The sequence below is a fragment of the Chenopodium album genome, chromosome 25, assembly GCF_948465745.1.
Source record: "Chenopodium album chromosome 25, dcCheAlbu1.1, whole genome shotgun sequence".
Lineage (NCBI taxonomy): Eukaryota > Viridiplantae > Streptophyta > Magnoliopsida > Caryophyllales > Amaranthaceae > Chenopodium > Chenopodium album.
Window position 1 is genome coordinate 11,034,264 of NC_137858.1, and position 138,165 is coordinate 11,172,428.

At 33.5% G+C, this 138,165-nt stretch overlaps 14 protein-coding genes and 4 pseudogenes across 16 annotated transcripts; 14 read left to right on the forward strand and 4 right to left on the reverse strand.

The window, feature by feature from the left end:
• The first annotated feature begins 2,933 nt into the window (after nt 1-2,933).
• LOC145614913 (CLP protease regulatory subunit CLPX3, mitochondrial-like) lies at nt 2,934-13,952 on the forward strand. 3 transcript variants are annotated; one of them, XM_081669988.1, is made up of 16 exons: nt 3,107-3,228; nt 3,540-3,870; nt 4,435-4,493; nt 4,675-4,766; nt 4,863-4,942; nt 7,036-7,086; nt 8,174-8,248; nt 8,334-8,411; nt 9,028-9,084; nt 10,819-10,889; nt 10,987-11,086; nt 11,259-11,363; nt 12,451-12,513; nt 12,741-12,863; nt 12,955-13,104; nt 13,361-13,952. In XM_081669988.1, exons 2-16 carry the CDS (start codon nt 3,565-3,567, stop codon nt 13,433-13,435), a joined length of 1,485 nt encoding a protein of 494 aa, XP_081526114.1. In that variant the 5' UTR covers nt 3,107-3,228; nt 3,540-3,564; the 3' UTR covers nt 13,436-13,952. The 3 variants fall into 3 exon arrangements, 2 of the variants coding, with proteins under 2 accessions (XP_081526113.1, XP_081526114.1); XM_081669987.1 differs by having other exon boundaries at nt 2,934-3,870; XR_014107184.1 differs by lacking the exon at nt 13,361-13,952 and having other exon boundaries at nt 2,934-3,870; nt 12,760-12,863; nt 12,955-13,088.
• Nucleotides 13,953-15,096: 1,144 nt separating this feature from the next.
• Nucleotides 15,097-18,487, forward strand: LOC145614916 (uncharacterized). The gene is made up of 3 exons (XM_081669990.1): nt 15,097-15,302; nt 16,091-16,262; nt 18,185-18,487. Exons 1-3 carry the CDS (start codon nt 15,110-15,112, stop codon nt 18,276-18,278), a joined length of 459 nt encoding a protein of 152 aa, XP_081526116.1. The 5' UTR covers nt 15,097-15,109; the 3' UTR covers nt 18,279-18,487.
• Nucleotides 18,408-20,933, reverse strand: LOC145614915 (putative beta-1,3-galactosyltransferase 8). The gene is made up of 8 exons (XM_081669989.1): nt 20,666-20,933; nt 20,527-20,591; nt 20,231-20,424; nt 19,901-20,158; nt 19,716-19,803; nt 19,445-19,570; nt 19,216-19,325; nt 18,408-19,069 (listed from the first exon to the last, which is right to left on the reverse strand). The coding sequence occupies exons 1-8, from the start codon at nt 20,912-20,914 to the stop codon at nt 18,921-18,923; spliced, it is 1,239 nt and encodes a 412-aa protein (XP_081526115.1). The 5' UTR covers nt 20,915-20,933; the 3' UTR covers nt 18,408-18,920.
• A 3,350-nt stretch (nt 20,934-24,283) lies between these two features.
• Nucleotides 24,284-25,447, reverse strand: LOC145613647 (F-box/kelch-repeat protein At3g23880-like). Its single transcript, XM_081668737.1, has one exon. It carries the CDS (start codon nt 25,445-25,447, stop codon nt 24,284-24,286), a length of 1,164 nt encoding a protein of 387 aa, XP_081524863.1.
• Nucleotides 25,448-29,180: 3,733 nt separating this feature from the next.
• On the forward strand, nt 29,181-30,822 carry LOC145613648 (GDSL esterase/lipase At1g71250-like). The gene is made up of 5 exons (XM_081668738.1): nt 29,181-29,439; nt 29,519-29,646; nt 29,785-30,024; nt 30,264-30,519; nt 30,614-30,822. Exons 1-5 carry the CDS (start codon nt 29,181-29,183, stop codon nt 30,820-30,822), a joined length of 1,092 nt encoding a protein of 363 aa, XP_081524864.1.
• A 9,287-nt stretch (nt 30,823-40,109) lies between these two features.
• Nucleotides 40,110-42,173, forward strand: LOC145613649 (putative transcription elongation factor SPT5 homolog 1). Its single transcript, XM_081668739.1, has 9 exons — nt 40,110-40,135; nt 40,409-40,748; nt 40,840-40,995; nt 41,100-41,189; nt 41,282-41,360; nt 41,480-41,647; nt 41,731-41,779; nt 41,877-41,989; nt 42,079-42,173. The coding sequence occupies exons 1-9, from the start codon at nt 40,110-40,112 to the stop codon at nt 42,171-42,173; spliced, it is 1,116 nt and encodes a 371-aa protein (XP_081524865.1).
• Nucleotides 42,174-42,367: 194 nt separating this feature from the next.
• Nucleotides 42,368-44,551, reverse strand: LOC145613300 (heat shock cognate 70 kDa protein-like). Its single transcript, XM_081668381.1, has 2 exons — nt 44,332-44,551; nt 42,368-44,099 (listed from the first exon to the last, which is right to left on the reverse strand). The coding sequence occupies exons 1-2, from the start codon at nt 44,549-44,551 to the stop codon at nt 42,448-42,450; spliced, it is 1,872 nt and encodes a 623-aa protein (XP_081524507.1). The 3' UTR covers nt 42,368-42,447.
• A 4,418-nt stretch (nt 44,552-48,969) lies between these two features.
• Nucleotides 48,970-52,287, forward strand: LOC145613650 (heat shock cognate 70 kDa protein pseudogene; annotated as a pseudogene).
• A 1,132-nt stretch (nt 52,288-53,419) lies between these two features.
• LOC145613652 (heat shock cognate 70 kDa protein-like) lies at nt 53,420-55,870 on the forward strand (annotated as a pseudogene).
• Nucleotides 55,871-55,966: 96 nt separating this feature from the next.
• LOC145613653 (heat shock cognate 70 kDa protein-like) lies at nt 55,967-60,704 on the forward strand. The gene is made up of 4 exons (XM_081668740.1): nt 55,967-56,035; nt 57,402-57,621; nt 58,870-60,534; nt 60,625-60,704. Exons 1-4 carry the CDS (start codon nt 55,967-55,969, stop codon nt 60,702-60,704), a joined length of 2,034 nt encoding a protein of 677 aa, XP_081524866.1.
• Nucleotides 60,705-61,487: 783 nt separating this feature from the next.
• On the forward strand, nt 61,488-67,597 carry LOC145613654 (heat shock cognate 70 kDa protein-like). Its single transcript, XM_081668741.1, has 4 exons — nt 61,488-61,713; nt 62,758-64,393; nt 65,880-65,909; nt 67,516-67,597. Exons 1-4 carry the CDS (start codon nt 61,488-61,490, stop codon nt 67,595-67,597), a joined length of 1,974 nt encoding a protein of 657 aa, XP_081524867.1.
• Nucleotides 67,598-73,126: 5,529 nt separating this feature from the next.
• LOC145613655 (heat shock 70 kDa protein 18-like) lies at nt 73,127-75,923 on the forward strand. Its single transcript, XM_081668743.1, has 2 exons — nt 73,127-73,337; nt 74,212-75,923. The coding sequence occupies exons 1-2, from the start codon at nt 73,127-73,129 to the stop codon at nt 75,921-75,923; spliced, it is 1,923 nt and encodes a 640-aa protein (XP_081524869.1).
• Nucleotides 75,924-77,775: 1,852 nt separating this feature from the next.
• On the reverse strand, nt 77,776-80,783 carry LOC145613656 (heat shock 70 kDa protein 1-like). Its single transcript, XM_081668744.1, has 2 exons — nt 80,561-80,783; nt 77,776-79,451 (listed from the first exon to the last, which is right to left on the reverse strand). Exons 1-2 carry the CDS (start codon nt 80,781-80,783, stop codon nt 77,776-77,778), a joined length of 1,899 nt encoding a protein of 632 aa, XP_081524870.1.
• Nucleotides 80,784-83,437: 2,654 nt separating this feature from the next.
• LOC145613657 (heat shock cognate 70 kDa protein-like) lies at nt 83,438-86,069 on the forward strand. The gene is made up of 2 exons (XM_081668746.1): nt 83,438-83,648; nt 84,430-86,069. Exon 2 carries the CDS (start codon nt 84,483-84,485, stop codon nt 86,067-86,069), a length of 1,587 nt encoding a protein of 528 aa, XP_081524872.1. The 5' UTR covers nt 83,438-83,648; nt 84,430-84,482.
• Nucleotides 86,070-93,608: 7,539 nt separating this feature from the next.
• Nucleotides 93,609-97,371, forward strand: LOC145615435 (heat shock cognate 70 kDa protein-like). The gene is made up of 2 exons (XM_081670507.1): nt 93,609-93,820; nt 96,400-97,371. Exons 1-2 carry the CDS (start codon nt 93,610-93,612, stop codon nt 97,317-97,319), a joined length of 1,131 nt encoding a protein of 376 aa, XP_081526633.1. The 5' UTR covers nt 93,609; the 3' UTR covers nt 97,320-97,371.
• Nucleotides 97,372-97,416: 45 nt separating this feature from the next.
• On the forward strand, nt 97,417-98,049 carry LOC145613658 (heat shock cognate 70 kDa protein pseudogene; annotated as a pseudogene).
• A 15,817-nt stretch (nt 98,050-113,866) lies between these two features.
• LOC145614122 (heat shock cognate 70 kDa protein-like) lies at nt 113,867-119,840 on the forward strand. The gene is made up of 2 exons (XM_081669123.1): nt 113,867-114,203; nt 117,820-119,840. Exons 1-2 carry the CDS (start codon nt 113,984-113,986, stop codon nt 119,478-119,480), a joined length of 1,881 nt encoding a protein of 626 aa, XP_081525249.1. The 5' UTR covers nt 113,867-113,983; the 3' UTR covers nt 119,481-119,840.
• Nucleotides 119,841-126,831: 6,991 nt separating this feature from the next.
• Nucleotides 126,832-132,977, forward strand: LOC145613659 (heat shock 70 kDa protein 18 pseudogene; annotated as a pseudogene).
• Nucleotides 132,978-138,165: the final 5,188 nt, after the last annotated feature.

Sequence of the window (138,165 nt, forward strand, 5' to 3'; positions counted from 1 at the left end):
GATTTACGAGTATTTAATCAAGCGCTTCTTGCTAAACAAATGTGGAGATTATATAGTAATCCCAATCCTCTACTCCACGCCATTTTGAAGGCTAGATACTTCAAGAATAAGTCTCTTTTGGAGGCTTATAGAGGGTATGATCCGAGCTACTCGTGGAGAAGTTTGTGGGGCTCAAAATCACTGCTGCTTGAGGGTCTACGATGGAGGACAGGTAATGGGGCTGATATCAAGGTTTGGTTGGATTCTTGGATTCCTGGAAATATAATTCCCGAGCATGATAACGCCTTTGATCCCGAGTTGCGCGTTTCTGAGCTTATTGACCTACAATGTGGCGAGTGGGATTCCAATATTTTGCACCAGTATTTCTCAGATGAGGTATGCTCACACATTCTCCAAATTCCCTTATCAAATAATTTACCCATGGATAGACTATATTGGTGGCCATCTGCTGATGGTAATTTTAGTGTTAAATCGGCTTATTGGTTGGGTAAATTAGGGGCTGCAAATGTGAATAATGATAATGATAATGAGGTTTGGAAAATTGTGTGGGGTTTAGGTGGACCACCAAAGCTAAGCCATTTTGTTTGGAATGCTTGTAAGGGGAGTATGGCGGTGAAGAAGGAGCTCCATAGGCGCCACATTGCACCTAATGATCTTTGTGGGGGGTGTGGGATTGAGGTAGAATCTATTGGCCATGCCTTGTTCGCTTGTAATGGTGTTCGACAGGTATGGGGTAGGCATGAATTGGATGTCTTAATTGTGGATTCTCCGTGCCATAACCCCTTCTCTGAGTGGCTGGTTTGGATGAGTAATAGGGTGGATCGAAATGTTCTCCGAAGAGTCTTGACAATTGCTTGGGCTGTTTGGTTTTGTCGTAATAAACGTGTATATGCTAATGAGCAGCTTGACTTATTTTATGTGGCTGAAGGCTTTCTTCGTATGGTCCATGAACATAGCGTGTATGCTGGGAAGGTGTTCCACCCCCCTCCGCGTGCTAGCACTCCTATTGTGTCGAGGTGGATGCGCCCACAAGCTGATGTTGTTAAAATAAATGTTGATGCACATGTTGGTGTAGGGTCTGCTGGTGGCTTAGGTGCTGTAGCTAGGGACATTAATGGGTCAATCTTGTGGGCTGCCACGAAAAGGGTTGCGGTGGGCTGCAATGTGGAGGCTGCAGAGGCAGCATCAGTGCGGTTTGGGTGCAGCGTTGCTAGGAGGATGGGCCATTTGAAGGTTTGGATTGAAGGCGATTCACAGGTTGTTACGAACAAAATTAGCAAAGGTGCTCTTGGTTTCTCCCCTCTATGGCTGATTTACGATGATATTAGAAGGCTAGCTAGTTCCTTTCATGTTTTTAATATTTCTCATGTTCGTAGAGCAGGTAATACGGTTGCTCACCTTGTTGCAAGGTGGGACACTCGTAGCTCTTCGGAGCTTATTTGTATTGACTCTATTCCACAAGGCACTTTAGCCTTGGCGGAACTTGATTTGGAATAATATATCCTGCTAACGTTTCCCCTCAAAAAAAAAAACTTATCAATTGGGGCTTGCTCTTAACTGAAATGAGAGGATTTGTAACCGAACTTAGGCCTTGTTTGGCAAGTGGCTGTTGGCGGTTGGCTGGTTCACTTGGCTTGTTTGACCAGCTGGTATGTTTGGCTGTTTATTATGGCTTTTGAAATTGGCTGTTTAAGTTGGCTGTTTATAAAAGTGTTTGGTAAATTAATTGTTGGTTGTTGGTTGTTTATTAGATAATTTGTGGGCCAACAAGCCAAAAGCCAACAAAAAAAGCTACTCAAAGTGACTTTTTCATTTTGGCTTAAAAGCCAGCTTTTCACTGGCTAAAAAACCAATTACCAAACACATTTTTTGGCTGTTTGACCACATAAAAAAGCCAAAAGCTAAAAGCTAACCAAAAAGCCATTTACCAAACATGGCCTTAGTCTTTGTTTGGTTCGTCTTAATAAGACTTTGTTAGTTAAATTATGGGGAAATACATATTGATGGAAAGTTCATTAATATATTGGTAATTACTATTTGGTTAACAATATGAGAAGTTGAAATTGATTGGGAATGAGGATTCCTACAATACATGGGAAATAATTTACCAACCCCTACATGGGCTATATTGGTAACTCAGACTTCCCGTATTTATATTGGTAAGAAATAAAATTACATTATTGCAATTTAAAATTGCTATATTACATTAATACACAAGAATTACATAATTTTATTACTAAACAAAATATAAGAAGTTAATTAGCGAGAAATAGAAATACAATTTTCTTTAGTGTCACCAAACATGATAATAGTATTTCATTAAGTTAAGTGCATTATTGACAAAAATCTCATATCATCACATGCAAGTATGCAACTACTTGTTCGAGAAAATCAAGAACTACTCGAGACTTGCAAAATACATAGGACATGCGGGTCTAACAATTGTCCGAGACCAAAAATTAGGTAGTCCATGTTATAAAATCCAAAGTGTATAGAGAAGTGTCAAAAAAAATAGAGGCACTTTGGGGTATGAAGTCGTGGGATCAAATCCAATTAAAAACACTTAGGGGTGGAGATTCCCTTACACTTCTCCTCTACTTTAAAAGTATTTAGTCCACTAACCCGGATTGAAAAGACAAGTGAGAAGTTCCAATCCAATGGGCCCTTATCCTTACTAATCTTAAAAAAAAAATGCATTAATTTTTACACAATCGACCTGATCTGATCAGGAAAAAATCCAATTCAAATTTTCGCATGGAAACAATAATTTTACATAAACTCAACTTTAAAATAAACCCAACTCAACCTAATAAACCCGACCTCAGTATCGAAACGGGTGTAACTCTTGCCGTGCAAGCGGTTACGTAGGAGAAATCAGACGTTCGAGAGAAACAAAAGGAAAATAAAAAGCGAGGGAAAAAAAAATGCTCAGCTCATCTCCTCTTTCTCTCTCCTACACTTTCGCTTCTTCTCCAATTCTTCTCCTCTTTCTATCTCCTCCATCACTTTAAATCCACCATTTTTGCAACCTTCAAAGCTCCAAAAATGTCTACTTTATTCCATTGGAGAAGGTTGTTGGGCCAATCTGCGTTGCGTCGAATCCTCTTTTCCGGAGATCGGTGGAGGAAGATGATTCAACCGCCGTTGCTCATCAATTTTCCGGCGAGAAATCAAGAGAGATGCAATTGGGGCGGAGATTTCCCTAATCGTCGGAGAATTATGGCGGAGGTGAATTGCCCTAGGTGTTCTAGGATTATAGATGTATTTTTATCTAAAAATCAAAATCAAAATCTAAGTCATGTTCATAATTCGTCAATTGAGGGTGATAATGTTGTAGAATTTGATTTTCAAACTGTTTGTCTTTGCCCTAATTGTAAATCTGAATTTTATTTTCGTCCCCATCAAATGGATCCTGTTCATGGTAGTTTTCTGGAGATTGGGAGCTCTAAGAATGGTAGTAATAATTCTAATAACAGTGTAATTAATAGCGATAATGGTAATGATAATGATGAGAAATTTAAGGATAATGATGATTTCAGGATTTCCTTGAAATATTGGGAGGCTATGAAGAATTCATATATTGGTGGGGGTGGTGGTGGGAGTGATGGCGAACCGCCTTTGAAGGTTGGAAATGAGATGATGATTCACAATCCACCAACTCCGCCCTATATACTAGGGGTTCATCATTCTAGGGGTCATGGTCATGGTCATGGTCGTCGTGGTGGGAAGGGGAAAGATCGGCGAAATGGGGGGAATGAGAATGATCAAACTGGTTGGGGAGGAGCAGATTTAGGGAAGAATTTGCCTACGCCGAAGGAAATTTGCAAGGGATTGGATAAGTTTGTCATTGGACAACACCATGCCAAAAAGGTTTGCTCTTATTGTGAGCTTATTGAATATTGATATAGTTTTTGAATTGCTGTTTTGTGATAATTGTTGTCTACTTGAGTTTATTTTATCTGGCTTTGTAGCTTAGAAAAACTTCTAACTTGTTTGTTGGAATTAGAACCTTGTTATCTTATTAATTCTCCGAATGTGTTATCTTGCATACTTACCTTTGACATAGAGATAAAGACTGTGTAAAACTATGGGGTTGAAGGAGGAAAAAGTAGCACGCCGTATGAAGTTTACTTTTAAAGGCACTTGTGCTATTAGTTTCTGACAACCAATGCAAGTGTGCAAGACTTGTATTGTCAATTTTGCACCATACTATCATTATATCACACCATTGACCTAGTACTTGAAACAAGGATCTCGCCTAGGGTGTAGCAGAATGGGCAACCATAGTAATTACAGAAACATTGTTGTTAAGACCCTTTCATCCTTGTAGACCTATGTACTAATGATAATCTCTTCTCGATTTCTTGAAGAAGTTTCTATGGTTTTATATAGTTGGAATGTTGGATACTTGCTTTAGTAGCTCTCATTTTGCAGGTCCTTTCTGTGGCTGTCCATAATCATTATAAAAGGATTCAACATGCTTCGATGAAAGGGTTTGTCTTGAGAACCATCTCCATTTTTTGTTGCTCCTTATCAAATTTTTGTTTCTTTTCAAGAGTGCAACAACACGTGCTCTGATCAGCAAATATTGATGTTATAACATTTCCATATTTCTTAAGCTATCTGTTGCTGGTTACTGTGTGCCGTTGTATGCTTATATGATTTTGATACTAGATCAGAAGCGCAGTTACATGCTATGGAGGCAGAGGATGATGATGTAGAGTTAGAGAAGAGCAATGTCATATTGATGGGCCCAACTGGTTCTGGTAATGATCTATTATTGCAAACAGTGTTTCTTCTTGGCAATATTAAGTAATATATATGTTTTAACCTAAATTTGTTGGTTGCCAAATACAAAACAGGAAAGACAATTCTTGCAAAGACACTTGCTCGTTTTGTAAATGTGCCATTTGTTGTTGCAGATGCAACAGCCTTGACACAGGCAAGATTTCTTTCCTTACTTCATTATAGGTGTTTAAGTTGACTATTTTACTAAAATTTGACATACTTTGGGTCCATAATAAATTATCATGTGCCTACTTTCATATCAGAGTGTTAAATGTCAACATTGGAACTTGAGGTAAAGATTATATTGAAAAAGGGTATGAATAACATAGGTAGAAGAAAAGGTAGAAGTCAACAACAACAACAACAACAAAAAAAAAAAACCTCACCGGTGCTTACACTTTTAGTACTCCTATTGGTTTCCTCCCAATTTATTACTCCCTCTGTCCTTATTATAGTGTCAGTTTCTCATTTTTCGTGAGGTATCAAGAAAAGAGGAGTATTAGAGTATATTATTGATAAATTAATCAATAAATTTATTTATTTAACTCTTTAATCTGTTTTCAAGGAAACTTATAACAGCACGCTGCACGCCTGCACAGTTAATCATGCTATCATGCATAAGTTTTGAAATATATACAGCATTTAAAAAGTTGTTTTCAATGGATAATTAATAAACTTAGGCACAAATTTTCAAAGTAAAATGAGGAAAAATTTGGGATAACGTTAGCATTGAGGGTAATTTGGTAAAAGAAGTATGATATAGAGTAAAGATTCCAAACAGGCTCAACATTTTGAGACATCCGAAAAGGAATACAAATGCTACATTATGAGATGGAGGGAGTACATCCATATCCTTACTATGTAATTAAAATTTGAACTGGGGAACTTAGTGCCGGGGGGGGGGGGGGGGGGGGGGGGCGGCGGGGATTATATAGTGTATAGAGTCTTGACTTCCAAATTAGCGTTAATGCGAATCCTACATATTTTATCCTCATGAGCGAATTGTGATGTAGGTTTTGGCTCAAGCCTCTTGGCAGCATTCTTATCCCAAGGCTTGGTACACTAGGGGTTTATAAGGAACATCATGCCCAAACTAGAACTACTTTGGTAAACAATCATAGTGTTCTTTTGAACCTGTTTTGGCTGATGCTTAACTACTTTTGTTGCTGGTGCATGAAGATCATATTGTGATTTTAAAAGCATCTTTTGCTCAAAAAATTAGAGGAATTAGCAAAATGTGAAAGAAATTAAAAGATATAACTGACCATAAGACTATGAGCTAAATACACATTAACCTCTGAGTTGATCTGTAATATATCACCTGATCACCCATCATCAAATAGCACAAATCTAGATTGCCAAATGCTTGTCAATTCACTCTTGGCCAGATCATTCAAATTCTACTCTATAGTTGCGAATCATCTCTATATGGATCATCCGTCAAATAGCAGTCTGGATTATTAGATGCCTGGAAGATAGGTCTTTCTTGACTAATTCATTTATATATTTTCTGTACTTATTAATGGTTCTGGTGGTAAGGGTGATGGATTGATCTGTTACATAAATAAACTCATTTCGGTTGAGTTAAACCTTAGGAATGAGGCGCTAGCCTCATACCTTAGTCCTCAAGCTAGGCTAGGTGCAACAGCCAACAAAGACAATAATCTGGATCCGAGGCATTTGATGTGCAACTGCAAGGGCCACAGGATGGGCGCCCCCACTTTATTCTTTTCTTTCACTACTCCCCCCTCCCCCTAACTAAAAAATAGAGCTTGATAAGAAGATTAATAGCTACCTCCGTTAGTTTTTCTATATTCTTTTAAGGGTGATTTGAATAAGTTGTTCCATTTTTCTTTTTGTTAAGTTATTCCTCCAAAAAAAGACCTGTATATCCGTAGCAATAATATAAAGTGGGTTACATGGGTTATGCTATCACATGGGTGTGTATGCAAAATGCTATCTGGGCACATAAAAAAAAATGAGGAGTAAAAGAAAATGAAAAACAGAAATTTTCTTGTTTTTGCAAAATATGTAGAACATATAATCTACAATGATTCTCATAAAAGTGTGCCCCACATGCTTGATGTGTGGCCTTCGTTTTGTAACTGGAATCACTTAGTTTTTTTTATGCCTCTAGCTCCTTGTGCTTTATAAAACTGAGTTTGTAATACCTTTTGTAATTTTTATTGTCTTGGATTCTCTAGCCTCTTTCAGGGTCCTATAAATGTGTGATTCCTTTCTTTGCAGGCTGGCTATGTTGGAGAAGATGTCGAGGCAATATTATACAAGTTGCTTATGGTATGGCTAGGTTGCCACAATATTGTAGTTCAAAGTGATCTTTTCATTTCTTGGCTTATTTTGTTTCACTTCAATTACTTGCAGAATTATGTGAATTGTTTTTAAACTTCTATTTTTTCTTTGGAAAAAAGGGGTGTTTATTTTTTTTGGGGTGGTGGCGATGGTGCATGAACTTAAAAGTACCCTAGACAGAGCTTAAGGACTCCCATTAGTTTGAGACAATGGGATCACTGTGCTTGTGCTTCTATGCTTTTATTCTTCAACTTCTTGAGTTGCTAATTCATGGTATTATGGGCTGGATAGAATCCAATTTATGGTATTATGAGTAAGGTCCGTTTCTGCCTGCAAAAGTGTTAAGAGTGCTCGATTTGATATTTATGAAATCTCATTTCTTAGTGCTTAGACTTTTTCAGTGTTTACTGGTTTTGCCTTCTTGGTGAAAGAATTTAAAGATGTCATTGTTTTTTTTTTTTTCTTTTTCTTTTCTTTTTTCCTTTTGTTTTGGAAGTGTTTAAAAATTGTTAATTTGAATAAGTGAGGTTGTGCTTGAGTAAAATAAAGGAATTTCTATTCTGTGAGGAGTGCTCATGGACTGGACATGCACAATGGAAGTATAAACACGAAATATTTGCAAGACTGACCATTAACTTATGAGTGTTTCTGTGTTAGGAGGTTTTTGGATTCCCATAATTTTTTTTTTGCCAGTCTAGAAAGGATTGAGGAGTAATTTTGTCATGGGCTCAAGTTTGAAAGCAAAAGCTAATTGTCAGTTGGTAGAGAAGCTATGATGTTATGGGAAAGTATCAATCTTATGTTCACATTAAAATGATTTCTTAATGCATATAAAATTATTCATGTTTTGCAGCTACATGCAGCTGTTCCATTGCAAATTAAGTTTCTTGTTTAATATATATTCATGTACTTGTAATGCTCAATCTTTGTGTTTCCGTCTTTTGTTCTATATATATCCTTCATTATCTGTTTGTAACTTTGTGCTGATTTATCAAATTTCTTCTGTCTTTTAACTATTGCCCTCCTTTACAAAGAACTCTTATATGATCTGTAAACGTAATTACTTAATGCTCAGGCTGCAGATTTCAATGTTCAAGCTGCTCAGCAAGGGATAGTCTACATCGATGAGATTGATAAGATAACTAAAAAGGTTCATTGATTTCGGTAAAGAAATGCTCTGATATGTCTATGGTTTCATACTCCAATTTTTTTATAAAACAGAATTGGATATACAGGCTGATAGCATGAATGATAGTAGAGATGTCTCTGGTGAAGGTGTTCAGCAAGCCTTGTTAAAAATCCTCGAAGGAACTGTAAGTGATTCGTTCCATGTTACATATATTATTTTGATTATTGTGCTATGACAGTTATAACTTCTATCTATTGTTTCTAACCCCGGTTCTATGATAATATTACACTTGGGTTTGGCACAATTACACACACTAGATGTTAAACGTTAACAAATCTTGGAAGTGAATTTATAGGGTAAAAGACGAGAAGTTGCAGAGATGGATTGAGTGAGGAACGAAAAAAAAAAAAAAACTCAATTATTGACTTTATCTTAATATTGAAGTGTGAAATAAATTTAAGGTTGATGGGATGGAGAAAGAAATGATTTGATGGGATGAAGAGACAAGAGGGGAAAGATAGCTATTTTATTGAAACGGAGAGGGACTTAATGATCTATTGAGCATTCGGAGTCTCGATATCATGATAAAAATATAATGTTGTTTGTAAGTTCAGGATTGATGTAATGTTCTTGCTATCTATACAGTGGTTAGTTGCTTCTATATCGTTCAAAAAGACACCATTGGGTTTGAGGTTGAAAAGGGAGGAAGAAAGCCTAACCTGTTTATCATAGACTGTGTGCACTTTTTCTATTCTTTGTGGCATTGCCTTTGATGTTTGTGGCTTTTAATTCTTTGTCAGGTTGTGACTGTTCCTGAAAAGGGAGGAAGAAAGCCTTCTCGTGGAGACCCTGTTCAGGTACTTACAATTAAATTATCTTCATTTAATGTTCACTTTTCACACAATTTCATTGATACTGTGGGTGGCAGAAGGCTTTGGGAGAGTGGTTGTATCACTTGTGTGTGAGAATAGTTTCCATAGCTTGTCATTGTAAGGGTACGAATGAAGGACCATCATAGTAGGAAAGAATCAGTCAAAACACCAAATGTGAATTAAAACTCTGTTAGGAGGGGGGGGGGGGGGGTGACCCGGTCGAGCCACCCTCAAAGTAAGATTTTTGGGACATGGAAAGTGAATAATATTGTCTTATCAAGGATCTTGGACCGACTTCCATTTATCTGCTGAAGATGCTGCTGTAGGCTCCTCAATAGCTGAGCCATAGGAGTACAATAGAAAAGGTAAAGAGCTGATGTAAGATCCAGGTAGTTAGGTAGAGAATTAGCAATTTGGGACCATAGCAAAGTTTCATATGTTCGAAGTATGGTACATTAATTTTCCTTTTACGAAATTAGTTTTGTATGCTTGAATTGATTAGTTAGCATATAAAACTTTCTCATCAACCTGTCAAATATCTTTTCCTTTTTCTGGTTTTATTTTTTTGGCGGGGGTATGGGCTCAGTTTTGCAAAATTTAATGTGATCCTAGTAGAGGAAAGACTGAATATTTGGCATTCAGTTATCACTGTTGCTGTATTTGAAAATAATTTACCTTTTACAAATCATGAAAACACGATTCTCTTAGCTTGAGAAGTTTCATGCTTGCTGGCTCTTCTAGTATTCAGTTTGCTACATTCACTTCGAGTCAGTGTTGTGGTTCAAGACAACTATACATGCCAGTGTGGTACAAGACACCTATACATGCCAGTGTGTGCATACACATCACATTGACTCAAATACTACGTATTTAGAAGATGGAGCCCTCTCGTGTCAACTATATAAAGCATAGATTTCCAAAGTTCTATTCATGTTCATGATTTTAGTAACTTCTTGGGGGCAAGTCTTGCCATATTATCACTGATTATGGCAAGAATGGAGGGTAGAGATAAGAAGTGAATATGATTTAAAAGATGGTGTAATTTACAGTCCGTTAGGTACTTTAATTTATATTGGAGTTCGTTTTGACCACACATGCATGTTTCATATACACTCAATTATGAGCATTGTTAAATTAATCAAAGATTTTGGTCATTAGCATTGCCATTGACTCATTTTATTCTTGACTATAACCCCTTAATTCTTTAGTTTAATGTTTACTTCGGATTGGGTGATCCTGGATTTCTGGTTGCAGATGTTTACTGCCATGCTCCTGATTTGTTTTGCGTGTCATGCTTTTTATTTTATTTTATTTGTTTAGTAAGACCTTGTTCACTTCATCTTATTTATGCTGAACTGAAATTATATTTACAACTGAAATTATTTTTACCGAACTTATATTATTTTTACTGAACTTAAATTAATTACACTAAACTGAAACTATTTTGCTGATTATCTATTATATTTCTTCTTTAAAATTAGTGAATTTTATTAATAGAAATAATTTTTACTGAAATGAAATTATTTTTGCTGAATATTCTATTTTAAGGTGAAGTGAACAGGGCCTAAATGATGAATGTCACTCTGTTTCCACTGACCAACCCCTTCCCTTGGGTCTCATAGTGATCTGGATTCAGGCTACTGCTAATTGCCCAACTTAAAATCACCTAGTTGTTTGAATGCCCTATTAAACTTCAGCATGCCCATTGGCTTTCTGCAGATTGACACTAGAGATATTCTTTTCATCTGCGGTGGTGCCTTTGCTGATCTGGAGAAAACAATTTCGGAGAGGTAATGCAATTGAAAAGGAAATAAATTTCCATAAGGAGATCATTTGATATTTTTTTCCTCATTATTTATATCTTTATTGAAACTTGATTACTGCCAGACGACAAGATTCTTCAATTGGTTTTGGTGCACCTGTCCGGGAAAACCTGAGAACTGCTGGAGTGGCTAGTGCTGTGGTGACTTCAGCTTTACTTAAGACTGTGAGAATCCACTACCTGTTACATTGCAAAGATTTAATTCATTTTTACTCTTACACAAATATGTGCTAACTTGTCTGCCTTAATCATTTTTTAGTTTCTTTTGGTTTGGACTTGCCTTTATTTAGAAGTAATGATAGTATACTAAGTTGTTAAATAATCTTCTTACTTTCAGGTAGAAAGTAGTGATCTTATTGCCTATGGTCTCATTCCGGAATTTATTGGCCGCTTCCCAATTTTGGTTAGTCTATCATCGTTGACCGAGGACCAACTAATGCAGGTAACGTTCCTTATGAGTTGTGATAACATATGATGATGTTGTTATGGTGAATAATTGGTTCTATATACAAAGATAAATCAACCCCTTGTGAATATAGGATCTTTCCTTGTATATGAGCTAAAAAGTTAACTGAAATAACGTTCAAAGTTTCACCTGATTCTTGTTTTCCCTCCTTTTCAAAGTTTTAGCATTTGGCCTTTTATTAATGTTGGCTAATGGCTAGGTAAGCTCAGTGCATTTGTATGTCTAGTTTGTGTATAGGCCTTTTTGATATACTGTCATATTGACGGGATGTTATCTATGGTGTTTTTATTTGTTCTACTTGTCTATTTATGCATAGAAGATTGGAAAGGCATATACTTTTCTTTTGAGAATATGTCTCAGTTTCTGTTTGATTGGGAGGAAGTGTTTACTTTTCACCTTGTGTGTAATCAGTCAATCTTGGCTTTGATTGGGAGGAAGTGTTTGCTTTTTACCTTGTGTGTAATCAGTCAATCTTGGCTTTTATTTATTTATTTTTTTTTTGAAACAATCTTGGCTTTAATTGGTAGAAAGTATTTTACTTCATCCGTATACTAAGGATAAGTAGCAGATATATTTCGAAAGACACAAAGGGTATGTCATCTATGTACTTAAGGGGGGTTAAGGAAAATCTTCATGTGCTCAAGCTAAAATGAAACTCAAAACTTAGATGCAGGGAGGCTATGCCCTCAAAATTCATTGGTTTTTTTGTTTCCAAGTTTATCACCAAATTGTCAGTAAAATCATCTTCCACATTTCATGAAGCCGACCGTTATTCACCTTCTCTTAGACTCTTATTTCTCTTTTTTCTATGATGTCAACTTCATGCAAGATTTGTCTTTAGATAGCTTATGTGGTTAATTTTACTTCCCCCCTCCCCACCTCCCAATCAGACGTGCCTTAGTTGTACGTGTCTCTATTGTTTCTATAGGTTGGATGATGATTCCTCATGTGTGATTGTGTAAAGGGTTCAGTTTTGCTGACTCATGTGTGCACTTTCCATCTTTGTCTATGAAAAAGCCAATTCAAGTAGCTGTTCATTAGCTGATCTAAATTGTCTCTGCAGGTCCTTACTGAACCAAGGAATGCTCTTGGGAAGCAGTATAAGAAATTGTTTATTATGAACAATGTAAGATTTTTGGCATTTATCTCTGTTACCATCCTCTCTCTCTTAAGCTTTTAAGCTACAAGAACTGCTTATCATGAATGATGCTATATCTTGCATATTATATCAATTTCTCTTATATTTTGCACATACTTGAAAGTATTTTATCTTGCTACACATGTAGCTATACGAAGTAATGACCTTATTCTTCCAGGCATTGATTTGTGCATATCTTTTATTTCAATACTTAGGTGAATCTTCACTTTACAGAAAGAGCTTTGAGATTAATTGCCAAGAAATCAATGGTCAAGAACACTGGTGCAAGGGGTTTAAGATCCCAACTGGAAAGTGTACTAACAGAGGCTATGTATGAGGTATGTGGTTCCTGTTAACATATGTGGCTATTGAAAACTGTAATAACCTGATATTTGTAATACTTATATGAAGGAGTGTGCTTATCTGCAGATCCCAGATATGAAGGTGGGAAATGATGAGGTAGTTGCTGTAGTGGTTGATGAAGAGTCTGTGGGCTCTGTTAATACTCCTGGATGTGGGGCCAAAATTTTTCGTGGAGATGGTGCATTGCAACACCATCTTGCTTATGTTGATGATGGAGTATGTTAATCTAGCTTTTGTAGCGTTGTTTGCTGAATTGAACTTGTTTGCTGAAGTTTGAATTTTTTGTTGAAAATTTATTCTTGCTGAAGTTTGATTGTTTTTACTAAAATAGAACAGAGCCTTAGTAGGTTTTTGTAGAATACAAATCATAGCAATGATTAAGGGTCCTATCATTTTGTTTCTGCTATTAGTGTGTCTGATGGACAGAATGTTTATCTGTCAACTGACTTATGCCCAATTGTATTTTCCGCAGGAAAGTGCTGAATCAGTGATCAAAGAGCTGCAAAGGGGTAAAAGAGGGATTATTCAGACAGGTATTAGCGTATGATATAGGATGGAGTTTGTAGAAGCAGCCAAATCTAGAATTTGTCATATTGTCGTATTCTTTTTCACAATTGTTAGCTTCCTCTTTACTGATCTTGCTTGTAGGGTTTTCAGTCTTTACCCTATATCTTGATCTTCCTAGATCGAGTAGATCTTGCCAATTAAGGATCACATGCTAGGATGTGGTCGTTGTAGTTATACTGTTACAGATATTATTCTTCCTCTCACTCTTATTCATTACCAAGGAATACAGTTAGGCAATGGAAGTTCATGTATACTGGTTACCTCACCATATGATATCGGCGATTGGGTTCAAATACAACAGTTGGAGCCCTATACACTCGACTGATTCATTGTCTAGCGGTGAAGTTTATATACAGGCAGTTATTTCTGTAGATTTTAGATCTCTTAGGATCAATTGTATCTTAAACCTTTTTGTAAGCATTTTTTTTTTTTTTTTTTTTTACAACCAATTGTAAGCATTACTGTTTATAATTTCATAATAATATCCAAATATTCCAGGTTTCTGCACTTTACACTGTACTGTACATTTATTTTTTTCATCGTCAATAAGAAACTTTATCTTTTTCGACAACTTCATGTTTTTAAATTCTTAAGTGGCAAATGGGACCCTAAATAAAAGGAAGTAATGAAGTACTGTCATTTGTTCTAAACTTTTAATGAAGTGCTTATTGAGTTCCAAGCAAAGATCTTACTCCTAGTTCTCATGTCAAGAAAAGCATAATTACAACTCAAGGTTACATTTAACATTTGTTGTATTTTATATTTTTGGCATATTATATTAGTATTTGACTTTAGTTAATAATACTTCATTAACTTTGGTACTAGTATGATTGAAAGTTGTCTTGTTGAAAAGTTGGCATAGTAGTTTTAAGTTGGGAAGGCATCAAGCATAATTTGGTTTAAAGGTGGGAGCTTGAGGTTATAGTTGGTGACCTTGAGGTCCTAAGTTTTCAGTTTCTACCTCCTAAGTTGAGCAAGTTTGGGTATATTTAGACGACTAAACTACAAGTGCATGTGCGAAGTTTATCACTGTTTACTCTCTTGACATGCATCAAATTCATAAATGGACTGACTTGAGATAGACGGGTCAGACTCAAAATTTATGTAATACGTAGTAATACACATTAATCCAACTCATTATTGAGTAAGAAAGTAGAGAAAAAGATGAATGAAATGAGGATAAAATCATATACTTAGTACTAGTAATTAGATGCTTGCAAATTTTAATTTTAAAATGAACTCACCTTTTTCTTTTTATACTAGTAGTATATATTTTGGGCTTTTGGCAAAAAAAAAAAAAAAAAATTAAAAAATAAATAAAAAAGAAAAAAAAAAAGAAAAAGTCATGCAAATCAATGTGGAGCCAAGGAAGTAATTTATCCTATGTATTTTTTTTAGTAATTTTTTTTTTTTTTTTGACAAAAATTAGTGAAATTGCTACATAAGAAATTTATAAAAAGCTTGTACATAGGTCACTTTCTACAATTCACTTCATTTATTTGTCATTTAATAATAACAATTGATAACTTAGATAACTTTCCTACATAATTTTCTTTTTCTTTTCCTTTTTTTTTTTAAAAAAAAAAAAAATTAGTGTCAAACAAACCCCCAAAGAAGAGCAGTATAAACATGAAAAAAACAGTCTCCAAATGAAATGAGAGGAAGAAGAAGAGGAGAGAGAAACAAGTTGAGTGATCAAACAATGAGTGGCGCAAATGACAGAGACGCTGACAAAGGATTACTCTGGAAACTTCCAGAAATTAAAACCAAAGAATTCGGCAAAATCGGTCCTGCTTTCAGCTTCGGAGCTGGCTGTGGTTTTGGCTTCGGTCTCGGAGTTATCGGCGGTAATCTCATTCATTCACTTTCCAATCAACAATGTTTTCTTTTAATACACTACTATGATTTCATTTAATTGTTAATTTTGTGAATTGAATTGTATAGAATTAAAATTTCAGCTCAAAAATTGAATTTTTTGGAGATATAAAATCGACTGGAGAGTTGAAGAGAGAATTATTTGAATTGTTGTTGAATTTAATGTTTGCAATTAGATTTATTGAGAATGTTATATTCAAAGGTGATTATTGTGTTTGATTAATGTTATGTTTCCTTAGATATTGTGTTAAATTTTTAGGTCCAAATTCTTGATGGTAATTAAAATTTTAGAACTTAGCATGTGAGATACTTGGTTGTGTACAGTCCTCGAATTTGTGTATTTGGGTTATATAGCTACAAGTTTTCGATATGAATTCGTATTTAGATTACGGGTTTGATCATTTTAATTTTAATGGTTACATGCCTTAAGTTGAAGTGACCTAGAGGCATAGTTGTTCACAATTTGTATAGTGCATAAGCAAGGCGCGTTTTTTTGTTCAATGGTTGTTCATACCCATGTTTATGTAATAGAATTCCGAAATGGGTTACTTGAGGTGAAATGAAGAGTCTACGTGACATTGGTTCATTAGAGGAAGACTATGCTTTGATGATATCATGATACTAGATTACTAGCATCTTTATGATACAAGTTGATGCTTTTTTGCTTGATGCTAGCCTTTAAAACTATTGGTAGTTAGGAGTTATTAGTCTGTTATATCTAAATTTTTTGTCCTTTCCTAATTTCTATTTGTTTTCTCAGGTTTTGGCATCGGCCCTGGGATTCCTGGACTGCAGCTAGGATTAGGCGTTGGTGCTGGATGTGGAGTTGGTTTAGGTTTTGGATATGGAGTTGGCAGAGGTGTTGCTTATGATGACAGCAAAAGATATTCTAATATTGGTAGACCTTTTAACGGTTCATATGTTCCATCTCAGTAAGTAAATCTTCTTTTCTTTGTCCTGAAATGTTTATCTGGCTCAATTATCTCAGTGTTTTCTTTGTACTGAAATGTTAAATTGGTTTCTTATTTTGCGTTCAATCTGTTTTACTCCCTCCAAACTCCAAATTGATTGAGGCCAAGTCAGGCTGTAGGACAAATATTGTTCAAATTTCTTTTCATTAGCAAAAATGCATTTGTTGAGTGTCATTTTTAGAAGCCTTTTCGGATGTACCATTTGAGGTTGATTTTGTTTGGTTGAGTATTGAGATAACATAACAAAGAAATTGAAAAATATTGTCCAGTGTAGTTGTCTATCTCTTTTTTTGCTATTGTGGTCACACGACTCGTGCCTTGGGAAAAGAGGGGTGTTTGCAATATGAAAGCTACCATGTCTAATATTGTGGATGTGGTAAAGACTAAAGAGTAAAGACTGAGCTTCCTGGCTGAATGGTTATCCAATATCAGCAACTTTTGAAACCCAATTTTATCTTGTGAGTGGTGACCAGATTGATGCAACTCTAGAAGATTAGCTGTTATTTTATCGGGATGGCTAGACAAAGACCACATCACATTTCCAACAGCTCACTATTTTTGAAAAGATCATCAATCCCAAATTGTCCTTAAATTATTAATCCATTCTCCTTCTCATGTTATGAAAGTAATAGGTCTCTTTAGGTGTCTAATGTGTTGATAATTGACATTATTTGGGATTCTTGTCAATTTAGCCAGTTAAGTGTTAAAATCTTTAACTGGCCTGCTAAAACATATAAAGGAGATGACTGTTGATGCACCTCAAAACTGCCATCTATGTACAAAGATTACGAGTCTATATATTTACCATCATTCCTTCTCTTTTAAGTATCCTGACTCCTTTTACCAGAAGCATAGATCATGTAGCACTCATCCTCTCCCTTTACTGAAAATAGCATCACCATCATTGTTGTTTCAGTTGCTACCTTTTTATTTCCTTAACTATATGCATATCACTCTTAGATATTTATCCTCCAAATTGAGAATAGTGCCATCATCAGTAGCCCAAGCTCCATAAATTGCAGTAGTTTGTCAGAATTAAAAGATCCAGATATCCCTTGAACATAATTTGTGACTAATTTGGTGAAGCACCTCTTCCGGTTAGCTTATTGATGCTTCAATGCTTTTCAAAGGCTATAACCTTCCTAGCATGAGTAGATTCTGCAACTTTTTTGAAAATATTAGGTATTTGTCTCCTTGAAAAATCTGATTAACAGCTCTAGCTATGTAGTCACTTACTGACTTATGTATTCCATTACAAATGAATCTATGTCCAGACTTAGCAAGTAGTAGTAACTATTAGTTAAAGATCTCAGCTTCTGAAAGATTTATTGTTGATAAACAGATCACTCATTACGTCTCATATTCTCTGGAGAGCTGAGCCATAACTTTTTAAATGGGTTCCAAAATATCGTCAGGATAAATTACTAAATAGTCTGGTCCTCAAATCTGATAACTGTATGTGTATTCATATCATGAACCACAGATCTTCACTCCCTAAAGCTACCATAGAAGAGAGTATATTAATTTGTCTTGGATAAATTGTATAGTACAACCATGTAAGGGTTCTCTAAAATTTCTGTAAATTCTATAAATGGGAGGGATTTGATCTGCTTTTTGGAAACACTTTGTAGGCTAATTGTTCTAACGTATGATGCATAATGTGCAGTTCTGCACATTGTGAAATTATGATAGTAGATTTTTATCCAGTTTTAATATTTTTGGAGTGAAAAAGTATTCTTCAGTATGTCAGGCTTGGGCTTAAATGTTCACTTGGTTAATGCTTTAAGAGATATAGCAATTCAAGTTAGCCTGATTTATGGCCTAAATTTTCATACCTCCCTTTGTCGCATCAGCCATTTGGTTAATTTTGGTGTGCTTTCCAGTAATGAGGTAGGTGCACTGGTGGATGAGCTTGTCATCAACACAAAGAAGCTGATGGTAGCAGCTTCAAAGGAAATGGACAAATGGAGACGTTAGACAGAAGCATCGCAGGTCTTAATATAGTTAAAACCTTCTCATGTCTTCTAAGTCATTGATTCTGAGGTGGAGCACATTTAAATCCTCCAACAAAAATAATTGTAGAGCCTTATACTTGTATATTGTTGAAATTATATTATGTTATTTTCTGCTAATCTTGGTTCAAATAATTTTATTCCAATGTATTGAATTCACGAATCTTTTCTTTATTTTGTTCTTTAATTTAAGATTATTTTTTCCGTGCTTATTTATAAATAGGTTACTGATGCAAATAACAGGAAGAAATGTAGCCGATATGGTATACCTCTTCACTTGTACCGCCCCGAATTGTGTCATGTTCTTTTTTGGCTGCTTAACTATTGGGTTAATGGGGTTATGCGAGAAAATGGACGCCTTTGTTCAGCTCAGATAACTAGTCTGCATATTTCAGGTCTTGAGACATTAATTTTCAGAGCAAATAATGAAGTACTCGGATTTATGTAAATGTTATTAACCCCCTCGCTCCCCTAAAAGTACTCCAAAACAGAGAAGGCTTTCATAATATAGATTAACAAAAAGGTACAGTAAATAAATTTTGAGCACCCACTTAAGTTTCTATTCTACCTTCCTGTATCCACACCTTGATAGACCAGGCTGGTAGTCTCAGAGTTCAACATTCCAAACTGCAGCATCTCCTTCTCCACAGGAATCATGTACGTCTTTCATCCTCTCGACTGATTTGCATATTCCACTGCAAGACCAGTCGAATGAAGCTACACATACGTTTCCTGCTTGTGATTTCCATTCACAGTCTTTGACATGTTTGAAAATGAGAGTTCAAATTAGATGTATGGTAAAGCAAACTAATAAAAAAATTTATGGCCAATACTTGGTCTCAAAGACCATTTGGAAATTGCTTTGACAATTATCAAGGAACAGAGGAGAGGTAATGACATACCTGGAGGTGTTCCACAACACATGGAACGATCATCGACATGTTCAACTTCCAAGCCGAATAACCAGGCACCCAGAGAAACATCTTCATTAGCATAGCGGTGTAGAATGGGTCTGTGGACATGATGATAAAGCGTTTTGTAAAATTAGATGGAATGTCAGTTGCTCTCTGCTAATCTACTCAGTAGTATGAGTACTGTAGTTCAGTAAACTGAAAACTATATATAACTCACGCATTAATAGATATGTAAGTCGCAAGGTCCCTGGAAATGGCGTAGATTTGACCAGTAGCATGTCTGAAATATTTGTTTCCCTCTTCTCCAAATTTCCAGTATTCTGGTTCATGATACTTCACACCTCTGCACACAGTGTAAGAAAAAGTTATTAGATGAATTTTGGGAACTAGCTACGAATTTTGTGATACTGATTTGTGCATAATCTGTTTTCTTTTCCTTATAATTTTGAAATGTTGATGGTTATGCATATTAGTACAATAATACTCACTTCTGAGAAAGAACAGGTCCAGACTTCATGCAGCCAATATATATCCTTGGTTTTGATCGGTATCTTGCTAGAGAAGTGACTAACGTGCCTACAACAGTTTTGCAGGATTAACACACTGCGTTAGAATCTGAAGATGTAATCGAAGATGAATGTGAGAATCTAATAGCAGTATTTATTTTACTGACCCAAATTTAAATGAACATCATCATCGATTTTCATATAAAACTCTGCATTCCATAGAGAAACTGCTGTGGAAAAATACAGTCGCGTCTTGGTGGAAAGCTCGTGGTAACCTTCAACATGGTTGAGGCGAAGGAAGTCGTCGTACTCTGCTTCTTCTGCATCAATTGTTTTGTCAAGAACTCCTCCAGGTGTTGCACTGTGTCCTATCACAAACCGAATCACTATTCCTTTTTCTTGCTCCAATTTCTTTAGTTTCTCGCCTGCATCATGAACTAAGCTGAGAAGGAAATTGTATAACACAATAATAGTTCTAACACACTTGAATTTCTCACCTTGAGGCATCCATGTTTCTCTGACAGATTCTCTCCGTCTTCCGCTACTGAATGCAGTGTTGATTCCAATCACCACGAAAGCTCTCTGTAGAGTATGATTTGATGCCTTTTCACCTGTTATTTCGGGGTCTGCTTGACTCGTCCGAGCTACAGCTAGCTCCATTTCCAAAGCTGAGATTTTCTTATCCAGGGATCTTCATCATATTTGTTTGCCAGTTCAAATAACAGCTAAAGTTAGTTCTCGGAATCAAGATTATTCTTAGGATTAATGTCAACATCCGGAAAAATATGCTTACTGAATTGCTTGGTGTGTCTTTGCAACTTCCCCCATAATATCTCCAGATTTTCCTTCAACCAAAATCTGATTAATTAAAAAATAAACAAATTTAGCACTCAAAATCCAGCTGCTGAAAAAACCATAACTGCTTAACTTACGCGCTTATTATGATCCACATTCTTCGCCATTGCTGTGGCTTGGAGCTTCTTAGCTTTGACATGGGCAGGGATGAGTGCAACCTGTTCTTGAACCTCCGACTTATGACGGTTCCAAGTCTGACTCGTAAAGAGTGTTCCTGCCAGAAAGCTGGCAATGCAGAGTAACACTATAGCTTTCCCAGGAACAGCTTTTCCTCTCATCTTTTTCGATTCGATATCAGGCTGCATTGGTGACACCATTACGCACATAATCAATCTTAGTCCTGCTACAAGCTTCTTTTATTCCTGTCAAGTTTCAGGTTTCGTAAGGCTATCAACTAATCAGTTAGCAGTATCACTACATTCGTCCAATTAATTACTGTATAATGACACCTCCAAATATGCTATATACCTATTTCAAATTAATCTTTTTTGTATGGAATAACTTTAATCTTATCTATCAATAGGCACTTAAATGGAAGTCAATTTACTAGAGTATAATGCAAAGTTATGGGCACGAAAATGGAATTTCTTGTATAAAGAAAAAACTATTTATTTTTTTATATTTTTTGGTAATAATGTTATATAAAATATAACCAAAACATTTACAATTTACAGATAAAATTTGGGGTTTGTTCTTTTCATTCAGGTGTACCCTAACTCATAAATTTTCAGTTACCCATCAAAGTGCCATAAAAGTTACATGATCACTATATAGTTTGTTGCATGAGATAGAAGCAAGTGGCCTAAGAAATTCCAGTTTTGGCCAAAAAGAATTTGTGGTAATTTTGCTAGTTAGTAGCAAGGTAGGTAAATATATAGTCTAACCTTTCTTCTAAGGCTAACTGAGAATATAATTCAGAGGTAGAAACAAAAGTTGAAGTGATCATGGGTAGAAAAATGAATTACACAAAATAAAGTAAAGAAAACAAGATATTAGAGTAACGAACTAGCAACAAACATATAATCTATATTGTAGTAAATAATTTCAACGTCTATATGTCGTAACTTTTTCTCAATGTCAAATAGGAAAATTAAAAGAGGACGACCTTAAATTTTAATTTATTAGAACTGGGAATATCGTTAAATGTACATTAGAGAGGAATATCAAAAGAAAAGAAAAGCAAATTAGACATAAGATGAATTGAAATAGCTTATAGCTAGGGATAGTAAACATCCAAAAAAATTAAAATACTAGTAAAAGAAAGAGTAATATACCTTATCATGGGTGACATAATGATTATTTTAGCAAGAGACTAGTAGACATTCCTCTTTATATATTTAATTTTTATACATTTTCCCCTAATTTTGCTGAATTTTCTCACTAGCTATTTTCTTACAAAATCTATTATTTTCCAAGAAAAATTTGTAGATGAATAAACAATGAGCTTGAATATCATGGTAGCTCTCATATTAGATGGTCGAACTTCTGCTGCTAGCTAGGGTGGTAGTTTACTCATGTGGTTTCCATGGTTTAACAAACACTTTTCATATTTTAATATTACAGCCATTCAACTTCAACTCCCTTTATTTGTGGCTTGCTTTGTATGTATTTCTTTATTTAACAAGCAATTGTTTATTTCAAGAACTTTTTTTATGAAAGTTATTTCAAAATTTTGAATAAAGTTCTCATACAAGTTTGTTGCAAAACTCTGACTCTTTATATCACATAAAAATAAATAATTTATATTATAAGTTTCTCAAAATTTTCACTATAATTTACGCTTATATATAGTAAGCGTAAGGTTTGCATATAAAGAGTTAGAAATAGAAATAGTAAGTAAATAAAACGTTAATTTAACAAAACTAAACGTGATTTGACATGCAAGCTAATTTGACAATTTAACCTATTATTGGAGACTTTTAGAGTTGCTCTAAAACTTTTACAAATGTATATGAAAATTAAAAGTGAAATATTTGGTTAAATCAAATTTTAATTACACGAACCGATACATCATACCTTTGTGGTTAACCTAGACACTAAATTAGAAATAAAATAGCTAGGGGGGGTGTGAAATAGAATTGGAATTCGTCATGTTATCTAGTCCAAGATTTCAAGTAATGGTCAATTCATAGCGAAATAGAGCCTTTATTTTTATTAATAATAATGTATGCTTAAGTGAACATCTGCCTCACATATTATGTCTTCAATTAGTATCGAAATTGATATTATTGTTAAGAAAGTATTACTAATTATTGATATGAAAAATTAGGGTTCATATATATTTTAGGGATATTTTAAAATCAAAAGTTTTTCTAAATTGTGATTTACAAACCTAAATTGAGCATATATATTAGTTCTATATAGAGTTAATCAATATAAATAATGCTTAATTTGAAAAATTATCTCAGTATGAAAAATTCCCCAAATTGGGAATAAACCCCAAATGAACTGAAGAACAACTGATTAATTGACACATATTAGTGACTTAATTATGTTCGTGTGAGCTTGAATTATGTTAAATCGGCTTCTAAATGCTTTTCCCTAATCTAATTTTTAATTTATATTGGAAAAAAAAACATTGAACATGAGAATCGAGGAAGAAGAAGGCATGATGATGTCATATATGAGGGCTTGAGAAATCTAGTGGGAAATTTTCATGTTTTAAAAATAGCAGGTGGTAAAATACAAAAAAAAAAAAAAAAAAAGAATTATAGGTGATAATTACTAAAACGACAATAATAGTAGGTGGTTATTTCCAAAAAAATCCGATTAATTATTTTAATTAAGCCGCCCTTGTAGTTATTATTTAGTATCTCCTTTCTTTGCATCAATCATATTACACATTTATACTACTGTATTACATTCTTATTAATTCAGTACCAGTATTATTATTGTTATTGTAAGGATTTTTTTTCCTTTGATGTTTAATTGCTTAATTTGATGATGAATGCTTAAAACCTAAATTATAACTTGTGCTTAGTCCATCAACTGATCAAGCAATATAATTGTTCTGATTTAATTTCCAGATTATTAATCACAATTATCATGCATCTTCTTCTATTAACTTGGCCATGATTATGATCAGTTATGCTAGCTAATTCATACAATACCCCTTAACAGAACTTTATAATTTATGTCAAGGAAGAGACAATCAAGTTCATAATATACACAAACTTTTAAATAAAATGGATGTTCAGTAAATTACTGAACATCTGTTATAAAGTGGCAATAAAATACGCAAAAATTACACTAAAACGCATAAAAGTTACCCTAATATATATGAGTTATTTATGCTTCATTAATAAATTTGACAAAAGTGACACTAAATTTGACAAAAGTGACACTAAATCTGACAAAAGTGTACCCGATGTACAGTAAATTACTGAAAAACGGGTGTATACTAAAGGTTTCCCATAATATATAGAGTAGTAAGCAAGGAACAACATAAAATCACTTATTGCATTACAATCAAATGAAGAGCAATGAGTAACGATAGCAACAATATCAGTAACTACACTCATTAAATTTTTTGATATATTAATCTAAACTATGACAAATTAAAATCAATTTGAAATTAAACCTATATGAATTCATATGACTCTTAAAACTATATGACAAAATCAAGAAACAAGCTAGACTTAATAACCAAATTACAACGTAGACAGGCTAGAACCTAATTTAGTAATTCGGCTGAATTAATATAAGCGAGGGGAAACAAAGGAACCAACCCATGGCATCACTACATATGCATCGCTGAAATCAGTCTTCAAATCACATGCTTGTATTTCGAGCCTCTTAAAACCTCCACTACGCGTATCAAATTGAATAAAATTCATACCAAATTGCCCTAAATCCACTAGGATTTCTTGTCCGTCCTCTGAACAAGCAAGAAGCGACGGCCTAAAAGCTTGGTTATTAGGAAGGAAGTGTCTAACATTAATGTCGTCGAGTTCAATTGTAACAAATTTAGACCATGTTTGTTTCACACCATACTCTTTCAAAATCCATATCTCCATTCTATGAATTGTAGAATATTTTACCAAATGCAAGCAGCCCTTTACATCAGCTAACTCATATTGAAAAGCCCCATTGTCATCAGGGAGCGGTAGTTCATGATATTCTTCCGTTCCAAGGTCAAAACACATTATTATCTTTGACATTACATTAGTAAATGTTAAATTTATCCAATGCAATGCATTATTAGAGTAAATCATTCGGTTTATATAAATCGTCAAATACGTCGTTAAAGGTTGGACGGCTTTCCATGAATTGTTCTTCAAGCTGTAAACATGAGATTCAACCCGTTTCGGGAACATATTGGATGTTTCCAATTGTAAAATCTTGTAATCGTTACTCGTGCAATCGTAACCAAATCCTATCCTATAGTTGGCATTGACATTAACCGCATTATAAGGTCTCAAGGGCGATACACCGACATCCTTAGACTCGTTGGTGACCGGGTTGTAAATCGAATACACTCTACTTAACCTCTTGATGAAACAAAGCAAGCCATTACACGAGCCAACGAGTTGAGCATCATAGTTAAAAGGGTGATAAAATCGGGTTAGCTTCTTTACGTTTTCCGGAGAATGGTAATCAAGGGAGTATAATTTAGCCGACCGACGACAAAATAAGATGACAGAAGCTCTTGAATGTGTGTTGTTTAGTTTGATGATTTGGGATGTGTGAGACTTAATAAAATTAGGGTTTTTGATTTCATCGCGCCAACGCTTGCAGACACACTGGTAACGAAGAAGATCTTTAATAGATAGTCTTGAAAGGATATTGGATTCAATCTCTAATGGAAGACAATTAGAATATGGTGGAAGAGGAGAAGTAATGGTTTTTTTATTTTCCATTGTTGCTTGCCAAATACAGGTGTGGAACTACGGAGTCATTGATGGGAATATATGCTGCTGAGAAGCTAATTTAAAGAATTAGGGTAAAAAAAAAAAAGTTTGAATATGAGATGTGAAGCCTGTGTCATATATATTGGGCTTATGGTAACCACAACCACTCTGCCCTGTTTCAAAATTGAAGAGCTTGCAAGACCAAAACCTCCTTCCTGGGTTTTCATGAGTCCACGATGTTCTCTTGGCATCTGGGAAACCGCAATTACACCTCTTCATCATTACGCGCAGCAATATTGTTCTACAAAAACCAATGTTAAATTATAAAATTACAAAACTAAAGCTGAAATTGACAAAGGACTCTCACCTTAACTGATTCGCCTGTTATACTGTTTATAGGCTTTGATTGCCCTTCAATTGTGATTTGGAAGGTAAAGATTTAAGTTTTCAGAGTTGCAGTTGCTAAAGTTAAGGTTTCAATTGGGGAGAAATGGGGGAAAGAGGGAAAATCGTGAGAAAAGAGGGGAAAGGAAAAAAAAAATTAAAAAAAAAAGGGGAACTTAAGGGGTCACGTTCTTTGCACGTGATTTTTAATGGCTGGAAAATTTTGGTTAACGCCGGAGAATGGTCAATGGACCCTCCTCGCAGCCTAAAGTTCATATAAGGACCTTTCATGCCACCTTTTTCATAAAAGGACCTTCCACACAAGGTCGACCTCTTAAAGGAACCTTCCTCGCAAATTTTCCTTATTATTATTGTTATTGTGGGGAGTTTCTTTCATGTTTAATTGCTAGATTTGATCATGAATGCTTAAAACCTAAATTTTATTGGAAATTAATTATTCATTCTATTCTTGAGAGAAGATCAACCTAATTGTTTTATTGAATTGAATTGTTAGTGCTCTTTGCCACAAGCGAGCTTTGCTGCTTTTCTAATTATACTCCGTAATTAAGAGCAATTAATTCATCATCACTTTTTTGTGTTCATTGATTCTTTGTTTCTTTTCTTGTTCTCCTTGATTGCATAATGTGCTTGACTGGAGTCATGTAGTAATCTCTCAAATCTGGGAAGAACAACATTATGGCCTGGCATGCAACCATAACTGTCAACAACATATGTATGTGTTGGGAAGGTTTTAAAAATCTCTTGTTTGTATACAATATTATTCTATATTTCTTTGTGTATAACCTGGGGCTATTTTGTCTACACCATGTAATCTTTATGGTTCTATCTACACCATATTTTTGGTGTAGATATAATTATATAAATTACATGATATAGACCATACCCCATACTATCTAAGGGCCTGTTCTCTTACGTTGAAATTCAGTTCAATTCAGCTCATCTCAATTCAGTTCAGCTCCTAATTTCCTTCTCTTATAAAATATTCATTTCAGTTCAGTTCAGTTCAGCTCACTTCAGTTCAGTTCAGTATAGTTCAGTCAATGAGAACAGGCCCTAATTTTATATCTTGGATATCATTTTCAAGACTTTAACAAGTACTAATACAAAGTAAAAGTGAAGTAACGAACAGACCAAATTAAAGGTAGTGTTGGTGGGATTGACAGCCACTTGATTTTATGCAACATCACCAATAACACGCTCATTATGAGTAAAGGCAACCCAAGACGGTGTTTTTCTGTTACCTTATGTCCTTATCGTTGGTGATGATATCAACATGGTCGTGATTGATGCCAAGCTCCGTCCGACACACGAGTATTACTACAAAATCCACCTAAAATTTGATTTTGTCTTGTTTAAAATTAACACTCCCTAAAGGTTGTTTTATTACAAAATAATCCAAGTGTTGTATTATTTAAATAAGTCAGGCCACAGATTGTATTATTTTTGGCAATTTTTCCTTATACAAATTACTCCCTCTATCCTAATTTTTTTTTCCTGACCATAAAATCCCGTTATACAAAAGGTAATATACAAAAGGTAAACGTGTTAACAAGTGTATTGGGGATCGTGAAAAGTCAAATGAAAAAGATACAGGGGTAAAAGGTCACGAGATATTAGTTACTAGGTTAGTCCCGTGCAATGCGCACGCCGCGGTTTTAGCAATAAAATATTTGTTCATATATATTAGAAGACATGATGTTAAATATTCTAATTAAATTCATATTCAAAATAAAATTTAAAAAAATACTAGCATTAGTGGTTAATAACTTAATATGGGAGGAAATAAGGAAAAATGAAAGAGCCTACCACTAATTACATAATACGAGTACTTTTTTTCTCTATATGAAAATTGTGTTGTCAGTCAATTTAGTTAAAAAAAAAAAAGTTTTTATGAAAATGTGTAATTAATTTAGCTTTTTCAAACATTAGCTTTATCTTAAAAGGAAAAAATAAAAAATAAAATAAAAAAAGAGAATGAAGTCCCCTATAGTTTTGGCGGGAATTTTTTTTTTTTATAAAAAGTTAACACATAGGCAGTATTGCACATGTCAGCGATTTCTACTTTAGTTATAGTGATAAATTGTAATGCACAAATTTACAAATCAGTTTAATGAACCAGGCCATGCCAATCGATGTGTTGTGCGACCAAATTTGCTAAAGCAATCACACTATTAAAATTGAAGGTACTGTAATACAAAGTAGCGGTACATGATAGCTTTAAAGTGTTTTACTAGAACTAATTAATAAAACTATTTTTTGGAAAATTATTTCACATTATCAACCAATTTTTTTTTTTTAAATTTTAGAATTATTGCATTGTTTTTGAGAATTTTATTGTACAAAATTAATAGCTAATTTGTGTCATACTTTTTATCTTGACTATTATTCAAATTCCTAATTTAGTCCAAATTTTGTAATCAAGAAATTCACACGATCAATTCACAAGTATATTTTGTCTAAGCATTAGTTCAATTCTTGGATTGATCACGAAGGATCGATGTACCCTATTTTCCCAAAACAAAATGAAGGATGTACGTACCTTGAGCCGTATACACACTAGAATGAAAAAAGAGTTAAAGACTTACTATTCTTTATTGTCCGTTAAGGTGTACTTTCAACGAGGTTTGTTATCATTAAATGTTGCTACTGTCCAAAGAATGTGATCAGCCTACAACGATGACGAATAATGTGAAGGAAGGCCTATGTGCCGCGCTCTACGTGTTGTGTGCTGGGTGTTGTGTGCAAGCTTTGTTGCGTGTACTTCGTGCTGATGCAAAATTGGTAAGATATGGACGAAGAGAAAAACAAGAAAAAGCAGGCTAAGATATGCATTACTTCAACGTACTCATCCTTAGAAACACCCTCCCTAAATTAAGGAAAAAGTGTGAGAAAAATGCTTTCTATGCATTCTGTAGTGCTTAAACCGTTTTCTTTCCTCATGTTTCTCCTCTCATTTTTCTTGTTTTGAGGTCATAAAGTGTGTAAGAACAAAATTCTTAATGTATTGAACACATTTATACCATTTTAGTACCATTAATAATGTGTTAATAACATCTAATTATCCTTGAACTTAACTATGAAGTAATTTTGATGGGTAAAATTAATGTCCACATTATTTGTACTTCTAAAATAGAGATGATTCCTGTGATGTTACCATTAATGTCAAATTTGTCCTCAAGTATTTATCTCGTTTTCTACTGCCTATAAAATCATCACCCTGCATTTTGTCATAATCACAACACTTTCACTAAAATAAACTCAATATCACAAGAAATTTATTAGTTCAATGAGTCCTCTTTTTAAGAGTACCTATATTTCCTCTCAAATAAGGGTACTAATGAAATCCTACTACATAGCAACTTTGTTCTTAATCTTAAACTTAGTTGGAACAAATTCTACTAAGTTACCTTCACAAGTAGATGTAGGTGCATCTCCTGTTTCGGCCATCTTTGCATTCGGAGATTCGATAGTCGATTCAGGAAACAGCAACTATCTTGCCTCCATTGCAAAATCAAATTACTGGCCTTATGGTTGTGACTTTCGCCAAGGTCTATCCGGAAGGTTTTGTAATGGCAGGACCGTGATTGACATACTAGGTAAGCTATGTACATAATCTATCGTATGATAAATTATTGCTCACATTTTTTCGGTCACTTAATTAAATTTGTTTGACAGGAGAAAGGCTAGCCATACCTTATCTTCCAGCGTTTGCAGACCCCGCTGCCATCGGCTTAAGAATTATAAGGGGTGTCAACTATGCTTCAGCAGGTGCCGGTATCCTTGATGTTACTAGTCGACATTGGGTAATTTCTACTTCCTCCGTTTTTCTAAGATTAACTCAATTTTTAATTACCAGATCTAGCTATATTTTAACGGACAGTTTTCTTATATTAGCTGACCTCAAATCATATTAGGACTAAGGCTATGTCGTTGTTATGCAGGGTGATCGTTTTAGCTTAAGCCAACAAGTATTAAACTTCGAGAGGTCTTTGGATCAATTGAGGAACATGATGACCGGAAGGAATATGACTCAATATCTGGAAAAATCTGTAGCATTTTTAGCATTTGGAACCAACGATTACATCAATAATTATCTCATGTCTTCGTATGATTCTAGCTACAACTACAGGCCTCCCGAGTTTGCCAATCTTCTCCTCAACAGTTATGCTCGTCAGATTTTGGTATACATCCTTATACTCTTGTCCTGATTTAATAGTCACATATATGACCGTTAAAAAATGTCAAATTTTCTAAAACAATACAAGTAGTTGTTTTAGTGTAACAATTTTATATATCCTCAAATATCAAGGTTGAACAATGTCACAATTATTCTAGACCTCAGATTAGGAATATAATGCTTATTTTCTTGGACTCCTTAATGTTACAAATTAAATCTAATGACGTATACACCTTTGGCAAGGCGTTGTACAATGTCGGATTGCGAAAATTTTTCATAGTAGGATTAGCGCCTATTGGCTGCACACCAAATCAGAAGGCAGCAAGACAAGCACCTGAAGGGAGATGTGCGGACGATGTCAATCAGATTATAGGTACTTTTAATGAAGGCCTTCGATCACTCGTGACACAGCTTAACACTAATCATCCAGCCGCAATCTTTGTTTATTTCAATGCATATGGTGCTATGGGGGATGTACTTAACAATCCTGCTGCCTATGGTAAGATTTCTTAAATCATCTAGTTGTAAAAATATTGATCATAATTTATGTTAACCAATTAGTCTAATACATAAATTCCGATCTGTAAATGCAGGAATGTCGGTAGTTGATAGGGCGTGTTGTGGATTAGGACAGATTACATGCTTGCCAAACGCAATTCCTTGTCCGAACAGGAACCAGTATCTGTTCTGGGATGCTTATCACACCACAGAAGCTGCGAATGCTATACTTGCTCAACGTGCTTTCACCGGACCTCCTTCTGACTGCTATCCTATCAATTTCCAGCAGTTGGCTCTTATATAATCTTAATCAACAATTTCAAACATATGCTTTGTTTACTTTAGTTTCAGTACCTGGCTTATGATATAAAATACTTTTGTATCAAGTAGTTTTGAGAAAACTTTGAGATGAGAAATAAAAAACAAAACAAGCTTACCATTAATCCAAACATAACATAGTTTCACCCATAAAACTACATACTGTAGTTCATTCAATATTCGTAGTCAATTTTAACATGATCACAAAAAAAACTCTCAGCCAATTTTTCTAACAAGCTTACCATTAATCCAAACATAACATTGTTTTGCCCATAAAACTACATAGTTCAATCAGTATTTGTAGTCAATTCTACCATGATCACAAAAAAATTCTTAGCCAATTTTTCTAACACACAGATTGCAAACCTTAAGATGAACTTGACCTTAATCTTCTTCTAAGTCACCAAACGCTCATTGAGGGCAACATTCCGTTTTGTTTTCAAGTTCTCTGCTGATTGTGGATCACATAGCTCAGAATACATCTTCGCAACAAGAAATGCCTCAATGCTACCATAGGTAATCAAATCATCAGAAAAACCACCATCACCAACACCATTATTCCACAGAATGTGTCTAGGCTTCACCACCTCCCTTTCAGGCCCAAGTAGTGTCTTAGACAGCTTCCCCAAGTTAAGCTTCGCAAACTCACTGCTGAATTTAGGATCACCAAATTTTTCTTGCATAAAATCTCTGATCTCAACTTGCTTAGAAATCAACAGATCAGTATCGCTTTGGAGCTTCTTCAGAACAGTGTCTATCCCTAACCCCACAACAATGGTTCGATCACTGCTTAGGAAGTCTTTAAGAAATTTGGGTATTTCGTAGGGTTTAAAACCTTTGTTACGACGAAAGCTATCCTTCGGTTGCATATCAATTTCCCAAAGAAGACATTGCTCACCCACACATAATATGATCAAATCATATGGAGCATTTTGTTTGTACCCTGAAATTGTGAAATCAGATTGAATCAAAAAGTTTGTTAATTAAGTTAAGCTACATTGACACTACGATCATACAAAGAAATCACAAACAATTGAATGCACACATCAAGTTTTTATCATAGAAACCAACACTAAGTCTTAATATTAATAATCACTCATAGTTTCATATGATATCATATTCTGTTTTTCAAGGACTTTTGATACTATCCATTCATATGATATCATATTCTGTTTTTCAAGGACTTTTGATAGTATTTAATAAATTAATTCTCTTCTAATTCTAGACTCCTAATATCACAATAATATCATCATAGCATGTACAAGAAAGTGAAGAACCATTATATTACAAGAAAATGAGCAAATAAATCAATCCCACTATTAGTTAGAAAAGATCTCATATACTCGTAGTCCGTATAATTACACATCATATACTCTTAAATTACCCTACGAATTTAATCAACCTTATTGACATCCACATTATTCACATATTTTTCTATACAAAATACCTATTATGGTGCTCTTATCATATACTACTAAGAATATGCTACATTTGGTTAATGTACAACTCTTATTATATGGTAAAGAACCTTAAACAACAGACAGCATTAATTCATGATGATAAAACATAGAATTGAAGGATAAGGGCAGGATCTACGTACATTTAACGTGCTTAGGCTTAAGGAACATCTGTGCTTCAGCATCAGAATGGTCGACTTTCCGAATTGCACAGAGGCCAACAACAAGGGGTTGCTTCTTGTTCCTGTTTCGATGAATCTTTAGAACATTACTGATCCACTCCTTCGCCTCCGACTGCGACTGCTCCGCCCATGGATAGAGTCTCGTTGGACATGTAGCCGTGATTTTGTCTTTCCCCATGGTGATCAAATATGTGTTGCCTTCGCCTTCGCCTTTGATGTGAATGTTCATAGCCATCTTTGCTGTTTGATCAATTTCCTGCTACATTTTTGACAAAGAAAGAGCAAAGCATTAACATCATACTATAATCGAACCGAATAAGAACATAGAAAAACATTGCAGCAATTTTCAGACTAGAAATCCAGCTCAAACAGTGGGAACAATGTCAATCAGAACAAGTTCGTCTATGAATTTCTAATCAAATCACTTTCTAAACAAACAATCGAGTAAAACCCTAATTGATTAATTCTAGGCAATTTCCCCAAAATGAACCTCATTGTTCGTACGATTTGCAACAAAGAATGATCAAAAACCCTAAAGATTACATACAGTTGAACTGAAAACAAAAATAAGCATCGTGAAAATTTTCTAAGAAACTTGAAGAACTAGGGTTTACAACGACATTGTTGATGAAATAATTGGGCGTAAATCCAACATTGTTGATGCAATTGAACGTAAATTGAACAGTATAACAGTAATTTATGATTAAAGTATGATCAAAACCCTAGAAATTATAAAGAGAAATGTACCTGAAAACTGATGAGAGAACAGAGAAGAAGCTTCGGTGAAACTTGTCAATGGGTGTCAATTTTTGGGTTTCAGAATAGTGAAATTCTATCTGAAATGAAATTCTGGAAGACGCTTTTATATAACGCTTTTACTTCCACCTATAGAATGATTAGAATCTTCTGGAAGTCTGGAGAACGCTACGAGCGTTGGTCATTTTAGGGCCTCTACGAGCCAACATCAAGAGGAGGGCCCATTAGAGGTGTCAATTAATATGGGTGAGTGGATCGGATTCGGTAGGTTGTGTCTATTTTTGAACGGAAGTCATACTAAAATATTGTGTTCGCATGAATCAAAATTTGAACCGGATATTTTTTAGGTTGATTTCGAATCAGGTTGATATGATTTTGACACTTATATGTTGAATAACCAATTCAAGAAAAAATAAAGTTGATAATATATGACACGACACGACAACACGATTAAAACTAATGTCTATATAAAGAGATAAAACACAAAGTTGACATGCGGTAAAGCAATCAAAACACGACTCATTTTGATGAATTAGTCAAATTAAGTATCTTACCTTTACATAAGCTTTGACAGATTTTGTGAAGAAAAAAAAAAGCACCAAATGAGTAGATGTCAAGGAATGGGTGTTCTTTTTTTTGGGGAACAATTTCAAATTATGGCATCCTTAAACTATTATAATATGTCATGATTGTCATCTACTCATCTATTGCCTCACTTTTTAAGACCAAGATAAATTTTTATACTACCTCCATTTCATAAAATCTGCAACAAACTAGGATTTACGTTTCCCAAGACAAAATTTGATAAATGTAGTTTAACAAAAGTAAGGGTAGGTTATTAAGGGTTAATAAAAAAAGTGGGATAATTTGATTAAGCCACCCACCAACAACCAAGACCTCTGCCCCCACCAAGCCACCCACCAAACCGCGCCAACACCCACATTCTCCACCAGTAACATCACCTTTGAGGCTTTGACACATCCGACCACCCTACCGCCACCAACACAACCACCGCAGGACCACCTTCGACACATTCGACCACCCTCTCACCACCACAAGATCCGAACCATGCCCAAAACCCACCCTACCCAACTCACAACCACCAAAAACCCACATTGTAAACAACTCCTCACGCACCACCACAAGATCCGAAAACACCAAACTCCCCCCACGTTCTCACGCACCACCATCAAGATCCGAAAAAACCCCACCCCACCTAAGTCGCAACCACCAAAAACCCCAACCCACCTAAATACCCCATCACCATTATCACTTAGGTCTGAATTTGAAGGAGGACCGGCGACTTAGATAAGGGAAGCAAGTCCGATCCGAAACCCCATCACAATTTTCGATTAGATATGAATTTCAATTCAAGGAGGACCGACGACTTTGATAAGGGAAGCAAGAAGCTGGGGACTTTACTCTGAAATTTCGATTAGCTCGTGCCAGCGAGTGTCACGAGTAAGGGGCGGCGATTGTCACGAGGTGGCGCTGATCTGAGTGGTGGTGGTGGACTGTATTTCTGGTGGTTGAGACTCTTGAGAGGGACGAGAGAGAAAAGTGTGTTTCTGGTGGTTGAGAGGGTGGAGAGAGAAAAGTTGGTGATGTTGGTGGTGGATGTGGGCTATGAGGGAGGAGAGAGAATATGGGTTAGGGTTCAATTATGAATAAATTAATTTAGGTTAATAAGTTAATAGGTGGTTTATTGAAGTTAAGTAAGGGTATGTTGGTAAATTTAAACAAAAAAATTTACTATATTAGGTTTTTTTTTGTTGCACATAATGTGTAGTTTCCCTTTTAGGAAATTGTTGCAGATTTTATGAAACGGAAGTAGTACTTTTGATCTTTCTTATCTTTAAATTTGAATTCTCATTTTTACATTTCCTTGTTTTTGTTATTACAACCTACATGAACATAGTGGAAATCATGAAACAAATGGATTATTATACATTTATACATACCTATTTATAATTTAAACTTAAAATATGTTGACTGAAATAATTGGTAAAAGTTAACAAGCACCCTTAAAGCATTAAATAAGACAACATAAACATGCTAATGAACATTATAAAAAACATAAGGAAAAATAATAATCCCTTGCATCAATTATAATATCCTAAATTCTAAAGCGACGATAACAAGCTAGCAACAAGATATGGGTGTGGCAAATTTGAAGGTTGGATGTTGCTAGCGATTGTTGCAGGTGTAGCTTGTGCTGCGGTCAGATGTTTTGAACAAATTAACTTTTTAATTATTCTAGGAAGCACATAATCTTATAGGTGTGTGACATATTGTTAGAAAGCTACGGAGTATTAGGAGAAAATTGTGTTTAAAATCATATATGTTCTGATTTGGTTTTGGATCAAATCGATTGGATTAGGTTTTGACACATTTACTCATGAGTCATGACTCATGAATGCTTAATTCAATTCGTCTTAATGTTTTTTTTTGTTTTTGGAAAAACAAAAATAATTTTTTTTACCATTTAATTTGTCCCATTTCAAAATTCCAATTATATTTGAAAAAATGAAAAAGTTAGAAAAATTTCATATTGTAAAACTCAAAATTCTACCTATTATCCCTTTCAAAAAAAAAAAAAAAAAAAATTCTACCTATTATGCATAACTCAAATGGATTAAATTATTTTGTTCAAGATGTAATAGGGTACATTTTAATCAAATTCTAAAGGGCTAATGTTATGCGAAGTTCATATTAATCATAATCATCATAGATAATTGATTTTATCATAATCATTTAATTGATGAACTTTGATTTAGAATTGAACATGTAATTTGCAGAGTCCATTCACTTTCTGCCTTTAGGCTTTAATGAATTGAATTTGTCCAAACTATAATTGATGGTCTAAATTCGTCATCGAAGCAGGAGGCAATTGCAACGAAGCTGCGATTGCTTATTTCAAATTCTAAATTTAAAATTTCGAGTTTTATACAACACAAATTACCGGAGTACCTAAAATTGAATATTGGAATTTCAGCTTAATAATTAAAATCGATAAAAATTTTCCAGATTCAAAAAAAAAAAAAAAAAAAAAGGGACAGTTTATTTTGTGGAAAGTTAAACGTCGCCCTCAAATATCTAACTAACGCTCGCAAAATAAACTAAAATTACAAATTTACCCTCTCAATTTACCCCCCTCTTCATACTACCCACCACCACCACCATCACCTCCTCCTCCTCTTTTAACCACCAACTCCTTACCTCCGGTTTCACGATTTACACAGCCGCGGTTATGACAAGTAAGGACAAAGGGAAGTCGGTCGCCGGCGGAGAAAAATGTGTGTTTTTTTTTTAATTTTTTGAATTCGCGGCAAACGCCTAAATTTTTCGCACGTCCTACGCTAAAACGCCTAGTTCGTGCGATCAACCGTGTGGTTGTATGAAAAATCTGGGCGTTTGAGGTGAAACGCCTAGTTTTTTAGAATAGCCTAGGCTGAAACGCCTAGTTTTTTAGAATACCCTAGGCTGAAACGAAAAAACTAGGCGTTTCAGCCTAGGCTATTCTTAAAAACTAGGCGTTTCATAGGTTTCGAATTTTTTTAAAAAATTTATCGCGACGTACTGTTTTCGTACGGTTCGATGACCCTTCAGCGAGCGTCTAAGGTTGTGTTTCTTGTATTTCGTCGTTGTCCATAAGATCTAATGAATTTGATTTTGCAAAATTTAAAAAATTTCTTTAATTTTGAAACTCACGGTGGAAGGGGTGGTTATTTGATGAGCATTGGTGGCCGTTGACCACTAGAGAGAATGGTAAATGAGGTAAAATTAATTAATTTTATAATCGTTATTATAAGGATAAATACGTAATTTAATCTTATTTTGCGGGCGTTAGTTAGATATTCGAGGGCGATATTTAACAAGGTTTTTTTTCTTAATTAAAAAAAATATTTAATTAGCCAAAAATAGTACACAAGAAAAAAAAAAAAGAAGAGAGCAAGTAGAAAATTGTTTTTTTAAAGAAAAAAAATTAAAAAAATTTTAAATTAGCCAAAAATAGTTAACAAGGAAAAAAAAAAGGAGAGAGCAAGTAGAAAATAAAAACCCTAATTTCCTCCATCGATCAATCTATCCATCATGAACCTAATTCCCAAACATCGTAATTACTCGAAATTAAATTTTAATAATTTGACGGAAAAGTATAATTGTAAAATATGAAATAATTGAATTGACGTATTAAAATAAAAAAAAAACCGTCGAACTTCCCCGTTAAAAAAAAGGCAAAAAACTAACGGAAAACTCTAACGCCGTTTGTTTCTCCAGCAACAAAAAATCCCCAAAAAACCCTAATTCAATTCAATCGTATCAATTCCTTCCCAAAAAAACCCTAACTCAATTCAATCTTATCAAAACTTCACCAAAGTTTCCGCGACCCTAACCATGGTTAAATCAAACCCTGATCACCCCTCAAAATCCTATAAATACCACCTCAAATTCATTCTTCATCATTCACAAATCCCAAATTTCTTCAATTCTCTCTCATACAACACCCCGAATTCTCTCTCTAAAAAACAATGCCTCGACGAAGCGGCGGAGGAAGAAGACGGAGGAGATCGGAGAGAGAAGACGACGAAGAAGAGGATGAGTTGCCGGAGAAACGAAGGGCGAGTGTGTATTTTGATGACATAGCTGATGAAAGTGATGGAAATAATGAGGATGAAGATGGTGAAGAAGAAGAAGATGATCGTAAGTTTTGATATTCTCTCTCCTCTGTTTATTTTGTAGTTGTTCTGAATTTTAGGGTTTGTTGAATTCTTCTTTGTTAAATACCGTGATTTGCGGGGATTGGGGATATTATGGAAGGACGGCTCAGATTTAATCTTATTTTATTCGGGGTTAGCATATTAAAAAACATTTGGGCCTTTTTAAAAGGCTTAGGCCGTTGCTATCTGTAGGATATCTCATTCTAAAGTCCAATTAGTTGAAGCCATTTTTTTTTTTTTTTTTTTTTTTTTTTTTTTTGTTGTATATTTCATGTTGTGTTTCTTCTATCCCAAATTGTTCCTTGTGACTTTGTGAGTATTATATTGAAAAAAATAACAAAAATATAAGTCAAAATTTTAAGGATCGACTTAAAATTAAAAGAAAAAAAGGGAAATATTGCACTTAAGCTTCCATTTCATTTTGTGAAAAAATAACCTATACTACGAAAGTATGGAGTATATTGTATTTAAGAGTGTTCCTTCTGACTATCTGATCATATGCACCCAAGTTTCATTTAAACGGGCTTACTAATTCTAATTTGAAACCATTTTACCATATACTTGGCACTCCTCGTTAACCACTTAACCCTTTTAGGACTTTTTTTAGCAATGACTGTTATTGAGTAGGCCTTATACAGAATATTACTATTTATTTGTACAGTACTTGATTATTTTATACTCCGTTACTTGTAAGCTATCAATCAATTTATCAAGCAATAATCCAATAAGGACCAAAATTCAATCTACGTATGTCCTTATGCTAAAAGAATAATAATTTAAGGACCAAGCTAGGAAATACAAGCCAAACCTTTAGGACATGGTGTTCTAAGTTTGAAACAATTGAAAAAGCCTTACCCCTTTATCCTTTTAAATTTTAATATTTCATTTTCAATCTACTATATTGAGTTTTTGCTTATGTTATAGATCCAGTGTTACACTGGTGAAATTGATATATTATACACGATTATACTTGCTTTCAAAAAATCAATAAAATTTTTTGATGTCCTTATCACCACCCCCCCCCCCCAAAAAAAAAAAAAAACAAAAAAAAAAATAAAAATAAAACCCCCTATAAGTATACATGAATTAGTTCTGTAAATTTGTTTAACATGATAAGTATCTGCTCAAGTCATCAACCAATGTACTATGAGAAGTAAACTGTTGCGTTTTCAAAAAAAAAAAAAAAAAAAAAAGAAGTAAACTGTTGCTTACGGAGAACTAGAGAGTCCAAGCATTACAATTTTTTCTCTGAAAGCTACTTTTGATGAGCAACAATTATTTTGTCTATCTAAATTCTAGTTTAGTTATCAAATGATATCATGTGCATGTGACTGAATAATTTGAAACTTTTTTTTAAAAATAAATAAATTATATAAGATCACTTGCATTACCGTTAAGTGGCAATGAAACTAATAAATTGGATGTATGTATGTGTAGGCCGCTTTTTGGTTGATTCAGAGGATGATAACCCAGATGAATATCAATTCGTTGAGAGAGTACCTAAACCATCATTGGTGGATAGGAGAGACGAGGAAGAAATGGATGTCGCCGCTATGGAGAAGATGATCAACGAAAGGTATGGTTCTAGAAGTTCAATGAGCTATGATGAAGACTTTGAAGAAGAAATCATAGAGTTGGAGCAGCAGAATTTGTTGCCAAGTGTAAGGGATCCGAAGCTATGGTTGGTTAAATGTTTGGTAAGGAAGGCTACAAATGATGAGTATTTACTCATTTATAATGTTAAATCTTTGTTTACACCAACATATAATATGAAAGCTTAATGTATGTGATGTGTGTTCAAATGTGTGTGTAGCCCGGTCGCGAGAGGGAAGTTGCTGCTTTTCTTATGCAGAAATCATTGGAGAAAGATTCTAAATCTAAGATTTTATCAGCTGTTGCCCTCGATCATTTGAAGAGTTATATCTATGTTGAATCATACTGTGAGACTCATGTTAAGCAGGTTTGTCGTTCTGTTTTCACTATGTAAATGATTTTACTGATGTACATAATGATGCTGTTGAAAATCTAATTAGTTAATGTATATCTTTTGTCATAATTAGGCATGTAAGGGAATGCGGAATGTCTTTGCTAGGAGTGTAACAATGGTACCTCTGAAAGAAATGAGGAATGTCCTCTCAGTTGAGCCACATGATCATACAGATGTTCATGTTTCGAGAGGGGATTGGGTTAGACTGAAACGATCAATTTACAAAGGCGACCTTGCTAAGGTTTGAATTTGACGTCCTTCCTATCTCATTGGGTCATTCTATGTTTTATCACTTGTCTCATTTTCACATTTTCACCTCTGAAATTATATGGTTATATTGTCTTAGGTTGTAGACGTTGATACTGTGAAGCACAAAGTTACTGTGAAAGTTACTCCTAAGTTGAACGCCTTAACTTTGTCAGATAAACTGGTATGCTCTTAATTATCTTTACATGTAGTACTTCAAACGTAGAGATTTGCTAAAGTTTAAGATTTTAAATTTAACACAAATTTTGGCTGCTCTTTGCTTTTCTCAGGAAGGTGTAGATTACTTGTATAAGAAAGTTGCTCTGAGTTCAGTTATCACAGGAGATATACATCCAAGTATACAAGAAGTTGAAAACTTTCGAGAAATTGGAGAATCTGATGCAGATATGGCGACTTTATTTAAAGGAAAAGAAAAGGGATGTTGGATGAGGGGAGATGCAGTTGTGGTGGTGAAAGGTGATTTAAAGAATTTGAAGGGATTTGTTGAGTACGTGGAGGGAGATATCGTTCATATTAGACCTACACCTACTGAGAAGATACCTTTGGTAAAAGTCCATTTAATATTATATCAATCAGTAAGAAAAATGATGAATACATTCCTGATTTGATGGCTCATGTTACTCTTCTTTGTGGCAGAAAACTGTTGCTGTGCACGGAAAGGAACTCGCCAAGTACTTTGAACCGGGGTGTCAAGTGAAGGTTATAAGTGGTCAGCTAAAAGGTGCAACCGGTATGGTTGTAAAGGTTGATCAGAATAAGCTTGTTATTCTATCTGATTTATCAAAAGACCTTGTAAGTTAAACTTAGTCCTTTATTGAGTTGCAATATAGTATCTGTTTATATCTGACTTACTCGGTATGAAGCAGCAATAAATCCGTGAATTTTTCCCTTTGTAGATTACTGTGTTCTCTGCACAAGTCGTGGAATCGAATGAGACATCAGAAAGCAGAACTAAATTTGGGATAAGTGATTACAAGGAAAGACCTGTAAGTTCATTTGGCTTCGAACTTGCTGTATTTCATCCTCTGTCTTCTTTCCACATCCTCTGATGATTACTTGTCATCTCCAATTTTTGCAGCAAAATTCCTTTGCCTCGAAATCTTTGCCACAGCATTCACCCTGCAAATCACTTTCTGGAAGTCGTTCTTCATCTACTTGTATGTTAATTTCTGGTCTAAGACTCAATTTTGGTTTTATGAGATTTCAAATGCAAGATATATTTTTTCTGAAGTCATTTATTTATTTTTCCATGTACTGATAATTGATGTTGTGACAGGCACAGTGGGACGAGTGACTGGGAACACTTGGAAGAAACATGATTCATTCATTGGCAATAAAGTGAAAATACTCCACGGTCCTTACAAAGGATATCGCGGTTATGTTAAGGGTGTCAATGGACAGAATGTGAGGGTAGAGTTAGAGGCTCAGATGAAAGTGGTTACAGGCAAGTTTGCTCACAATATACTAGTAAACTTCTCATTTACTTTCTGCTTCATATTTTTCCTAATTTTCTACTCTTGTGTGCAGTTGAACGAATCCATATATCTGACAAAGTGCCTGTTTCAAACACCAGCTAGTAAGTTCCATTCTAATGTAACTATGTCCTTCATCTTCGTTTTTAGACTAAGTCGGTTTTTAACTTTTTATGTTTGTGTTATCCTTCATCTTTGCAGCAATATGCCGCTACAGCGGACAGGAGGAGAAACACCTTTGCATCCTCGTACACCTTTGCATTCTATGGGAGGAGAGACACCATGGCGGACTCCCTTCCGTAGTCCACACCCATGTATGAATTTTGATGACAACTTGTAGTATTTTGTACATTGAGTTCTTGTTGCATTAATCTAACATCGTTTCCTTTTATTTCCTTTTCAGCTACACCTATTCACCATGGATCAAGAGAATCTACTCACGAAAAGTGGAATCCGTTTTCAATGACGAGCCCCTCTAGACTCGTCTCTACACCTTAGCTTGTCTTGGTGTAACAAACATATATAACGTAATACAGTATGAGACTATGAGAGTACATAATTTGTATTATGATTGGAACGAGATTGACCGTAGTTGATAGAATAACTTTTATATCATCGTACAATACTAGTAAATGTTTGGCTATAGCATTGGAGTTACTCCTTATTGAATCGTCAATCACAATCAAACAATATTTTTTTGAAACAACATAAACTTTGCAGGGTAAGTACGTCATTGTTGAAGCTTTCAAGACATCATGAAATATCAGCAGCTTTAGAAGGAAAACTCAGAAATAAAAGGCTCACAAATGCTCTGAAGTTGTGTCAATTTTTCCTGAAATGCACCAGCCTCACTTACAATGTAATCCCCATCATCAAGCCATTGAACTGTTTGATTAATGGCTTCCTCAACAACCATCTCTGTAGCATTCTTTACGATATGCTTTCCGCCCTTTTTTATCATATCCCACACATTATCAGTATATTTCTGCAGCTCAAGCTTGACCTTTTGAGCTTTTTCGTACTCATCATCCTCGGCCTTGTACTTCTTAGCATCTCTCAGCATTCGATCAATCTCTTCTTTAGATAATCTACTACTGTGATTTGTAATAGTGATCTGCCATTTGTTGTTAGTGCCTATATGCTTCGATGACACGGTCAGGATACCATTATTATCGATTTCAAAGCAGACATCAAACATGTGTTTACCTCTTAGGGCTGGAGGGATATTGGGCACAGTAAATGTACCTAAGAAGTTGTTATCTACGGCCATGGGTCTTTCACCCTCATACACAGGAAACCTCATCGATGTCTGATAATCGACTGCAGTACAGATATAATCTGACTTTTTCACTGGAATGGTAGTATTTCTTGGGATGAAAATGCTCATCTCACCACTATGAAGCTCAACTCCAAGAGACAAAGGAGTGACATCTAATAGAAAGAAGTCTTCTTTGTTACGTACACCACTCAAGATTGAAGCTTGAATTGCAGCACCATGTGCAACAGCCTCATCCGGGTTAATGCTTTTGCAGAGCTCTTTCCCATTGAAGAAATCTTTCAGCATTTCTTGAACCTTTGGGATCCTACTCGACCCACCAACAAGGACAACATCATCGATATCTTCACTTCTAATACCAGTTTCACTCAAACATTGCTCAATGGAATCAATACAGCTTGTGAAGAAAGCATTATTCAACCTTTCAAATTTGGAGCGGGAAATGGTTGAGTGAAAATCAATACCGTCATAGAGAGAATCGATAGAAATAGTTGCCTCAGAAATTGAAGAGAGCATTCTTTTTGCTTTTTCACAGGCATCTCTCAGCTTCCCAAGTGCCTTAGAATTTTCGCTAATGTCCCTTTTGTGTTTCCTCTTAAACTCAGCAACAAAGTGGCTCATCATTTTATTGTTGAAATCACTTCCACCAAGGTGGGTATTCCCAGTTACTCCTTTCACTTCAAATATACCATAACTTATACGAACCAATGATACATCAAAGGTTCCCCCACCAAGATCGAAAACTAGCACATTCTTGGCTGCCTCTTTGCGGTCAGTATTCATTTTATCAAGGCCATAGGCAATGGCGGCAGCTGTTGGCTCGTTGATAATGCGCATGACATTGAGGCCAGCAATGGTGCCTGCATCTATGGTTGCTTGACGCTGGGAGTCATTGAAGTGTGCAGGAACAGTGATGACAGCATTTTTAACTTCTGAACCAAGATAAGTTTCTGCAGTCTGTTTCATTTTCAAAAGAACCATTGAAGCTATCTCTTCTGCAGTAAATTGCTTCTGTTGATCCTTGTAAGTGACAACAATCAAAGGTTTATTCTCGTCATTGTTCGAGTCAATAACCTTGAATGGCCAGAGTTTTATGTCATTTTGTACTGATTCATCTGTAAATCTCTTCCCAATAAGCCTCTTTGCATCTGCATCATATACATGTACACAACATGAGTTCTACTCGATATCTGCGCTAGGCATTAATTTTGACCTGTGATATTATGATGAATACAAAACATCAAAAAATACCAAACAATTCAAAGCCCACTGGTAATCCCATGTTTTTTTGAAGTGAATACAAAACATAAAAAAAAAAATCAAACAAAAACCCATTCAAAGCATAAAATGCTAAAATGGAGTTTGTAGCAGAGAGATTACCATAGATTGTATTAGTAGGATTAAGTACTGCCTGGTTCTTAGCAGCCTCGCCAATGAGGCGATGGCTCTCTGTGAAGGCTACACAAGACGGTGTCGTACGGTTGCCCTGGTCATTAACAATGATTTCAACGCGATTATGCTCCCAAACTGCAGCACAAGAGTATGTTGTCCCAAGATCGATTCCTATCACTGGCCCTAAATCTTCTCCCTTCTTGCTCATTTTCGTTCTATGCTCTTATTACAGCAGCTATGTTTGATAAAAATACTTCAAAGCTGAGTCAAAAAACACAGTCAAAGGACAAGAAAATTCTAAATTGGAAGAACCAAAATGTCAAAAACCAACTCAACCAAAAGTTTAAATTGACGATTGAAGCTTATGATTAGATATTCTATCACGCAACCTAACAATGGCTCTCGATAATATCAAATGAATAAATCAATCAAAATTTTAAGCGTATGGTTGAAACTTATAATTGATATTTAAATCTATCAAAAAACAGATCGGATGGATTAGGCAACAAGAGAGCTAGGCGACATGAAAAATTCAACAAAATAATTTGAAGACCATATAAATCACCAAGAGAGATTAACTAGTGTTATTAGTGAATTATACATATAACCGATGTTATACAACCAGTTTTAACCACTCTTCTGTCTTAGTTGATAAGTTTCAACGCTTTTATAATCATAGTTCATAGCCATGACTTTCAAATCGGGGAACTAACGGACATCACATAGTAATCCATCTATAATTTGGGGATAATTTTTTCCTAGATCATGAAAAAGATGTTCAACATCATACATCAAGTATTCTTCTTCCGATGTACATTACTACTAAGTGAAAGGGGTCTTTCCTTGGGATTTCACTCTCTTTAAAAAAAATAAATAAATAAAAAATCGGTTTATTTTTACTTTAATCTATTCCAATTGAATTGAAAATTATGAATCAATTATTCAATTACCATAACCATACAAATATGCAATCTAAATTAAAACAAACACTTTTGTTTTTGAAGAAAACAAAACATAAACAATTAAGAGTTAACAACTACACCAAAATACAATATCATCTAATATAGTAACAATACATTTCTATTAATTCTAGCGTGGGACTTCAAATTTCATGATTTTTTAACATAATTATAAGTGAACAAGACGGCTCAATTAGAGTATTAGACAATAAACCCAATAGATACAAATTAAAATTAAAATTAAATATAATTACTCAAACAATCAAATTAAAGATTAAAAAAAAACTGACTTTATAAAGAATTGGAAATTGGGGTTAGAACTACTAACCTTGAAATGTAGGGGTAAATGGTCGTCGTTAGCCGGCGTCCACGCGTATAGTCGATCGGCGGTTGGTGAACCGTGAATCGTGGTTTGAGGTCTCTGGCTTTTTGTATTACATTTCTGAGAATTTCCATGGTTTTTTTTAGCGCTTTCAAGGATTTTGGTTGCTGAATTTTTTTTTTTTTTGAATAGTGGGCAAGTGGGGGAATATGTCGCCATGTTTGAACGTGGCAAACAATAATCCCTTTCTCTTAAAACAGACTATTCTTCAGAGATGAAGTTGACTATAGCTACTTCAACCCAAAATTGATCAAAGATATTAAAAAAAACACACACACACATACACCGTAGGCCAATTCTTCCGTGTAAATTCCACTCCGATGCATTAAGATATAAACCCTTTTTTGAATAGCAAATTTTCTTAATTTTTACTTTTAGACAGATTAGGAGTTTAAGACACCCAGACTTGCGAGAAGACGTTCTTAATCTACTCCATGTATCTTACTTAAAAAAAAAAAAAAATTCTTCAGTGTATGTTATCTCCCTACTAATTATCTTTATGATAAAATATACTTGTATTTTCTGACAAAAAAAAAAATATATATTATATATACTTGAATTTTGTCAACATTTATTTAATCATAGTCAAGGTTTCAAGGAAGAAGGATGTGTGTGTAGGAAATTACTAGATGGCACGATTTAGAATACAAAAAGTCATTATAATGTATTTTTGGTTTAATTGGTATTTACACATTTAGAGGAATTATTTTCACAACCTTTGAATTTAGGTAGACATATGGCAAAGTTGAAAAACAATGAAGCCATAATCAATTTTAATTTTTTTTTATAAGAAAATGACATGTGTACAAAAATGATGTAAGTAATTTTTACTCAACTAGCTTTTGGACCCGTTCTACGCACGGGTTATGCTTAAGTTATAAATTTATTTGAAACTTTACAAATTATCTTGTCACCAAAAAAAAAAAAAAAAAAAAAAACCCTTTACAAATTGAATGAATTATTTTATCGTCTTTTGACATATTATAATATTTTATGAATTAGTGGTAATAGACTAATAGTTGTAGAAAAAATGGCTTAAAATCGTAAAATCTTATCTCTATCACATGATATATTAATCAACAATTTGTATAAAAAACTACTTTGTAAATACCAAACACTTATTATAATTTTACAATTTTTACATCAAATGTGAAGGCATGATATTCTTCTTTAGTCTTTACCAATATATGTCTCTTATATTGCGCTTAATATCTTCAAAATTAAAGCCCCATGACACGCAAACAATGTCATCCCATGGAATTGCCATAGTTTTCTTGTCACCTCAATATTTCCCTTTTCAATCATCATCCTCATTGTTGTAGAAATTTCACATAGAATTTTGAGAGATGTTTCTCTAATTTTTTAGTTTTTGAAACTTAATGAGTGTGAAAATTTTTTTATTGAAAATTTGTATTTATATAAGAAGGGGGGGAAGATAAGGGGTCAAATTAAAGAAATGAATTATGAATGTGAATAAATTGAATTGATAGATGGAATAATGAGAAGAGGAGAAGGTTTAGGAAATTTAATTTGTTATTGAATTAAAATAAAGATTACAAAATATAAAAGTTATTGAGAAATAAAGGGGGAGATGAAGAGAGAATTTCTTTGAAAACATAAGGAGGGAGAATGAATAAAGAAAGGTGAGAGAGAATGATGACATGTGTCAATTTTGGTTTGTGTTTTTAAATACTAAGTATAGAGTATAGATATAGATTATAGTTATAGATTGGCATGAATTTGCTACTAATGTTACGCGCATGGATATGATATGATTAATCGATAATTAGTTGTTGTAAAATGGACAACGATCAGGGATGTATAAATAGCCACTTACAAATTTTTTTTTCTCCCTTGTGAGAGTTTCCCTGTTTTCCATAAGGTTCCTTCTTTGGGAATACCTTTTAACCCATTGCTAGGTTTTCTGCTTTTTTTTTTTAAAAAAAAAAAAAAAATTCCTTCACTTTTCTTGCTCTTTTTTCTCTCATTCTCTTTCATCTTTTTTTTCTTCCAGGTCTCAATTATGAATCTTTGTAGGAGTTTCCATTGATGTTCAAACTGATAATTATATAATGATAATGATCGAGAGTGAAATGCCATACTTTGTAATCTTGTACAATTAACGTTTAAAGCAATTTGAATTCAAATATATTTAAGACTATCTTTTTTTTTTTGGGAATGTTCAACCGAACTCTTATAAATAGTGTGTGAACACACATACAATAGAAATATGTGTTTACTTCTTTATCTTCATTGACTAACTACCTCATTATTAATTGTCAACAACTAAAATTGTGGTATAAAAGCAAGCCAAAAAAGCTCTTAGACATTGTTAACTATGACACACGTGTCATGGGTCCAACTTAAGTGGTAGTAAAATGTGTTTGGGACTTAACTTGTGGCTTCTTGAGTAAGTTTGTGCTTTTAACCCTTGTGGTAATAAAGGTAGTTAGATGGTGTGAACTGTGAAGGCAAAAGAGGAAACACACGCATAAAAATAGAAAGAAAGAGTGAGGGTTTCAAGAGCTTCTATTTTCAGACTATTCAGCACAACTTTCAAGGGCTTTTTTTTGGACGGTTGGATAGTCGTTTTGAGATTTGGTTTGGTCAACATTGTCTCTGGACATAACTGTTGTTTTTGAGTGAATTCTACTTTGTTCATTCTCCAATTTGATCTCTTATTGATTGTTGTAGTTGGTGGGTTGTGTATCATTTGTAAACTAATTTGATACTATTTTTTCCTCATTTTATCAATAAGAGAAGTTAAGGTGGACTCTTTAAACGGTTCCATGATTTTTATCTTTCACATCAATTAGATTTCCAAGTGTAATTCTTGTATGTTGATGGGTATTTGCATTGTTGTGTGATTTAGTTGTGTGAGAATTAGGAAGATTAGATTGAATTATAGGTTAATTGTCATGTGTATGACATTTTGGGTGTCGCAGTGATCCCATTTCCGATCCCTACAATACGTGGTAGCCATCCAAATTATGATTATATTTCCAACACTATTAAAATTAATGTCCCATTACAAGACTGTTACTATAAAATTCACTACGTATGCTAAATTGCTAATATGACCTTCAAATTGGTTCAAAATTTCAAATTGGTGTACTATGCAAATTTCATCAGATTTGACCAAGACTGACCATAATGAAAAGAAAATCAAAGGACACAAATTTACCAAGTTCAAAATACTGACTACTCCGAGCTCACTTTCATCAATCAATTACCCATTATCAAACTGAAAGAACACATTCTTTAATCTCTGTGATTTTGTAACCCAGAAAAATGGAGGGGAAAGTGGGAGAATGGCCAGCAATAGGAATCGACCTTGGAACCACATACTCTTGTGTAGGAGTTTGGCAACACGACCGTGTTGAAATCATCACCAACGATCAGGGCAACAGAACGACGCCGTCTTGGGTCGCATTCACCCCAACTGAGTGCCTTATTGGTGAAGCTGCCAAGAATCAGGCTGCTGCAAATCCTACTAATACCATTTACGGTTTTCTCTCACTCCCTCTTTCTAATTTTGTCGAATTTATGCTCTAATTTGGACTTATTTTGGTGCATGCAAGTTTAATTTATTCTATTTTGGACTCATTTTATACAATTTGATTTATTTTTTCTAATCAATTCGGACTAATTTTATCGAATTAGGTCAAAGTTTGTCCAACATGGTCAAATTTGGTCTAATTTTTATCCAGTTCTCTTTATATTTTGGAATTAAAATCTGTATACATTTGTTTTGTTTATAACTTGGTAAAGATTTGATTTTTATGTGTTCTAGGGTTTAACAAGCATGTTATACCAGTACTAATGTTTTGTTACTTTTGTACTCGTATGATTTATGGCCAGTTTTAATATATATGTGGGTTCTTGTTTAATTCGTTTATAATACGGAGTACTTTGATTTTTTTATTACTAAGTACATTATATTATTAACAGTCAAAAGGGTGCAGGAAAGATTGTTAAAGTGTAAACATTTTGTGAAATGGAGGTACATTATGAAGTATAATAACTAATGTTGTACAACATTTAGATTAGGAGGAAGCCCCAGTTTCTCACCGTGAGAAACGAATTCGTTTCTCATGGGGGCATTTTTGTGAATAAATCAACAACTTTTTCAACTTTATTCAACTGTGGAGCCCACAATATTGAAAAAGTTGTTGATTTATTTACGAAAATGCCATCATGAGAAACAAATTTTGTTTCTCACCATGAGAAACAGGGAATTTCCCTTTAGACTATACTCAAGTCTCCAAGCAAAGTGTTTTGATTCTTTTGAAAGCTATGCACGTACGTTAGGGAGTATTCAGAAACATTAAAGCTTTAAACGCATTCGGGTCTAGAGAACAACACTGCCTAATGGATTATACGCTATGGAGTACTACTCTATGCACAGTAATGTCTGAGTATGCTAGGTGTGTTAATGACTGTATGGAAGAAAATTGGGCGTTAATTAATTAACCTCTAGTTGCTTGAATGATAATATACTGTATTTACATTATCAAAAACTCTGGCTGTCTACAGAGACACTACTGTACGGAGTATATGTTAAAGTGAGTATTGGAGGTTGGGAAATCTGATTTAGTGGTTTATTGTATCCTTTGATATTTTTTGGAATCTGGTATATATTTTTAATATATAGCTAGATTACACTACCCTAATCTTCATACATTTGTCAATGCCCTCTTTGAGTTTATGCTTTCATCCTTGCTCACTGATATCAAATGCTAAGAGGATGGGAAATCTAGTTTAATGATTAATTGTTTCCTTTGATATTTTTTTGGATCTGCCAATCTGGTACATATCTTGCTAGATTACACTACCCTATTATAATCTACATGCATTTATCAATTCCTCTTCGAATTTTATGCTTAAATCTTTGGTCATTGATAACAGATGCTAAGAGGCTGATTGGTAGAAGATTCACTGATGAAACAGTACAGAGTGATATTAAACTCTGGCCCTTCAAGGTTCTTTCCTGGCCTCATAAAGACAGTAAACCTGCAATTGCTGTCACGTTCAAGGGTGAAGAAAAGCAATTTGCTCCTGAGCAGATATCCTCCATGATCTTGATGAAGATGAAAGAAACTGCAGAGGCATATCTTGGCTCAGATGTTAAGAATGCTGTCGTTACTGTTCCTGCGTATTTTAATGATTCTCAACGACAGGCAACTAAAGATGCTGCTACCCTTGCTGGGCTCCAAGTCATGCGTATTATTAATGAACCAACAGCTGCTGCCATTGCCTACGGTCTTGAGAAGAAGGCTGTTGATCAAAAGCATGATGTAAGGAACGTATTGGTGTTTGATCTTGGTGGCGGGACTTTTGATGTTTCTTTGGTGCTTGTGGGAAAAGGTTTATTTGAAGTTAAAGCTATATGTGGGAACACACACCTTGGTGGTACGGATTTTGACAACAGAATGGTGAGTCATTTTGTGAGTGAGTTTAAGAAGAAGCACCATAAGGACATTAGTGGGAACCCTAGAGCCCTTGCGAGGTTGAGGTCTGCATGTGAGAGAGCTAAGAGAACACTCACATCAACTACAGAAACTGCTATTGAAGTAGATTGCCTCTATGAGGGTAATGATTTCTCTTCTACCATTTCTCGGGCTCGATTTGAGTTATTGAATATTGAGTTGTTCAGGGATTGCATGGACATTGTTGAAAAGTGTTTGAAGGATGCCAAGATGGAAAAGAGTGATATCAATGACGTTCTTGTGGGTGGGTCAACTCGCATCCCTAAGGTTCAAAAAATGTTGCAAGATTTTTTTAATGGAAAGGAGCTCTGCAAAAGCGTTAACCAAGATGAGGCTGTTGCATATGGGGCAGCCATTCATGCTGCAATCTTGAGTGGTGTGCGGCATAATCAGCAGGTTGTGCTCATGGATGTTACTCCCTTATCAATTGGTACCGAACTTCAAAATGGTGAATTGGATGTTGTGATTCCAAGAAATACACCTATTCCAACTAACATGGAGAAGACATATTCAACTTGTGTAGACAACCAGACCTATATGCTTAATAGTGTGTATGAGGGTGAGCGACCAATTGCTCGGGAGAACAACTTTTTGGGTGAGTTTACGCTCTATGGCATACCTCCAGCACCAAAAGGTGTTTCTAAGGTAATTGATTGCTTCAGCATTGATGCCAATGGCATCTTAACTGTGACATCAACAGACAAAAGCACTGGAAATAATAACCACATCACCATTACCAATCACAGTGGGAGGCTATCAAAGGAGGAAATTGATAGGATGGTGGAGGAGGCTAAGAAGTACAGGGCCGAAGATATGGAGCACAAGAAATTGGCTAGAGCTAAATCTGAGTTAGAGAACTATCTCACCAAGATTTGGGATATAGTGAGTGGTAATTCTGGAGGAAAAGTCGTAATACAAGGCAAGACAATGGAAGATATCATTCAACAGACAATTCAATGGTTAGATTGGAATGCCCATCTTACTGAAGCTTCTAAGTTTGAGGATAAATTGAAGGAGATCGAAAGCATTTGCAACCCTCTCATTGCTGAGATGCAACAGTCAGCAGAAGGGTGGTGATGTTGGAGTTAACAGCCCCAAAACTGTGCCGGTCTGATTTTCTTACCTGAATATAGTATGCCTAAATAGTTTTATTATGCAATTCACTTGATTAATGATTTGCTGATTGTCCTGAACTGATTCTTCACCATATTCAAATTTGCTAGTGCTGATCTACTGTAGTCCCCTTTTGTAAAAAAATTAAACTTTTGCAGTTTTATTAAAAACAATATTTTATGCGTTCATGATTGGTGTTTCTGAGACAAGGTTATCTTGCAACAGTTTTAGATTTATGTTTTTCTAGATAATTTAACGATACCATTATTCGTCGTTTTTTCCCCCTTTTTTATACTTCGTATAAAGGCGCCACCGCGCCAATAGTTTCTTATTTTACGTGTAAGTTTTAGCGATGTAATTAAATGCACATTTTGACCATTAATGTTTTTAACTTACATGTGAAGTCATAGCTTAGAGTTGAACAAAGATGAACACCAACTGAAGAGAATACAGTAATATTACATAGCAAACTGATTAGTAGAGAAGCTGAAAAAGTTGTCCAAGAACATGATCAAGATTAAGAACATAAACACACTCGCTATATTCTGTTATTGAAATCACATCCACCAAGTTGAGCATCCCCTGTTACTCGGCTTACTCCCCTCACTTCAAATACGTCTTTTACAAATCTGACCAAAGATCCTTCAAACTTTATTTGCGTTTCTTGTTATCTGGTATGCAATTAAACAACGGAAAACTATTGCAATTTTTCCACCATTAGGAGATTTGCTTTCCACCCCTTCATAAAAAAAAAAAAAAAAAGGAAATTCTTTTTTCTAATACGGAGTAAAACATTTTACATAAAAGTAAATGGGGGTATTGGTGTGTCATTCCTTTTTGGTAGAGAAGAAGAGAGATAGCAAAGAGTCTTTAAATGGTAGGCGCATTCAAATTCCAAACAAAATTTCTCATTCCAACACTCCTTGAGAGTTGTTCCATAAAGCTATCCTCCATGATATATTGATTAGCACTCCTTGAGAATAGCAAACGACAGAATAGAAAACTAAACCGTCTTTAGCTTCACTCTCACTGTTTAACCATTATATAAGGGAAAGAAACTGCAGTATAAATTAGCACAATATTGTATTTACGTTACAAATTCTGTCTTTAGATTTTGTTGGGGTACCAAAGAAATGGAGGGGAAAGGAGGAGAATGGCCAGCAATTGGTATCGATCTCGGAACCACATACTCATGTGTGGGAGTTTGGCAGCACGATCATGTTGAGATAATCACCAATGACCAAGGAAATCGAACGACGCCGTCATGGGTTGCTTTCACTCAAACTGAGCGACTTATTGGTGAAGCTGCCAAGAATCAAGTTGGTGCAAACCATACTAATACTATTTACGGTTTGCCTTTCTATCTCTTTGGTCTTTGATAATGCTAATCAAGCATGTTTTTAGATACTTATTTGAAATGGTATTATTAATCTATCACTTGGAAAATGACAGAAATTTTTAGCAACAGAAAAATTAAACATGCATGTATTATTCAGATTTCCATATATTTGTTGTGATGGAAGTAACAAGATTTGTGAAAGTAGCTGTGCAATAAGTAATTTATCTTACAATTTTTTCAAGTGAACATATATTATAGTGTGCATTGCAAATATCTTTAAGTGTAGCCTAATGTAACAAGATTTGACTATTCACTATTGTGTGTAAAATTTAAATGTTAAGATTACATAAGAACAGAAAAAGTACCTTTTAACTCTTCAAAAAATTTCATGACTTAGCTAACAATGTTGTAGCAAACAATTTTAAACTAACCCCTAATACAATCAACTAATATTGTATAACGAGAAATCAAGTACTCTTTGAGTCTGTGAAGTAGTTATGCAATAGAAATGTGGATATTAATGAACACTTCAACCCTCATATTCAACAGATGCAAAGAGGCTAATTGGTCGGAGATTCACTGATGAAGCAGTTCAGAGTGACATTAAACTCTGGCCATTCAAGGTTCTTTCCTGCCCTTATAAGGACAACAAGCCTATGATTGTGGTTAAATTTAAAGGTGAAGAGAGGCATTTTGCTGCTGAAGAGATTTCTTCCATGATCCTCATGAAGATGAAAGAGACTGCTGAGGCCTTTCTTGGTACGGAAGTAAAGAATGCTGTCATCACTGTCCCTGCCTACTTCAATAACTCACAGCGACAGGCTACAAAAGATGCTGGTACAATAGCCGGGATTAATGTCATGCGGATCATCAATGAGCCAACTGCTGCTGCCATTGCTTATGGCCTTGAGAAAAAGGCTATTGATAGTAAAGAATTTGCAAGAAATGTGCTTGTTTTTTATCTTGGTGGTGGGACTTTTGATGTCTCTTTGATAGCTCTTGGGAAAGATTCATTTGAAGTTAAAGCTATTAGTGGGAACACTCACTTGGGTCGTGGGGATTTTGATAGCAGATTGGTGGACCATTTTGTGGCCGAGTTTGAGAGGAAACATGATATGGATATAAGTGGCAACGCAAGAGCTCTTGCAAGGTTGCGAGCTGCTAGTGAGAGAGCAAAAAGGGCGTGCTTTCATCAGCCTTGGAGACTTCCATTTAATTAGATAGCCTTCATGATGGAGTTGACTTCTCTTCAACCATATCTCGTGCTCGATTTGAAAAGTTAAACATGGATTTGTTTAGGGATTGCATGGACCCCGTTGAAATGTGTTTGAGGGATGCAAAAATGGAAAAGTCAAATGTTAATGATGTTGTTCTTGTAGGTGGATCAACTAGGATTCCCAAGGTTCAACAACTGTTGCAAGATTTTTTTGATGGAATGGAAGTTTGTAAAAGTATTAATCTAGATGAGGCTGTTGCTTATGGAGCTGCCATTCAAGCTGCTATCTTAAGTGGTGTTCGGCATAACCAGAAATTTATGCTTGTTGATGTTACTCCCTTGTCAATTGGCACTCGTGTTGTTACCGGCGAAATGGAAGTTGTGATCCCAAGGAACACACTAATTCCAACAAAGATGGAGAAAGTTTTTACAACTGCTTTCAATAACCAGACAGGTATTGATATTCCTGTGTATGAGGGGGAGAGAACCATTGCCCGGGAGAACATTCTTTTGGGTAAATTTCTCCTCACTGGCATTGCTCCAGCACCAAAAGGTGTTGCTTCGATAATTGAATGCTTCAGCATAGATGCTAATGGCATCTTGACTGTGACGGCAACAGATAAAGATACTGGAAACAAGAATGAGATTACCATTACCAGTCATAGTGGGAGATTGTCAAAAGAAGAGATTGATAGGATGATTGAGGAAGCCAAGAAGTACAGGGTTGAAGATGAGGCGTACAACAGGGCTGTAAAAGCTAAGTTTAACTTGGAAAACTATCTCAATAGTGTGTGGGATGTTGTGAATGGTCATTCTGGGGGGATAATGACAAGGCAAGGCAAAAGGATGATGGTACAAACTATTAATCAGACAATTGAATGGCTTGATTGGAACTCCCACCTAAATGATTCTTCTAAGTTTGAGCAAAAGTTGAAGGAGCTCAAGAACGTCTGCAACCCTATCATTGCTGAGATGCGCAAGAATGATGCTCCTGTTAGCCGTAAGCTCCCCAAAACAGAGAATATGTAAAATGAATTGAGGTGAGTGCAGATTAGTAGTATAATGAATCTACCTTGGATAATCAATTGACTTCAGGGTTCTGATTTTGTTAGTTTAATGTTTCTAATGGAAATCACGGTTCTGTTTTGCAAGTCTTTGCATACTGTTGCCATGAAGTTTACTGAGTTGAACAAAGTATTTGGCTAGTTTTGCTATTTTCTCTTATCCTCTTGTTGATGAACCTGCTGGTTTGATGGAGCTTAAAAGTTACTGTCAGCTTTATTGCCATGGCTTTAAGGCTTTTCACTTTACTAGCAGTATGTAAATGACATTTTGGAACAATTGTGGATGATGTATTAGATTTAACAGTTAGAATTAATCAACATGATTATGAAAATTATCGACTCTATGTTCTCAAGTGATTGTATCATTGTATGTAACCGTAACTTGACTATCACTTTGCTTAAGCTTATGTATGCTCCCGAGTTGTACTTCCTCAGATAAGCGTTTTGCTGTTAGGATCAGGATGGTTTCAGCCTCAAATCTGTAATATTCTATTTCCTATGATCTTTGCTTCATACTAATATAGTAACACATTCATAGGAATATGTAATATTAGAGTATTTGCATTGCTAATTTGCTAAACACTATCTTTTCATGCACTTACTAACATAATCAGCAAAATTTTACATTACTAATCTTGTTCATGGGAAATAGAAACTTCATTGTCCGTATCAAGATATTTCATTTCTGATGATGTTATCTGAATCCACCTACTTATTATGAATTTGTTTTTCCTTGAAAAATACTAGATGTAGTACTTACTCTTTGAATGTAGTCTACTTGTGAAGTATACATCATACATGAGTTTCTATGGTGCCCATACATTAGTACATTTTGCTCATTTAAAAATTGAACAAGTGAAAATTGACAATTTTTATACATAGCAGTTTCGCTTTTCTACAGATTTTCATAATTTTCCTTTTAATTTTTGTACAAGTATATATTTTCACACTATTTGAATTCCCAAACACAATGTTAGTTTGTCTCATGCACAACAAATTTGATTACACCCAAACTAAATATGGTAGTCTGGTAGAAGAGTCCTATTATGTGTTGTATAAACAATAAACTTGTACTATATGTCTATATATTTTTAAGGATATATATGTTGACGGTGGAATACTGAGTACTGACATTTCTAATAAAAGAAAAGGAAAAAAAAAAACAGTAGAATAGTAAATAGGGTTGTCATTAAGGGTAACTTAAGGGTTAACATTAACATAGATTTGTGTGATTAAAAAATTAAAGAAAAAAAATAGCCTTTAAACTCGTCTCTTTTGAATGAGATCTGAAGAGACTTTTTTTGAAAAGGTGCCTTCCTTGAGACCCTCAAGACTTTTTTTTTAATCAAGTTTTGACGCAAATTATCAAAAAGAAAACCAAAAGACAAGAAAGGCAGATAAAATAGCCTTATAGCCTACAGAAGTACAGAGCACACTCTCACCATTTCCACTACTACACATTCTCTCTACACTTAAATCACTGAAATATTCAAAAGCTGCATAATGGAAGGGGAGGAGAATGGCTGGCAATCGGAATCGATCTCGGAACCACATACTCATGTGTGGGAGTTTGGCAGCATGATCATGTTGAGATTATCACTAACAATCAGGGTAACCGAACTACGCCGTCTTGGGTTGCATTCACCCAAAATGAGCGCCTCATTGGTGAAGCTGCTAAGAATCAGGCCGGTGTTAATCCTACTATTACAATTTACGGTATGCCCGCATCCTCTTTCTCTCTTTAAGCCATTAACCATGTATTACTCATCATAATCTCAGTGCCTCAGTTGCCTGAAATAATGATATCAGTTACAAAATTATAAAACCAGTACTTAACTTAAAATGGTATTTACATTCTTTATGCTTGTATATGAACTTTGATAGGTTGTCAACATAAAATAATACAAGTCCATGATATTATGACTTTGATATAGTTTTCCATCCTATATAATTATACACTAGTTGTCCTGAAGATCTCTTATTTAACAATCTCGATCCGCCTTCTTACACTTTTCAAATACTCTTACCTTTTTTTTTTTTTTTTTTTTTTTTTTTTTTTTTTTTGAGTTTTTGGGAAAAAATAATGTGTTGTTGACATTTGTTTCATGATCATAAGTATGAGACTTCTTTTATTCCTACAGAACAATGCTTATAGCTAGGGCTGTACACAGTTTGGTCTGGACCGTAACCAAACCAGACCAAATCGCATTTTAGTGGTTTGGTTTGGTTTACGGTTTGGAAAAATATGGTTTGGTTTCGATTTTTGGGGAAATATGGTTTGCGGTTTGGTTTGGTTTGGTTTTTCGAAAATTATAAACCAAACCAAACCGTAAACCAGTAAACCGCATTTTAATATTTATATAATTTTTAATTAAAATAAAATAGTTATTATATATTATAAAAAAATTAAAAAAAAACATGAAAAATCATTAGAAGACTATACGGTCTTTATACTACTATACTCTATACTCATTCTCAAATATCAATACTTAAAATTCAATAGGTCATATAACTCATATTGCTCTTATTGTGTTAGCACTTGATTAGTTGGTTGTTATTTTTATTAAAACTTTGTAGTAAAATTTAATCCCTTTGGGCTAATTATTTAAACTTAATTATAAATTTATTAATATTTGACAATTTTTTAGGAAAAAATGTCGTCTCATCATAAACCGCAAACCAAACCGCACCAAACTGCATTATTACGGTTTGGTTTGGTTTCAATACTAATATGGTTTGGTTTGGTTTGGAAAACTGACCAAACCGTATTTTGCGGTTTGGTTTGGTTTAGATGCAAACCGCACCAAACCAGACCATGTTCACCCCTACTTATAGCTAGTCTAAGAAAATTAATTTTGCTAACTGTCTTCAAGTCATTTATATTTTGAAATGAGTATTGATGATAATCAATGTATGTAAGATCAAGTTGAATTGACTCGTTTTTTTGTTTATAATCTATGACAGATGCAAAGAGGCTAATTGGTCGGCGATTTACAGAGGAAACAGTTCAGAGTGACATTAAACTCTGGCCTTTCAAAGTTATTTCCTTCCCTCATAAAGACAATAAACCTATGATTGTAGTCACATATAAGGGTGAAGAGAAGCATTTTGCTGCTGAAGAGATATCAGCCATGATCCTTATGAAGATGAAAGAGACTGCTGAGGCTTATCTTGGTACAGAAGTAAAGAATGCTGTCATCACTGTCCCTGCCTACTTTAATGATCTGCAACGACAGGCGACTAAAGATGCTGGCACTATTGCAGGGATCAATGTCATGCGTATCATCAACGAGCCAACTGCTGCTGCCATTGCTTACGGTCTTGAGAAGAAGGCTGTTGAAATTAAAGAGGCTGCAAGAAATGTTCTTGTTTTTGATCTTGGTGGTGGGACTTTTGATGTGTCTGTGGTACATGTTGACAAGGATTCATTTGAGGTTAAAGCCATAAGTGGGAACACACACTTAGGAGGAGGGGACTTTGATAGCAGATTGGTGAGTCATTTCGCAGCTGAGTTCAAGAGGAAGCACAATCAAGATATAAGTGGCAACCCAAGAGCTCTTGCAAGGTTAAGAGCTGCCTCTGAAAGGGCGAAGAGGATACTCTCGTCAACTACTGAGACTAGAATACAATTAGATTGCTTTTACGAGGGTATTGATTTCTCTTCAACCATCTCCCGTGCTCGATTTGAGAAGTTAAACATGGATTTGTTCAGTTATGCTATGGGCCCTGTAGAAAAGTGTTTGAATGATGCCAAGATGGAAAAAGAGGATATTCATGAGGTTGTATGTGTTGGCGGATCTACTAGGATTCCTAAAGTCCGACGGCTCTTAAAGGATTTCTTTAATGGAAAAGAGCTCTGCAGTAACCTTAATCCAGATGAGGCTGTTGCCTGTGGCGCTGCTATTCATGCCGCAATTTTGAGTGGCTTTCGGCATAATGAATGCTTTTTGCTCGTAGATATCACTCCTTTGTCACTTGGAATTAGTGTTTTTGGTGGTGGTATGGATGTTATCATTCCAAGGAACACCCCAATCCCAACAAAGAAGATGCAAAATTACTCTACTTCTGAAGACTATCAGACTGCTCTGGATATTCCAGTGTATGAGAAAAAGAGGCTCATGGTCAAGGACAACAATTTCTTGGGCAGGTTTGAATTATATGGCGTCAATCCAGCCCCAATGGGTGATGCTAAAGTAATTGTGTCCTTTGAAATTGATGAAAACGGCATCTTGATCGTGACAGCAGAAGAAGAAGGCACTGCAAACAAGAATCAAATGACCATCACTAACCACCGTGGTAACTTATCAAGCGAGGAGATTGATATGATGGTGAAAGAGGCCAAGAAGTATAGGGCAGAAGATATGGAGAAAAAGAAGGTGGCCACAGCAAAATTTAACTTGGAGATATATGTCAGCAAAATGTGGGATATCAGGAGTGGTCAATTCTGGAAAAAGATGGTGATGCAGAACAAGAATATGGTTGAAGATGCAATTGAGCAAACAATTCAATGGCTGGATTGGAATCATGATGCCACAGATACTTCTAATTTCGAGGACAAGTTAACTGAGCTCAAGAACATTTGTGACCCTGTCATTGCTAGGATGCACCAGAACAACTCCCCTCTGAGTGGTAAGATCCCCAAAATCGAGCCAAACTAGGCTTAGCAAAATTAGTTATAGTTGCTTATAAGTGGTTGCTACTTTTGCTTAATTGGTTCAGCTCTAAGGTTCTTAAATTCTAGTTTTGTATCTAAGCGCCATTGTATGGAATCATCTACAGCTACAGCCTTCAAGTACTAGCTTGATGGCTCTAAATTTATTTTTATGCTTTCAAAGGAGCCACTGAATCAAGCTTTACTAAAGCATCCTTGATTTATTTATTAATCATGTATTCGGCAATGGCGTATATATTATGTATGGTCTATGGATTTGGAAATGGAAGTGTTGTTTGTTTAATCACAATTTGACTATCGTAATTTCAGCGATCTTGAATTTGATCTTTATATTGCTTGGAGGCTCACAAGTTGGTAGGTTTAATTCTGCCATGTATTTCTCTAGCATATGAAATATCATTAATTGACACTTTATTTCCCCTGCTTTTTGTTTGGTATTGAGTACCGACTTATGTGTTAGCCCATGCCCTCCCAAATTCTGTATGTGAGTGTCACATAAATTTACTTGTATTACTCTTTAGTAATATCTAATTAAGGAAAGATTATACCAAGTAAAATCTAAATTTCTTACTTTCTTTTAACTTTTTCCTTTTTCCTAGTTGTTTGCAGCTTTCTTTCCATTATTCAAAATTAACTAATTTTCAGATTATTATTGCTCTAACTTAAATACCAAGTACTATTGTGGATTTGTGGGAGTATTTCGCCTAATATAAAGAGTCCCCTCAAAATAAAAGAAATTAAAAAAATAAAAAGCCTGATATTAAGAGATTTTAAGATTCAGTACAGAGTCAAAACAAATTCTTTCTCCAAATTTACCTCGTCCAATTCCTACTACTAGAATCCCCGACGTTTTTTTTTTCAAATTTCCGACGCTAAACTTAGAACTCAAATAGTAAATCAAACACTGAAGATGGGATGCAAAGGCGAAGGCGATGGCGGTTGGCCAGCAATAGGAATCGATCTCGGAACCACTTACTCTTGTGTTGGAGTTTGGCAGACTAATCGTGTTGAAATCATTATCAATGAACAAGGAAACAGAACGACGCCTTCTTGTGTCGCTTTTACTCAAACTCAACGCCTTATTGGCGACGCTTCCGTCAACCAGGCTACCACTAACCCTACCAATACCATCTTTGGTACTTTTTTTTTTATATATATTTTTTAATTTACTGCTGATTGAGAGTTTACAGTTTTACACTAATCATACTCATTAAATTTGGTTGTAGTTGGTTGAGAATTTTTTTTCCACAATAATAGAATTTTTGCTAGGTTAATTAGTTAATTTTGTGTTGTAGTGAACAAGATAATAGACTGTGTAGTTGATTTAATAGAATTTTATTTAATGGAACATAATGTTACTACATTTTTTATTTTTATTTTGAGGGGACATAATGTTACTACATAGGTGTTCTTTTGAGAATAATTAAATCTAAGATGAAGCTTGTACTCTCAAAGTCAATTTTCATTTATGTAATCATTGGTTCTAATCAGTTTTTTTTAATGAAAGATTAATCCAAAAAGTATGAAGAATGTTTAAGACTGAAGAATCTATGTCAATTTCACTTTAGTAAGTGCATAATCTTTCTCTGCTTTTAGCTTTATTTAAAATCTGACCGAGGAAGGTGTATGGACAATAGGGTGGCAATTCGGGTCATCAGGTCAGGTTCAGGTCAGATTTTGGGTCAATTTTGGGTTGTGCTTAAAAACTATCAAAAATAGTTTAAAACTTAATATTATTACGATATATGAAATTTTTGTCAAATCGGGTCGAATTCGGGTTGTTTAGGTTTGGTTTCTCTTAGTAACTTCGGATCGGGTTCGGGTCGGGTCGGGTCAGGGATTGTCAGCACTAATGGACAATGCCTAGTCTTAATAGTTTGTAAGTGAACTGTGGAAGTGTCTTGAGGAATTAAGGAAGTGAATTATTTCAGACTTATATGTTTATTCATCTCTCAATAACCTTTCAAAAGTTTAATATTGGGTGCTAAATTGCTAAGGAACAGATAATATTTTGAGAAAATTGCATCATGTTGCAACAATGTGCATTAGTTTGTAGCTATTTATTAAGGGCATTTTTTTTAAAAAAAAATTGCATGGTCATATACTTCATTTTCTTCTTTTATATTTACATTTTCCATTCACTTTCTAGTTACATTCTCTAATTTTCCTATATATTACAGAAGCAAAGAGGCTTGTTGGAAGAAGATTTACTGATGAAACAGTGCAAAGTGACATAAAACTCTGGCCTTTTAAGGTTATTCCCTCTAAAGACAATAAGCCGATGTTTGTGGTCGCCTACAAGGGTGCAGAGAAGCAATTTTCTGCTGAGGAGATATCTTCAATGATTCTTATGAAGATGAAAGAGATTGCAGAGGCCTATCTTGGTTTGGAAGTGAAAAATGCCGTTGTTACTGTTCCTGCGTACTTCAATGATTTGCAACGTCAGGCAACTAAAGATGCTGGCACCATTGCTGGACTTAATGTATCGCGTATTATAAATGAGCCTACAGCTGCAGCCATTGCCTATGGCCTTGACAAGATGGTTGGTGACAACAAAGAGATTGCAAAGAACGTGTTGGTTTTTGATCTTGGTGGAGGGACTTTTGATGTATCTTTGGTAAGGATTGAGAACGGTGTATTTGAAGTGAAAGCAATAAGTGGGAACACCCACCTTGGAGGAGGGGATTTCGATAATAAAATGGTTAACCACTTTGTGGCCGAGTTTAAGAGGAAGCATAAAAAGGACATGAGTAACAACCCTAGGGCTCTTGGGAAGTTAAGAGCTGCATGTGAAAGGGCAAAAAGGATCCTCTCATTATCCTCTGAGGCTACTATAGACATTGACTGCCTTTATGAGTATACTGATTTCAAATCGACCATCTCCCGTGCCAAATTTGAAAAGTTGAACATTGATTTGTTTACAAATTGCATGGATTGTGTAGACAAATGTTTGACGGATGCCAAGATTGAAAAGAGAGACGTTCATGATATTATCCTTGTTGGTGGATCAACTAGGATTCCGAAGGTACAACAGCTGTTGAAAGATTTCTTCAATGGAAAAGAGTTGTGCAAAAATATTAACCCTGATGAGGCTGTTGCCTATGGTGCAGCCATACAAGCTGCGATCTTGAGTAAAGCACGTATAAATAATGACTGTGTGCTGATAGATGTCACCCCCTTATCTCTAGGCATTGAACTTTATGGTGGTGGTCTATGTGTCGTAATTCCAAGAAACACAACCATTCCTACAAAAAAGGTACGCCATGGACTTACAACTCCCCGGAACAATATGACTAGCTTGGATTTTGATGTGTATGAAGGGGAGAGGCCTATTGGGAAGGAAAACAACTTCTTAGGCGGGTTTACTCTTTCAGGGCTTCCTCCTGCTCCAAAAGGCGATATAATGGTGACTGCCACCTTTGAAGTTGATGCCAATGGTATTCTGACTGTATCAGCAACAGAAATGAACACCGGAAAACAGGACAGAATTACCATTACTAACCATAGTGGGAAGTTGTCAAAGGTGGAGCTGGATAGGATGGCTAAGGATGCTAGGAATTACTTAGCTGACGACATGGAAAACAAGAAGGCGGCCAAAGCAAGATTTGCCTTAGAGAATTATGCTGATAACATATTGGATTTGGTGCAAGATAGTGAGAATAAAGTTCATGAGCAAGCCAAGAAAATGATAGAAGATGCTATTGAGAAGACGATGCAATGGCTGGACTGGAATTGCCATCTTGTCGAGGCTTGTTTGTTTGAAGAGAAATTGAAAGAGCTTGAAGGCATTTGCAATCCTCTTGTTGCACAAATGCAAATGACTGAACTGGAAGGTCGCTGACTGCAGGTCCTGCCATTCATCCTGATATGAATTAATGTACAGGTCATCGAAGTTGGTTAATTAACTACGGCTTTTGCTTATTTTCCTGGCCTCTTCTATGATTTACACGATTTTTTTAGCTTAATGTTTGGTATGATTTACTGGTGTTGCATATGATCTATCTCTGATGTACTAGTACAAATCAATTTGAGCAATTTTCTAGCAATATATAACATTATAATGCTTGCTGCTGCTTTTCTCTGCTTTGTACTACAATGTTTAGGTTCTGCAGATGAGGAATTAATCTGATTTAGTCTTCAAGTGTGTTGAATGAACACTTCTGCCAATTCACTACTTCAGCTGCAGTTTATACAGGATGGTCTCCCCTCTTTCTCTAATCTCTCTCTATTCTCCTTTTTCTTTTTTTTTTTCTTTTTTTTTTTTTTTCCGGTTATTTTGGTAGACTTTTGGGTAATTTAGTAAAGACTGTAGTAGTAATTCTTTTACTCGAGTTACTCACTTACTTGGTTAGGGTAGTAATTTTTTCGAGTTACTCGGTTACGGTAGTAATTTTTTCGAGTTACTCGGTTAGGATAATAATTTTTTTCAAGTTACTCGGTTAGGATAATAATTTTTTTCGAGTTACTCGATTAGGGGTTAATTGAGGGGTTCATTCAGTAAAATAAATCGAGGGTTAGTTCGGGGTTACTTGAGGGGTTACTTTGTCAAAGGTTACTTGAAGGTAATTCGAGTACCCCTGACCTACTAACTCTAGTAACCTAGCCAGTAGCCACATAGTACGACCATGAAAAATCCCCTTTTAGATAAAATAACTTAAAATTTTCATTATTCATACTTAATTGCATATTTTACATTTTCTATATAGTATATTTATTTGATCCTTGATGATTAAATTTTTAAATATAATATGTTACATTACTCCCTTTGTGCTTTTTTAAGTGTTACAGTTTGACCGGCACATAATTTAGGCAATTTAATTGACTTAAATAAAAAAAGAGATAAGTGGGGTAGTTGGAGTATTAAAAAATTATAAAAGAAAGATAGTGGGGTTAATAGTTTATTGAAAATTAGAGGTGTCAATCGGTTTTTCGGTTCGGTTTTCGGTTCGGTTTATCAGATTTCGGTTTGTAACGGGTCGGTTTATAACGGGTTTAAGTAATTAACGGGTCGGTTCAGTTCGATTTTAAATAAAATCGGGTCAGTTCGGTTTGGGTTTTTTTAACTACGGTTTCTATTCGGGTTCGGTTCTAATCAGATCGGTCTGTAATCGGTTCGGGTCATAATTGGTTCGGGTTGAATTCAACAGTTTGAAAATGGATTTTTTCAGTTTTAAGCGGGTTTCGGGTCAAAACAGATCGGGTCCTAATCGGGTCGGGTTGTAATCGGTTCGGGTTATAATCGGTTCGGGTTTAACTTGGTCAGTTTGAAAACGGGGTTTTCCAATTTAGAACGGTTTTCGAGTCAAAACAGATCGGGTCCTAATCGGGTCGGGTTATAATCGGTTCCGGTTGAACTCAGTCGATTTAAAACGAGTTTTGGTTCAAAACAAATTGGGTTAAATCCTAACTCACAAAGTCACAATTAATTAATAAGGGTCATAAAACAAGTTGGGTTGATTGAATAGTGAGTTAAACAAATCAAGTGAGTTAGGATATAATTGAGCAGGTTATGAAGAATTGGGTAAAATCCTAACTCACAAAGTCACAATTAATAAGGATCACAAAACAAGCTGGGTTGATTGAATAGTGAGTTAAACAAATCAAGTGAGTTAGGATATGATTGAGCAGGTTATAAAGAATTGGGTTTATTAGGTCATATAGTACATATAACAAGTTATGACTCATACATTTATACTCATACACGAATTCAAATCAAATGACTTAGGTTACGACTCATACACGAATTCAAATCAGATCAAATTAAAATCGAGTTATGAGTTAAACAAGTTAGGTTGAATAGGTAACGAAAATTAGAACAAGTTGAAATTTGGTTTCAGTCATAAATATGCTCGGTTAATTAATATGAGTTAAAAATAAGTTGGGTTAATTGAATAATGAGTTGAAATGAGTCAATTGACTCAAGTCATAATCAAGTCTGGCCATATAGATAATGGATTTATCGGGTCATAAAATATTGAAATGTACGGGTACTAAACATGTCAAAATTGAATAAAGGTTTAAAGACAACATTGATCGAGTAATGAATTAGAACGAATTGAGTTGTAAACTTGTAATTGGTCAGGTTATAAACACGTTATATATTTATAGTAATAATTATAATTTATACTTTAATTTTATTAGTTATAGACTTGAATTTATATTTTGTTTTAACTAGCAAGTTAGTAAGTTACTAATAACAGTAAGCTAGTAATAGTTAGTTAGTTAGTTTGTTTGTTATAATCTCTTTAATAGTATTAAATTGAGTTATAATTTATTAATTCTCATTGGCCACTCGATAAAAACACGGATTACCCCCTCATCAAAACACCCTCACAACCGCTGATTAAACTCATCCTTAATCCAATGGCCTTATTCATCTTCCCAATAATGAAACCTAATACGTAGTAAAAAAAATCCCCTAAAAAAAATAAACCTAATAAAAAAAAAAACCCTAATCAAAATCGACAAACTTCAACTCTGCTTCAATTTTTTTTTCATTCAAATTCTATAATAAAGTTATCCTCTTCAACTCTCCTTCAATTATAACTTTAATAGCACGGTTCATCACCAATTCACCACCCAATCAGGCGATCAGCAAGAACTCACAAGGAACGCGCCTCCGCTACCCACCAATACGCAGGTAATAATTGAACTTTGAAAACCCTTTTTCTTGTCTATTCTTTGTGTTGCTAAATTTTGCTTGAATCTATAAAAACCCAGAAGTGAATTCTTGAATATAATGCAATTTTATGTAATTCCCACAAAATTTGGTAGTGAAAGTAAATTTTGGGTCTTTGAGACATAATGTCGAACAGGTGGTGTGCATATTGTATTAGATGTATACATGAATTCTTAGGTTTTAATTTGTGACAGCTTTAAGTGATAAATTAATTACATGTTTATAGCTTTAAGTGATAAATTTGGGTTGCTCAAAATAGGTTAGTCATTGTGAATAAGGAGCCCATTGCCGGAGAAGTGGTGCGGTATGCTCTCAAAACAGAGGGGTGGCAGCGTGTGTAGTTGTGTACAAGAGAGTGGTAGGTTGAGAGGGGGAGGGTGTTCGCTGGGATGTTGGGTGATGTGAAACAGAGAGCATTTGATTTTTATAGCTAGAAAGAGAATAGGTAGAAAAATAATATGTTGCATCATCTAGAAGTAATACAAAGGTGGGTTGTGGGTATGTAAAGTATGTCCAAGGAGAAATTAAAAATGATGTGATAAACTGATAAAAGTGATGATACAAAGTTTTCAATGAATTGAAATAATTAAGATATAATGAGTGGCTGGAAACATGAAGCCATTTTGTGGAACCTCTTCATCTTTGTTGTATACTACGTACTATTTATTTATTTTTATTTTTTATTATTATTTTTTTTTTTTGTGGAAATTTAATCTTCAATGTAAATTTTATAACACCTGAAATACTTTGGAGAAATGAAATTTTGACGATTAAATAACTAATTTTATGTCCTTTTTCTGGTTTTAAAGTGATGGATGGTCAAAATGAATTTGATGATGAAAGAGACTCATATTTTGAAACAGTGGAGTCTCAAAATCAAACAGTAGAGAACCAATGCGCTACTGTCACTCCCCCAAGTTTACAAGTTGCTAAAGGTAGAGGCCAAGTGTCTAAAGGTGGACGAAGAGCAGATATTTGGAAACATTTTGTTATGAGTGAAATTCTTGATGGTAAAATACCTAAACCAGGTCAAAAACCAACTACCACTTATGCTACGTGTAACTATTGTGGAGCACTTATCAAAGCAGAATCTGGCATGGGTACTTCAACATGTAGACATCATTTTAAGATATGTCCTCATGCACCTAAAGAGGAAATAGATTCTGCTGATCAATCTTCTTTTGATCAAAAAATTTGGTTGAGTAAGTGGTCTAAAGCTGTTATTTGTCATTCATATCCTTTGCGAATGGTTGAGCATAAATATTTCAGGGAAGCAATTTCTTACTTGAATAAGAATGTAAAACATGTTTGTAGGAACACTGTTCTTAAGTATTGTATTGTTGAGCATGACCAATTCAAAGCTTTGTTGTATGATACTTTGGGTAAAATTAGTAGCAAGGTTAGTTTTACTTGTGATTTGTGGACTGCCTGTACTAATCGCGGCTACCTTACTTTGACGGCTCATTATGTGGATAATGATTGGGGTCTCAAGTCTCAAATACTGAATTTCAGGTATTGTCAACCTCCCCATTTTGGTTTAGAGGTGGAAAGATTTGTTTTTAATTTGATCAAAGAATGGAACCTTCAAAATAAAGTTTTCAGTATGACCGTTGATAATGCCCGTTCTATGGATGTGATGGTTGGCTTTCTTAGGAAAGATGTCATGAATTGTTCTCCTCTTCCTTGTGGAGGCAAATTTTTCCATGTTCGCTGTTGTGCTCATGTCTTGAATCTAATTGTCAGAAAAGGTTTAGAGTTTGTTGATGAAAGTGTTGATAAGTTGTGTGAAGTGGTGAAATATATTGATGGCTCTGATTCTAGGCTCACTCAATTTGAGCTAGCTGTTTCTGAGGTTGAGTGTGTGTTTAATGGTAAATTGCGCCTTGATGTTGTCACTCGTTGGAATGCCACATACTTGATGCTTCAAAAAGCTTTACAAGCTAAGCTTGCAATCAAAAGATATATCAGTAGGTTTTTGGGGGTTGATTATAAACTCACAGATGATGAGTGGGAGACTATTCAAAATGTTTGCGACTTTCTCTTGCCATTTTATAACATTACCACTTTGTTTTCTGGTTCTCAATATCCTACTTCTAATTTGTATTTTGAGAATGTGCTTCTTATTGAGTATTATATCACCGAAGCTCATAAAGACCCTAAGCTTGCGCCTATGGCATCAATGATGTTGGAGAAGTTTGAGAATTATTGGGAGGATTATTCTTTAATTCTTTCAATTGCTGCTGTTCTTGACCCTCGTTATAAGATTCAACGTGTGAGGCAATTATACAACTTGTTATACGTTGGAGAGGCTGTTGACGCAAAGGTAAAAAGGGTAATGGATTCTCTTATTGAACTGTACTCTTTCTATTCTGCTCAACAACCTACTTCTAGTTCAAGGGAAAAATCCAGTACACCATTTAATGAATTTAATAATGGTGATGATGATGGCGGTAGGTTTCTTGCATTGTCAGCCGCATATAAGGTGAATATTTGTTTGAATTAGTTTATTAATGATTTTGCATGTCTTATCTTGTATTAATTGATTAAAATATTTTTTGTCATTATTTTAGAAGTGTGGTGCTATCGATGATGATGATGATTCAATGGGGAGCCTAACTGTTGATCTTGATGCTTATTTGGCCCTACCTCGAAAAAAAGTAGCAAAGGGAGAAAATTTTGATATTCTCCAGTTTTGGAAAGGACAAGTTGAGTTGTATCCTACATTATCTCGTGTTGCTAGAGATGTTTTGGCCATTCCTATAACATCTGTTGCTTCTGAATCTTCATTTAGCATGGGAGGTCGTGTTTTGACGAAGTATAGGAGTGCTCTTCTTCCCAAAAATGTAGAGATGTTGGTAACCACTCAAAATTGGTTTCTTGGTTATGATACCGATATTGATGAAGATGTTCTTGAAATTGGTAAAGAAGTGTCAACTGAAACTGAAAGTGCAGCATCAAATTAGTATTTTGTTGCCTCTTCCACTTGGTGCCACTAACTTGCTGGTTATGCTCTTGTTTCTTTTTTTCTTTTCTTTTTTTTTTTTTGGCTTTTGCTCTATTTTTTTGCCATGGAATATTTATGATTTCTTATGTTAGTTATAGTTATGATTTCTTATTCACATTTTATTTTAGTTACTCCGTCTTTAATTTTAGAGGAAGAGATGTTTGCTTTGTTTTACACCGTGTTTTTTACTCTTTAAATTACTTCTTCCTAGGGAAGAGTTAGAGTTGCAATTGAGCAAGGCACGTACTTATACATCTGTTGATCTTGATGTGCAGCTGATTTTTTGGTTGAGGTTCCTGATGCATCTGTTTCTGCTGCTATTTTTGGTTGCTGCTACTCCACTGCCTTGTGGATGTTCCTCTAGTGATTGAGTGTGGTTGCTGCTGCTGCTCGACTGCATTGTGGATGATTTTTGTTTTATATAATTTCTGCTTAGTTTTCTAAAGTAAATTTGCTAAGTGGTTGGTGTTTTTGTTTACTGATTTGTGGATCTTACTACTACCTAATAAACAGGTTACTATTGTCGCAGGACTTCGTATAAATTCTATGGTTGATACACTCTTGTTTTGAGAAAAACTGATACTTGGGGACCTTGTGTTTTTGATCAGTCACCAAAAATGACAAAGAATTGCTTTATTTATCTACAATGAAAGTCTTAGAACTCTTTAAACTGAAGCTAATGAGAGCCATTCATTTGTGATTTAGCCTTCATCAGCCATTAGGCATTAGATTATTCAGTTACCAACTTACCATACATTGACAAAATTAATTTTTCATAGGTGATTTTATTAATATGTTACTAGTTTTGTTTCACCTCAAGATACTTTAGTTACACTTTACTTAGTCTCTCAATTTACTTTAGTTAGTCTCTCAATTAACTTTTTACTCTTACCAAGTTAATAAATTATGAAATAGTCATGTTGTCGTCTGTTTACCAAAGTATCATGATTTGAGTGTTTTTTTTTTTAATTTATTTTTTATTTTTTATTATAATAAATATAATCTAAAGTTAGCTATAATTTTCAGATTTTTTTTAATACAATATATATTATCCAATAAGCCATTACTCATAAAAGGAATTTATATAGGGTTAACGATTTGGTCATAATAGGTTATGGACTTATGGGTTATAAATTGATCAGTCATAATCGGTCACAGGTTGTAAACAGTTCGGTCATAACCGGTTACAGGTTGTAAACGGTTCGGTCGCAATCAGTTAGAGGTTGTAAACGGTTCGGTCATAACTGGTTATGGGTTATAAACGGTTTGGGTTAATCAGGTTTTTGTCGGGTTTTAACAGTTTCGGTTTACACTAGGTCGGGTTACTATCGGGTTCGGCAGTACTCGGTTCGGGTTGTTCTCGGTTTCGGGTTGCATCGGTTCGCTTGAAAAACGGGTATGGTTTCTTAACAGTTTTCAAACATTTGGATCGGTTCACTTTCAGGTTTTATAAAATCGGGTCGGGTCAGTTTACGGTTATAACATAACGGGTTGTTAACGGTTCGGTTCCTTTTCGGAACAGTTCGAAACAGTTCGGAGTCACCAGTTCGGGTCGGTTTTTGACAGCTCTGTTGAAAATTAATGAATGTGAGGGAAAAGATATCATAAAAAAAGTAGTAGTGGGTTGGGGTATGACCATGAAAGAGAGATATTATATTTTAATATAGCTTTTTGTCAAAATAGGAAGTGTTACACTACTTACACTTATTAAAACACGACCAGATTTGGTAAGTGCAACACTTAAAAAAAAAAACACGGAGGGGGTATAATTTCTACAACTCTGCTTAATGGAAAATGTTATATTAGAAAATTTGTGAGGAAGGTCCTCTTAGGTAGAACTTTTTGTTTGAAATGTCCTTTTATAAAAAAAAGAATAAAAAAAAAAGGTTTTTCTACAAAGTAACCTTATGGTATTGGGTTTTCTAAGCTGTGCCCACTCTTCTAAGAAGTTCCACATTGTAACCCCATGGTACAATTAGTAACTCTACGGTAGCCTTGCCGTTAGTTTATCTTTAACGGCGTTTTGTTTTTACAATCTTCCAGCATTTTACTTGGCTGTTAGTTTTGGTGGCAATTTTTCCCTCCGAATTTTCCTAACCTTCTTCCTCTTATTTAAGGGGCTGTTCTCATACGATTATTTTCAGTTCACTTCAGTTCTAATAAGTTCAGTTCAATTCAGTTCAGCTCATTTTAGTCAATGAGAATAGGCCATAAGTCCTACTTTCCCTTGCTATAACCCCCTTCCTTTTCTAATTGTTTTATAGTTCCATTGTAGTGTTCTTCATTCACCAATTATCATGTCAAGTGCTCGTTACTCGTTCTCCTCAAATTTGACTTGTGGGTTGGAAATTTTTAGTCTACTATGCAATTTCTCACCTTCCATACTTGCGAAGCTTAAGATCCTTATTATACGTAGAAAACACAATATCATAGGAATTTCTAAGCTTAAGATTCTTTTCTAACAGGGTTACTATGTAGAAAACCCCTCAAAAAAGGCATAAAAAGGTATATTATGTTTGGGTTATAACGACTAACGAGGGTCCTTTGACCATTTTTTGTGTTGTTTTTTTTTTCGGCCAAAAAAAAAAGTCACATAACCACTTAAAGTTCCTTTTTTTTTCCTTTCTTTTTTTTTCAAAAAAAAAAAAAAAAAAAAAAAAAAAAAAAATCCCCTGTTTTCCCACGTTTTCCCCTTTCCCCCCTTTTAAATCGATCCTAACTTCTCAGTACTTTTCCCACTTATTAAACCCTAATTGAAGTATTGGGACTAATTGTATTCAGAAATTAATTTTTGATTAAGAACTTTGCTATATATTTCAAACTTGTTTTTTGAATCCATTTTGTCTCAAAGCATTTTGTTTGGAAAATGGCGAAATGGCCGGTTATAGGCATCGATTTAGGGACAACATACTCATGTGTAGGAGTGTGGCAGGCACAACAAAACCGTGTAGAGATCATTACTAATGACTTGGGAAGCCGTACGACGCCGTCTTGGGTGGCCTTCACCCCTAACATCCGCCTTGTCGGCGAGGCGGCAAGGAACCAAGCGGGAAAGAACCCTTCAAACACTATTTATGGTTTGTTATTAACTTTTTTTTTTTTTGGTTGATGATGTGCTCCCAATTTTTAGCATGTGATTAAATAGTTGCTTGAAATGTTGAAAGTTTAATGTTGTAGTATATGTTTTGTGTTAGGATTTCAATTGAATTTCACCGTTGATCAAAGAATTATAGGGACTTGTTTGGTTGACAAACAAATTCACGAGAATTTTAATTTCCTAGGAAATGAATATATGCATACTTGTTTAGTTGCCAATAATGTAGGAATTTGAACTTCCTAGGAAGTCCTACTTCCCACAAAAGGGAGGAATTCACTTATCTAGTACTGCCTAGGTAATTGGAACTTCCCATGAAAAGTAGAAATTCTTACATCCAACCAAACAATTTTTGGGAATTCCTAAGAATTATAATTTCATAGAAACTGAGATTTCATGGGAATTGCTACTTTCTAATTCCAACTAAACAAGGCCATAGTTTTTATGTTCAAGATTTGGTTTGTTAATTTAGATTTTCTGTATAAATGTGGTATTTGTGTGAGTTTGATTTGATGGTTAGATTTCCTGAAAATAAAGACACATTATTTTGCACCTATATAGATCAGAGTTTTGGCTCCAAATTATAGTGGTAATCTCTAAATTTGCTTAACATTAAGCCTAAACTGTACAATATGCAGTTACATTAAATTAAACCTATAAGATGAATATGTTATTGTAAACACTAATAAAGTAATATATTTAATACACTATGTTATTAGGTGCAAATAACTTGTTTTCCTTAGTGGGTAAAAATGAGTTGATGTATGTCTCTTAAATCTTAACTTGAGGTTGAAAATGACTTTGTGTACGATTACAGTGTCATAAGTTCCTAATTTCTTGTTAATGAGTATGTACAGACGCCAAAAGGCTCATAGGTAGAAGATTTAACGACGAAAAGCTTCAAAAGGACATGAAGCTCTGGCCTTTTAAAGTAATTGCTTGTCCTGATGGTAGCGATGGAAAGAAGCCCATGATCATGGTCACCCATCAGGGTGAAGAGAAGAAACTTGCTCCTGAAGAGATATCCTCAATGGTGCTCGCGAAGATGAAAGAACCTGCAGAGGCCTATCTTGACTCAGAAGTTAAAAATGCTGTTGTTACTGTTCCGGCCTATTTCAGTGATGCACAACGTCAGGCAACTAAAGATGCAGGACTCATTGCTGGACTGAATATCATACGAATAATCAACGAGCCAACAGCAGCTGCGATTGCCTATAATTTTGACAAGTTTAAGAGCAATGAAGTCACCCCTAAGAATGTGTTGGTGTTTGATCTTGGAGGAGGGACTATCGACGTTTCTTTTGTCACTATTAAGAGAAACGTTGTGGAAGTGATTGCTGTAGGTGGTAACACCCACCTTGGTGGAGTTGATTTTGACAGTAGAATGGTGAGTCATTTTGTTGCGGAATTTAAAAGAGAGCACAATAAAGACATTAGTGCCAATCCTAGAGCTCTTGGGAGGCTGAGAGCAGCTTGTGAAAAGGCTAAGAGACAACTTTCGTGGACTACTGAGACTAATATCGAGATTGATTGTCTGTTTGATGGAATAGATTTTTCATCTACCATAACTCGTGCTCGATTTGAGAAGATGAATATGGATTTGTTCAGGGATTGTATGGATGTTGTTGAGAAGTGTTTGAAGGATGCCAAAGTGGGAAAGAGTGATGTTGATGATGTTGTTTTTGTGGGTGGTTCGACAAGGATCCCGAAAATTCAGCAAATGTTGCAGGACTATTTTAATGGAAAGGAGGTATCCAAAAGCCTGAACCCGGATGAGGCTGTTGCTTATGGAGCAGCCATTTATGCTGCAATCTTGAGTGATGTACGACAAGATGAGCAATTTTCGCTTGTTGATGTCACTCCTTTATCTCTCGGTGTTGGGCTAAGTAGTGGTGCTTTCAGAGTTGTGATTCCAAGGAACACACCGATCCCTACCAAGGTAAAGAAGAACTCGGTCACTGTCTCTGACCGCCAAACTAGGATGAGGACTAGTGTGTATGAAGGCGAAAGTCCTATTGCTGAGCAGAACAACTTCTTGGGTGACTTTCTTCTTACTGGCATCCCTCCGGCACCAAAAGGAAAAATCAGGGTTATTGATTGTTTCAGCATTGATGCCAATGGTATCTTGACTGTGACATCAACAGAAGAAAAGTCTGGTAAGAAGAACCAAATCACTATAACAAATCACAAAGGGAGGTTATCAAAGGTGGAAATTGACAGGATGTCGAATGAGGCCAAAACGTACATTGCTAAGGATAAGGAGCAAAAGAAGGCCGCGAATGCCAAGAACACTTTGGAGAATTATATACATGAGATGGAGGATGCCTTAAGAGGTAGTGGAGAGAAGATCGGTGCAAAAGACAAGAGGAAGCTTGGGGATGCCATTGATCAGACTGCACAATGGATAAAATGGAATACCATCCATGCCGAAGCTTCTATGTTTGAGGAAAAAATCAAAGAACTTGAGGGCAGTTGTGCTCATATCATTGCAAAGCTGCGTCAACAGCTGAAAGATGTTGGTGAAGCTAGTTATTCTCGAGCCAAGATTGAAGTTGTGGAGCTCGATTGACAGAGCTTTGGTGTGAGTTGTGAATATCTTATCTTTGTCTAAAATTAGTTTGTCGTGTTAATAGACAAATAGTTTGAATTACTTTGTCAACAGTCTATGTTGATGCTTTTATTTGTAAGGGGTTTTGATAATGGGAACCTGACTACTTTTTAATACTTCTGATTTTAGTACTGTTATAAGCCTCTTTTAGATCCTTTTATGTAGAAATCCGACTCCATTTAGCAAGCTTTGTTGAACTATGCTACTTGTATTTTGGACCTTGACAGTGAAAAGGCAGAGAAACAAATTTGCAAAGAGACATCAGAAGCTCATATAGGAGGAAGCTATTTTACTTGATACTTTCAATTATAATGAGGCTGACAAATACTTAGTAAATGCATAAGTTGAAGCAGCTCCACAGCAACTTTGAACCTTGAATTGTTGGAATTCTCTACGCGAACTGCTGATAACAGATTACTTGTGTGCCTGATCGTGTCAATGGGAATTCGTTAAACATTCTTTAATATTCTACTTTTGCAAATACCCAAACTTAAAACAAAGATAAAAGAGTGCCACACACCATATTATATGTTTCTGTACTGTTAAGATTGTTGTCTTCGATGTATTCTAAAGTTATCTGCTTTGGATATCTAGGGAGAACTATGCTGTGAGAATTGGATTTGCCGTCATTATAAGGCCTGTAATAAGTTTGAAAAAAGAAAAAAAAACCTGAAGGAGGTTGAAAGCGTCTGTGAGAATTGTGACCCTTTCATTGCTGAGATGCAGCAGATGGGAGCTGACTGCTGAACCAAAAAAAGATGTCTAGGAGATTGAAATTTGTTATTTCTAGCTTTTGTGTGCCTATTCCACAATTCACCTGGTTTTCGTAGCTGCATTTCAAAAATTGTTCATTTGTGTTACAGATGTTGGACTTGGTAAGCCACATGTCGATTTTTGTTATTCCTGATGCAGTACGACTACAATTCATCTATAATCAGTCTTGTGAATTTCTGTTGGAAACAATTTCGTTTTCAGTCACTTGTTGATTGTAAACCTCTGTTGTGCTCTTTAAATTTTTTTGCCTCAATATATATATCAAATTAAGCAATTTTCTAGCATTATTCAACATTATAACACTTGCTGCTGCTTTTCTCTGCTTTGTACTACAATGTTTAGGCTCTGCAGATGACGAATTAATCTGATCTAGTCTTCAAGTGTATTGAATGGACATGTGATGAAGTTGTAAATATAGAAGTGGTACGATGTGATCTTAAATATATACAATATTGACACCATGTTAACAAATAAAACTGAGCTTTCTTGTTGCCGTGGAAGTTACATACAGAGACTCAGAGAGGACCTCAATTGGTTAACAATAATCGCCTTACCACACAACGCTAGGAGGCTTGTCTACAGAGTAATTTAAAGAGTGATACATTTATAAACAGCTTTCTTATTGCAACTTAGCCTCTATCTTTATATTCTGTACAATCTTTCACCAGAATATATACTACTGTTGTTTACTCCTTTCCATTAAATGATAGTCCACATTATGTCTCACTGATTTAACCATCCAAGCCATTCGGAAATACAAAGTTTGGCTAACAGCAAAATCTGATATACAGTATCTCATAAAGAAAACCAGACTAAATTTTTTCCATATCGGCTTTAATTCAAGCTTGATAGCCACATATACATAGATGTACAGACACTAAAATATCTAAATAGAATACAAAAAAATTAAAAAACCAATTAAATGAACAAAAATGATCTTAAATGAGTTTATTTTTCAGCAGAGTACTACAGTAGTACTGGTGTAATGATGTAAGTACAAGCTTAATCATCAATGTCAACAATCCAACTTTCGGAATCACTAGGCGCCACTTGCCCTAGCACCATTATTCTTTAGCATCCTTGCAACAATAGGGTCACAGATTTTCTTAAACTCTTTCATCTGTTCCTCAAACTTCTGTGCTTTTGACTGTAGATAATTCCAATGAAAAACTATATATTCCCTGGTGTGCTCAACAGCAACCACCATTTTCCGATTGTCCTTGCGACCAATCTTCTTACCAAGATCTTTGAGCATGTCAGACATAGTCTTCACGTATTTCTCCAAAGCTATCCTGGCTTTAGCACTTTGTCTCCGCCACTCATCCGCGCGCTTGAAAATTTCAGCATCCTTCATCATCTTAACAACTTCTTCCCTTGACAATTGCCAGTGGCCACTGTGATGTTCAATTAAAAGTTCCTTCATATATCCAATTTCCAAATCATAAAATGAACATGTCAAAATTCCATCAGCATCTATTTCAAAACAGATGTTTCGTCTGGGAACTCCTTTGGGTGCAGGAGGAATACCATGGAGTGTAAAACCACCTAAACTAATATTGTCTCTGACTTTGGGTCTTTCACCTTCAAACACCTGAAATGCCAATAAGTGTGGGTTGTCCTGTGCATACGGTATATCAGAAAGTGTTTTAAGCATCCTTGTTGGGATTGGAGTGTTTCTCGGAATCACGACACTCATGTATGTAGCATCATGATTAGAATTAAGGCCAAGAGAGTATGGAGTGACATCAACAACCGAAAAACTCGTGTGATCTCTACCACTCAGGGCTGCAGCCTGCGCGGCAGCACCATAGGCAACAGCCTCATCAGGATTAATGCTATTGCAAAGCTCCTTCCCACAGAAAAAAGCTTGTAACAGCTGCTGAACCATAGGAATCCTGCTTGACCCACCAACTAGAACAATCTCATTGATATCATTTCTATCCATTTTAGCATCCTTTAAACATTTAGCAGTGTGGTATATACACTCCACAAACAGATCCATATTCAACATCTCAAACTGAGCACGAGTGAGGGTTGAATAAACACCCCTGCCTTCGAAAAAGCAATCAATCTCAATAGTAGTTGACGTTTCTGAAGAGAGAACTATCTTTGCCCTTTCACAAGCAGCTCTTAGCTTCTCAATAGTCCTAGAGTTCTCTCTAATGTTCTTTTTATGCTTCATCTGATACGCGGTGGCAATATGTTCAACCATTCTGTTGTCAAAGTCTCTTCCTCCCAGGTGGGTGTTTCCACTTACTGATTTGACTTCGAATCTTGCATTCTCAACAATGACCAGAGAGGCATCAAAAGTACCTCCGCCAAGATCAAATACCAACACATTTTTTCTCTCATTAGTCATGCTGTCAAGGCCATAAGCAATGGCAGCAGCCGTTGGTTCGTTGATAATGCTCACCACATTCAGTCCAGCAATTGTTCCAGCATCCTTAGTTGCCTGACGCTGTATATTATTGAAGCAAGCCGGAACAGTAACAACAACATCCCTCACAATAGTGCCAAGATAGTCCTCGGCAAATTCTGCCATTTGACAGAGGACCATAGCAGAAATCTCTTCAGGTGCAAATGACCTCTCTTTACCCTTGTATTTCACCACAATCTTGGGTTTTATTTCTTCACCAATGATTTTAAATGGCAAAAGCTTCATGTTATCAAGTAGAACTTCATCATCAATACTCCTGCCTATAAGCCTCTTTACATCTGCCATTGTTTGTCAATGTAAAATATTAACTAGAAGGATGACAAGAAGACACAATGGATTATATATGAATATATGATGATGATAATAAAGCCTTGAATCCATCCTAAAAATTCTATTCAATAAATACTTATGGACTTTACATTCTATGTAGTAGTTTCAATCAATTCTTGTATCGCGGAAAGAAAAAGGTAAATAATGCAGCAAAATAAACTCTGGTCCAGATCAAGACATATATGAACATCAATGAGCTTCAACAACATACAGCAAATTAAACAAAAGTATACAAGTAAAAAACTTCAAGTAATACATTGTCACATATTAAGGTTTCAATAGTATACAAAATCTTCATATCAATCACAACATATAAGAAAATTAAGAGATTACTCACAAACTAACCAATTTAACTTCTATTCTATTGCATAAGTTTTGTAACATTATTGTTTAAACGACCATATGTCAACAACAGAAGAGATCGAGAACAAAACCGAACCAATCCAATAAATGAAAGCTAGTGCGACGAACTTTGATTATCAAGAACATCAAGCTCAACATGTCCTGACTTAACTTTTAAGGGGCTAACTCATGACAACCATAAACTTGTCTCACTATAGCGTAAAAAGACTTGTTTAGCTGAATTTGCTACTCATCATAGTACTGTAATTGATAGTAAATGTTAATTTCATCTTTGCAAACATAAAGAAAATTGTTTAGCTTAAATTCCTTAATGATTTTGGAATGCATTTCCACCTAATTACACAATCTTTACATATATACATCAAGAAAATTGTTTTTGTCACTTTTTAAAGAAGGACGTCTAAAATATTTCATAATAGTAGCAAAATAATTAAAACCCATAATTATTTGTTTAGCTACCTAAACATAAATTATCAAGAAATCCCACAATTTTGAAAAATAAAAGATCAAAATTATTAAATCAAAACCCAAATTTCAACAAAATTATCAAAAACAAAAAATGGTATTCAAGATAGCAGAGTAAATAACTCATAAAAAAACTAAAATCACTATTGACACTAAATAAAGAGTAAAGAAATAACAAAAAAATTAGTACAAATGATTAAATGGGTATTAAAGATAAGAAGTAAATTACCAAAAATAGTATTGGAAGGATTAATATCAGCTTGATTCTTGGCAACTTGTGCAAAATGGCGTTCAGAGTCTGAGAAGGCAACACAAACCGGCGTCGTATTAGTACCTTGATCATTCGGAACAATCTCGACTCTTCCATTTTGCCAAACTGCAACACATGAATGCGTCGTCCCGAGATCGATTCCTACCGCCGGCGACGGAGTTTTATCTACAAATTCCGGCATTTTTGGTGTAATAGAATGAATTACCAAGAAAGCAGATTAATTTGATGAATTAGTAACAACTAATTATTGCAGACGAGTGAGAAAAATGAGGTGAGCTGAACTTCTGCTTCAGTGTTACAGGATGCTCTCCTTTGTTCTTTCCAATTTTAATTTTTTTAATTTTTTTTTTTTTTTTTTTTTTTTATTTATTTATTTTTTTTTTTTTATGAATGTGCTTCGTATGATGCACTACAATCGAAAAATTCGTGGCTTTCATGAGATGGAGTAAGGTGATCAAAATTTTGGGTTGGGTTGGCCCTTACTATCAAATTTTATGTCCAAATTCGTAAAATGTGGTGGGTTTAATGGCTAAAGAGAGTTTTTTGGCCTTATTTTGGGACGGATTCGAATCAATTATATCCTATGCTAAAAGCGAATCTAAAGTGACACTTGTTACAATGTAATTAAAAAATTTTCCGCCTTTTTTTTTTTTTTTGTCAAATTTGAATGACTTCAATTTTATAATCTACTCATACTACTTATTTCCATTTTGACAACACATTTAATCCAATTATACTCAATTAATTTAATTTATTATTTTTTTAACATATACGAAGGTTTTTATATTATAAGAATCTTTTAGTTACAAATATACTAAAATAAATTAAAATTAAGAATTGAAATATATCAATATCCAAGATTATTATAATACTATCAATTTTTTTTCCTCCAACTTAAAATTTATATTAATTAAAATTAGAAAAAATTATCTTGGTAGCCTACTTTGAAAATTATACATAAAGTTTATAAGAACAACAAAACTAAATCATATTATTATATTATACTCCTCCGTTTTTTTATAAGTTATAGTTGGATTTGCACATTTGTCGAGACACAACTTTGACCATCAATATATTTAACTAAAGACTACTCCGTATTGTTTTGTTACAATTATTGTTTTTGATTAAATTATTGTTGAATTAACACCATTCAATTTTACTGTAAAATTTAATTATCATCGTACATGGCACGGGACTTAACCTAGTTTTTAACTAAATATGATTTTTTTTTTTTTTTCACTTGTTTAAACCTGTCTTTTTTTGGGACGTAGTCAATTAGTTGTACTCCCTCTAAATCTCTAATCCTAGTTTATTGGCAATATCACGATACTCCTTATCATATCATATTGTCTACTAGTCACTTGCTATAATTTTTTCATGTGAGTGGGTGTAAAATTTAGTAAGAGAGAGTATAAAAAGGTGAATAAAGTAAAAGAGATAGCATGAAAATGTGTGATTATTGTGGGTTGAATTGAAAGAGTAAGAGGGTAAAATGAATATGTCATTAATAAAAAATAAAATAAAGCAAAGTGATGGCCTGTTTTGATTTATAGAGCTAAGCTGAATTGAACTGAATATTATATGAGAGAAGAAAATTAGGAATTGAACTGAATTGAAAATAAGCTGAAGAGAACAGACCCTAAGTTAAACAATAGGCAAAGTGAGTTGAAAATAAAATAACGACCTAAAATGAAAACTGAGTTGAAAAAAAAATTGAAAGAATAGATCGATTGTATCAGGGTCAGTTCACATTTACTGAGTTGAGCTGAACTGAATTGATTGGAGCTGAACTGAATATAGCTGAAATGAATATTTTATAAGAGAATGATATTAAGAACTGAACTATACTAAACTGCACTGAACTGATTGGAGATGAAGTGAACTGAAATTAAGCTGAAGTGAACAGGCCCTTATAAGTTATAACTACCATCAGCCTGTCTTGTGTGTGGCTAACCATACCGTGTGACCATTTACAAAAGATCAAAGTAACCAATATAAAACTGACTAAGTAACCCCTGTAATACTAACTGAGTAATCCCTAACCCCTACAACACTAATCGAGTAACCCTATAGCACTGACGAAGTAACCCCTTTAACACTGACCAAGTAAGCCCTATTACACTAATGAAGTAACTGTTGCCACACGATGTGCCCAGCCACATATACGACTTTGTATTTCTATTAAGGAAAATAGATGATCAAATATGCGATGTAACAATTTCTAAGGTGATTTGAATTTGTGTTCGAATTTTAGATTTTTTTAGGAATTTTTTGTAAGTATCGTTTAGCTATATTTTGTTAATGCAATCCTTTTTTTCTCGTAATCAAAAAAAAAAAAAAAAAAAAAAAAAAACTTTTTTTATCTTTATGAATTTATCCGAAACTAAAGCTTAAAAATAACTTTTTTTTATTTTTATAAAATCCTTGTTTAAATATTAAATAAAATAAAATAAAATAAAAAAATCCTATCTTCTTCAATTGGATGGTTAATATGAGTATAAATTGTTTTAATTGCAACTATTGACGAATTTAACGAGAGTGAGGGATAGCTCAAGTGGTTAGAGCTTCCCTCCCGATTTTAGGAGATCATGGGATCGATTCTCATCCCCGCCCTTGTGGCTCTCTAAACACCAAATTGACGAATTTGACGATTAATTGGTTACTTGCAATCAAAGACTATAGTCAACACTAAGCATTCATAAAAAAAATCTATACCTCCCTATAATTGTTTCACTTCAATTCCCATACTTGTGAAATCATCAAACTAAATTGCGTCAAACCCTAACCATTCTTCCCAAAAATCCGACTTTAATTTCTTGAATAATAATGGTGGTTAAAGGGGAAAAAGAATGGCCGGCGATAGGAATCGATCTCGGGACAACATACTCTTGTGTTGGAGTTTGGCAGCACGGCCGTGTTGAAATCATCATCAACGATCAAGGAAACAGAACGACGCCGTCTTGTGTTGCTTTCAATCAAACCCAACGTCTTGTTGGCGAGGCTGCTAATAATCAAGCTACCGCTAATCCAATTAATACTATTTTTGGTATTTCTATCCTCCAATCTTCATAAATTTTTATTGTGTTTGCTATATGATGTTACAGTTTGATTTTGCCTCGTTTTTATTAAAGTGTGTCCAATATATTTGAATAACATTTTTGTTAGATTTAATTGATTAATTAACCTTGTTGATTTTCATTGAACTATTTTTTTTTTTTTTTTTTTTTTTGTTGATTAAAACTAATACTTGTATTTATTGTAAACTAGCACTACTATATAATTCGTAATTATTGTTTTTAGTATTAATTTCTAATGAGTGCCCATCAATACAGGGAGCAAATCATCTGTCCCATAATTTTTGTCAACTAAAATTATTTTTATGTGATTAATTGAAACCTTTTGTTATTGATCTGAAGTTCTGAACTCAGGTTTTTTAAAATTGTACACTAGCACTACTATATTTAATTTTGCTGATAGAATTGAATAATAATTTTTACTCTGTATTAATTAGAACTTATATATATAGATTTAAATATGTATTTATTATTTTTATTCGATGAAGAAAGTATATATATTTGTAGGAAGGCTAATGAAAATTTGGTATTGTATTTCAATTGAATGTACTGTGGTATTACTTCTTTACGATTTGTTGAGGTGATAAAAGGAAGTCTTAGCTTATTTGTTTCCTAAAGCACAATAATTATTTGTGAGATAAAAGTTTATGTCTCGAAAATTGATGCACGCAGTAGCTGTCATGATATTTATCAATTTCTTATAATTTGGATGATGTTAATTGCCGTGTTATTCACATAAATAAACTGATGCAGATGCAAAGAGGCTTGTTGGCAGAAGATTCACTGATGAAGTAGTGCAGAATGACATGAAACTTTGGCCTTTTAAGGTTATTTCCGCGTCTGAAGATTGCAAACCTGTTATTGTGATTACCTATAAAGGCGAAGAAAAGCAATTTTCTGCTGAGGAGATCTCTTCAATGGTGCTGATGAAGATGAAACAGACTGCAGAGACTTACCTTAACTCAGAAGTGAAAAATGCTGTTGTCACTGTTCCTGCGTATTTCAATGATTCTCAACGTCAAGCAACAAAAGATGCTGGCACCATAGCTGGACTCAATGTCATGCGCATTATCAATGAACCAACAGCTGCTGCCATTGCCTATGGTCTTGACAAACTTACCACAGATAAGAAAGAGGCGGGTAAGAATGTGTTAGTATTTGATCTTGGTGGTGGGACATTTGATGTATCTTTGGTTAGAATTGGTAAACATGCTTATGAAGTGAAAGCAGTTACCGGAGACACCCATTTAGGTGGTGGGGATTTTGACAGTAGAATGGTTGATTACTTTGTGGCTGAATTTAAGAGAAGACACAACAAGGACTTGAGTGGAAATCGCAAGGCTATTGGGAGGTTGAGATCTGCTTGTGAGAAGGCGAAAAGGATGCTCTCATCATCTACCGAGACTAGTATTGATGTAGATTGTCTCTATGAGGGTATTGATTTTTGTTCAACCATCTCCCGTGCCAGGTTCGAAAAGTTGAACATGGATTTGTTTAAAAAGTGTGTGGATCTTGCTGCGAAATGTTTGGAAGATGCCAAGATGAAAAGGGGTGATGTTGATGATGTTGTTCTTGTTGGTGGATCAACTAGGATTCCAAAGGTTCAAGAATTGTTGAAAGATTTCTTCAATGGGAAGGAGCTCTGCCAAAGCATTAACCCGGATGAGGCTGTTGCATATGGTGCTACAATTCAAGCTGCAATCTTGAGCGGCATACGTAATAATAAAGACTTCACACTAGTCGATGTCACTCCTTTGTCCCTTGGACTTCAAACTTATTTTGGTGACATATTGGTTTTCATCCCAAGAAATACTACCATTCCGGTGAAAAAGTCATGTATAATGGTCACTGCAATCGATAATCAGATATCCGCTGGCTTTAATGTATATGAGGGTGAAAGACACATTGCCGTAGACAACAACTTATTAGGTGCATTTAGTCTGCACAATGTCCCTCCAGCACCAAAAGGCCATGAAATATTTGACGTCTGCTTTGAAATCGATAATAATGGTATCTTGACAGTGTCAGCGCAACATAGGGGCACTAAAAACAAGAAACAAATCACCATTACAAATCACAGTGGTAGGTTATCCAAAGAGGAAATTGATCGAATGATAGAGGAGGCTAAGAGGTACAAGACAGAGGATGAGGAGCGCAAAAAAGCTGTAAGTGCCAAGCTTGCATTGCAGAACTATGCTGAAAGTATGTGGGACATGGTGGGAGTTTACTGGAAGAAGTTTCGAGAGGAGGATGCTAATAAGATGAAGGATGCAATCGAGAAGACAACTCAGTGGCTCGATTGGAATTTCAATCTCACTGAAGTTTCTGAGTATGAGGAAAAGTTGAACGAGCTAAAGAGCATTCTTGACCCTATCATTGCAGACATGCCTTGACGAAGATTCTGCTACTAGAGATGCTGCCATCGACCCCCAATAATCTATATGACATGGCTATGGAAAATGCTTATAATCGTATTTATTTAACCTTATGCATTCAGGTATTGTTAGTTTTATTGTGCTTAATTTCTGATGGATGCTTTATTTCAGGTTTTGAACTTATTTTATTGCCAAAGGAATCATTTGATCTGTTTTGTCTATAATTCAGAAGTCAGAACTTATCTTAATTTTCTGTAATTGTGAATATATAGCTTCCATGTTTTTACATGTTAGGTCCCTAAATTGATACTCCTAGCTCTGATATGTTAGATTGTGATGGTAAGCGAATGGCTACGCTTACTTAACTTCCACTGCTTCCATGTATAATATTCTGTCTATGGCCGTGCACAAGTATGATGAATCTGTAATTAGGAATACCTTTCTAAAAGTATATGCTTTTCTGCCTATTTAGATTGACATTTAACAAGAGTACTAATGTGAAGTACTCTGGGTCTCCCCTGCTTCATTTCCTTCTCTTCTACTTAAGTGGCTTCTTTTCTCTGACTAAAGTCTTCCTATTTCTTCAATTCACTATGTAATTTTTAGGGTTTATTAGGATTGGATTTTATGGCTTTGTGTGTGATTTTTTTTTTTTTTTTAATGGATTAAACGTACACTTAAAATTTGTTAAATTACTCAAACAAATCTCTTTACCAAAAAAAAAAAAAACAAAAAAAAAAAAAAAAAAAAAAAACTCAAACAAATAGATACGGGGATTGCACTACGTAGCTAAAACTTTTTGGCAAATTAGAGCTTTGTCAAATCACTCAAATAAATAGATACGATTCATACGAAGTACATATATACAAAACTACTACATGGTAGGGGTGAGCAAAAAAATCAGGGTACCTTGATATGCAACTGGAACCTGTTTGGAACCGCAGGTTTCAAATCGGGAATCTGTTACAACAGGTTTCGGTTTCAAGTAATAAAATTTTGGATCTAGAACCTGTAGGGTACCCTGTTAGTACAGGTTCCCTATAGGATACATGAAACCGAAACCTATATGGTACTCCCTCCGTTCCTAAATGTTTTTTACGTTTCCATTTAGGGTGTTCCTTTTTATTCTTTACATTTAGTATCTTTCCTATTTTGGTCATAAATTTTGTACAAAATTACCCTTGTTTTACAATTTTTTTACTCAAAAGTCCTTACTTTTTCATGTGATATTGTACTTTTTGTATTATATTAATAGTTTTTCAACACTTATTATTACTTTCTCTCTCCTCTCTCCTCTAATTTCTTCACCCCACATGCTCAACATTGTATTTTTCAATAAAATTGTACTTTCAATCATTGAAATATTCCAATATACCTCAACTTTACACAATTTCTTAATTACCGCGCATAATTCCAAACGTAAAAAACATTTGGGAACGGAGGGAGTATTAAATATTCTAGACAATTAGTGTTGGTTTGTTATATTTGAAGTACTATACTAAAGTTGTAAGCTTTTATTGTGATCATCTATTTTACAAAAAAATAAATTTGTCACAATTTATCAAGTAACTATTAAGCTTACTTTGACAGATAGGGTACCTTGTTTAGGAACTGGAACCTGCAGGTTCCGGTTCCGATTCTCAATTCTTAGGAACCTGTTGCAACAGGTTCTAGTCCCGGTTCCTATTTTTAGAAACAGGTTCCGGGTCCTGATATATTTACAGGGTACTATAGACTTATAGTAGCCTTGTATTAACTCCATGTCCTAACGTTCTTTATATTTTTTGTTTTAGATCATTTTCGAAAGTTATATTTACAATTTTGCTAACACGTTTTCACTAACTCTCTCATACTTTTTGTGCTTTGACAGTGTTTCGTGCTATGTTCATGGCCTTCATGCAAATAATATTATTTCTACTTTTTGAGCTTTTTAGTATTTTAAACTTAGATGCTCCTATGATGATTCTTATTAAGTAGAAATATTCATTGTAATCTACTTTCTGCCTACTATGCATGAATCTGATTGTATCTTATTATCTGTCAACAACATTCAATAACAACGTGAGCCAACAACTGCATTATTTTACTCCGTACTACTTTAGTCTTACGGGGTCTTCGTTTTATGGTCGTTTTCTTTATATTAAGAAGTGTTTTCTTATTACTTTAAGATGATGGGGAGTATAGATGAGAGAGCTAATAAAAGAGCTAGCTATGCATTGTTTTTTTTATTGAAGTAAAGAAGTGATTCATATCCATGTGCTGCATATATCTTTACAAATGTAGACCGGAGTCATTCTAGCCTTAAGGTTCATATTGCATAAGCCAAAAGCTAATACGAGGACAGTAGGCTAATTTTACGTCAATAAAGGAAATTTAGAGTTATAATGGTATTTTTTGCATACCATGCATCATGTAGGTGTATTACCATAAGTATACCGTATACGACTATAAACCAAGGGGAATTTTGTTTGCATACCATGCATCATGTAGGTGTATTACCATAAGAGCCTTACAGCCAAAAACTTGACAGGAATTAAGGTATAGTGAGAGGTAGGCATGTTCACGAATCAGATATCCGAATACTTGGATATCAAAAATTGATATCCAAATTTGATTTGAAATTTTCGGATATCCGAACAAAATTTTCGGATTGGATGTTTCGGATATCCATTACTCAATATTAAGTAAAATTGATTATATTACTTGTTAAATTTTACAAATTTATCGCTTTTTTTATCGTTAAGTTGTACAACATATTTTAACAAAATAGTAGTCATTTTGCAATCAATATTATCATCAAATATATTAAGTATATTATATAAGTGAACAATAATACAAGGTCAATTTTATGAACATTTTACAAATTATATATGTATGTATGTATATATATATATATATATATATATATATATATATATATATATATATATATATATATATATATATATATATATATATATATATATATATTATGAATAAGTGAACTGAGCTGAACTAAACTGAACTGAATTGAATTAAACTAAACTGAATATTTTATGAGAGAAGGAAATTAGGATTGGAACTGAACTGAACTGATTGGAGCTGAACTGAACTGAAATTAAGCTGAAGAGAATAGACCCTTAGCCTTTATATTTCGGATATTGGATATCCAAAATTTTAAAAATAAATATTTAAATCCGCATCGGATATCCACTTTCTCGGATCGGATATCCGTTCCAAAATAAAAACTCTGATCGGATATCCAAAAATTCAGATTGGTTGCGGATTAAATTATCGGATTTTTGGATTTTCGGATAGTTTTGTTGAGGCCTAGTAAGAGGTGTTGATATCGAATTTTATCTCTTTTACAGGATGAATAAAGTTTTAATTGTCGTTAAATTGACAAAAAAAACATGAAAAGTTAAAATTCTTAGGCTTGGTTGACATCATGAATTACAGATTCTTAAGGATTTCAACTTCCCACAAATTAGAAGATTTTAATTACGTAGGGGACCTAGGTAAGTGGAACTTCCTATGATTAACCGGACACAATTTAGCACTTTCTACAAATTTCAATTACATGGGAATATAAATTTTCAAGGAATTTGCAATTCCCACATTCAAGCAAACGACACATTAAAAGGTGATGAAATTTTTTCTATGTTTTTTACATGGTGATTATTTTAAATACAGTTTTAAGGTGATAAAATTCAATTAATCCTTACTAAGCTATTATTAAAAGTTGCTATAAATATTTTTTTGTAAATTCACTTTTTTCGTAAAAACCCTTTTTTGTTTTTTATTTTTTGCAAGCTCATACCTTAAACTGAGTTAAACATACAGATTAACTTTATTTGTCAAAGATGACCTTTGTCTATTTTCCGACATTGATACTCTTTCTTCGACATGTCACTATGTTGTCTCAATGTATAGTTTCCAAACATTAATTTCTTATAATTATGATTATTGATCATTATAGATTTTATTAGTTACAATTTAACATTTACAAATATACTGATCAAATTGAGTCACTTAACAAAATGGATGTCAAATAAAATACTCGTAAAAAATAGCAGATGGATTAATAAATTTTCAAAAGTTAATCAATACGAGCGAGTATCCGACAATACCTTAAAGTTTTAACCAGCTTTTAAGATGCACTGCACCCATCTATGATAACTTTATGAGTATTTAATTAATTTTACTTATACAAAATGTATCGTAACTTTCCACTTTCCATTTAGGCCTATATATCCCTACCTTATAAAAAGTAGAAAGTTACTCTTATGAATAGTGTAATGTCAAGTATACCCTTTAAAATATGTATTTACATATATACCCTTATTAATGTATATAAGTTTTATTTATTAATCCCTACCTTATAAAAAGTAGAAACATACTCTTATGAATAGTGTAATGCCAATTATACCTTTCAAAATGTGTATTTACAAACATACCCTCATTAATATGTAGATGCTATTTTAATGAATAGTTTTTAGTCAACTATACCCTCTAAAATATTTATGTACTTTTGCTTTCATAAATGTTAGTTGTCTTGAACATTTATACCACCTAGATATAATTGATTACATATTTTCTCTTATTGTTTTTTTTTTTAGGAAAAATTTCTCTTATTGTTAATTTAACTAATTTTGTGATTTAAAAGCTAAACCAAAAAAACCTTCAAGATATGGCTAGCTATGCGCGCGTTAGCTGCCCTAGTAAACAATAAAAACACTACTCCTTCATTTTACTTTATTAGTCCCCTTTGAAATCAATCATTTAAAATAAGAAATGGGAAAATCTTAAAAATTTGGAATTTGATTGCAACTTTGTAATTAATGTTTTGTCTTTTCTTATTTTACTCCCTCCGTCCCCTTTTGATAGTTTCTTATGGGCATTTTTCACGGGAATTAATAAACACAAATAAGAATAGTTAAAGTACATTGAAAAAGTAAAGTGACATTGGGTATGCAAAAAAGTAGAGAGAGAAAGTAATAAAAGTACATGGAAAAACAAAATTTACATTGGAAACATAACTTTGCACAAGTATTGTTGCAAATTTGAAGGAATTTTAGTAAAAAATTAATATTAATGGTTGTTGGAAAAAACAAATGGGGTAAACATTTTGGGACTAAATTTTGTTCATAAGGGACTATCAAAAGGGGACGGATGGAGTATTTGTTTTATTATTGGAATTATCTATAGTCAAATCGCCTATAATAAATTTTGATTAGAAAATTTGTCATGTCAGCAATCCACTAGCACATATATTAACCAATTAGAATTATTTGACTATTTAAACAACCCGTTAGATTAATTATTCATGGACTATGAAAATTATTCACTCTATAATAACATTAAGAAATATTCAATATGGGTGTATTATTTTGAAACGCTCAAAATATTATATGGAACTAACAAAGTGATACGGAGGGAGTATTGAAAATTGTTTAAATTTAGAAAATCATGACAAAAACACACTAGTTACACTGATCTACGCGTGTGATTTGTCATAAATTTCAAATTTTATACAATTTTCAAGAGTGTTTTTAATGCCTATATATAGTCTTAAGGGTTATATTTAACATTATCCTTTTTATAATACGAAGTAATATTTTTCTGTTTTAATTATTACTCTATTATTACTTCAGTTGTGTTTAAAAAGTGTTACATTGAGTAAGATATTTGGAGTATGTATTAAATATTGTAAAAGAAATATACCGTGGTTAATTGTTTAATATTAATGAAAAGTAATGGATATAAAAAGAAAGAAATAATAATAATAATAATAATAATAATAATAATAATAATAATGGATTTGGGTTACTTTATATATATATATATTCATTTTAAACATTGTATTGTTTTGCTAAAAGCATGTACTGTATTAATTTGCTTAGACTTAATTTACAGAAAAACCTAAATAAAATATAGAACAAAAGTGATATAATTAATAAAAGCGGGAGAAAACAAAAGATAAGAAATAGAAATAAAATATTAGTAGAAATGAATATGGTGAACATTACATATACTTTTATGTAACAAAGTGTTTCCTACCTAATAATATAGGGTTTAATTATGATCATAAACATAGCATAATGTAGTACTTTCATTTCATATGATTTGCAATGATCTGACCTAAAGTAAAGAAAAAAAATGTCTAATTATTGCAAATAATATAAAACGGAGGTTATACCAAGTAAAGTACTATAACATTCATTCATAATGTGAAATATAATGATGTAAGTATTGTAAATTAAAATAACATGATACAACATTAATTATTGAATAATATAATAATACCTTTTTTTTTTTGTAAGGATAAGAAAAAAGAAAACATTAGGAACTCCTTCTCACGAAGGAACTCCTTCTCACGAGGGGAGTTCCTAATGCATTAGAGGAAATAATAGGGTACAATGATAAAGAAGTATGTACAAAGAGTAATATCCATGTTATCACTAACCTACATTCGCTATCTAATCTGTTACTCTATTTGCTTCTTTGTAAATATGGTTAATACTTTCGTTTTTTAAAAGAGCATGAATAGTAATAATTTGGAGTACAACATTGCATTTCATGAACACGTATTCATGTGTAAAGTTATTGGTGGGGTACTGTGTGCTTACAACTTTTACGAAAAGCAAGTGAATGGGGTTAGTGCGTGGCAAATGGAACGCTTCATCAAGTCATTTCTCGCCTCACCCCCTATAAATAATACAGTACTTCGTAGGAAGAAGGGTATTTTTTAGGGTTAATTGCTTGGCACCTGATTACGACATTAATTGTGAAATTCATTCCGCATGCGTCTCCACTCTCCACAAATCCGCCGCCTCGACTTTACAGCGAAAAAGTTTACTCGTAATATTTACTACCTCTATTAACTTTAATTTGCAATTTTAGAATATTTTATATCTCACAAAAATTACTCCCTTCATTTTAATAGTGTTACACTTATCAAATTCGGCCGTGTTATAACAAGTGTTACACTTTTTTTTTTTTTTTTTGACAAAAGCTACGTTAAAATATTATATCTCTCTTCTCTTATGGTCCTCATCCAAACCCACTATTACTTTTTTTATATCTTTCCTCTCACATTCATTACTTATCAATAAACTATTAACCTTACTATCTTTCTTTTACAATTTTCTAATACTCTAACTACCCACTTACCTCCTATTTTATTTAAGTCAATTAAATTGCCTAAAATTATGTGCCGGTTAAACTGTAACACTTAAAAAAATATGGAGGAAGTACTCCAAAATTACAACTAAAAGTTAACGGAAGTAGTACTTATTTAGTATACTATAGGTCTTCGCGAAACAATATACAAATACTATTAGTGGGTCGTCATACTCGTCAACGTCAAAGTCAAAGTCGTCCATTATCTATTTAATAACATTAATTTTTTTATAAATAGATGAAAATTAGCATTATAAATAAGTTCATCCATTGAGCTCATCTCATCCAACAATCAACAGATTTTTTGTTGCATTTGTAAATCCTAGTACCTTTTTTTTTTTTTTTTTTTTTTTTTGTAAATCCTAGTACCTAGTATCATTAAAAGTTGCACAAAAATATGGAGGGAAAAAAATCGGTTGCAATAGGAATCGATCTCGGAACCACCTACTCTCGTGTGGGAGTATGGAAGGGTGATCGTGTTGAGATCATCCCGAATGATCAGAGGAGCCGAACGACGCCGTCTTGTGTTGCCTTCACCAAAATTGAGAGTCTCGTTGGCGAAGCTGCTCTTAAACAGGCGGAAGATAATTCTACCAACACTATATATGGTTAGATATTTGACTCCTCTATATTTGTTGATTTTGTATTTATGTTTAGTATTTTAGATATTAGACTCCACAAATTGTATACGAATGTCTTGGATAATTATTCTTTATACTTTCTCTGTTTATTTTATTAATCATACAATTTGTTATTTTACGTTCGTTAATGTTCAATAATATTTTAACCAAGTCATTAATATTTTTGATTATATTTTATAAATATTTATATTTGAAAATTAGATACAAGTATTAAAAAGACTCTATTTACCTTGTGTGAAATTCAAATGGAGCAATTAAAATAGGAAAAATTGCTTGCGATAATCCGACCTTTGCCTCATCCGCCCAAAATAATTCCACCTTTAGATTAATTTTTAATAATCCGACCTTTATACTCAATCTGCTCTTAATAACAAGTTAGATGACCGGTTGGGACCATTTAAAGCGGATGATGTACAAAGGTCGGATTATTTAAGAATAATCAAAAGGTGGGATTATTTTGGGCGGGTGAGGCAAAGGTCAGATTATTCCGGACAATTTTTCCATTAAAAAAACTAGGTACTGTTTCTATCTCTTATCTACATGTCTGCTTTCCATTATAAGGGGCTAACTACATGCCTATTTCTATTTAAAGAATGTACTTTTTAACAATATATCCTCTTTTGATGAGTTGTTATCAATTTTCTTTTATTATTATTATTATTATTATTATTATTATTATTATTATTATTATTATTTTGTACTTTTGACATCATTTTCCAACCGTTTTTCCATATGTCTTCAATATAATTACCAATTACATTTTCTTTCTCTCTATCTCTTTCTAACCTCACATGCATACTTGTACTTTCCAATCATGGGTTTTAAGGATTCTTTAAATATCTTAATTCTCGTGAAAAATGAAAATAGACATGTAGATAAGGGAGTGAAAGAGTATATTGTTTCCATCATTTATTTATGTTACAATAGAATAATTCTATGGAAAAATGGAAATGAAAAAAAATCTCACCTTTCCTCAATCTTCCGTATACAATCACGTTGCTGCCACCCCTACCTCCTGCCGGTGTGTGACCATTCGGGTCAGCAGGTTGGGTTTGAGTTAGAATTCAGATCGATTTCGAATTATGTTTAGAAACTATCAAAAATAGTGTAAAACTTAATATTATTACGAAATATGAGATTTGGATCAAATTGGGTCGAATTCGGGTTATTCCGATTGTTCGGGTTAGGTTTGGGTTTCTCTCAATAACTTCGGGTTCGATTCGGTTTAGGTCGGGTCAGGGATTGCTAGCCCTACATGCTGGCCATAGAAACCCTTTAGCAACCTGAAAACCGTGGTTGAGGGTTTCTGTCCGCCCTTACCACCGAAACCCCTCCCACCCCAAAAATAAAATACCCCTCCCCTCCCCTCCCCTCCCCTCTTAATGGTTGAACGACAATGACCATCCAACCTGAAACTTAACCAAAATTTTTATCGTCACTGTTTTAATTAAAAATCATCAATTATTTCAATTTAATTTGCATCTAGTTTTAATTTTTTAAATCATCTCATTCTCTATTTCATTTTGGATTTTCACTCTTAATTAAAGTCAACCAATCTAACAACAAAGGTTATAAGAAACTGACACTACCTTTATTTATTATAGAGTATTAAAAATTTGTTCTTCATTTTGTTTTTAGCCGTTTAGCGTTTGCAAATATTCAACTATGATATCTGTACTTACTTGTTAAGTTACTACTCCCTTCATTTTTTTTTTTTATTTGCATCACTTTTCTTTTTTGGGCTTTTTTTTTTTTTTTTTTTTTCCTAAATACATTATTTCTATATTTGATAACTTTATACGGAGTACTATATTTTATCATTTCTCTCTTTTATTTTAAACCCCACTCAACTTATTTTATCATCTCTCTCTTCTATGGCCCATACTAAAATAATAAAAATATATTTATCCTTTCTCACATACTTTATTATTTTATATGTCCCTATCTTATTTTTACTATAATAATTTATTAACCCACTCACAATATTACATTATTTTCCTAAAACTTTGTGCAATCCAAAGTGATGCAAATAAAAAAATAAAAAAAAAAAACAAAGGGAGCAATATTTTATAAGAAAATGGTGCTATGAAAAAATGCCTTGAAATAAATCCGATTGTACGCAGTATTCTGTATATACTACCTTCATTTTTTAGTTGACACGCATTTCCTTTAGTAAGAGTTTATTTTTAGTTAACACATTTCCTTTTTTTAAGGTATGTTTTATAATTTGCATTTACTATTCTACCTCACTTGCTTTATCATCACTTTCTCTCATTCTTCATCTCTCCTTAATATGTGTGTCTAAAATTGCACGCGTCAACTAAATAGAAATGTAGGAAATAATACTTTCACTGTTCTTTAGATGCCGCTACAATTATTTGGTAAGAAAGTTTAATAAATATTGCACTGATTCTCAGTAATTTAATGCAATCCCATATATCTTTTTCTTTTAATCTGATTCACTTACCTATATTGAATTTTTTGGTGTTATAATCCACTTTTTGACAAATTTATACAATTCATGTGGATCATGTCAATTAATGCAGATGCTAAGAGGTTAATTGGGAGAAGCTTCATGGATAAACAAGTAAAAAGTGACATAAAGCTTTGGCCTTTTAAGATTATTGAATCTCCTGGTGGTTACAACAGACCTTTAATCGAGGTCAATTACCATGATCAAACCAAACTATTATTCGCAGAGGTGATATCCTCAATGATTATCTCAAAGATGAAAGAAACTGCGGAGTCCTATCTTGGCTCAGATGTGCAGGTGAAAGATGCTGTGATTACTGTTCCCGCCTACTTCAATGATTTCCAACGTCAGGCAACTATAGATGCAGCTGCCATTGCTGGACTAAATGTCTTGCAAATTATCAATGAACCAACAGCTGCCGCCATTGCCTATGGCATTGACAAGATGTCCACTGGTACGAAAGAAGTTGAGAAGAATGTGTTGGTTTTTGATCTTGGTGGGGGTACTTGTGATGTATCTATAATTGGAATTAGAAATCATGTTTTTAAAGTGAAAGCGGTTTGTGGTGACACCCACCTTGGTGGCGAGGATTTTGACAATCGAATGGTTCATCATTTTGTAGCCGAATTGAAGAACAAACATGACGAGGATATCAGTAAAAACCATAGATCTCTTTGGAGGCTAAGGGTTGAATGTGAGAAGGCAAAAAGAGGTCTCTTGTTAGAATCAGAAGCTTGTATAGATGTACGTAGTCGCATTGACAATGTTAATTTCAATTTGAAAATCACACGTGAGGAATTTGAAGATTTGAACAAAGATTTGTTTGAAAAATGTTTAGAGCTTGTCAAGAATTGTTTGAAGGAAGCTAAGATGACAAACAAGGATGTTGATGATGTAGTCCTTGTCGGCGGATCATCCCAAATCACAAAGATTCAAAGTTTATTGCTGGAGAAAAATCTCTTCAATGGGAAAAAAACTTTACAAAAGTATTAACCCGGATGAGGATGTTGCACGCGGTGCTGCAGTTCAAGCTGCAATCTTGAGTGGTGCGCGTAACAATAATGACATTGTGATTGAAGATATCATTCCTATGTCTCTTGGAATCGATTCTTATGGTAAAGACATGAGAGTTGTCATTCCAAAAAATGTTGCCATCCCATCAAAGAAGGTTGATAAATTGGTGACTCCAAAAGACAATCAAGAAGTTGCTACACTTGATGTGTATGAAGGTGAGAAAAGAATAGCTAAGAATAATAATTTCTTAGGCACATTCGAAATCCATGGGATTACTCCAACATCAGACCATAAATTTGACGTCTGCTTTGAAATCGATAAAAATGGGATTTTGACAGTGTCACCGGATCATCAAGGCACCAGTAACAAGAATCAAATTTGTATAATAGATCAGAGGATTAGTTTATCCAAAGCAGAGATTGATCGAATGATTAAGACGGCTAAGAAGTGCAAGGCAGAGGATAAGAGGTTTAAAAACTTAATAAAATCCAGGCTTGCATTGCGTGATTATGCTAAGAAAATGCAAGAACTTTTTAAGGATAAAAAGAAGTTTCGAGGAAAGGATACACAGAAGGTGGAAGATGCTAAAACTTTCATTCAAGACACCATTAAATGGCATGATTCGAAAATCAATCTCAAGAGAGCTATTGAATTTGAGGACAAGTTGAAAGAGCTGAAGAAAATTGTTGATCCTCTAATTGCTGATTGAAGTCTTAGAAAGTGTAGATGCATAAGAAGTTGGTTTGTTTGTTCTCTTTTGTGCGTCTAAATCGGACAATATTCTGGATTATTTCTAGCCTTTCTTTATACTAGGGTAGCCCGCGCATCGCATGCGCGCGGATGGCTAGTCGTTACATTAGGCTCTTTTGCCTTGCAACCTTGCGTTTACACTCCACATATAAGTAATGGATTGGTAATGAAACCGTTTGCTATATGTCTTTAATTTGGTTATAATGTGAATATATAATGTGAGACATGGCGTCTTGTTAATGTTATATATTACAAAATGAATGGAAGAATTTTTTTGGCGCATTAGAACAGAAGCATCACAAGTAAAACTTAAACTTAGCAGACTTTTTTTTTGGAAACAAACCTAGCAGACTTTAGATAAACAAATTATAAATAAGAACTTCTTCACTTGAGGAGCATATAATTTGTTTTCTGTGCTCTTGTGTATTAATTGCTTTTGTATCCCATGAGCAATACTATGTTTCTAATCAATGTGTTTTTAATTATAGCTTTGTGAAACACGACCATAGTTATTATGTGTAATGCAACTACAAAAACGCTTGAAGATGTGAACCGTAAGTTAACTAATATCATAATTGTAATATAGGCTATTAACTGTATGACAAAAGAGTAAAAAATTGATATGAGTCTTTTCAAAAGCAATTATTACAACCGATGACTCATAAGCAAAGTTTAATTGTTAGTACGCAATACATGTATTGTCTTTGCCAAAGTTTAATTGTTAGTATGTCAAAACTACCTACAACTCTCAAGTATACGTTCATATAGAGATTGTAGTAGGTAACTCTAGATGGGTGTAGAAAATACTAAATGTGACCATTATTATTTTCAGATTATCTTTTCCTAAGATTAATTATCTGGAAACTGATTTGCATAAGTTTGGGTAAGGTAATTTTATAATAAGAAAAATTTTCTTATGAAAAGTTATCGAAGTGGTTTAGTCAATTTATTGTGTAAGGAATAATTATTTTTTTATTAATACTGCGAAGAAAGAACGGAAGTTAGAACACAAATGATGCTAATTCTATCTTCATAGGATAATAAACCAAACATAAAAATAATACTAATGCATATTGCTTATCATACTCTTCTTCGTGGGGATACTTGTATTTGAGCATTTGGGTACTAAAAAAAAAAATAATAAATAAAAAATATCATACACATTTCATAAAAATCAAATATTTCAAACTTTATTATTCCATTTAATTTCTCATTAATTGAGTAGATGTTTCAAATTTATCCATCTAATAGTCTAAGGGTGTTTTGTGAAAAACCAAAAATGAAAATCCTTAATAAACTTACAAAATAAGGGTAAAAAGGTAAACAAACATTTTGAAGGTCATAAACGTCCGTGCACTATTTATAAGTGTAGGGATTATTATTGGAATCAATAAAGGGATTGTTTCTAGCTTATAGTTCTTATCTTTTGGTTTGCTTGTACAGTTGTACTCTATATATATTTTTAATCGTATTGCATGTAATAAATTTTAGAAAAAATTTTTTTAAAAAAAAAACCACCCCCCAAATACACCACTTTTCTAAAAAAAAAAACACCACATCTTTTACGAGATTTTTTTTAAAAAAAATCACCTTCAATATCCAAAACTAGTAAGTATCGCCACCTACCCCTCCTCTATTCCAACTTGTTTTCCGACAAAAGGGTACATGTGTCACCACTAGGGATGGCAATGGGTCGGATCTGGGTTGGGTCCACTGAGACCCAGACCCGGAATTTTAGAGGTGGACCCAGATCCGACCCAGATCCACTAGGTCTAAAAAAATCAGACCCAGACCTAGATCCATCGGGTCTAGCGGGTCTAAAACGGGTCCAACTATAATTTTATTGATTTTTATAATTTTGTATCTATATTATAAATTTATAAATATACTACTACGTCAAAATAATAAAAAAAATACATTTAAAAAAAAAAAAAACTTGTTCATATTCTTGACACACAAATAATTTGTTCATTAAAAAGTTAAGACGATGCAAGAAAAAAATCGTAATCCACAAAAACTTAATTTCTTGGTTGCTTATTGTTTTATTGCTCACTTTTACTAAAGTCTATCTTCTCAACCTCTAATTACATAGTATATTAAGTGATTCTTTTAATTATATTATAAATGATATATATTTAGTATTTAAAAAAAATTAAAAATGGGTCCATGGGTCGAATGTGGATCAGGTCTGATCTGGGTCTACAATTTTTGGACACGGACCCAGACCCGACCCATTAAGCTTAGACCCAGATCTGACCCAGACCCATCGGGTCTAAAATTTAAGGACACAGATCCTAAAATATGGATCGGGTCCAACGGCCAAAATTAACAAACAAAAAAAAATCCCTAACTAGGCCACGACAATCACCGCCTTCCCCTTGCTTCTTCAATCCCGTTGCCGCCACCACCTCCACATCTTCTCGACCCCTTGGATTACCTGACCCAGCCACATGCAACCTTGCGCTGCCAGACGACCACCCCACAACCTCCTTCTTTTCCCTGCCCCCCCTCTTTCTGTAATACCCCGTATTTTTGAAACATATTTTCTAATTAATTAATTAGTATTTTCTTAAAAAGGTAATTTAGTAATTTATTTTACTATTTGAATTTTGGTGCCAACAACATTTTCAAAACTCAATTATTTTTTTGGATTTTGGATAAGATTTATTATCCCTTTATTCCATTTAAAAACCAGATTATATATATTTTGGATATTTTAATGAAGCAAAATTATATTTAATTCAAAAGGCATAATTTTCCTAATTAATTAGCTTGGATTTTTAAGTATAGATTATCATATTTTCGTAGTTAAATTAATTAGTGAATAACTGTTATTTTTCAAATTAATTATTTTATACAAAAACTTTTAATTACACAAATATTTTTATTTAAAGGGAGGTTCTAACATATGAGCTTAGGAAAGCTCAAAGTTTCGGCCACCATATTGTATTTTGTGCAAAAAAAATTTGGTAATTTTTTATTTTCTTCCTCAATTTTATTATTATTTTCCTTAATTCTTATTTTCTATCTCCTAAATATTTTATCATCTTATTTCCCTACCGTAAATCATTCTTGATTATTCCCCAAGTAAAGCTATTTGCCATATTATTTTTCATGAGAACACACTTTTCATAATTAATTATTTCTTAGTCACCATAATATTAAACCTTCCTTAATTTTTAAACTCTCTTCTCCAAGTAATTTTCTTAAACCAATTTACCATAATTCTTCCTACAATTTCCTACCATAATTCTTGCATGAGCTAGCCTTTAAATACCTCTTATATTTTTCACATCAAAACTCAATTCTCTTCTTCTCTCTTACTCTTCTTTTTCTTAAAAAGGGTATTTTAGTAACTTAATTTACTATTTGAATTTTGGAGCCAAAATGATATTTGAATTTTGACGCCAAAATTATTTTTGAAACCTAATTATTATATTTAGATTTTGGATAAGATTTATAATCTGTTTATTTTATTTTAAAAATCAGATTATATATATATATTTTGGATATTTTAATTAAATAAAATTATATTTTATTATTTGTTTAAGATGGCCAATAATTCCTAGTTTAATGATTATGATTTTCGAAATTTCAATGTACAGATAATTTGATTTTGTTGAGTGAATAATTGGTATTTTATTAATTACTTGTTTTATACAATAAATATTATTTATACAATTATTTTTAATTCCTTAAAAACTAGAAAATTAATTCCCTAAATATCTATAGGGAGGTCACCATGATGGATTTTTGAGTGATTTATTTTGGTAAATTGTATTTTTAATTATCATCTTAAAATCTCCTATTTTCCTTAATTTCATTTCTCTGTCCCCTAAATGTTTGATCATCTTATTTTCCTACCTTATGTCTTCTTTGATTATTACCCAAGTAATCTCTTTTGCCATATTATTTTTCATGACAACACACTTTTCTTAATTCTATTATTCTTAATCACCTTAATATTAAAACTTTCCATCTATCTTTATTCTTAATTCTTTTTACCAAAATTCTTCCTACATTCTCCTACCATAATTCTTTCATTCATGAGCCTATAAATACCCCCTCATACCTCTCATATTCTTCACACAAAAACTGAATTTTCTTCTTCTCTATTATTATTCTTTTCCCTAAACATTTTCGTACTTTTCTTCCTACTCTTTTTTTTTATATAATCAGCCAGTACACATTGGAAGCCAATTTACGGGCATTTCTAGTACGTCAGTTTTTGGGGTTTGATGTTTCACGGAAGATTGTTTTTCTCAAAAATCCTTGAGGTTAGGCTTAAGAATCACCCAATTTGGAGTTTTATTAAAGGAGTTATGGCCTCTACAAGTTCTGCCTACTTATTCCAACACAAATTCAATTCTCTTTAATCCTTTTCCTTTGTTTTCTTCATGGTCAGTTTTGTAAAAAACAAATACTTATTTCAAAGCTATAATTTTATATTAAAGTATTATTTTAAAAGAATTTTATAGTCCATTCACATTAGATTTGATTTTATGTCTAAAGATGTTGTGATAACCTTAAGGTTATGTTAATTGATTGTAAGGTGTATTCGTGATTGAACTTTGAAAGTGCGAAGTGTAGATTGACATTCGGAATTAAGGTATATTTAGGTGTATAGATACTTTTGAAAGTGATTATTTGAATAGCATGTTTTATATGATTTTATTGGTGAATGAATTAAATTGATTTGAATTATGATTTATAAAATAAAGGATGTTTGGAGGTATTGATGTAGATATGTATGTTTAAATAAATGTATACAAAGGATTGACTTTAATATCATGTTTTGAATTATGGTTTTAATTACTTATCACTTTTAAATTAAGGAGTTGATTTGAAAAGTTGTTGAATTAAATAAAAGGTTTGAATTATGGTTTGAATAACTAGTTGTTAATTTTGAAAAGTTATTGATATGAGATTTAATTCTCAAGTATTTATTAAAAGGTTGATTGTAAGAGCATGTTGAATTGAATATAAATGAGTTTGAGTTATTCTATTATAAAGTTTGATTTTATTCAAAGAGGAATTTCATGAGCATTTTTGAATTATTTATTAAAAAGCTTTACAAGCATGATTATTATATTAATCCCACTATGCGGATTAATTGAAGACTGTGGACTTTGTATGACCTAGTCTTTCTCGAGGAATAGCCTTTAAATAGTAGACTAGCTTAGGGGGTGTTGTAGGAATATTTCAAGCATCTCAAACGTGAACCCCACTATGATCATACACTTAAGCATGGTAGCGTCCAAAGGGAAAGAAGCTAGAGCAAAAGAGTCGTCAACAAGTTTTAGGAATTTGTAAACTATTTTAGGGTGGGTACAATCTCTTTGCGTTTCATCCACTATTTTAATAATCTTCACGATCCTAAAGATCGCTAACTTCATAGTGGTCTGGAACTATGACTGGATATTTGGGGATGAAGGTACGAATCCAACCTAAAAGAGATTGAACCCACCCTAAAATAGGCCTTTATTTTAATCTTCTCATATTCATGTGCGCTTTCTGACTAACATACAATCATTAGATTAACCTTAAACTTGTTTGTTTAATCTATGTTGGTTGATTATTAATGCACAAATAAAACTATTATTGGCGATCACTTAAATTAAAATCATACTAGCCTAAACTAAATTATAAATTAAATTATCTTATTAAGCGTGATTTCAAGTATAAATTCCCTTTAGTCCTGCATAAAAGGCGTGATCAAGCAACAACAATAATATTATTACAATCATCATCATAATAAACTCAATAAAGCATATTAGCATGTCATTAAATAATAAAGATCAAAGCTTTATCCTTAACATGATACTAACATGATATTAGATTGAATAAAAAGCAACCTAAACATGATATTAGAAAGTATTAAAAACATCCTAACATGATACTAGAATTATTAAAATCTAAACATGATTTTCTACAAGAAATAGAGTAATAAAATTACTCACTTTGATGCCTCGTACTTCTTTCTAATAACAAAATACACGCGTAAGTAAACTTCAATAAAATAATAAATCCAACAATTAAATTAAATAATTGAAATAGGGATTTGGGACCAAACCCTCATAATGTATCAACCTTTTACGTCGAGGGAGAAGGAAACTTCGAACTTGGCTAAGTGTATCTAGAACTTGTGTATACGGAATTGTGTTTGAAAAAGCAAGGTTTAGAAAGCAAGAGGGAGAAAGAATAAGCTATTGCTTAAGTGAGAGAATTGGTGACTGTTAATGATTGGGAAACGGGGATTCAGGACCCTATTTATAAGAAAAATAGTCCGAAAACGATCAGAAAAGAGATCGAATTCGATTCGGAGTAAAACAACTCCTAACGGGAGCGACAAGGTCTAGCGCGGAACGACAGAAATCACGTGCCGCGACAGTCTTGTCGTAGCGCGCCATGGCTATCGTTTTGCGTTGGTTAGAAGATAAAACGCGCTTTGTACGGAATCTTTTTCCAAATATGATTAACTAATTAGACTCCGCATTTTATCATAATTAAAATAAGATTTTATCATTAAAACACTTGCTCTATTCCAAATAAAATTCTTTATTTTCTAAAAACATAATTATTAATCCTAATTCCACATTAAATAGAATCGATATTATTAGTATTGCTAGTAGCATGATTATATTTATTGTTATGATTTTGATGATTTGACTATGATATTATTATTAAATTGCTTTCAATATTATTGTTGATTCTATTGTTTTGTTGATCACCATGCATACTGCATGTGTAAAGAGAATATGTAATTGAAAATAACGACTAATAAGATAATTTGGACGACCGGTTTAGGTTCCTTTTTAATCTTGTTGTTTAATCAAGTGATCACAATATTTTAGAATTATGTGTGCATTAATATTTAACTAATTTAGTTTAGAGCGAATTAAATATTTGTTTGTATTATTTGAGATAGCAGGAATTGCTTTCACTATAAGAATCGAGAAGAGGCCAATACGGGTTAATGTGACTCTATGACCCACTTAGTACTATCATCCCCAACCAACCTTTCGTGGTTCTGAACCATATGGAGTTAGTAATCTCGTAAATTATGAATGGGGTGTAATCTTCATGGATCAATCGTTGTTGCATATCATTGTCTCTTATTCGTGGTTATATTTTAGTGGTCTGTGAACGGTTTACAAGTTTATTAAAAACTTGTTGGCGGCTCCCTACTTTCCTTGTCTCTAATCGTATTATGTCAAATCTCACTTAGCTTCCTATTACTGCCAAGCATATTTACACATGCTTGAATAGGCGCGCTTCAATCGACGCCTACAAGTATTGATAATTCTATAATTCCTTTCAAAAAAAATTTATTTATTCTATAAGTTAAAAATCATATATTCTAGATTCTTAGTACTTAGCTTTATGCTTTTTTATAACTTAAACGAGAGCCTTTCGAAATAAATAATTTGGATGAATACAAAATTCAAATGTTTGGTATTAAATTGTTATGGCAGCATCAAATAAAGAGACCGGTTGTTATCAATATAAGTATATAACTGGTCTCTTTGATGAACAAATTTTTTTTTTCTTTTTCTTTTTTTTTTCTTTTTTTTTTTAATTTAAGTGTAGCACATGCAACCAGAGCTCAAAAGTTGATCCAAATTGAAATATTTACCCAACCCGATTATGACTTAACATATTTGAAACCCAATATCACCCGACTAGAGGTGGATATTGGACAGGGTAGCCCAATGATGATAGAGTCAGGGCCAAGTTTATAGGGCTTTTAATGGACAGGGCTATTAATGGACAGGGTCTTTATTGGGTAGGGTCAATATAGGGCCAACATATTTTTCCAATTTAGTTGATAAAGAAAATACATAATGTAGAAATAATTATATAGATTAATTTGTATTCATATGTATTTAATAATGGCTTTGTCCAATATTTATTTTAATTGATATTTTGTAGGACCACCCATTATCGACCCGCGACCCGCATTGGCCTGACTCTATATTGACCCTATAAAATGTGACCCTCTTTGACCCTAACCCGCAACCGACTCGCACCGACCCTGACCCGACCCGCCCAATAACCAGGTCTACACCCGACCTAAAACCATTCATGACTCGAGTTATCTTGAGTATTTGAGACCTAAACCTGAACATGACCCAACTTGGAGATGATTTGACCTAAGTATAACTCGTAAATTATTGACTTGAAGCGATATTGGCCCAAACTTGTTTTAACTTGTCGAAACCCAAATTTTACATGATTTGTTATTAATCCGACCCTAATTTAACCCAACATGTTACTAACTCGGCCATAATTCAACGCGACTTATTATTGACTCAACCCAAATTCAACCAACTTGTTTATGCCCTATCTCGAACTCAACCCAACCCGTTTTAGATTGAGAGTGGGAGAGACAAAGCAAACATCGTACCGGCGATTCCATCTTCGTGAATTATATATCCATAGAAGAACATCTACATTTTAGTATATTAGGAAGGAAATATTACCCAAAACAATCCGATCTTTGCCTCTTTTGCCAAAAACAATCCCACCTTTGGATTATTTTTAAATAATCTGACCTTTAATATCAATCCACTTAGAATTAGTGGTGTTAATTCAAATGTTCGGATCGGGTCTGATGTAGTCGGGTCAGATCGGGTCAATTTTTAGAGTTGAGTCATACCAGATTATTATATCCACGCGAGTTTAAATCTGAATCGGATATTTTTTGGATCGGTTTTGGATCGGGTCGGGTGTGCTTTTGACAACTCTACTTAGAATGGTCCTTGTAAGGTTTTAGGTACTCAAAGTGGAATTGCAGGAATCATATTCATAAGCACCTAAACAGGATCTATGCACAACACATAAAGAAATACATAATTATACCTTTGAAGCGTGATTCTACAAGCAATCAACCACGAACGATTAGGAGAATAAGAGCCCCAAATGTTGCTCCTTTACTTGGTGCACGGGCTAGGATTGAACCTCCACTAATGCTAGTTAGTTGAGAAAGAATCCTTCAATCTTCCTTCTACGGAGAGGAGAGGAAAACAATCAAGCCACGAATTTGAACCACCACCACCACCGCGAGCAACCACTTTGCTTGGGTGGTCCGTACAGTTTTACAGATGAGGGGAAAGAGAGAGGCATGTAAAAGAGGGGATGGGAGAGATTGGTTGCTTGCTTCACACTATACTGGTTAGGTTAATTGTGTCTTGTATACTTAACCTAGGCAAGACCACTATTTATGTATATATATATATATATATATATATATTTCATACTTCCTTTGTATTTTAATAGTTGCAACACTTCTCTTTCACGTTTGCCAATGCATGTTTTCAATCATTAACTAGTGAGTAGCCCGGGCGGTTGCCCCGGGTTGCTACTATTGTAGACGTACAATCGATAATTTTTTTTGAGTCTTTTTAAAATTGTAGTTCATGGTCAAATTAAAATTGAATATTTTTTTAGTATTTTTTTTCTTAGTTGAACCTTTTTGTTTGTACTTATATAATTTTTTTTTACATATTAATTACATACTTGATAATTGGCTAAGATGGTGAAATGGCTATTGTTACTATACGAGGTCGAGGATTCGATCCTCCTTATCCTTATGTTTTTAAATTCAATAATGTTGGTTGCTTGGGTGATGTGTTGCTGTTTGAGTGATGATGCGGCATCACAATATGTTGAAAAGATGATGTGGCGCAACAAAAAAGGGACTACGTGGCACATCGACGTTCTTAGGAACGCCTTTTAATATATAGTATAGATATCTTTAGTTACCAATATGTAAAAATTTTAAACCCTACATATAAGCCGAGATGAATCTAGTAAGATCCCACATGACTATCTTTTTACTTAAGTATAAACCGTTGCTAGTCAAAGTGAGACACATGAATAGTGTAAAAGTCAAATTGTTGCAACTTTAAAAAAAAAAAATGGAGGAAGTATATATATTAGAGTCCATGTGAAGCCCAAACTCCTGATCCAACCAGAACTACTTTAGCCTTACTTCTCATGTAGTCATGTGGCTTGTCATTACCTCATGAGGCCCATGAATGGGCTTCATGCTTTGTTCAATCCATGACCTTAATTATATGTGACCTTATAGTATCCAATCTATTAGGCTTTGCCGCTTTGGATTATTTGACTTGCTCAAAGATAATTTATCATATCTAGCAATAGACAATGACAACCTTAAGAAATGAAGTAATTATCTCCATAATTGATCCATGATATATCTTGTAATTTCACTTGATGAAGACATAAATCTTTCAGTCCCAACCAGTCAGCTAACTTGTTATAGCAAGTTACTTGACACATGTTAGCCACTAGATTGGTCTTAATAAAACAAAAATAAAAAGTTAAATTGTTTTTAAATAAAAAATTAAAGTTATCAATTAACTTTTTTTTTTAAAAAAAAACAATTAATTAATTTAAAAAACCACCCACTAACCAAACTACCAACCCGCTACACCGACCTTCACCGACCTCCCCTGCCCCTCAATTCCGACCACGCCAATCTTTCTTGCCCCCGGTTTCAGCCGCGTCGACCTCTCTTGCCCGGCTGCCCCCTGGTTTTGTTCATGTTGATCTCCCCATCCCCTTTTCTAGGATCAAGTTTGGTGAGGTTCCAAATTTTCGAAGGGGGTTTTGGGGTTGGGTTGGGTTTGGTGGGTGGGTCGGCGTGGTCAGTTTCTGGGTGGCGATGGTTTTGGGTCTGGGTAGGGTGGTGGTTTCAGGGTTTGGGTTTGGGTGGTGGTGGGGATTGTAGTGGTTGAAGTAGTGTAGCAACACGTGTACATTAAACAGGAAAAAAAAAATTTACATACTCAACCGGTTACAGGTCACCTGAGACCATTTGAAGAAAATTGACTTTATAGGTCGGATTATTAAAAAAATAATTAAAAGGTGGATTATTTTGGGTGGATAAGGTAACAGTCGGATAATTACGAATAATTTTTCCCGTTAATAAGGCTGCACACAAATGGCGATATTATAACAATTTTCCTTTTTTTTTCATAAAAGCTCTATTGAATGGTTAGCAATATCAAATTAATTAAGTCAAGCAACTTTATCTTTGACTTACCTTCTTTTTTTTTTTTTAATTTTTAATTTTTTTTATTAAGATGCACCGGATATGAGCTCCTTTTATTAATTATTTTCCTAATATTATGATTTATTTTTCTATTTAATCTCATTCGAAATTTTTTTTTTTATAAAAATCTCTATTATCAAATGTATTACTATCTACTTTGCACTGTTTTTTTGGGAGCATGTGCATTCTATATTTCAATTATGTATCGATTTCCATTTATTTGACCAAAGGCTTGTTTGTTTCATCTTATATTATTGTACTAGTTAGTATCGTGCGTTGCACGAATTAAGTAGCCATTATTTGTTTAAATAGTTGTCAATATTATATTCGAAAAAAAAAATCATAATCTCATTAATTGATTTTGAAAGAAGCACTGATTTATTTAGCTTTGGGAATATAGGAGGAAAGAAAAAAAAAAGGATGATGTCAAAATTAGTTTAGGCAGGAAAATTTTTAATAAGAAATTGACATGTGTCCCTTAATGATGTTAGTATGTGTTGTTTTAGTAATAGTTAATAAATAGATGTTATCTAATTTTGGAAACAAAAAAAATAAAAAATAAAAAACAATAATTTTAGATAATTTCAGATAAAATAAAATATAAAAAATAAAAAGCTTTAGATATAGTAACTCTAAAATAATATTTTCCAATGAAATAAACTCAAATAAAATAAATCCAAATTTAATTGAACTTTAAACCTTTTTTAGCTTATTAAGACCTTATTCACTTATTTGACTTATTAACATTTTTTTAGCGAGACTTATTAACTCAAATCTGAACTAATATGTAACACAAATTTTTATATGTGGTAGGGAAAACCGTGTGGCCGAGATTAATTATAGCGTTATAAGGGTTCCTTATTCTAGCTTAGGGTTATTTATTCAGGGATCAGCGGTTACTTATTCAGGGGTTACTCTCACAATACTCGCGCTAACCGACTCAGTAAATAATTTAGAATAAGTAATCCCTGATCGATTGAGTATTCCGTAAATAAGTAACCCCGACGAATATGCATTAACCGATAGAGTAACCCCATAATAAGTAACCCTTGACCGACTGAGAGTCTGTTCACATTTACTTATTTTCAATTCAGTTCAGTTCAGCTCCAATAAGTTCAATTCAGTTTAGTTTAGTTCAGTTCAGCTCCTAATTTCATTCTCTCATAATATATACTACATTTCAAGTCAGTTCAGTTCAGCTTTAATCAATTCAGTTCAGTAAATGTGAACAGGTCTGAGTAACCCCTGAATAAGTAACCCTTGGCCGACTAGATAATCTCTAAACAAGTAATTCATGAATAAGTAACCTCTATAAGTATTGCTCTTAAAAAAAAGTAATTTCGACCACATGGTGTGACCAACCACACAGAAAAAACACCGAATTATTTGATTAGAATAGATTATGAACTTGTCTTTTAACTTATTTAGATTAAACTTATCTTATTTGAATTTATATGAACTTATTACTTACTAGATCGAATCTAGACTCTTTTTTTTTTTTTTTTTTTTTTTTGAAACTGCTCGAATCTAGACTTATCTGAAATAATTATTGACCTCAATTGAACTTCGCTAATTTACAAATTTTCTCAAAAAAAAAACCCTTATCTAAGTGCTTGTTTGGCATCATTTTTGGTTTTCAGTTTCATGTTTTTTTTTAAAACTAAAAACCAAAAACAGGAAACAAGAAAAAGGTGTTTCCACTTTTTTGTTGTCAGTTTTCAAAATTATCATGATTTTTATAAGTCTAAATAATTATTAATTCATTATGTGACACATATAATATACTTTTAAAAAACAAAAAACCAAAAAACGGAAAACTACAGTGATGCCAAACGAACCCTAAAATATTTAATTTTAACTGTATCTGCCTAATCATTCTACGTGTTTGAATCGAGAAAATTGTGACCCAAACAAGATATGACCCAATCCAAAGATTACAAAACTTGAATAAAACATGCAAATTATTTTCCTAAATCGAATCCGAGAATGACCCTAACTCGTTGTAACCTCTAAAAAACCCGACTTGCTATTATGTGACCAAAATGCAATACGAGATGTTATTGACCCGACTTAACCCCGACCCGAACCCGATTGGATGCATGACCCAATGTAACCCGACTCACAGTAACCCAACTCAAACCCGACCTGTATAAGTAATGCTATTAACCCAAATCAATGCAACACGAGTTGACTCGACTCACATTGACATACATAGCTCACATTGGCATGACCCACATTAACCTGACTCAAACCTGACCCAAATACCCAAATTGATAACTCTACGTGCCAACCTCTTGCTCTTTCACAAGTCAGCCCCTGCTCGTATTAAAGAGTCAATTAAGGTGGCTGGAGTTCAAAGTAATGCAACTTGATACTTGAAGTATGTGTCGACTTCTGCCTAAATAGACAAACCGGCTTTTTAATTTTTAAAATTAGATGCCCCCAATTTCTTAATTCTTAGATTTTGTCATTGTTACAATATCCATTTTACATTGCATGGATTTGATTGCATCTTACCTCGTTTTTGTCAACAACATTTAATAACAACGTGAGCTAGCAACTGCCGCATTTGACTCCGTAATACTTTATGAAGTCAACGTTTTATGGTCTTTCTTTTTTTTATTTTTTATTTTTTTTATTTTATAAAAATCTTTTATTTTTTATTTCTTTTTTTAATTTTAGTAAATTTAATAATAGGTGCTGTTTAGATTAAGGGTCTGTTCTTTTCAGCTTAATATTAGTTCAGTTTAGTTCAATTCAGCTCAATTTAATTGTTAATTTCCTTTTTTACATAAACAGTTCAATAAATGAAAACAGAACCTGAGAATAATTATATAGCTATTGGTACACAATTGGTCTATATTTGTGCAAGCCAAGCCTCCCTAATCTTTTTATACATATTCAGGTGCACAAAGATATAGATGTCCCCAATTTCTTTTATTTTTTTTGTGTGCTCATTTTAATAATTTAAAATTATTAAAATAATACTGCATATTAAATAAAATAAAATCCTTTCATGCACCATGCATGTAAGGGTGTATAAAAATTTTATGAGCCTACAACTCTAAACCTCATACAACTTAAACCGCATCAATCAAACAAAATTGATAGATGATAAAAATATTAGAAATCAGTCTTATATATAAGGCTATAAGCATTAATAATTATCTTAAGATCCTACATCGCAAACCCCGTACAATTTAAAGGGTCTTAAACCCCATCAATCAAACAAAATTGATAGATGATAAAATATAAAAAAATAATTATCTTAAGATTCTACTTGAGTTGGTCTCTTGATACAGTAATAGTTTTACATAGAACTATAAAATCAAGTTAACTTTAGGCCATGTGCACTACTGACTACACTTGATTTATTACTAAAACTAAATTATTTCTTGTTAAACTTAAATTATTTTCCCCAGAATTAAATAAGTTTTGTTAATTAAGCACAAAAAGTTTACTAATTTGCTATCATAATTGCTCACAGAAGTTATTAATTTTACTTACTCTCCTTCCCCAAAACTTCGACCTTTTTGGGTTGATTGCGCTGTTAGGAAGAAGGTAAAGTTTTGGGTGAGACGGACTCACGTGAGTCCACTATCATGTTTTTGGTGTTACGGGCCTCGTGATCGGGTTTAGTTAGCCCGCGCCTTTTTGTTGGACTTTTGTTATTGAGCCCGGTCTCACTTGAGTCCGGTCTCACACAAAACCTTTTGTATTAAGAAACTTAAATAAAAAGAAATAAAAAACATATTGGAAAGATAAATTTACATGGGGTTTGTAAAAAAGTAGAGAGATAAATATTAAAAATACATGAAAAAACTAAATTTTATATGGAAAAGCTTATTTTGAACAAATATTGTTGTAAATTGGTGGGTATTTTATTGAAATTAGGTTATTATTGTTGAAATTTTCTTGGTTTAAATGAAATTTTGTTAAAAACCACCTTTAAAATCCTTGTTTTTGTGAAAAACTGTATTTTTTAAAGAATGTTGTAAAAAACCACTCAATTGAAAATTGTTGTTATAACTTATAATCGAGTGAGTGTAAGAGGTATTGCCTTGTTTGTGGTGTCGTGGTGGTTAGGTGATGTCCCTTAATTTATTAATTACCTGTCTTTTTCTTTCCTTCTCTTAATTATTAAAACACGTTTTGTGTGCGCGGTTGGTTACTCTATGAAACCACTTGCAAAATAACCCTTTAATATTAGCTAGATAATCCTTGTAATACTGACTAAGTACTCCTTTTTTTAAGATAATCCTTGTAATAGTGACTAATTACTCCTTTTTTTTTTTTTTAGTATAGAGTCTTTCTTATTAGTCTCATTAGTTTCAAATACATCTTCTACAAATTATTTCTTTCAATAAAAAATAATATTAGTTCCATTTTCTTTTTCTCAAATTTTATGAAAAATCAAGCTCTCTCACAAACAAAAGTTTTCATCCTCACTCTTCATTAACTAGAATAATGATGGGTTAGAAACTTAGAATTGACAAAACGTGTACCTTCAGTGTCCTGCTATGTTAGTGGCTCGTCAACGTTACTATAATACGTAGTATATAATATAACTAGCCAACTAGGTATGACTAGGATTAAGCAAATAAGCAATATATAAACATTAAACAATATATAAAGCTTTTCAAAAAAAAAAAAAAAAAGCAATATATAAAGCTTTTCCAGTACAAATCTCTTTCAACTTCTCTTGTATCTTTAGCTACTAGCCTATTAAATTTCACATTGTTGTAATTGTTGTTTCTCGCAATAATTAAGAGCTGAAGACCAATATTATTTAGGTTGAACTTAAAAAAAGAAAATGGAGGGGATAGGAAGTGGAGAATGGCCAGCAATAGGAATCGATCTCGGAACCACATACTCTTGTGTGGGAGTATGGAAGCATGATCGTGTTGAGATCATAGCGAATGATCAGGGGAATAGAACGACACCGTCTTGTGTCGCCTTCACCGAAAACCAAGGCCTTGTTGGCGACGCTGCTGCTAACCAGGCTACTGCAAATCCTATCAACACCATTTTTGGTCAGCACTTTCTTAGTCACATCTTTTTTTTTTTTGAAGAATCTCTAATTTTCTTTCTTGTTAACTTATTTAATTTTTTAATACGCACTAGATTGGTTAGTACTTTTGCAACACATGATTTAAATTAAAAAGAATGATTTTTATTTCTATAAATATTAGAAAATAACACCACAAATTACAAATTTTTATTGTAACACCAAATTAAAAAAAAAAAAAAAAACTTTTATCATAACACCACAAAAAAAATTCAAAATTTTGATTTCACCACCTTGTAACGGATTCTTAGATGGTTTCCGTTAGTAAAGTCATAACAGACACGTGCCAAATTCTTATTGGTTTTAAACATTGAATAAATAATAATAAAAAAAACCCTAGCCCCAAACCCCACCAGCCCCACCACCAGTACCACCTTCCTCAGCCGCGCCGACTCCCTAACCCTTGTCGCCAGCAATCCTTACCCCCACCAAAACCGTCGTAACCAACCGAAAACCACCCGGCCACTTCGAAAACTACCTTACCCTTGTCGCCGGCAATCCTTACCCTTGTGTTCTTATAGATTAAGGGCCTGTTCACATTTACTTAATTTCAGTTCAGTTCAGCTCCAATCAGTTCAGTTCAGTTCCAATCAGTTCAGTTCAGTTCAGTTCAGCTCTTAATTTCCCTCTCACATAAAATATTCATTTCAGCTCAATTCAGTTCAGTTCAGTTCAGTTCCAATCAGTTCAGTTCCAATCAGTTCAGTTCAGCTCAATTCAGTAAATATGAACAGGCCCTAAGAGAAAATTAGAAGATTCTCTCTTGTTAAAAAAAGTCAAAGATTCCAAACAAGAACATTATAATGAAACGGATCGGAGGCTCCCTCCATTCCACAATAATGTTCTTGTTTGGAATCTTTAACTTTTTTTTAATAAAGAGAGAATTTTCTGAATTTCTCTTAATGTATAAGAGTAAATATAGTCATGTGGAATCTAGTTTGATTCGTCTTGGTGAGTAGATTATTAATATCTAACTTTTATAATTTTTGCTAGTGTGATATTAAAGATATTTGCGGTCAAAGTTGGGTAAAAATTTGCATCGATTAACGAAATAGGAACATCATTCTGAAATGGAGGGAGCTATAATAAAGCTCTAATCGTGGTAAACTAGCTAATATAATACGAAGTAATTTAAAGCTCTAATATAATAAAGCTCTAATATAATAAAGCTCTTTAGATCTATACGCATAAAACTCCCACTTTACTCAAAAAATGAAGACTCTTATACATAAAGAGCACATTCACCAAATATGGTTTTTAGTGAAACCATAAACATTAAGATAAAGCATAAAATCGTACTATAAATCCTTTTGTAGTTTGTACAACACGAGTAAATATGATTGGGTAAGTTTTGTATGTGGCTAGTCACATGGTGTGATCATATGAGTTTATAAGAGTAATCATCATTTCTATGTATTAGTACGTAACCTTATTTTTTCATTAGAGTAACCCCATGTTGTCGGTAAAAATAATCTAAATTCATTATATGAGTAAAATCAAGTAATTTAGAAATAATTAACCCCATTTGTTCATTCGAGTAACCCCTATTCTTTTGTTTTAAAATGAAAGAATAATTCTATTTATCTAAGAGAATAATATCTTTTTCTCATTTAAGTAATCTAAGGTACCCCATTTGTTCATTACCGTAACTCCTATTACTTAATTAATTGCCATATGTATGAGTATATGACTATATAAAGTGGCCACACCATGTGGCTAGCAACATATAAGAATTTGTGAAAATGATTTAGGGTCTGTTCACATTTACTGAATTGAGCTGAACTAAACTGAACTGATTGGAGCTGAACTAAACTGAACTGAACTGAATTGAGCTGAAATGAATATTTTATGAGAGAAGGAACTGAACTGATTAGAGCTGAACTGATTGGAGCTTAACTGAACAGAAATTAAGTACATGTGAACGGCCCTTAGTTTAGAAAATCTTTTGCAAAAACGTAACAAAGATAAAGTTTAGAAAAAAAAAAATCAATTAATTATAAAACAGTTTTTATAAATAAAATCCTAAAGAAATCTTTTTCATAAACACAAGTTTATCTTTATTAAATTAAAAGTCTAAATTTACTAAATCGTCTAGCTTTATCACATTTCTAATAAGTCTCATACATCTCTGTCAATCTTTTGCAAAAACCGAAAAACATAAATAAGGTCCAACTTAATGATACCATGCCAACGCACAAACTGCAAAGTAATATAGTGTCAAAGACAAAGATACATCCACCGATATTATTGGTGCACATGATCATTAGCCAAAAAAAAAAAAAAAAAAAAAAGTTCGATTTAAAAAATAAAAAATAATAAAATAAAAAATAAATCAAAGAGACTACTGTAAATAGATCTCTTAGATGCTAGAGTATCACTCCCGCTGCTTGCTTTCTATTTTATGTCACTGTTTTTTAAAAAACTACTGTAAAGAGAAGAGTTATACTAACAACCGGTCTCTAATGTCAACTTTCGGTTGTACGATGGATTTTTTAAGTACTATTTGAGGGTTTTTTTCTTTTCTTTTTCCTTTATTTTTTTTTTGGAAACAAAGATAGTAAGTACTTGTACTTATTTGGTTGTAGTATGAATTTTTGTGTCAAATTTTAATATCGAAATCAATTTGGTTGTAATACTCCCTCCGTTTCATAATGTTAGTTCTATATGGAATCAATCATATAAAATAAGAAAATAAATATATTTAGAATCTAATATTAAAGTACAACATAATTCATAAATAGTTTAACTTATTTAACTTTTTTGATTTTTTTATTAGGAAAGCACAACTCATTATTGCATAATTTAAGGTAAAAATTTCCTTACTTAGTCATGTCATTATTCCACAATCCATTAATTCCAAAAAAATCAACTTATAGATGATGTATATTCAATATGGGTAGATTTTCTTGAAACGCCCAAAATAGTACTCGTATATGGGACTAACATTATGAAACGAAGGGAGTAAATTTTTTATACTTCCTCCCTTTTCTTTTAAATGCAACACACCCTTTAACGCGGTAATTAAGAAAGGTGGGGTTTACATGATATAATAAACTTTAAAATAGGATGAGTGGTTGTTAGGAGTGTAATTTAGTTGGCTATGTGCTTTAAATAAGGGATATAGTATAATTTCTCCCTAAAGTAACCTTCTTTTGATAGTGTATTGCAAATATTGTGATATTTTCCTTTTAGGGAAGTGTTGCAAGTAAAAGAAAACGGTGGAAGTATAATTTTGGATTGAAATCAACTATGAATTGGACTAAATAAATTTTTTTTTTTTACATGTGATCATTAATTGATGGAGACTCAACATCTCAGAATTCTTGAAACCGCCCCTAAATATATTTTTTTGATGATGATGTGTTAATATAGTCATACAAGTATATATTTCTATATAATGTGAAATGCTCATATACATACATACATATATATATATATATATATATATATATATATATATATATATATATATATATAAAATACGATTCCTTGGATTATCATTTACCACTCTCTTTCGATTCCTTGTATATTTTATTATCTACTTTTGTGTTGTTCATGCTATGCATATTAAATGATTACAGATGCAAAGAGGTTAATTGGGAGGAGATTCACTGATAAATCCGTTCAAAGTGACATAAAACTTTGGCCATTTAAGGTTATTGAATCTCCGACGGACAAAAACAAACCTATGATTGTGGTCACTTACAAGAATAAACAGAAGCAGTTCTCTGCAGAAGAGATATCCTCAATGATCCTCTCCAAGATGAAAGAAACTGCAGAAGCCTACCTTGACTCGGAAGTGAAAAAAGCTGTCGTCACAGTCCCTGCCTACTTCAATGATTCGCAACGTCAGGCAACTAAAGATGCTGGCACCATTGCAGGGCTTGATGTCATTCGCATTATCAATGAACCAACAGCTGCAGCAATCGCCTATGGTCTTGATAATAAGATGGTCACGGGTACAAATAAGGTTGCGAAGAATGTATTGGTTTTTGATCTTGGTGGAGGTACTTTCGATGTATCTTTGGTTAAAATTCGTAAACGCTCATTTGAAGTGAAAGCAGTAACTGGTAACACCCACCTCGGTGGTGAGGATTTTGTCAATCGGACGGTTCAGTATTTTGTTGCCGAATTTAAGAGGAAGCACGACAGGGACATCAGTAATGACCCTAGAGCTCTTAGGAAGTTGAGAAATGCTTGTGAGAGAGCGAAAAGGACTCTCTCATCAACAACTGAGACTACTATTTATATAGATCATCTTTTTGACGGTATTGATTTCTATCCACCCATCACTCGTGCCAAATTCGAAAAGCTAAACATGAATTTGTTTACAAGTTGTATAGATCTTGTGGAGAAGTGTCTGAAGGATGCCAAGATGAAAAAGGGTGATGTAGATGACATAATTCTTGTTGGCGGATCATCTAGAATCGTGAAAGTTCAAGAATTATTAAGAGATTTCTTTGATGGGAAAAATCTTTGCAAAAGTATTAACCCAGATGAAGCTGTTGCATATGGTGCTGCAATTCAAGCCGCAATGTTGAGTGATAAAGGTAACATTAAGGATTTCACTCTTGTAGATGTTATTCCTTTGTCGCTTGGAATCAAGCTTTATACTGAGGAAATGAGAGTTGTTGTCCCAAAAAATACTACCATCCCTGTGAAGAAATTTGATGATAAACTCGTAACATCTGAAGACAACCAAAAATCTGTGACATTTTATATATATGAAGGTGAGAGAAGCAAAGCTGAGGATAACAATTTCTTAGGCGAATTTGAACTGTGTGGGATTCCTCCGGCGCCTAAAGGTGAACAAAAGCTCAAAGTTTGTTTTGAAATCGATAGTAATGGGATCTTGACAGTGACAGCGTATCATGAAGCCACTAACAACAAAAATAAAATCGTCATCACGGATGTAAGGAGTAGGCTATCAAGTGCAGAGATTAATCGAATGATCGAGGAAGCTAAGAAGTACAAGGCAGAGGATGAGGAGTACAACAAAGTTATAAAATCCAAGCTTGCATTGCAAGAGTATGCTAAGGAAATGCAGGATGCTCTTCTTAGCAATTGTAAGAAGTTTCGAGGAAACGATAAAAAGAAGTTGGAGAATGCTAAGACTGCCATTGACAACACCATTACATGGTTAGACTGGAATTCAAGTCTCAATAATGCTCGCAAATTCGAGGACAAGCTGAAAGAGTTGCAGAGCATTGTAGATCCTATTATTGCTGTAATGAAGTCTTGAGGGAGTATTGATGAATGGGATGTTTAATTAAGATATTAGATCATTGTACGAACAAATAAGCAAGTGTACTTCAAATTTCAATTTGTTTTTTTAGTTTTAAATGTTAGGAAAATTCTACTATGGTCCATTTCAAATGGACTACCACTATACTTAAATCTCATTGGATGATTTTACCTTTTTTTTTAAATCATGGTCAAACCTTATTTTAGGTAATTTCTTTTTTTATTCCTTTTTTTTATTCTTTTTTGTTTTTCCAAAATTTAATTACTGTATTTCCAAAATTCATTTTTTAATTTTCGAAATTTATTTACTAAATTCAGTTTTTAATTAAATAAAAAAACAACATTTAATTTAAAAAATAAAAATAAAAAAAAAGTTCATCAAAGTTCTTCGTGTTCTTCGTTGTTCATCAATGTTCATCGACATTCTTCAACGTCCTACAATTTTGTGCAACAAATCGATGAATTTCTCAACGAAATTAAGAGTTACAGTCGTCCATTGATGAAGAAACCGATGGAGAAGAACAGCATTCGTGCGTGGATGGAGAAAACGAAATCGGATTTAAAATCCCGATTCATAGCGGCGTTATTATGAAAGAATTGTACAATATAAATCATCGGATGCAAAAACATCGAATTTATGTATTCGATCAACAAATTTTGAATTATTTCGTTGATATAGGTTATTCAACAAAAACAGTTAAGAAACGGTATATATTTTCTTCGAAACGCTGTTTGATCCAAAATATTTGAAGACGAATTACAATTCGTGTTTGGGTGTAAGGAATTAACATACGTACATATTAGACATTACCTATTATATACATCTTAAATATCAAATGGATATGGCCCTACATTATGTTGGACATTACTATGTAATTTAAATTAACGTGTGACCAATTGTTTTAAATTTTACCTATACATACAAAAATTAAATTCAATCTTGTCAAAAAAAAAAAAATTAATTCAATCTTTAAGGATATCTTTCAACTTAGAAATATTATTTAAATACATTTCAATCTCAATTTATAAAAGGATAGTTTCTAACAAATATAATCCCCCCTTGTTTAGGGAATGAATATAAACCGTATTTATGGAAAAGGAATTCACCAAAAATCAAATAGGTATTTACCTGCGAACACACAATTAAATGAGTATTGGATATGGTCATAACATGTTTTGGACATCACCAATGCATAGTTACAATTTCTGCTATCTTTGTAATAAAGTTAATATGCTAGTTCAAAATTGAAATAAGTCCATTTATTTTGTTCCCTACATAGGAAGCTACCAATTTTTTCTTTTTTTTGTTCGAAACAACCAATTTTTAGATTATAATTTGCGCAATTGGGTAGTTGCTTGGTTTTATCTGAAATGAACCATAGTTTTTATTAATTCATACATGTTTTGGCCCAAATTCACTTTTACTTGTAAAAATTAGTTTACATAATAATAGGTAATGACAAGATAATAAATATGCTAAATCATAAGTTTATTCTAGTTCAAAATTGAAATAAGTCCATTATTTTGTTCCCTACATAGGAAGTTATCAATTTTTTCTTTTTTTTTTTCGAAACAACCAATTTTTAGATTATAATTTGCGCAATTGGGTAGCTGCTTGGTTTTATCTGAAATGAACCATAGTTTTTATTTATTCATACATGTTTTGGCCCAAATTCAATTTTACTTGTAAAAATTAGTTTACATAATAATAGGTAATGACAAGATAATAAATATGCTAAATCATAAGTTTATTCTAGTTCAAAATTGAAATAAGTCCATTATTTTGTTCCCTACATAGGAAGTTATCAATTTTTTCTTTTTTTTTTCGAAACAACCAATTTTTACATAATAATTGGTTTTATCTGAAATGAACCATAGTTTTTATTTATTCATACATGTTTTGGCCCAAATTCACTTTTACTTGTAAAAATTAGTTTACATAAAAATAGGTAATGACAAGATAATAAATATGTTAAATCATATGTTTAGTACTTTGTTTGCAATGGTTATAGCTATGTCAATCGAATTTGGAGAAGAACAAACATATTGCATACACAATAGCGACTTTGTTTGCAATGGTTATATCATGGGCTATGTTTGTGGTCAAATTCTACTGAATTATTTACCTAATGCAATAAGAATTGTGAAATCACTTATACTGTGGGGCGTTCGTGATTTAAATTATAAAAAAAAAGTTTATGTAATGATGTATTAATTTAGCACTTTAAATTACTACTTTAATAAATCGTGTTAGCATAGGAAAATTGCTAATTGAGTGCATCATCCATGACCTTACATAATTTTAGACTAAATGGAAAAATTGTATATCCATTTTAAGTTCAGAAGATGGGAAAATAATGAAAATATTAATGAATAAATAAGTAATTATCATGTTTCGTACATAACACAATTTAATTGAATTTGGTACTTAAACTCGAAGTGTAGAAACATAACACATTTTAATTACATGCCATCAGTAGAATTTTTCCACATAGGGCCAAATATATATTTAGACCTACAGAACATATGAGGTTAAATTGTCTTCACATCGCACATGAAACCACAAAATACTTGACCAAAAAAAAACAATTGTTCTCAGTTATAGATACCTTTCTACAACAGTCGATAGCATAACCATAAAATACTAACTAAAAAAAACAACATAAAAGTCGATAGCTTAATCATCACCAAAGTCATCATTTCCAGAATCAGGATCAGATTCACCATTACCACCACCACCAGCATCACTGCCTCCCAGGTCAGCATCAGGCTCATCATCATCCTCATCATCAGCTTCCAAACAATGTATAAAAACAATACAATTAGTGCCCCTTAATTGTCAGGGTAAAATAATTCGGTAATATCAAAAGTTTCATTATATCATTACATATTAATGTTTTGAACATAAACTTTAGAACGAGTTAAACTTTAGATGTTTTTTTCTAAAGCGCATGGTAATTTAATTTTCTTAAACTTTTCTTTATTATGATGCTATTAGTTAGTTACTTAAGTAAGTTTATGATATATTAAACGCTTTTAAGTGCTGAACTTGTCGTAGGAAAAATGGATACATGTTTAATTGTGATATCACAATATGTGATGTCATAAACTGTTTAAGGTTATTACATATGTTAAAGGAATTATTATTGGTTACATTTCTATGATTGCCAGGATGTGCTTAGTGAAGGCAAAAGGCCATTACCCATTGGAGGATGCAATACAGTTTCTAACAAAAAACAAAAGACACATGATGCTTCCAACTATAATGAGTGGCAGTTACAAAGACAGAGGATAGATGATGAACAACACGGATAACCGGACACTAGAATTTGCAACTGTTTACAGAATATAGCGGAGGATAAAATGAGGGACCCTAATTGGTCTGTTCCTCCGTTGCCAAAAGCATTGTACTTTCAATTGTGCACATTTCATGATGTGATACCTATTGATCCAAAAAGTCCTTGCATAGGAGGAGTACAGCCCGTGATGGAGTTAATTTGGTCAAAAATGAGTGAAAAAAGGGTTGCTCAATCAATGCAAAAACATAAACAAGAAGGAACAAGAAGCAGCACAACAGCTTATGTATTTTAATTTTTTTGAAATTTTTTTAAATTGGTAACGTCATGTATAAATATAGGACATTGCCCAATCGTTTATATTAACAATATAGTGCAGGTTTTTACATGTTAAAATAATCAAGAAATCAATCCACATGGACTATAACTTAATAACAACAAATAAACAAGAAGCAGCCAAACAGCTTTTTTGTTTCAATTTTTTTATTGTGTATCATCATGTATAAACATAGGACATTGCACAATAATGTATGATAATAATAATATGAAAAGATAGGCTGATTGATGGGACTTGCCCAATCATGTATAATAAATAAATAAATAATTAAATGAATAAATAATTAAATAAAATAAAATTAAATTAAAAAAATAATGATAAAAAAAATTAAAAAAAAAACAAAAAATAAGAAGTGTAATATGTTTCGGTATTGTCCATATTGAAAATAAATCATTGCATATGTATATATATACATTCTAAACAAAAAAAAAAAAAAAAAGATTAGCTAATGATGTCTTTAAATATTATAAGAAATTGGTAAATAAAAAAGAAATCTTGTTACAACACGTATTCACTTGTGTACTGCCCAAATATGTTCGAGACTAAACAGTATAATTAGCCCCACTCAAGCGGAAAAATCACTGCACAACCTTTTGATGTTGTCATCGATATTATGCTCGCTGGTAAGAAGCTTTGCCAAGTACTTTAACCGTTCAGCACACATTTCATTTGTCTGTTCAATGGCACAATAATAAAGAGAATTAAATTTATTGCTATTACAATATTGTAACTTTCACAATTAATAAAGTTACAAAACATACTGAATATGTAATGTCCTTCATGGCCCTGATATCACCACACTCGATGTACTTCAATACATACATTCCACAATCACGACTAAAAAGAAGTAGGAAATAAAGTTAACTTAGCAATATAGATTAAACTGATGATTATTTGGGTTAATGCTATGATGGTAGATGGATGTACCCATGTGGTTGCGTATGAACATCTACAAATTGATGTGAAATAACTGTATAGTCTTTGAAAAATCGACCCAATGGATTTCTTCGTGTAGCATTGCTAGCATATTTCATCTGTTCTCTATTTCATAAACCATTGTAAACAAACAAGAACAACAATAACATTAAGGCTAACACACAATCAGATAGTTACCATATCCATTGAAAGAAGCATTCGGCTATTAGTATTCTCTTGCGGATCAACGATGTACACCATTTTATCAAAGACATGATATACTAGTAGGAACCAATTTGGCGCGCCTAATTCCGTAACTGGGATGAATATCTGATGAACATACATCATTTAGTGACGCACATACCATTAAACACATGCAGAATTGTACCAAACAAAAAAGGCGCAAACCTGTTCAATCTTGTCGAGATCTCCAGACGGTACAAAGGGTTCAAACACTTTGTACCAGTAATTAAGAGTAGATTGATTTATCATATGCTGGCACCGTTCATCTGATCTCATTACTATAGTCTGGATGCAGTGTTTAAGTAAACTATTGTTATAAATCATAATGAATTGACATGTGTAATACTAACTATTGTGAATACCTGAAATATTGCTGGCAATATGAGCTTAGTTGGGTCATTTAATCCCATTACCAAATCATATAAGTACACATTTATCAGCTGCATTTGAAGGGAGAAAAAAAATTACAAAACAAATGACATATAGGTTAACATGTCTATGATCATTGAACTAATAAGGGTTAGAAGATTACGATATATCATACCTGAGCAGATAGAAATCTATCTGGATACAAAGACCAAGATTCACCGATGGTCAACCTGATAATTGGTTTATTTTTGGCACAATAGAATTCTTCAGAATGCCGTTCTTTGTGAACCATGATACATATATGTTTCTCCAAGGATGTTAATTTTGATACATATTCAAGAAATAAGGGAGTTGGAGAAGAATGCTGATATTGAAACTGATTCACATCACCATTATCATCACCACCTTGTACTTTAACCTTATTTGTTGGTCCCTACGTGTTATGTATGCGTAGTAATTTAGATAACAATGAACCATAAGAAAATAGGATAATAAATTAATTATGCAATAACCAGCACTGTGTTTAGTCATTGCTGTAAACAAATCATTTTATACGAGATCACCTCTCTGGTAAATGCATTCGTCATGCATTTCTTCTGCCTCTTTGATTTTGATAACTGGGCCTGAAAATAATTTTTTGTATGATGTCACTTATTTGGATCACATAGAGTTGAATATCAAATTAAGAAACATAAAGGAAATATGATATGATTACCAATTCTCCAAGAGTTTGATTATCCTTCTCAATGGAGCACGTTGGAGTTCTTTCATGAACAGGTGTATGTTGCTACAATACACAGTTAGCAATACTTAGCAGTCAGTAGAAAAATTAAATGTTGAGGAATTATTCATGTCTATTACCTTCTCCAATTGTGCTTTTGGTTTGCCCTTATTTTAATGTAATGACCTATATATTAATGAATCATTACCTTTTCTACAATCAGAGAATCATCGATTACTTGATTTATTGCTTTAGTCCTTGGCCTCCTAAAAGGCCTCTTCTCTGAATTTGAATCTGAGGAAAGCATGTCATTTGATTTGTCATTACCAGTATTTGCTTTTGATTTTGCCTTTGGAGTTTTCAATTTGATGTCAGGGCTTTTCGCCTTCTCTTTTGCTTTTGTGTCCTTCACTGTTTCCTCCTTCTCAATAAGGTCCTTAAGTGTTTCAAGACCCGGCGGAAATTGAGGCTCATTAAAACGGATATTACGAATGCTGAATGAATCAATATCGAAGCAATTAACTTGTTCTTCGTTTTCAAAGTCAGTGTTTTCCACCACATCTAGAGTGTTGTCCGCATCTTGAGTGTTGTCCACATCTAGCTTCCTCTTAGTGGTTGAGACACGTGTACTAACAATCAACTCACCATTTGGGCTTAGGAAAGGAGACTTAGAGCGATTTACGAGTTGTTGATTTTGATTGGTCGTACCAATTGATTCTGGAACCTTGGACGTACTATTGGCTAAACTTTTTATACTAGCAACTTCGGTGAGTAGTGCAGCCAATGACGCCTCCATGTTTGACACTTTGCTGTGAATGTCTTTTATCATATCCTTATCTTTCTACAAGGAAAAGCAAGTAAATTACAAGTCTTTATCGAGAACATAAACCCTAGATTATTTATGCTATTTATTTTTTTTTGAATAATTTCAATACATAAACCCTACATATATGATTGAATCAAATAAAAATTAAACAAGTTAATAATTAAATTACAGTACAAATACATATAAACAAATATGATTTAAGTACACTTACATATGCTTTCTTTTTAACCATGGTGTTCAAACACAATATTCGGCAGCCGCAAAATTTGCAAAGAGTTTTCCTTGTACAACGATGGAGATGTGCAGCGTAAAAATATTCTGAAAATAGTAGAATATAATCTTTTCGAATTTGAAAATTATACTATTCTTAAAATCTTTTATACATTCATAATAAGATAAGAAATTAGGAAACTATCCTTTTTATCATTGTTGATTGAACAATTTTAAAATAATATTTCTTATGTTAAAATATATCCTAAAAGATATTGAGGCTATTGAATTTAATTTTTTTTTTAAATTTTTATTTTGACAGGAGATTGAATTCAAATTTTAAACAAGTATTGGTTACGTTATTTTGTAATGGTCGCACATTAAATAGTAATGTCCAACTTAAGGTAAGGGCATAACAATTTATTATTAAAGATGTCCGTAAAAGGTGATGTCCTATTTGTAAGTAGGTGAATACCTAAAACACAAACACGATTTGTTATTCGATTTTGAAATTTTTTGGATCAAACAGCGTTTCGAAGAAAAGATATCGCGTTTCTTAACTGGGTTTCTAGAATAACTCAGATTACCGAAATAAATCAACATTTTTTTGATCGAATACATAAATTCGATGTTTTTTGCATCCGATGATTTATATTGTACAATTCTTTCATAATAACGCCGCTATGAATCGGGATTTTAAATCCGATTTCGTTTTCTCCATCCACGCACGAATGCTGTTCTTCTGCATCGGTTTCTTCATCGATGGACGACTGTAACTCTTAATTTCGTTGAGAAATTCATCGATTTGTTGCACAAAATTGTAGGACGTTGAAGAATGTCGATGAACATTGATGAACAACGAAGAACACGAAGAACTTTGATGAACTTTTTTTTGGTTTTTGTTATTTTAATTTAATCTGTTTTTTTAATTTAATTAAAAACTGAATTTATTAAATCAATTTCGAATATTATAAATTGATTTTCGGAAATAGAGTAATTAAATTTTGGTTAATCAAAAAAGAATTAAAAAAGATTTTGGAAAATAAAAAAAAGAATTATAAAAGGAAATTGCTTAATTTAAGGTTTGACCATGCTTAAAAAAAAAAAGATAAAATCAGCCAATGAGATTTAAGTATAGTGGTAGTCCATTTGAAATGGACCACTGTAGAAACATCCTAAATGTTAGTGTGTTTTATTTATTCATTGAATTCTTATGCGTTTCATGATGCACAAGTTCAATTTGTGTATATTTATATCATTTGTTTAGTTTTTCACAAATGCTTATTATTTCATGACGTGGTCATTGCACATATAAGACAACTAATTAAGTAATGAGGTTGTATATATGGTAAGTGGTGTAATAGTATGTATAATAATCATCATATTGGATTGTGAGCTTCACATATATTTTTATACTACTCCAATTTGATTTTATGAGACAAAGAATAACAACAATGATTGAATGGAGTATCATATTTTGCAATATAACTGTAACAAATTTTCACCTATGTGGCATATAGGGCCTGTTCATATTTACTTAATTTCAGTTCAGTTCCAATCAGTTCAGTTCAGTTCCAATCAGTTCAGTTCAGCTCTTAATTTCCCTCTCACATAAAATATTCATTTCAGCTCAATTCAGTTCAGTTCAGTTCCAATCAGTTCAGTTCAGTTCAGTTCAGCTCCAATCAGTTCAGTTCAGTTCAGCTCAGTTCAGTAAATATGAACAGGCCCATACTTTCTCCATCCATAAGGGCATGTTCTCTTCAGCTTATTTTCAGTTCAGTTCAGCTCCAATAAGTTTAGTTCAATCCAGTTCTTATCTTGATTTCCTTCTCTTATAAAAATATTCAGTTCAGTTCAATTTAGCTCCAATAAGTTCAGTTCAGTTCAGCTCACTTCAGTCAAATGTTAGAAGTTGGAATGTAATTTAGGGACAGAGGGAGTATAACAAAAACTTTTGTGTATGCCCGTTTTACAATACGAGTAATATTTTGTACATCGAACTATAAGGCTAACTTTTATTCCATTTGGGGTGATTTCAAATTATTTATGGGCAACTTTAATCAAATATGATGATTTTAATAGTCGAATAAACTTTGTAGGGCTAATAAAGATACTAGTATTACTTATTGGATTTTGATTTTTACTCATTAAAAGATGAAAAGTTTACCAATAAAAAACTAGGGCTCTTTTGTTTATACTGGGGTAGTTTTTATTTATAATAGGGTACTTTTATTATTTAATTTATGGGTAACTTTTTTTTTTTTTTTTTTTATTTAAAGGACAGCCTTATAACGGATTTACAATGTTTGTTGCAAATCCGTTTTTTAAAAAGCTTGTACAAACATTAAAGCCTCTGATTTGTTCACCTTATTTCTACTTATTTTAGAAAAAATAACTTTAAATAAGTTCATAAAAAATATAATAAGACCCCGTTTACTTCACCTTATTTTTGCGAACTGAAATTATTATTACTAAAATGAAATTATTTTTGCTGAACTTAAATTATTAGTACTGATCTGAAATTAATTTTACTGAACTGAAATTATTTTTGCTGAATTGAAATTCTTTTTACTAATTTTCTATTATATTTCTTCTTTAGGTTTACTGATTTTTACTGAACTGAAATAAACTTATTTTAAAACTATTTTTACTACATATTATTTTTTTTTAAGGTGGAGTGAATAGATCCTAAGTCCAGGAAAAATAAGTTATGGTAAAAGTTGATAATAAAGATTACAAGAACAAATTACCAATTTTCTCAAAAACAAAAAAAAGCAAATTACCAATCTGCTCTTAAAAAAATATTACTTTTAAAATATTTTTGAATATAAATTATATTGCAATTATTGTTGTCAATTTTTAACAAAATATTTACCACAACATAAAACCCTTTTATCCTTCTATTCTACTCGTGTTACAGAAGTCACCAAGTCATTGTAATTCCAACCAATTCAAACACGGGTGCATCTAGGCGCATAGCACCTATATGTTTAGCATGTATATAGGAGGGCAGTATGGGGTTTTTATTATATTTTTTCATTTGATATTTTTCTACAGTGGTACATATTTGTGTATTATAATGTACCATTAAGGTATTAATTGTATTAATAGTACTTTTTCTGTACTATTATACATATGGTGGTACTTTTTGTTATCTTATATCGTTGATTATTTTCTCCTAAAATACCTACCACCTATAACTTATTAGGCTGTAGTGGTACATTTTATCATCCTATATATTTCTAAGGTTTACCCTGTGCAGGAAAAAAAAAAAGTACAGTCTACTGTAGTGAGTTGAAGAACGATGAACAGAGGAAAGGAAGCAAAATTATGGCCGGCGATAGGAATCGATCTCGGAACCACATACTCTTGCGTCGGAGCATGGTCCCCACAACACGGCCGTGTTGAGATTATCACCAATGACTTAGGCAACCGTACGACGCCGTCTTGGGTCGCTTTCAACGAAACGCAGCGTCTCATTGGCGAGGCTGCCACCAACCAAGCCGGCATTAACCCTACCAACACCATCTTTGGTTTGTGCTTTAACCTTTTTCCCTTTATTTTTATTTCTTATTTTCTTGGAAACCCTTGTTATTTTTGTAAATGTAATTTGCTAATAACGTCGATTTTTGTTGGTCTGTAGTCCATATCTAACTATAATGTATACCCTCATTCAAATTGCATCCACTGAATCATGAAAAAAAATATACCCTTTTTATGCTAAAATGAGATGGGTTATATGTAATTATGTATGCCCTTAAACTTTGAATGACAAAATGTATTTGGGTGATTTTGATTTATATTGGAGATATTGTATGGCCAATATAATAGTGTAATTGTTATATGGGTTCTTAGATTGAGACTCTGTTACTATCTGATAGCACAAATAATTTGAGCTATCTTGTTTAGATCATTAATCACTCCCTTGGTCTGTATTGGAAATAAAAGTGATAGACTATTTTGGGATGTTCGGCAAGTAAAGGTCTTGTTTCTTGAAATAATAAACTTAAATGGAGTGGTGAACTGAGGATGGGAAAGAGATAAGTATAATAGTGAAATCAAGATGAATCCTTTGTGGTAATGGGTTATGTTAATTTATAAATTACTTCTTGATTGAGAGTATAAATTGAAGTTTAGTTATAAATTTGATCATTTTAAATGATGTTTTAATGGATTGGGAAACACTTAAATAAAGTATTTCTTCTGTAGGATTGATTTAAAAGTTGGAGCCTTTTTCATCGAAGTCTTGTTAGTTGGACAAGAAATTTTTTATAAGGAAGTTAGTGGCTTTTTATGTGAGCATAAATGCAAAATATCGAATATGTTTTGTGTCATTCATTTAGTGTTGACTGTCTCACATAAAATTTCAAGGCAATGCATATTTATTGGAAAAATTCTCTCGAGAATCTTTTCAAGAAATTATCTCAGTAGTCAATGGCAAAGAGTTTGTCTTCTTTGGCTTTTGGATTGGTCTTTTGAATTTGATATTGAAAGTAATCAGGGTTAATCAAACTCATATCTTTTCAATTAAGGAAATGGCAGTAAAGACCAAATATTTTAAAATGAGAAGATGCTAATAGATCTCTAGTCACTGAGCTTAGTTTGCTCTAAGATGTAATTTAAATTGGCAATGTCCTGTATAAGTGTTAAACTCGCCTTGAACGTAACCATTTTTTCATGTTATTTGCATCTCACATGTGAAGTTCCTTTATCTAGCGGTCTAGCGATAGCTGCTTGTATTAGTCAATTGGTGATGATAATTTCATCTTGTACATAATTGCGTACTATTGGAAGTCAATGACAGAATTTGATTGACTATGCAGATGATAACGAGATCCTTTTTGTTTTTTAAATATGTTGTAGATGCTAAGAGGCTTATAGGTAGAAGATTCATCGATGAAATGGTACAAAAAGATATGAAGCTCTGGCCATTCAAAGTGATCCCTACTGCTGATGGAAAGGATTTCAAGAAGCTTATGATTGTAGTTTCTTACAAGGGTGAAGAGCAACAATTTACTCCGGAGGAGATATCCTCAATGCTTCTCATGAAGATGAAACAGATAGCAGAGGCATATCTTGGTTCAGAAGTTAAAAATGCTGTTGTTACTGTCCCTGCCTACTTCAATGATGCCCAGCGGCAAGCAACTAAAGATGCTGGTATCATTGCTGGTCTGAATGTTATGAGGATAATTAACGAGCCAACAGCAGCTGCCATTGCCTATGGTCTTGATATAAAAGGTACTAACAGTGATGTAGCACAAAATGTTTTGGTTTTTGACCTTGGTGGTGGAACTTTTGATGTCTCTTTGGTCTCCATCAAGAAGGATGTTTTTGAAGTAAAAGCAGTAAGTGGCGACACCCACCTTGGTGGAAGAGATTTTGACAATAGATTGTTGAACCATTTCATGGCCGAGTTTCAGAGGAAACACAACAAAGATTTAAGTGCCAATTGTAGGGCTGTTGGGAGGTTAAGAGCTGCTTGTGAGAAGGCTAAGAGACTTCTGTCTTCAACTACTGAGACTACTATTGACATTGATTGCCTTTTTGAGGCAGTGGATTTCTCTTGTAGTATAACTCGTGCCCGATTTGAAAAGATGAATATGGATTTGTTCCAAGATTGTATGTTACCTGTTCAAAAGTGTTTAAGAGATGCCAAAATGGAAAAGAGTGAAATTCATGATGTTGTTCTTGTGGGTGGGTCAACTCGAATACCAAAGATTCAGCAATTGTTGAGAGAGTTTTTTAGTGGAAAGGAGCTTTGCAAAAGTATTAATCCTGATGAGGCTGTGGCATGTGGAGCTGCATTCCATGCTGCGGTCTTGGCTGGCGTAGGTAGCGTTAAGAATGCTGTGCTTGTGGATGTTGCTCCTCTGTCCCTCGGAATTAAAGTACTTGGTGGTGGTGTGGGAGTAGTAATTCCTCGAAATACAACTGTCCCAACTAAAATGGTCAAAGGATTTACAACTGCGGATGATAACCATACAAAAGTATCATTTGCAGTGTATGAGGGTGAGATGCCCATTGCTGAAGACAACAACTTATTGGGAAAATTTAGCTTGTATAACATCCCTCCAGCACCTCGAGGTGTCCCTAAGTTTGATGTCTGTTTCAACATTGATGCTGATGGCATCTTAACTGTGTCTGCAGTGCTTGTTGGCACAAACAACAAGGACCAAATCACCATCGCCAATCACAGTGGGAGGTTATCAAAGGAATCAATTGAAAAGATGGTGAAGGCAGCCGAAAAGTACAAGGCTGAGGATGAGGAGCGCAAGAAGGCATCCATAGTTAAGAACAAGTTGGAGAATTATGTGTATGAGGTAAAGGGTACCTTAAGAGGTAGTAGAAGGAAGCTGAATAACAAGGACAAGAGAAAATTGGGTGATGCGATTGAGCAGGTAACCCAATGGCTGGAGTGGAATTATTTGCTTGTTCAAGCTGTCAAGTTCGAGGAGAAAATGGAAGAGTTTAAAAGCATATGCGAGCCGATAATTGCAAAGATGCACCAGCAGGAGGATGGTTCTGCTAAGGCCAGCGGTGGTTGCTCCAAGATCGAGATTATAGAAATCGATTAAGCTTTAATCAAGTAGCGAACCTGATCACAACAAAGATGTTCGAGCAGCAGGGGAAGGATGCTTTTAAGGTGCTTGTCCCATAAATTGAGATCAGAAGTGTTAGGAGTAATTTTGGTAAGGAGTTTTCTGAAACAAGCTTCAGGTATGTTAATATTATAATACGTATGTTAGTGCAGGTTGCTCATTAGACTAGCTTTTGTGAATGATGAATATTCTGCTAGGATAGAACTCTGATGCTAAGAGTCTTAAAAATGCTTTAAGCAGTAATTTCTTTTTGCCTTTTGTTTAAATATATGACTTTGTTAAGCATGAAATTATTTATTTTCAGCAAGTTAATAGCTAGATGAGATACACGCCCACGGTGCATCTACCCTGTGAGCCTTTTCTGTTATAAACTATGATAAAAATGCAGGATAAGGCATCACAGACAGAATAATAATGCAGAATGTTTCTGGTAAGCCAACCTCAGTGCGTCTCAAATGAACAAGCTATAAAAACTCATCGAGGATTTTTTTAATGTAGTCTATCTCGATCTTAGGCATTGTTGCTGTTTAATTTAAATCCTTTCTTTCCAACTCTGAATGCAATTATATGTCATGGAATAGGTAAAAATTCTAATACAAACCATTTATATGAAAATGATAATGTTCCATTTGTTTCATTGTTGGTTTATTTGAAGTTAAATACAGTGTGCCCTTCTCTTCGAATTATGAATGCTGCAACCCAGCAATAGAGGTGCAATCTCCATTCATTTGATTTTCGTAAATGTGTTTTTTTTATTTTTTATTTTTTTTATGCCACTATATCTAGGAAACTTAAGGATGTCTTAGGTTGAAACTAGTGTAGTTTGATGATGTGTCTAAACATGGTTATAAAACTTTTGTACGAATTGAGATTATTTACAAATAATCCCTATGTTCTAAGACATAAGTAGATCGCATTTCAATATTTCATTATAGGTCATTTTTCTTTTATATGGAGAATATAATTATATAAATACATAATAATCACAATTACTTTTTATGTAACAGTTAATTGATTTGATTGAAAATTTGTTAAAAACCAACTTATAAAAACCAATTTTGTTGAAAATCATCTTATAATTTTTGTTTTGTCAAAACACACCTATTTTAATTTTTTTTTTTTTTTGTCAAATCCCACCACTTTTCAGATTTAACTATTGATTGACATTTCCGGCGTTGATTAGCATGTGTACCTCACGTAACCCACTAAACCCCACTTTTTTTTTTATTTATTTATTATTTTCCCCCTTTTCCCTCCATTCATTCCCCCTTCGTCACTTACATTTCTGCGCAATTGTATAAAAGGCTATAAAAACCAAATCATGGTGAAGAGGAGTGAAGAAGAGGAGAATAAATGGGGGAAAAGCGGGAAAAAAAATAAAAGAAAAGTGGGGGTCACGTGAGGTGCACATGCTAGTCAACACCAAAAAAGTAAGTAATTAGTCGGAATTCGGGAGGATGGTGGGACTTTACAAAAAAAAATTTAAAACAGGTGTGCTTTGACAAAAAATAAATAAATAAATAAAAATAAAAACCGGTGTGCTTTGACAAAAAAAAAATTTATAAGATGGTTTTCAATAAAATTTGGTTTTTATAAGATGCTTTGCAAAATTGCAACAAATTTTCCTAATTGATTTAATGGTTTCAAAATATTTGAAGTAGTCATTTTCAAAATATCTATGTCCAATACTTATTCATCCACTTTTTTTTCTCTTTACTTTTAAACCCTTCCTGTAGACTGTAATTGTCATACATTAGTTTTTGGGGAAATGATTTTGGCACACCCTAAATTGATTTTGGCACACCCCTATGTGAGAAGAGTATAGAAAATTGTGCTCTCACAAAGGGGTGTGCCAAAATCAATTTAGAGTGTGCCAAAATTAGTTTCCTAGTTTTTGTAAGTGCTGTACTGCTGTGGGTTACTCACTGTTACTGGGTACAAAGCTTAAGAGTCTTCAACGGGTAAAAAAAACAATTCAAGTTTAATAGTTTAGCCTCAGTTTAGGTTGACAGCTTAGGTTCAAAAGTTAAAAGTTTCCGGGTTAAAACTGGTTTATGCCAATAATTGTTTGATAAGTAACCGGTTCGATTAGATTCCAGGTCTGATTCAACGGGTTAGTCCAATGTCATTTGTATGTTGAAGAGATGAGCTAGACAATTGTATCTGCATAGGTTGTTGACGACTTTTGTATTTAAACAGTACTGCTATATTGTACTTCCTCTGTTTTTTTTTACTTGCAATACTTCTCTTTTCACGCTTGCCAATGCATTATTACAATCGTTTATATCTTTGATAAGCAATATGTAAAAATTATAAACGTTAGATATTAAAATAGTATAAAACGAGACGAATCTAACAAGATCACACATGACTATATTTTTCTTAGCTATAAATCGTCAAAGCTAGTCAAAGTGAAGTACATGAATAGTGTAAAAGTCAAACTGTTGTAAGTATAAGAAAACGGAGGAAGTACATTATTTTATATTTTAATTACTAATAATTTTTTAAAATTTTATATAAATAAAATAGATAATCCGTTCAAAGAATTTAAAAAAATATCTCCTCCTACATAAAAATGAAAATAAGAAATTAAAATACATACTATTAATTCATATGGCTCCACCTTTTAGGTTTCCTCGGGCCTTCAATATCTCAAAAACGGCCGTCCGATTGAGCGAGGTAGTTTGACATTAGGTTATTTAGGTGTGGTTTAAATAAAGCGAGTTTGGTTTGGTTTTGGGTTCCAAATAGTTTAATTATACTTGGTTAGGTTCGTGTCAGGCTATATTGGTAATAGACAATATTGCAAATAAACTAGCTTACGCCTTGTGTAATGCATGATTTTACCATATTTTATTAAAAATTACAACAATTTAAAATTCAAAGAGTGAGGGATATATATAGCTCCCTCCTGGTTTTAAAGGATCCTACGATCAGTCTCATTTCCGCCCTTGTGGCTCTGTAAAAGAAAATTAAAAAATATTATTCAACAATTTTTTTACAACTTATTAAGTTATTATCTTATAATAGTATGATAAAGATCCACATTCCTTAAAATTTTCTAAATAGTGAATTTTAGATTAACCCATATCTTTTTAATAAAGTTGCTTAATTTTCTATAACTAGTTGCTAAAAGACTTGTGGTTATTGAGAGGGAAAGATTGCATCATATGGAAATTATTATTTGTCTCTTAAAGATGTGAGAGATTGGTTTTAAAATTGATAGTCTTGATCACAATATAGGAATCCAATTACACAATAATGCACAAGTTTTGAAAACAAAATAATCCCACTTACTTTTTACCAACATTATTTACAAATAATCCATAACAATAAGGCCTTGTTTAGTTCACTATATATATGCTTATATGAACTTATCTGATTTGGTTTGAATGTCAAATTTGACTAAATTTTGATCTTAAATTTACAATAATTTATACGAAAAAACTAATCAAATGGGGTCTTGTTAGATTCGTAATAATGTGTATTTTATTAATATGTGATTTTCATAATTTTTTTAATTACGAAATTAAAGATATTTAGCAATGAAAAACTGCACATAAAACGATGATCTGAACTTATTTTTTCTGATTTGATATGATTTGAACTTATTTTTTTCTAAAATAAGTAAAAATAAGGTGAATTAAGTGCCTAAATCGTTTAAAACTACCTGCCAAATGAAGTTGTGCGCCTAAAAAAATACAGTACTCGTGTATAGAGGAGTCACGGAGTAAAATAAATATTATGTGAGTGAAATTCATTTGGAAATTAAAAGTTTCATAAAGATACAATTTTTTTTTTTCCTTTCTTAATAAAAAGAAAAATAGTAAAATACAACTAGTAGTCTAAAACCTCTAACACCCTCATAAATTCAGCCATAGTTGATTTAATTTCTCTTATAAATTTGAAAAAAATGGGAGAGTCGGAAAAAGTTCCCGCAATAGGAATCGATCTTGGGACGACTTACTCATGCGTGGCGGTTTGGCAGCGTGGCCGAGCTGAAGTCATTCTAAACGACCAAGGTAACAGAACGACGCCGTCTTGTGTTGCCTTCACTGATACTGAACGCCTGATTGGTGATGCTGCCAAGCACCAAGCCTCCATCAATCCTTCCAATACTATTTTTGGTTTGTTTTTCTCCTTTCTCTACAATTTCGTACTATACATTGAGTGCTTTTTTTTAACAGTAAAAATTAGTAAAAATTGAATTTTTTTACCATGATCATAAATTAATTGATAAATATTTTTGATTTGATTGTATTGAATAAGATATTAGAAGAAATTAATGAGTATCTAAATGATTTACTAGTATATCAAATGATGCTGAACTTTTTGATTTTAACAACTGGGCTAATTGATCAAGCTTTTAATTTTTTTTCTATTGTTTGGACTTTGGAGTGTTAACTTTGATGTTAACTTTTTTTTTTTTTTTTTTTTCTTTTAGTTTTTTTTTTTTTTTTTTTTTTTTTTTTTTTCTTATATGTCATGGAATAGGTAAAAATTCTAATACAAACCATTTATATGAAAATGATAATGTTCCATTTGTTTCATTGTTGGTTTATTTGAAGTTAAATACAGTGTGCCCTTCTCTTCGAATTATGAATGCTGCAACCCAGCAATAGAGGTGCAATCTCCATTCATTTGATTTTCGTAAATGTGTTTTTTTTATTTTTTATTTTTTTTATGCCACTATATCTAGGAAACTTAAGGATGTCTTAGGTTGAAACTAGTGTAGTTTGATGATGTGTCTAAACATGGTTATAAAACTTTTGTACGAATTGAGATTATTTACAAATAATCCCTATGTTCTAAGACATAGGTCATTATAGGTCATTTTTCTTTTATATGGAGAATATAATTATATAAATACATAATAATCACAATTACTTTTTATGTAACAGTTAATTGATTTGATTGAAAATTTGTTAAAAACCAACTTATAAAAACCAATTTTGTTGAAAATCATCTTATAATTTTTGTTTTGTCAAAACACACCTATTTTAATTTTTTTTTTTTTTTGTCAAATCCCACCACTTTTCAGATTTAACTATTGATTGACATTTCCGGCGTTGATTAGCATGTGTACCTCACGTAACCCACTAAACCCCACTTTTTTTTTTATTTATTTATTATTTTCCCCCTTTTCCCTCCATTCATTCCCCCT

What these genes read in the sequence shown, in the direction of transcription:
- LOC145614916 (XM_081669990.1), top strand. Translation starts at nt 15,110, where the DNA reads ATGAGAGGAAGAAGAAGAGGAGAGAGAAACAAGTTGAGTGATCAAACA. An exon ending in CGGTCTCGGAGTTATCGGCG is followed by an intron (nt 15,303 to 16,090) that starts GTAATCTCATTC and finishes TTGTTTTCTCAG; the next exon opens with GTTTTGGCATCGGCCCTGGG. An exon ending in GGTTCATATGTTCCATCTCA is followed by an intron (nt 16,263 to 18,184) that starts GTAAGTAAATCT and finishes TGTGCTTTCCAG; the next exon opens with TAATGAGGTAGGTGCACTGG.
- LOC145613647 (XM_081668737.1), bottom strand. Translation starts at nt 25,447, where the DNA reads ATGGAAAATAAAAAAACCATTACTTCTCCTCTTCCACCATATTCTAAT.
- LOC145613648 (XM_081668738.1), top strand. Translation starts at nt 29,181, where the DNA reads ATGAAATCCTACTACATAGCAACTTTGTTCTTAATCTTAAACTTAGTT. An exon ending in ATGTTACTAGTCGACATTGG is followed by an intron (nt 29,647 to 29,784) that starts GTAATTTCTACT and finishes GTTGTTATGCAG; the next exon opens with GGTGATCGTTTTAGCTTAAG. An exon ending in GTTATGCTCGTCAGATTTTG is followed by an intron (nt 30,025 to 30,263) that starts GTATACATCCTT and finishes ACCTTTGGCAAG; the next exon opens with GCGTTGTACAATGTCGGATT.
- LOC145613655 (XM_081668743.1), top strand. Translation starts at nt 73,127, where the DNA reads ATGGCGAAATGGCCGGTTATAGGCATCGATTTAGGGACAACATACTCA. An exon ending in CCCTTCAAACACTATTTATG is followed by an intron (nt 73,338 to 74,211) that starts GTTTGTTATTAA and finishes GAGTATGTACAG; the next exon opens with ACGCCAAAAGGCTCATAGGT.
- LOC145614913 (XM_081669987.1), top strand. Translation starts at nt 3,046, where the DNA reads ATGTCTACTTTATTCCATTGGAGAAGGTTGTTGGGCCAATCTGCGTTG. An exon ending in CCGAGGACCAACTAATGCAG is followed by an intron (nt 11,364 to 12,450) that starts GTAACGTTCCTT and finishes TTGTCTCTGCAG; the next exon opens with GTCCTTACTGAACCAAGGAA. An exon ending in TAACAGAGGCTATGTATGAG is followed by an intron (nt 12,864 to 12,954) that starts GTATGTGGTTCC and finishes GCTTATCTGCAG; the next exon opens with ATCCCAGATATGAAGGTGGG.
- LOC145613653 (XM_081668740.1), top strand. Translation starts at nt 55,967, where the DNA reads ATGGAAATCACGGTTCTGTTTTGCAAGTCTTTGCATACTGTTGCCATG. An exon ending in AGTTTACTGAGTTGAACAAA is followed by an intron (nt 56,036 to 57,401) that starts GTATTTGGCTAG and finishes AATATTCAAAAG; the next exon opens with CTGCATAATGGAAGGGGAGG. An exon ending in GAACAACTCCCCTCTGAGTG is followed by an intron (nt 60,535 to 60,624) that starts GTAAGATCCCCA and finishes TAATTGGTTCAG; the next exon opens with CTCTAAGGTTCTTAAATTCT.
- LOC145613300 (XM_081668381.1), bottom strand. Translation starts at nt 44,551, where the DNA reads ATGAGCAAGAAGGGAGAAGATTTAGGGCCAGTGATAGGAATCGATCTT. An exon ending in TCCTACTAATACAATCTATG is followed by an intron (nt 44,100 to 44,331) that starts GTAATCTCTCTG and finishes TATATGATGCAG; the next exon opens with ATGCAAAGAGGCTTATTGGG.
- LOC145615435 (XM_081670507.1), top strand. Translation starts at nt 93,610, where the DNA reads ATGGAGGGAAAAAAATCGGTTGCAATAGGAATCGATCTCGGAACCACC. An exon ending in TTCTACCAACACTATATATG is followed by an intron (nt 93,821 to 96,399) that starts GTTAGATATTTG and finishes CAATTAATGCAG; the next exon opens with ATGCTAAGAGGTTAATTGGG.
- LOC145613649 (XM_081668739.1), top strand. Translation starts at nt 40,110, where the DNA reads ATGTTCATGTTTCGAGAGGGGATTGG. An exon ending in GTGATTACAAGGAAAGACCT is followed by an intron (nt 41,190 to 41,281) that starts GTAAGTTCATTT and finishes CAATTTTTGCAG; the next exon opens with CAAAATTCCTTTGCCTCGAA. An exon ending in AAGTCGTTCTTCATCTACTT is followed by an intron (nt 41,361 to 41,479) that starts GTATGTTAATTT and finishes ATGTTGTGACAG; the next exon opens with GCACAGTGGGACGAGTGACT.
- LOC145614915 (XM_081669989.1), bottom strand. Translation starts at nt 20,914, where the DNA reads ATGTGCGTAATGGTGTCACCAATGCAGCCTGATATCGAATCGAAAAAG. An exon ending in AAGACACACCAAGCAATTCA is followed by an intron (nt 20,425 to 20,526) that starts GTAAGCATATTT and finishes AATATGATGAAG; the next exon opens with ATCCCTGGATAAGAAAATCT. An exon ending in GGACCTGTTCTTTCTCAGAA is followed by an intron (nt 19,571 to 19,715) that starts GTGAGTATTATT and finishes CACTGTGTGCAG; the next exon opens with AGGTGTGAAGTATCATGAAC.
- LOC145614122 (XM_081669123.1), top strand. Translation starts at nt 113,984, where the DNA reads ATGGAGGGGATAGGAAGTGGAGAATGGCCAGCAATAGGAATCGATCTC. An exon ending in TCCTATCAACACCATTTTTG is followed by an intron (nt 114,204 to 117,819) that starts GTCAGCACTTTC and finishes AAATGATTACAG; the next exon opens with ATGCAAAGAGGTTAATTGGG.
- LOC145613654 (XM_081668741.1), top strand. Translation starts at nt 61,488, where the DNA reads ATGGGATGCAAAGGCGAAGGCGATGGCGGTTGGCCAGCAATAGGAATC. An exon ending in CCTCTTGTTGCACAAATGCA is followed by an intron (nt 64,394 to 65,879) that starts AATGACTGAACT and finishes ACGGTTTTCGAG; the next exon opens with TCAAAACAGATCGGGTCCTA. An exon ending in TCGGGTCCTAATCGGGTCGG is followed by an intron (nt 65,910 to 67,515) that starts GTTATAATCGGT and finishes TGCTCAAAATAG; the next exon opens with GTTAGTCATTGTGAATAAGG.
- LOC145613656 (XM_081668744.1), bottom strand. Translation starts at nt 80,783, where the DNA reads ATGCCGGAATTTGTAGATAAAACTCCGTCGCCGGCGGTAGGAATCGAT. An exon ending in TCCTTCCAATACTATTTTTG is followed by an intron (nt 79,452 to 80,560) that starts GTAATTTACTTC and finishes AAACAATGGCAG; the next exon opens with ATGTAAAGAGGCTTATAGGC.
- LOC145613657 (XM_081668746.1), top strand. Translation starts at nt 84,483, where the DNA reads ATGAAACTTTGGCCTTTTAAGGTTATTTCCGCGTCTGAAGATTGCAAA.